The sequence below is a fragment of the Erpetoichthys calabaricus genome, chromosome 12, assembly GCF_900747795.2.
Source record: "Erpetoichthys calabaricus chromosome 12, fErpCal1.3, whole genome shotgun sequence".
NCBI classification, from domain to species: domain Eukaryota; kingdom Metazoa; phylum Chordata; class Cladistia; order Polypteriformes; family Polypteridae; genus Erpetoichthys; species Erpetoichthys calabaricus.
The window spans coordinates 158135111-158259908 of record NC_041405.2 but is presented as its reverse complement, the minus strand read 5'-3'; the positions used below and the strand labels follow the sequence as shown (position 1 = coordinate 158259908).

At 41.1% G+C, this 124798-nt stretch overlaps 2 protein-coding genes and 1 long non-coding RNA gene across 4 annotated transcripts; 1 reads left to right on the top strand and 2 right to left on the bottom strand.

Moving 5' to 3' along the window:
* The first annotated feature begins 15816 nt into the window (after positions 1 to 15816).
* Positions 15817 to 58416, top strand: fzr1a (fizzy/cell division cycle 20 related 1a). 2 transcript variants are annotated; one of them, XM_028816611.2, is made up of 14 exons: positions 15817 to 16064; positions 25578 to 25694; positions 43335 to 43460; positions 43764 to 43827; positions 44993 to 45123; positions 45855 to 45937; positions 46130 to 46313; positions 48054 to 48119; positions 49131 to 49233; positions 49331 to 49515; positions 51979 to 52212; positions 52473 to 52577; positions 55049 to 55141; positions 57519 to 58416. In XM_028816611.2, exons 2-14 carry the CDS (start codon positions 25626 to 25628, stop codon positions 57558 to 57560), a joined length of 1485 nt encoding a protein of 494 aa, XP_028672444.1. In that variant the 5' UTR covers positions 15817 to 16064; positions 25578 to 25625; the 3' UTR covers positions 57561 to 58416. The 2 variants fall into 2 exon arrangements, with proteins under 2 accessions (XP_028672444.1, XP_051790968.1); XM_051935008.1 differs by lacking the exon at positions 15817 to 16064 and adding an exon at positions 25365 to 25444.
* On the bottom strand, positions 23491 to 32538 carry LOC127529882 (uncharacterized). The gene is made up of 2 exons (XR_007936488.1): positions 31923 to 32538; positions 23491 to 23696 (listed from the first exon to the last, which is right to left on the bottom strand). It is a non-coding gene; the product is annotated as an uncharacterized LOC127529882 (long non-coding RNA).
* An 11143-nt stretch (positions 58417 to 69559) lies between the features above and the next one.
* On the bottom strand, positions 69560 to 117957 carry si:zfos-943e10.1 (GRAM domain-containing protein 2A). Its single transcript, XM_028816610.2, has 14 exons — positions 117716 to 117957; positions 104022 to 104153; positions 98635 to 98716; positions 98477 to 98552; positions 92896 to 92999; positions 90520 to 90618; positions 88815 to 88886; positions 88653 to 88724; positions 83755 to 83854; positions 79712 to 79804; positions 78399 to 78498; positions 75676 to 75783; positions 71908 to 75181; positions 69560 to 71809 (listed from the first exon to the last, which is right to left on the bottom strand). The coding sequence occupies exons 1-13, from the start codon at positions 117856 to 117858 to the stop codon at positions 75166 to 75168; spliced, it is 1197 nt and encodes a 398-aa protein (XP_028672443.1). The 5' UTR covers positions 117859 to 117957; the 3' UTR covers positions 69560 to 71809; positions 71908 to 75165.
* Between the last annotated feature and the right edge of the window lie 6841 nt (positions 117958 to 124798).

Here is a 124798-nt window from a genome sequence, read left to right as displayed (position 1 = left end):
AGTATGTACTGGAAAATATAACTTGACAAATACACTCAAACGGGACACGTGGACCTCAAAAGCGGGGGCCCCCTTAGGAGCAGGGCCTGGGGTGTGTTGCCCCATTTGCCACCCCCAAACGCTGCTCTTGCCCTTAAGAAGAAGAGTAAACCTATGGGTGTCTTCAGCAAAAATGGACAGAAGGACTTGAAGTTGTGCATACCACATCAACAGACCCCAAAATCCCAGACTCCGTAAATGGGATATGAGGGGTCAAAGTTACTCCATTTCACAACACTTTGAAAAAATTGGGGATTGGTGATACAGGATATGTGAAGAGTCATTTTACGCTCTTTTTAAGTTACTGATCATGAATATGAACATATTTTTGATATTTGATTATTTACAGGTGGTCCTAGCCCTCTATAAGCCACCTCCAGAAGGTTAAAAACGACAAATGTAAAGTATAAGCATGTGGGGTATCATTTTAGATTACTGTAAGATGAGGATTATGAATATGTTGCTGGTTTTGATTCTTTACTAGGGAATCTAGCCTTGTATGGACCCTGTATATTCACGCCTGACCCGACACTGACTCACACAGGAGGCATGTAGATAGATAGATAGATAGATAGATAGATAGATAGATAGATAGATAGATAGATAGATAGATAGATAGATAGATAGATAGATAGATAGATAGATAGATAGATAGATAGATATGAAAGGCACTATATGATAGATAGATAGATAGATAGATAGATAGATAGATAGATAGATAGATAGATAGATAGATAGATAGATAGATAGATAGATAGATAGATAGATATGAAAGGCACTATATGATAGATAGATAGATAGATAGATAGATAGATAGATAGATAGATAGATAGATAGATAGATAGATAGATAGATAGATAGATAGATAGATAGATAGATATGAAAGGCACTATATGATAGATAGATAGATAGATAGATAGATAGATAGATAGATAGATAGATAGATAGATAGATAGATAGATAGATAGATAGATATGAAAGGCACTATATGATAGATAGATAGATAGATAGATAGATAGATAGATAGATAGATAGATAGATAGATAGATAGATAGATAGATAGATAGATAGATAGATAGATAGATAGATAGATAGATAGATAGATACTTTATTAATCCCAAGGGGAAATTTACATTCTCCAGCAGCAGCATACTGATACAATAAACAATATTAAATTAAAGATTGATAATAATGCAGGTGAAAAACAGACAATAACTTTGTATAATGTTAAATGTTAACGTTTACCCCCCCCGGGTGGAATTGAAGAGTCACATAGTGTGGGGGAGGAACGATCTCCTCAGTCTGTCAGTGGAGCAGGACGGTGACAGCAGTCTGTCGCTGAAGCTGCTCCTCTGTCTGGAGATGATCCTGTTCAGTGGATGCAGTGGATTCCCCATGATTGACAGGAGCCTGCTGAGCGCCCGTCGCTCTGCCATGGATGTCAAACTGTCCAGCTCCGTGCCTACAATAGAGCCTGCCTTCCTCACCAGTTTGTCCAGGCGTGAGGCGTCCTTCTTCTTTATGCTGCCTCCCCAGCACACCACCGCGTAGAAGAGGGCGCTCGCCACAACCGTCTGATAGAACATCTGCAGCATCTTATTGCAGATGTTGAAGGACGCCAGCCTTCTAAGGAAGTATAACCGGCTCTGTCCTTTCTTTCACAGAGCATCAGTATAAAACAAAGAAACTTTTTTATTTTACTTCACCTGTGGGGCAAGTCTTCCCCATGACCCCCAGAGGCACAACACAGTCCCAAAACAGACCAATAACACACTCTTCTATTTGACCACCACTCCTCCGGGCAAGCGTAGTCCTCCTCTTCCTGACTCTGACCATTGAGTGGTGGCTGCTGGAACCTTTTATAGTCCACCCGGATGTGCTCCAGGTGGTTGACTGCCGAGTTCCGGCTGCACTTCCGAGTGTGGCAAATATACAGCCCATACGGGCAGGGCCGGATTTTTCTATAGGCTAACTAGGCTTCAGCCTAGGACCTCAAGATCAAGAGGGGCCTACATTCAAATTGTTAGCAAAATTTTATTATCTCTTATGTAATTTACAAACTTAAAAATGGAAGGTGAAAGGGCCTCATAAGTGGAATAGCCTAGGGCCTTTTTTCATACAAATCCGGCCCTGCATACGGGCTCAGGATTCCCAGCTGCAGCTACCCCCTGGCGGCGCCTGTGGGACCCAACAGGGCCGCACCAAACTCCAATTCCCATGGAGCCCTGCGGGAAACCGAGGCACCACTCCAAACAACAGGGGGGCAGCCATTTGGCGTCCAGGGGGAGGTATTGAATAGTCCATGACTGCTCCTCCTAAACATTTAACTAAGGGGCTTCCCGGCTGGGGTCTGCCACAACCCTCATCAGAGGGTGAAAAATGACAAATTTCTATTACAGTTGACAATATTTAGATGAAACATTTAAACTGAAGCACATATGTTAAGATTTCAGACATTTGACGCAACTCTTCTTGTTTATTATGTACTTACAGTCATATGAAAAAGTTTGGGAACACCTCTTAATTCTTTGGATTTTTGTTTCTCATTGGCTGAGCTTTCAAAGTAGCAATTTCCTTTTAATTTCTGACATGCCTTATGGAAACAGTAGGATTTCAGCAGTGACATTAAGTTTATTGGATGAACAGAAAATATGCAATATGCACCATAACAAAATTAGACAGGTGCATAAATATGGGCACCCCAACAGAGATATCACATCAATACTTAGTTGAGCCTCCTTTTGTCCTCTACACGCTGTCCTCCTATAGCCTCTGATGAGTGTCTGATTGTGGATGGAGGTCTTGTTCACCATTCTTCATACAAAATCTCTCCAGTTCAGTTCAATTTGATGGACAGCCTGCTTCAAATCATCCCATAGATTTTTGATGATCTTCAAGTCAGGGGACTGTGACGGCCATTCCAGAACATTGTACTTCTCCCTCTACATGAATGCCTTTGTAGATTTCCAACTGTGTTTTGGGTCGTTGTCTTGTTGGGATATCCAACCCCTACGTAACTTCAACTTTGTGACTGATGCTTGAACATTATCCTGAAGAATTTGTTGATATTGGGTTGAATTCATCTGACCCTCGACTTTAACAAGGGCCCCAGTCCCTGAACTGGCCACACAGCCCCACAGCATGATGGAACCTCCACCAAATTTGACAATAGGTAGCAGGTGTTTTTCTTGGAATGCGGTGTTCTTCTTCCACCATGCAAAGCGCTTTTTGTTCTGACCAAATAACTCCATTTTTGTCTCATCAGTCCAAAGCACTTTGTTCCAAAATGAATCTGGCTTGTCTAAATGAGCATTGGCATACAACAAGCGACTCTATTTGTGGCGTGAGTGCAGAAAGGGCTTCTGTCTCATCACCCTGCCATACAGATGTTCTTTGTGCAAATTGCACTGAATTGTAGAACAATGTACAGATACGCCATCTGCAGCAAGAAGTTCTTGCAGGTTTTTGGAGGTGATCTGTGGGTTGTCTGTCACCATTCTCACAATCCTGCTCAAATGCCGCTCCTGTATTTTTCTTGGCCTGCCAGACCTGCTGGGTTTAACAGCAACTGTGCCTGTGGCCTTCCATTTCCTGATTCCATTCCTTACAGTTGAAACTGACAGTTTAAACCTCTGAGATGGCTTTTTGTGGCCTTCACCTAAACCAGGAGACTCAACAATCTTTGTTTTCAGATCTTTGGAGAGTTGCTTTGAGGATCCCACGCTGTCACTCTTCAGAGGAGAGTCAAAGGGAAGGAAACACAACTTGTAATTGACCACCTTAAATCCCTTTATATCTCCTGATTGGGCACACCTGTCTATGAAGTTCAAGTTTAACGAGCTCATCAACCAATCAGCATTGAGCAGTGACAGGCATTCAAATCAGCAACATTACAAGGGGACCCACATTTGTGCACAGCCAGTTTTTCACATTTGATTTAATTGCATACAACTAAATACTGCATCACTAAAAATCTTTATTCGGAAAACACCGCAGTACTCAGATGTTCCTAGGAAATGAAAGACATACCACTGTTATCTTTACTGTTGAAAGGAGAGTCAATTATTATGTAGGCTGAGAGGGGGTCACAAACTGTTTCATATGACTGTATGTATTTCTTACGGACATGTGAGGTTTGAATACACAATGGGCGGTCGGAAAATCGAGAGCAATCCTTAGGAGAAGGATTTAGGAGTCATAGTGGACTCTACGCTATCAATTTCCCAACAGTGTTCAGAAGCCATTAAGAAGGCTAACAGAATGTCAGGTTATATAGCGCCTTGATGTGTGCAGTACAAGTCACAGAAGGTTCTGCTCAAGCTTTATAACACACTGGTGAGGCCTCATCTGGAGTTCTGGGGACAGTTTTGGTCTCCAGGCTACAAAAAGGACATAGCAGCACAAGAGAAGGTCCAGAGAAGAGCAACAAGGCTGATTCAGGGCTACAAGGGATGAGTTATGAGGAAAGATTCAAATAGCTAAGCCATTACAGAGATGAAGAGGAGACCTGACTGAAGTGTTTAAAATTATGAAGTGAATTAGTCCAGTAGATTGAGATGGTGACTTTAAAATGAGTTCATCAAGAACACGGGGACATAGTTGGAAACTTGTGAAGGGGAAATGTCACACGAACATTAGGAATTTTTTCTTTACACAAAGAACAATAGACACTTGGAATAAAAGACCAAGTGGTGTGGTAGACAGGAGGACTTCAGGGTCCTTCAGAACTTGACTTGATGTGATTTTAGGAAAATTAAGTGGACAGGACTGATAAGTTTTGTTGGGCTGAATGGCCTGCCCTCGTCTAGATTATCCTAATCTCGAATGAGGGCGGCTTACGCTAATACAGACTTTTTTCCTCATTGTGTTAGGGTAAGGGAATTAGGTGTTTTTCAGGTGAGCGAGATAAGATGGTCAGTTGGCAGAATGGTGAATGTTATCACAATAGATTGTGCCCTAAGCAGTCGCTTCTCATCAGAAGTGGTGATAAACCGGAGTGTACATCTTTGATCTTAGGGGGGCACATCTCTCAGTTTTAGGGACACACCAAATTGCCCCTTGTTACAGAATGAGCCTAACCCTTTATGAGGGAGACTTGCGTGACTGTAAATACAGTCATGTGAAAAAGTAAGTGTCCCCCATGAAATGTTTTTCTCTTGTCTAACATATGTGGTCATGTCAATAGCTGGTCTTCTTAAGCGGTAGCTTTTGACAAAGGTGATGTGATTTGAATCAATGAAAATTTGGCTTTGTAATAATTCATTGTAATGAAAAGTGAGCAGATATGCCCTGTTCATCTGTGCAAGAAGTAAGTCGCCCCCACCCCCACCCCCCCCCCCCCCCTTGGCTTTAATAGCCGGCGTTGCCCCCTCATTTCCAATAACTGTCTAGCAGTCTCTGACCTCGACTGGCAGAAGGTTTCTCCCACTCATCCACGGGGATCTCTTTCCACTGTGTGATGTTTGAGGGGCGTCCCGTATGCACAAATCCCCCATGGCATCTCGATGGGATTCAAATCCGAGGTTTTCCTTGGCCATTCCAGAAGCCTCCATTTCTTTCTGTTCAGTCACTCCTTGTCATTAAGGGTTAAAGAGGGGTCACTAAGGGCTAAGGGTCATTGTCCTGTTGTAAGGTCCAACTTTCTGATAAATGGTCTCACATTATTCTCAAGCCCCCTCTGGTATATTGAAGAAATCAAAGTGAGCTGTCCAGGCCTTGATGCAACAAAGCTTAGGGCTGCCAACCGTCCTCATTTTCCTGGACATGTCCTCATTTTTTTACACACCATGGACTGTCTGGGAGAAGTTTATAAAATTTTGAAAACGACTGGAATTTTGGCTCCTAAAATTTAAAAATCTCTGCATATCCTTATCACTGGTAAAAAATTGAAAGCCGTACACCAAGCAGCATTTGTGGAAGTCGTGCATCTTCACTTCTGTTCTGGTAGTAAACAACACAGATATTGACAAGAATAGTCGACGTCTGTCCAACTTGGCTTTATCACTTCATCTTTTAGATTCAGCTTTATCGTCTTGGAGAGTAGAGAGTTCATTATAAATGTTGTTCCATTCCTTAATTCTGAAATCCTAATTCACTGTAACTAAGTGAATTTATTCAAAATCGAAATGAAAATTTCACGTTTTCTATGTGAGATCTTACTTCCAATTCAAGCAAGAAATTTCATACATCCAGGTGCAATCCGTCATATATAAGTGCGAGTAAGTACGGCTTTGTAATATTTTAATGGAAAATATTGTTATTAGGGTGGCACGGTGGCGCAGTGGGTAGCGCTGCTGCCTCACAGTTAGGAGACCTGGGTTCACTTCCCGGGTCCTCCCTGCGTGGAATTTGCATGTTCTCCCCGTGTCTGCATGGGTTTCCTCCGGGTGCTCTGGTTTCCTCCCACAGTCCAAAGACATGCTGGTTAGGTGGATTAGCAATTCTAAATTGGCCCTAGTGTGTGCTTGGTGTATTTGTGTGTGTCCTGTGGTGGGTTGGCACCCTGCCCGGGATTGGTTCCTGCCTTGTGCCCTGTGTTGGCTGGGATTGGCTCCAGCAGACCCCCGTGACCCTGTGTTCAGATTCAGCGGGTTGGAAAATGGATAGATGGATAGTGTTATTACCACCCGTTGTTCCAAAATGAATTCCATCCATCCACTTTTCAAGCTGCTGAATCCGAACACAGGGTCACGGGGGTCTGCTGGAGCAATCCCAGCCAACACAGGGCACACCGTAGGAACCAATCCTGGGCAGGGCGCCAACCCACCACAGCAAAATGGATTTATAATTGTAAATGAATGAGTCAACTATTAAAGTTTAAGTTAATTGAAAAAAAGGTCTATTTTGTGATTAAAGTGGAAATTTTGGCTTCAAACTCGAAATGTCCTCTTTAATCCCGTAGTTTACTTTGTCATTAAAGCAGACCGTCGTAGAACGTCATCTTAAAACCGACCCAGTTGTTAAATCGCTACACGCTTCTGGGGCTGACAGCAGCAGCAGGCAGTGATCGCCACAAAGAACACATTTAATGTATAATATTCCAGCTCTCTGCACATTTAGAATTCTTAGATTTATACTTGATATCACTTTCATGATGAAATGCATTGAAATATGTATGTTACATTTTACACATAAATCGTTAACTTTGTTTAAATATCGAATACTGCTAATAGTTACACATATGGGGTGGCACGGTGGCAGAGCGTCAGCGCTGCTGTCTCGCAGGAAGTCACGTCCCTTGTGAACCCTACCCGGAGTTTGCACGTTTTTCTTGCTGGGTTTCCACAGTGTGTTTGGTTTTCCATCCAAAGGCATGAAGATTTGGGGATTTGGTAAAGCTATAATGACACTAGTGTGTGTGTGTGTGTGTGTGTGTGTGCGCTTGTGTTCACCTTGTGATGAGCTGATGCCCCGTCCAGAGATTTTATTTCTGTCTTGCGCCGATGCTGCTGGAATGGGCGCATCCCCGAATTGATGGATGTAATCTTTAAACATCCTTTTCAGAGATATTGTGGCAAGGTGTCCTCGGAATTTAATGTATGTTTTGGGCACACGCGTCACATCGCGTGAAGTATAAACCTGGCCTTAGGAGCCTTACTTTTCAGCTGATGATCTTGACTACGGCTTATTTTCGGGGAAACACGGTAGTTCTTCTTTGTTTGTTATGTTATTGGTGATGTTTGTGTTTTGTTCTATTTGTTGTGCTTTGTATTGTATTGCTGTTCAGCACTCTGTGACCCTTGTCTGTGAAGGGCGCTGTATAAATAAATTACTACTATTACTATTGTTGCCGTGTCTGCCCAGAGCACATTGTTCCACAAGTCGTGGTCATAGCCTGGGTGCTCATGGGTAATCTTCAGTCTTGCCGCGATGTTCTTTCTGGCTTTCTCCTGGCAGACCTCCCATGTGGATCTCACTTGTGAGGCCTCTTTCTAATGGTAATAATAATAATAATAATAATAATAAAATAATTTATTATTATTATTATTATTATTATTATTGTTATTACCATGCTTAATTCGCCTGTTTGTTGTCTGGTACAAATCTTTTAATTGATATTTAACCCACTTCCTATTGTCCAAATGACTTGAAATGTTGCACAATTACTCACTTCCGATGACAATACATGAATCAATGATCAGCTTCACTAATTGATCAATTAATCCATGTTAATTAAGAAATGAAATTTTCATATGAAGAATAGTTCAAGATTTCACCAATAGATGGCACTAGTAACAGATAGAAATATTAAAGGAAGTGTTAAAATATTGATTACAAAATTATACTAAAACAAACCCAAGACTATAGTTGAAAATAATATATATATATATATATTTTGCCTGATTTGAAGAAGTGTTTTTAGAATGTTGTTTGATGAAAAGCGCCCACCTTTTATTTTACGAGTGATGTATGAGAGACTTATTTTTTACTTTTTAGTACACTTTTTAACTTAATATAAGCGTGGTTTTTAAAAAGTATTTTTATATATGTATTACTAGACAAAGAGCCCGTTTCGACAACGTATGATGAAATGGGCACGAGTGGAATAGTAATAAGTATAAGCACCACAAACTTGATATAGGTGTATTGAATGAATGCATAATTAGGCCTCGAGCTGTAGTCGAAATCGCCTTTCAGGCCTCTAGAGCTTTAATCGAAGTCGCCTTTCTCTTTGAATTTTCGCGGCCGTAAATCCGCCGCCTGCCGCGATGTCGGTATGAATGTGTAATTAGGCCTCGAGCTGTAGTCGAAATCGCCTTTCAGACCTCTAGAGCTTTAATCGAAGTCGCCTTTCTCTTTGAATTTCCACGGCCGTAAATCCGCCGCCTGCCGCGATGTCGGTCTTGTAAGGTTTTTCGGGCAGCTGCACAGAAAGCGACTGCGCATTTGGCTTCGGATGGACATGAGTGAGTGAGTGAGTGAGGAGACTGGCGAATTATGTATTAAGATTTATCCAAGGCGCCTTTCTAAGCACTCTAGGACACTGAACAAACTATAAATAAAAAACACATTATAAACAAAACTTAAAACATCAGAAAATACAGAAAATATAAAAAGTAAAACCAAACAAGGGCGGCACGGTGGCGCAGTGGGTAGCGCTGCTGCCTCACAGTTAGGAGACCTGGGTTGAGACCTGCGTGGAGTTTGCATGTTCTCCCTGTATCTGCGTGGGTTTCCTCCCACAGTCCAAAGGCATGCAGGTTAGGTGCATTGGCGGTCCCAAATTGTCCCTAGTGTGTGTGCTTAGTGTGTGTTTGTGTGCCCTGCCGTGGGCTGGCGCCCTGCCCGGGATTTGTTCCTGCCTTGCGCCCTGTGCTGGCTGGGATTGGCTCCAGCAGACCCCCATAGGATATAGTGGTTTGGATAATGGATGGATGGAAAACCAAACAAAGCCACTGTAATCATATAGAAAAAGCCATTTCAAACAGATGGGTTTTAAGTTTACATTTGAAGGTTGAAAATGATTCAATATTTCTAAGCTCATTAGGTAGTGAGTTCCAGAACGGTTGAACGCTCCGCTCCCTGTGGTGGTTAGACAGGCAAGAGGGACGGTCAGATGGATGGAGGAAGAGGATCTAAGGTTATGGGAGGGAATGGCAACATGAAGAAAGTTGGACAGATATAGAGGGGCGAGGTTATGAATGGCCTTACATGTTAACAGCAGGATTTAAAAATCAATTTGAACCTTAATCGGGAGCCAATGAAGCTGCTGCAAGACCAGAGTAATATGGTGAATAGCTGGGGTTCAAGTGATGATACGAGCAGCAGAATTCTGGACTAGCTGAAGCTTATTGAGAGATTTATTAGAGAGACCAAAGAGGAGTCCAGACGAGAAATAACAAAATTGTGAACAAGAATGGCAGTGGTATGGGGAGTGAGGGAGGGGCGGATTAATATTACATAGGTGGAAGTAAGCAGACTGAGTGACATTATTAGTGTGAGACTGGAAAGATAAAGAGTACTGTCAAAGATGACACACAGACTCTTCACCTAAGGTGATGGGGAAACAAAGGAATTATCAATAGCAAGTGAAAGATTACCGGCTTTGGATAATGATGATCTTGTACCAATGAGGAGAACCTCCATTTTGTCACTGTTTACTTTAAGAAAATTTGAAGAAAACCAGGATTTAATTTCAGCCATGCAGTCAATAAGTGAAGATGGTGGAAAAGAAGAGATTGGTTTACTAGCAAGATAGAGCTGGGTGTCATCAGCATAACAGTGAAAATAAATGTTATATTTATGAAAGATAATTGCCAAGGGGAAGAAAGTAAATAATAAAAAGAAGAGGCCCCAGGACAGAGCCCACCTGAAGTAACAGCGGTGGGTTGGGATGTGAAGGTTTTAAGCTGAATGAGCTGAGTGTGGCCTGCGAGGTCGGTCGGGTCTGAACCAATCTAGTGGAGTGTGAGTAATGCCAATCAAAAATAATCTATTAGACTCGAGCCCTTTGACATCAGCAGTGATAAGAAACACCCGGAGGTCCTGTGATGAAGCTCTGGGTTTCTTAGACAACTTCTTGCAGCGTCTTGTGTTCTGGTCTGGTGTTGACCTTACTTGGGGTGTCTCCTCTGCTTGACGGTTGTTTGAAATCTTCTCCATTTGTGGATTGATCTTATGGATGGAGGTTGGTTTCCAATTGTTTGGAGATTTTCTTGTAATCCCTTTCCAGACTTGTAGGCGTGTATAACCTTCTTTGTGAAGGCTTCAGAGAGCTCTTTTGATCTCGGCATGATGATAACACACATTTCGACAGCGGAGATCAAGCCAAACTCAGGCCAGCGTCATTGATAAGTTCTGGGGCATTTCAGATTTGCTGACTGTCGTTACTGATCTCGTCACTGGACCGTGTCAATTTAAATGAGTGGAAATTGCTGCCTAAGTCGCATTTAGCAATTGTGTGCCCAACCATCCAGCATAATTGTGCTGGCCCCTTCTTCCGACAGCTAATAGTGTGCCACCTAATGGAGCTAGGCTGTGACATTTAAAACGATGCTCAATTGGTACTAAGAGGCCCAAGGTGTGCAAAGAAAATGCCCCCCACACCCTTACAATCACCACCACCATCCTGAACCGTTGATACAAAGCAGGATGGATCCATGCTTTCAAATTCTAATCCTGTCATCCAAATGTCGCAGCAGAAATCGAGACCAGACATTTTTCCAATCTTTTATTGTCAAACTTTGGTGAGCCCGTGTGAATTTTAGCCTTAATTTCCTGTCCTTAGCTGGCAGGAGTGGCACCCGCTGTTGTCTCCTGCTGCTGTAGCCCACCTGCTTCAAGGTTCAATGTGTTGTGTGTTCAGAGCTGCTCTTCTGCACACCTTGGTTGTAACAAGTGATTATTTGAGTTCCTGTTGCCTTTCTATCAGCTCAAACCAGTCTGGCCATTCTCCTCCAACCTCAAGGCCCAGAGAAATGCCACTCACTGGATATTTTCCCTGTTTTGAACCATTCTCTGTAAACCCTAGAGATGGTTGGGTTGTGAAAGTCCCAGGTTTCTGAAATTCTGATACTGTGCCTGCAGTCCTAACAGCACAACAGAATTTCAAAAGATTTCTGGTCTCAGAATCAATCTGAATAAAAGTGTGGCCACACCTGGAGTCCTGTAGGAGGCCACAAAAAGGACATACCAGCACTAGAAAAAGTCCAGAGAAGAGCGACTAGGCTGATTCAGGGCTACAGGGGATGAGTTATGAGGAAAGATTAAAAGAGCTGAGCCATTAAAGGAGATTAAGAGGAGACCTGTGAGTGTTTCAAATGAAGGGAATTAGTCCTGTGGATCGAGACGGAGACTTTAAAATGAGTTCATCAAGAACACGGGGACACAGTTGTTCAGGGTAAATTTTGCACAAACATTAGGATGTTTTTCTTTACACAAAGAACGATAGACACTTTAGGGACTTTCAAAACTCGTCTTGATATTTTTTTGGAAGAAATAAGTGGACAGGACTGGCAAACTTTGTTGGGCTGAATGGCCTGTTCTCGTCTCGATTGTTCTAACGTTCTAATGTTCTAACAACCATGACACGTTCAAAGTCACTTCAGTCTGATGCTCAGTTTGAACTTCTGCAGGTCATCTTAACAATGTCTACAGGCTGAAATGCATTGAGTTGCTGCCATGTGATTGGCTGATTAGAGATTTGCATCACCAAACAGTTGAACAGGTGTACCTAAAAAAGTGGCCAGTGAGTGTACATTGACAGTAACTTGGCTAATCTGTCTGACTATAATTTACCATCACTTTGACTTGGAAGGTCTATTTATCTTTCAGAAACTAGAGAATGTTCTACTTTCTGGACAGCTTGAAATGGCCATTGTAGGAACCAGAGCTTACTACAGTAGTGATCTGCTTACTGTACCACTTTCATGTGAAATATGCATTCAGCTGCCTTACCGAAGCAGAATGTGTAATAAGAGGACTTGAAATGGACATACGCAGATTGTTGGTTCTGGTAAGATTACTGCTAATGGCGTCCACACCGTTGGCTGAAGCTGAGAGAGGGCTTACCATTCTCGGGAGATTAAAGATGTAGTTGCGAGCCAAAGTGGCAGAGGACAGACTAAACAATATGGCAGGCTGCCATGATCAACAAGAAAAAGCTTGAACGTTTGGAGAAAAGAAATATAGGCCAGCAATGTGTTAGTAGCTGCAACACAAGCTTGGATGAATTAAATTGTAAATATAATAAAGCAGTCTTGTCCTCTATTTACGACCTCTTTGAGTCAGGAACCAGGAAGAAGGAAGCTTGTTCATTGCATCATTTATTTCTCTTCAGGGAGAATCCTGGACAGTGCCCTGGGCAGAGGTTTACAACAAATGATGACAGAACCGAGACAGAGAGCCATTCTTCTAGACAGCTGAATTTGCATTAACTGTGCTAAACTGAGATGTTTGAGCTGAGATCACGGGCAGCTTACATTCCCCAAAATAAAAGTCTCATTTCACTATATTCTTAGTCCGTACAATACTTGGGATCAACAGACAGACAGACAGACAGACAGACAGACAGACAGACAGACAGACAGACAGACAGACAGACAGACAGACAGACAGACAGACAGATAGATAGATAGATAGATAGATAGATAGATAGATAGATAGATAGATAGATAGATACTTTATTAATCCCAATGGGAAATTCACATTCTTCAGCAGCAGCATACTGATACAATAAATAAAATTAAATTAAAGAATGATAATAATGCAGGTGAAAAACAGACAATAACTTTGTATAATGTTAAATATTAACGTTTACCCCCCCGGATGGAATTAAAGAGTCGCATAGTTTGGGGGAGGAACGATCTCCTCAGTCTGTCAGTGGAGCAGGACAGTGACAGCAGTCTGTCGCTGAAGCTGCTCTTCTGTCTGGAGATGATACTATTAAGTGGATGCAGTGGATTCTCCATAATTGATAGGAGTCTGCTCAGCGCCCGTCGCTCTGCCACAGATGTTAAACTGTCCAGCTCCATGCCAACAATAGAGCCTGCCTTCCTCACCAGTTTGTCCAGACGTGAAGCGTCTTTCCTCTTAATGCTGCCTCCCCAGCACACCACTGTGTAGAAGAGGGCGCTCGCCACAACTGTCTGATAGAACATCTGCAGCATCTTATTGCAGATGTTGAAGGACGCCAGCCTTCTAAGGAAGTATAACCGGCTCTGTCCTTTCTTGCACAGCGCATCAGTATTGGCAGTCCAGTCTAATTTATCATCCAGCTGCACTCCCAGATATTTATAGGTCTGCACCATCTGCACACAGTCACCTTTGATGATCACTGGGTCTATTAGGGGTCTGGGCCTCCTAAAATCCACCACCAGCTCTTTGGTTTAGCTGGTGTTCAGGTGTAGGTGGTTTGAGTCGCACCATTTAACAAAGTCATTGATTAGGTTCCTATACTCCTCCTCCAGCCCATTCCTGATGCAGCCCACGATAGCAGTGTCATCAGCGAACTTTTGCACATGGCAGGAGTCCGAGTTATATTGGAAGTTCGATGTATATAGGCTGAACAGGACCGGAGAAAGTACAGTCCCCTGTGGCGCTCCTGTGTTGCTGACCACAATGTCAGACGTGCAGTTCCCAAGGCGCACATACTGAGGTCTGTCTTTAAGATAGTCCACGATCCATGCCACCAGGTATGAATCTAATCCCATCTCTGTCAGCTTGTCCCTAAGGAGCAGAGGTTGGATTGTGTTGAAAGCGCTAGAGAAGTCTAGAAACATAATTCTTACAGCACCACTGCCTCTGTCCAAGTGGGAGAGGGATCGGTGTAGCATATAGATGATGGCATCCTCCGCTCCCACCTTCTCCTGATATGCAAACTGCAGAGGGTCGAGGGCGTGTTGAACCTGTGGCCTAAGGTGGTGAAGCAGCAGCCTCTCCATGGTCTTCATCACATGTGATGTCAGAGCAACAGGCCGAAAGTCATTCAGCTCACTAGGACGTGATACCTTTGGGACTGGGGTGATACAAGATGTTTTCCAAAGCCTCGGGACTCTCCCCTGTTCCAGGCTCAGGTTGAAGATGCTCTGTAGAGGACCCCCCAGCTCCAATGCACAGACCTTCAGCAGTCGTGGCGATACTCCATCTGGACCTGCTGCTTTGCTGGCACGAAGTCTCCTCAGCTCTCTGCTCACTTGCGCTGTTGTAATTATGGGTGGGGATGTCTTTCCTATGCTGGTATCAGCAGAAGGATGTGTGGAGGGTGCAATACTCCGAGGTGAGTGTGAGAGTGGGTTAGGGTGGTCAAACCTGTTAAAGAAGTTGTTCATTTGGTTTGCTCTCTTCACGTCTCTCTCGATGGTGGCACACCGCTTCGAGCTGGAGCCAGTGATGATCTTCATCCCATCCCACACTTCCTTCACGCTGTTATTCTGTAACTTCTGCTCCAGCTTTCTCCTGTACTGCTCCTTTGCCGCCCTGAGCTAGATTCTGAGTTCCTTCTGCACGTGCATGAGCTCATGATGATCACCGCCTTTTAAAGCCCTTTTCTTCTGGTTCAAAAGGCCCTCGATCTCACTTGTAATCCATGGCTTGTTGTTAGCATAGCAGCATACTGTTCTTACTGGAAATACAATGTCCATACAGAAGATAGATAGATAGATAGATAGATAGATAGATAGATAGATAGATAGATAGATAGATAGATAGATAGATAGATAGATAGATAGATAGATAGATAGATACTTTATTAATCCCAATGGGAAATTCACAAGTTGATGTAGTCAGTAGTGCAGTCAACAACCTCCTCAATGTTCTCACTATGTGATCCCTGCAGGATATCCCATATACGGTATATATTTTATATATATATATATATTACCTATATTTATTATATTTTATATAATATATATTTATTTATATATTATATTATGTTATATTTTACCTTGTTAAATTGATCTTTTCTATTCTGTTTTTCTTGTATGTTACACACATACTTTCAATATAAATTCCTAGTACGCATTAGTTTACCCGTCCAATAAAGTGAATTCTGATTCTGCTATTCAGCAAACACTTTAATCAGCTCATCTTTCATCCCCAGGTGCTGCACCTGTACCCCAGCCCGCGCTCACCTTCGACTCGTTCAGATAAGGCCACTCCAGCCCGGGAAAGCGCCAGCGCGCCACGGGTCTGGCGGTAAGACAGTAATGAATTCACCGCGAAGATCGTTTACGATTGGAATGTCAACATTCTCACCTTGTCACGTCAGTTTCCAAGGCAACAACGCGCCTTTTTGTGTGTGTTTAGATTCGAACGTCGTGACGTCACTTCTCCCGGCATGCCGCGCGAGCGCAGCCCTCTGATAGCCCAATGCCTGCTCGCCGTCGTCCGCCATATTGTGTAAGAGGTGGCTTACAAGTTTGCGGGGGATATTAAGGAAAGATAAATCTTCGTTTTATAGACTATTTGGTTTACACTTCCCCGACGGGAGCCCTCGAGGGAGAGGGGGCGCTCGGCGAGAGGACAACGGTAGCAAAACTCCGTTTACTGAAGAAAGCGCCTTGAAGCACCCGAAGGAAGCGCAGGAGGTGAGCAAGAGAGTAAAAAAAATGATTACACAAAAACAAAAAAAGCGAAGAGGCCCGAGCTCCTTTTTTTTTTATCGGTGTCGAAGTCCTTGAGTAACGGGGGGCTGGTGGGGTGAGTTTTAGTTGCTTTGTAACTCTCGTGTATTAATATTTTTATTTTAGGTATGTTTTAATTGTGTTATGGCGTACAATGGAATGAATGATTGGGATAAACGGGGTGATTGACTGACGCGCTTGTCTCCAGAAAAAGGTTCAGTCTCCAGGCGCTTGGACTTTCGGTCCTTCTGTTGCAAGCCGGCGAATGGCAGGGGGTACGTTTTCAAAAGATTGGCACGAACTATGGGTTTCTTTATTTTCGTTTCCTTCACCTGTTTGGAATCAAATGGCTGTTTGCAAGCTAAATACAAAACTGGGCGCAAGTGGGGTTGTGATCCTACTACAATAGAACAGTTGTTAATGTAGCATAGTACATAACACATCACACTGTGTTGTTTGTTTTCCATAGACAGTTTTTCTTAGTAGTTTTTTATTCATATACGGTATTTCAGATTACTGTAATTTGATTTGAGTCAAGTTAGAAACAAAGCACGATTCATAAAAATAAACTGCTGTCCAGTCTTTCGGAACAGAGTTAGTTTTATGTACTGTACAGAATATTTGGCTTGCTAGCTTTGGAGTTGCTTATAACAGAACACAACATAGAGGTGTCATGGGCTAAACAGCATTCATTATAAAACAGATGCAGAACTGTGCAGTTATAATGGAGACGTGAAAACACATACTTGTATATGTGCGCTTAAATGCATATATAAACTGTACATAGTTGCAAGTCTGCGGTGGGTTGGCACCCTGCCCGGGATTGGTTCCTGCCTAGTGCCCTGTGTTGGCTGAGATTGGCTCCAGCAGACCCCCGTGACCCTGTGTTCGGATTCAGCGGGTTGGACATTGGATGGATGGATCACATGAATAAGTGAGGAAGATAGTAAATTCCTGGTTTGTGATGATTACAACTCTTGGAAAGAAACTGTCAGTATTGGATTTAATTGACCGAAATTATCGTATTGCAAGTTTTCATTCTAACCGTTTCCCAACATGGTGTCCGGTTTTTATTGCCGATCAACTTATTTTGCTTTGATTGTATTTGGCCTGCTATTTAAATCTCAAATACAATACAATACAATTTATTTTTTTGTATAGCCCAAAATTACACAAGTGCTACAATGGGCTTTAGCAGGCCCTGCCTCTTGAAAGCCCCCCCTAGCCTTGACTCTCTGAGAAGACAAGAAAAAAAACACCCATGTAGGGAAAAAAAAAATGGAAGAAACCTTGGAAAAGGCAGTTCAAAGAGAGACCCCTTTCCAGGTAGGTTGGGCGTGCAGTGGGTGTCAAAAAGAAGGGGGTCAATACAGTACAATACACAGAACAGAACAAATCCTCAGTACACTATAAAAATAAAAATTTTAGAAGTACGGAGTAGAATTTAACAGTAGATGATATCGCATAATATGATTTGGAACCCCCTCCCCAATGAGTGGTTTGTTTTCCTTTTAATTAACACCCAAATAAAAATGAGATACAAAACAAGCCCAACACATGACTAGTTAACCCGTGTTTGTTGTACAATATCCGAAAGTAAAGGTGAAGTTTTAAGTGATGATGAGCCGCTCCAGTCCATAGAGAATTTCATTTTGATAGTTCCCTTAGAGAAAAGAAAGCTCAACAGTTTTGAACAAGCCATGGAATTCAATAACTGGAATTATTAACGACACAAATCGGCTTCTTATTAAGAAACTGATTGGAGTTTGAGGTCCCGACTTAGCTGGTCATCTGTTGCCTTACTTCACAGCTCAGTTTTGTTTTTCGTTGTCATTTAAGGAAAAAATAATTCAGAGGACTGAATCTTAAAAACAAGACAATTAAAAAGAAAGCGAAAGAAGTCAGTCAATAGTAGAGACTGGTCACTCATGAAGAAAGTGTCAGGAAGGAAAACAAACCACCACGGTTTCAGAGGGGAGTTTTTAGAACAAGTGATGACCTGGATGAGAGAACTCCGTGGTAATCACCTTAACATGGTTTGTGACACTAGATACATTGAGGTGTGTGATAGATGTAAGGGTATAGCCAATTATTTTCATCTTTGTCACTTGTGAATTTTTTTTTTTGATCCAGCATAAGCTTGTTGTGATAATTCCTTCCCTGGCCGTGCTGCAAGTTTTATAATGCGCCCAAATACACACACACACAAAATCGACTAAAACTTGAGCTGCAGAATCTATCACAGCATATTGTTGTATAGCACTCTTCACTGAGTGTAGGCACAGAGTGCTGTGAACAATTCACAGCCAGAATACAAGTATCAATTATATTAATTACTAAATCCGGAACTAATACACACATGCCCCCTTTTTCCACATGTGCCTGCTTTTGTCCTATCTCCAGTCAGTCAAAATCCTAATTTATTTGAAAGAAGGTTAATACTGATACTGGAGAAAGCCTAATAACATCCTCTCTTCCTGTCCATAAATTTCTATTAGTTTCTTATTTGTGTGTGACAATTCCTTTATTAAATAGAGTGGACTAACCATTGTGTGTAGGTGGGTAGACTTTTATCCCAGAGGGAAATTTGTTAGCAGCAGAAAATAGTACAAAACAATGCATTATTACACAGAAGCAATTGAGATGTATGACTCATGCGCCGCCGAGAGTGGCAGCCTTTTCAGCAGCTCTGTGTACGACTTCATTTTTCTACTTTTATTTTTCTCTTTTTTATCGATCATTCCTATCACTTTATTTTATGTGGGTTCGTTCTCTGGACACACTTACTTTTACAACGTGGGCAAGCATTTTGTGAATTTCCCCTTGGGATTAATAAAGTATCTATCTATGAAGCCAGGACACACACACACACTGATAACCAGTGTTATTGTGTATAAACACATTAAAGATATGTTCAAAGACGGATAGTTACCTTTAATTGTACATATTAATAAGTCTGAATTGGTGTAAGTTGCCCTATTTTAAGGTCTCCATGAAAAATGTTTTGATCAGCTTCATGAAGTAGGAAGTACATAGTAAACAAAACTAGTTGTGTCAAATATTTGAAATAGTACAATGTTTGCTTCAGTTTAAATGTTTAAAGTCTAAATTGTAAATTGAAATAGCCCATAGAAGGTTAGATTCCTAGAAAAGATCAAAATAACATTTATAATCAATGATCTTAAAATAGTCAGAAAGGATATGTCACATACTTAAGTTTTACTTTCCTGGAGTGCTTATCGAGGACCACGACCACTGATAAAGAATGAAATAATTAGAAATCTCATTTGTGATCAGCAGCTTCGGAATGGCATAAAAAGACACGCCACGTGCCTATATATTACTGAGGCCCATTCTCCCCCCCAAAAAACGTTGTTTTGTGTACATTTTAACCTTGTCTCCAATTGGGGGGGGGGGTGAACCCTTGGGTTCGGTTGATATAGCATGCACAGCTTCCATGTCACTCTGATCATTTTTGCTGTAGATGCCTATTGGTTTACAAAAATTGGGGGGGAGGACCTCAAGGGACACCAAAAAGCCTGATATCTTGCATAATTAGAAATTAGGTTGAGTAAACAGTGTATCTTATATAACATACCGGTGTACCCCAAAAAAAAAAAAAAAAAAAAAACCTGAAGTGATTTCAAAGCATTCACAAGTAATTCTAATAGGAACACAATACTTCAGAATTCAGCAGTATCTCTACAGGTATCAATTTAAAATGCTTATCGCCCCGAGAACAAGAGTTCTTCAGTCATATGCTCTTTACCCTTTGGGAACCTGAGTCTGCAGCTTGATGACCACTGAAATTTAGGGCAAATAGGATGGCCACGGTCTGACAGAATCAAATTGGTTTTCTATCTGACTTTGGTAATGAAGCTCACTGGCAGAGATCGACTGCAAACCAATAATTTTACTACTAATTTTTACTGTGGTATTACATTTTTATTGCTGAGGTTGCCACGCCAACATATAAAAACAAGTGTAACAGGCCCAATTAAAGACTTATTATAAAAGTGACATCATGGCTTTGTCCACTTAAAACCAGTAAGTTTCCTAACTGTACTGCCCTTTCTTACAAGTTTGTTCTGGGCTAAGATCAATCATTGATTTACAGTGAGCAAGAAAGTTCAGAGTTTGCTTTTTTTTCATAATATGCCATCCTACGAAGCAATTTATATAAAAAAAAAAATACGTTTGTAGTGTAGGTATTCCAAATGCACAACTGTGCAGTAAAGGGCAAGTTTGCATTAAGCATTTTTTGTAAAGCTTATAGAGAAGTAAAACCAACTGTTTATTTCCGAAACAGTTGTGAGACAGCAGGAACAAACAGTCACGGTCACTGCCACTAAAACCTTCAATGTACTGAGACAGAGACACAGATGTCAAGTTTGATTTTTTTTTTTTTTTTTTAGTTATGTAAAATGTTAAAGCATTTATTGTACACAACCATGCCTTCTCATTTTTTTCCCCAAAATGCTAATTAGACTTTATTCCTACCTTTTCTGGGACATCTTTTTGGAAATAATATTCCAAACTAATTTCTAACCCAATTTTCCTAAAAGTCCAAGCCAACACTGCATAGTGAATTTGAGCTGGCAAGGTTTGTTCTTTTGGTTGACCTTAGAGAGGCAAATCAGTATGTGTGTGTAGTAAGGTCAGCTGACATTCAAATCTGCATGTCATAATGGTTTATCCTTCGCATTTATTAAAATATTACCAGCTTGTGCAGATTCATGTAGTGAATGGTTAATGTACCCTTTCTTTCTCTTGTGTGTTAATTTTGAGCACAGCAATCTGATTGCTTCACTTGCAGAATTAACTCATTTTTGTAAAATGTGCTTCGAATGGAAAACCCACCCAAATCACTACTGCTTACTTTTTGGCTGACACCTTTGTCCACTATGACCTAAAACATCTGAGAGATACAATTGGTTACATTTCTTTTTGTCCAACTGGAGCACAGTCGGGTGAAGTGACTTGCTTATGGTCACACTGTCAGTAATGAGATTTGGATCCACAGCCCCAAGGTTTGCAGTCCAAAGCCCTCAACCCCTACGCAACACTGATTGAAAAATTAAGGTTTACCCTAGGTTGGAGCATTACTGTGAACAAGTTTTTAATTTACCAATGAAGTACTTTTCTTTTCAAAATTCAAATCCGGTCTGTAGAAACATTTTGTTTTCTACTATATATTGCTATGTGTATATCTTTGTATGTTCTGTATTTAATACCCAGATTTGTTTTTGTATCAAGTTGTAGTGATGTATCAGAGGAGCTATTTAAGTGATTACTTTTTAACAAGCAGTGACTAAATATTTAATAGAACTTTTCAGTTGTTTACTTTGCAACTCGCCTTTTTTGGTGACTTGCTATCGACGCCTTAACAGATCTGCAAAAAAAAAAAAATGCTGTGCCTCAGCAGACATGGGAATTAGGTAATGAAAAGCCAGTTAGCATACTGTCTTATATTTTACTGGTTCTTTTATGGAAGTGTGTTGATCAAAAGTATAATGCTGAAGGAACTACCCTTGTGGGGCTGCATGTTCAGGATGAGTCTTGGATTTTGCTTAGTCTACAAGAAAGGAAACGTTGGGCACCCGTGGTGTTTGATATTGGCACACTCTTGTCACATTACAGTTGTTGACTTGTTCTTGGAGACTTTGGTTTTTAGAAGTATGAAGAGATATATGCTAGTGTTAATACTGCACTTGTCTTATGGTTGCTTCAATTATTTATATGGAGAGAATGTTGTTTGTCCCCAAGGGGAAATTTGGCAAAAATGTAACATTTTTTAGTATTTTAAGTCCATTCGTCACTTCTGTCTTGGTGTAAGGTGGTAGCATATACTGTACACAGTGTTTGTTTTTATTTATACTGTCTTTTGGAGGACTTGTTTGAGATGAGTTATATAGATTAGCTCATCCATAAGTGTGGTTTATTGGAAACTTATGGTGTAGCTTTTTTATTGTCTAAATTGATGTGCACACTAACAGTTTTGGATGACGTGTATTGTGGAACATCAGGTCCAATGTCCAGCCATTCATTGTCTTAGTACTTTGTGTGGTAATCCCATTTATGTGTGGGATCGTGTTGGGGCACTCTCATTCTCTTACTTTATGCACAAAAATGTACATTAGAATAATTGGCAATTTCAAGCTGGCCATTTGATGGTGCGTTTGTGAGTAGATCATGGGATGGCATGGCCCCCTTTCCGGGCCTTTTTACCATGTTGCACCGAGAATGGTGGATTCAGCTCTGGTGCCATAATCCTGGATTGCATTAAATTGGTTTGTAAGTGTTTTTCTGCAAAGCTAGGTGCTTCTCTTCACCTTTGATAGTGACATTTTGAAATATTTGATTACAGTGGAACCTCGGTTTGCGAGCATAATTCGTTCCGGAAACGTGCTCGCAGTCCAAAGCACTCGTATATCAAAGTGAATTTCCCCATAAGAAATAATGGAAACTCGGATGATTCGTTCTACAACCCAAAACTATATTTTGTATTAATCATTTTTATATGAATAAAGTAAAAATACATAAAACAAATTAACCTGCACTTTACCTTTGAAGAGAATCATGGCTGGTGTGAATGAGTTTCTAAACTCTTGTGGGATTCCACCCAACGGGACGACACGCGGAAGAGCGTCCCAAAGCAATCGCAGTCTCCCAGCGCTGTAGCAGTTCGCCGTAAAAGCGAATCCAAAAAGATCGCGGACATGCTATAAGCGCCTGCCGTCAATGGGTGATACAAGGAACATTATAAATGCGCAGGGCACAGTACTACTTGGCCATGGCCCTGCCTGACTGCTGTGTCTTTGTATAGGAGAGTGGCAGATCCCACTAAAATAAATAACCGCGCTGTTGCTGTTTCAAGCTGAATAAAGCTGGTGTTGCTAAAGTACTGAGACTCAGCTTCGTGTTTTGGGGTGCAAGACTGGGACACGTACGTCACAGCGCACATGCGTGTGCACACACATGCACAGAGTCACAATGCTGTAGTAAACAGTATACACTCATACGGATGTTGACTATATGAGTGAGGCACGCCGACTCAGATGGAGAATAGGAGACGATTGCCCACAATCCCGTAGCGAGAGAGAGAAGAACTATCAGCTCAGTTGTGATCATATGACGCTCAGCAGACAAAGCGTATACATACTACTCGTATTGCAAGACCTCGCTCGTTTATCAAGTCAAAATGTATTAAAAATTTTAGCTCGTCTTGCAAAACACTCGTAAACCAAGTTACTCGCAAACCGAGGTTCCACTGTATTTAGAATTAAATTATTTCAGATGAGCCAATTCTTATGTTGTAAATTCAGTATAGTTCAATATTTATAATCTAATTTTACTTTAGCTTTCTATTGTATTTCTATTTTATATATAATGTGTGTGTGTGTGTGTATATATATACAGTGGTGTGAAAAACTATTTGCCCCCTTCCTGATTTCTTATTCTTTTGCATGTTTGTCACACAAAATGTTTCTGATCATCAAACACATTAAACCATTAGTCAAATATAACACAAGTAAACACAAAATGCAGTTTTTAAATGATGGTTTTTATTATTTAGGGAGAAAAAAAAATCCAGACCTACATGGCCCTGTGTGAAAAAGTAATTGCCCCCTGAACCTAATAACTGGTTGGGCCACCCTTAGCAGCAATAACTGCAATCAAGCGTTTGCGATAACTTGCAATGAGTCTGTTACAGCGCTCTGGAGGAATTTTGGCCCACTCATCTTTGCAAAATTGTTGTAATTCAGCTTTATTTGAGGGTTTTCTAGCATGAACCGCCTTTTTAAGGTCATGCCATAGCATCTCAATTGGATTCAGGTCAGGACTTTGACTAGGCCACTCCAAAGTCTTCATTTTGTTTTTCTTCAGCCATTCAGAGGTGGATTTGCTGGTGTGTTTTGGGTCATTGTCCTGTTGCAGCACCCAAGATCGCTTCAGCTTGAGTTGACGAACAGATGGCCGGACATTCTCCTTCAGGATTTTTTGGTAGACAGTAGAATTCATGGTTCCATCTATCACAGCAAGCCTTCCAGGTCCTGAAGCAGCAAAACAACCCCAGACCATCACACTACCACCACCATATTTTACTGTTGGTATGATGTTCTTTTTCTGAAATGCTGTGTTCCTTTTACGCCAGATGTAACGGGACATTTGCCTTCCAAAAAGTTCAACTTTTGTCTCATCAGTCCACAAGGTATTTTCCCAAAAGTCTTGGCAATCATTGAGATGTTTCTTAGCAAAATTGAGACGAGCCCTAATGTTCTTTTTGCTTAACAGTGGTTTGCGTCTTGGAAATCTGCCATGCAGGCCGTTTTTGCCCAGTCTCTTTCTTATGGTGGAGTCGTGAACACTGACCTTAATTGAGGCAAGTGAGGCCTGCAGTTCTTTAGACGTTGTCCTGGGGTCTTTTGTGACCTCTCGGATGAGTCGTCTCTGCGCTCTTGGGGTAATTTTGGTCGGCCGGCCACTCCTGGGAAGGTTCACCCCTGTTCCATGTTTTTGCCATTTGTGGATAATGGCTCTCACTGTGGTTCGCTGGAGTCCCAAAGCTTTAGAAATGGCTTTATAACCTTTACCAGACTGATAGATCTCAATTACTTCTGTTCTCATTTGTTCCTGAGTTTCCTTACATCATGGCATGATGTCTAGCTTTTGAGGTGCTTTTGGTCTACTTCTCTGTGTCAGGCAGCTCTTATTTAAGTGATTTCTTGACTGAAACAGGTGGGGCAGTAATCAGGCCTGGGGGTGGCTACGGAAATTGAACTCAGGTGTGATACACCACAGTTAGGTTATTTTTTAATAAGGGGGCAATTACTTTTTCACACAGGGCCATGTAGGTTTGGATTTTTTTTCTCCCTAAATAATAAAAACCATCATTTAAAAACTGCATTTTGTGTTTACTTGTGTTATATTTGACTAATGGTTAAATGTGTTTGATGATCAGAAACATTTTGTGTGACAAACATGCAAAAGAATAAGAAATCAGGAAGGGGGCAAATAGTTTTTCACACCACTGTATATACTGTATAATACACACACACACAGACAAACTGTGAAATTGAATTGTGTGAAAAGTCAGTGGTTCTCATTGTTCTATTGGTTAATTGCAGTATTTCTTTTCTGTATACAATATTTATATTTTTTTTTATCAGAGGCAGTTGTTACCCTTGATAACATGGCACTTTTATTCATTGATAGCTGAAAGTTTATTGATGCTTAAATTTTAAGTGTGGATGAAATTGTCTGGAGCAGTCCAATGGCATTTTGATTGACCTGTCATTGCATCCACAATTGCTAACATGGTACAACACCCTACCACTAGAAATGTAAATCATTAATTTCATTTGTTTTTTCATGCCCTGTCCCCATTCTTATTTTTAATTAATTAATGTTTCTTCATGTTACATTTTGGAAAAGAAACATAAATATGAATATATTAAATTATTTTTTTCTCTTCAGGAATTCTTTTAATTTAAGAAGTTTGGTATCTATTGCAATTGGAAGAATATGGACCAGCACTACAAACGTCGCCTTCTTCGTCAGATTAACATCCAAAATGAAAATGACAACCCAGCTGTATGTATATATTTTTTTTTTTACTTTGATGGAGTTATGATTTTTTTTATAAAACTTTCCCAAATATATTTGCAATGTAACTGATACTTGAAACTGTAATCCTTTTATCATATTAATAACATGTTTTTGTGAGACTTTGATTTTCTTTTTAAAAGAGGGATGTATACTTAATTTTTAAATGCTGCTTTAAGGGGTTGCTGGAGATATAGTAAAATGTTAACCCTTAAACTGCCACATACTTTTTTTTTTTTTTGTTCTTTATTTCGCCTTATACAATTTCTTGTATTAGGAATTTGTTCGTTTTCGCATACCCCATGGGGTCAGAGCGCAGGGTCAGCCATTGTACAGCGCCCCTGGAGCAATTGAAGGTTAAGGGCCTTGCTCAAGGGCCCAGCAGAGTAGGATCTCTTTTGGCAGTGACGGGGATTCGAACCGGCAACCTTCGGGATACCAGTGCAGATCCTTAGCCTCAGAGCCACCACTCCGCCCTTACTTGAGGGTTAATGCACCCATGGATGCCAAATACTTTTTTGCTGCACTTTTTAAGTAAACGTCACAATTCACAAAGAAAAAGTGAAATTTTAATGGAAAGCATTTTTTTCATGCAAAGACCATCATATTTACTGCAACACTGATCATTTTACACACTTCCAATGAGCTATAAAAACTATTAAAAACTGCTGGAACAATATGTACAAGGTGCAACTGACACCATTGATGAAATTCAGTAAATCACTGAGCCAACTGCGCTTGAACTGGTAAATGCTGATGCTTGTCTAGTGCAGAGGCTGAATCCCAGGGACAGTGATGCTGCAGGGGGCGGCAGTGGCAATGAGCTGGTGGCTCAACAAATGTGCGTCTCGGACTGATCAGCTCTGGCGTGCTGGCAAATTGCACAGGGAAGCGACTATAGCCGGTTGTGGCTTTCAACGAATGTACGTTGCCGAATGTTCTCCGCTCCTGATACTGATGCTCTGTGCAAGAGAGGACAGAGCCGACTATACTTCCTTAGAAGGCTGGTGTCTTTCAACATCTGCAATAAGATGCTGCAGATGTTCTATCAGACAGTTGTGGCGAGTGCCCTCTTCTACGCAGTGGTGTGCTGGGGAGGCAGCAGAAAGAAGAGGGACACCTCACGCCTGGACAAACAGGCTCTATTGTAGGCACGGAGCTGGACAGTTGGACATTAGTGTCAGAGCGGTGGGCGCTGAACAGGCTCCTGTCAGTCATGGAGAATCCACTGAACAGTATCATCTCCAGACAGAGGAGCAGCTTCAGGGACAGACTGCTGTCAGTGTCCTGCTCCACTGACAGACTGAGGAGATTGTTCCTCCCCCACACTATGCGACTCTTCAATTCCACTGGGGGTGGGTAAACGTTAACATTATACAAAGTTATTGTCTGTTATACCTGCATTTTTATCATTTTTTAATTTAATATTGTTTTTTTTATCAAAATGCTGCTGCTGGAGTATGTGAATTTCCCCTTGGGATTAATAAAGTATCTATCTGTCTATCTCCAATGTGCTGGCAAATTGCATTGGGAACCGACTATAGCTGGTTCCGGCAGTTTAAGGGTTAAGATGTTAAACTGCTATTAAAAAAAAAAAATAAAACAAATAATTTAAAAATCCAGTGCTATTTTTTCTAAATGTTACTCAATCATTTGTTTGAATGGTAGCATTAATGTGTAAATTGTTAATTTAACTAGACAGTTTTCAGACTTGTCAGTAGATACTAGCTTACTGTGATGACTAGAATTCTCTCGTAGGTAACATGGCCAGTTTTAACCTTGGTCATTAATAGTACTAGTCTGATGCTTTTCCAATTTTGCATGTATACTATTTAGGCTTTCCATATATAGGCAGTCATGATGGGTGATAAAGATGCAATTTGAGAAGCAGGCAGTCTTGTTAGTAGTGACTGTGGCTTAGTTAGAAGTGTGGTACCTGTGCACATCAGAAGTGATTGTTTACTTCTGCTCTAGGCTGTGACTCAGATGTTTCATAGTAGCTCATTGTTTGTTTATACACACACCTTATTTTGAGCAAAAATCCTCTGTTTCCATGCTCTATGTTGAGTATAGCCCAAAGGATATTTAATGGAAAGTGACAATTTTAAACACCCACAACTTGTGTTTTTGTTCTAACCTTTTCCTAAAACCACTTTGGACTCTCTAGGCTAAATTGCATCTTTTGATAGTCTCCATACAATCAAGGGGTTCATAGGTATTGTTTGGCTACCGTTTTTAAAAGTGAAAGATGTAATTTTGCCTACAAACTATTTTTCATGTCTATTTGTCATCCTTCCGTTTATAAGACAACCAAATGTGTACAGCCTTTCTGTGAAATCCTCTTACCACAACTAACAAGCTTCATCATGTTGTAGATGCTTGTATTCTCTTACATTGACCTAATGAGACCAGCGTTAGTTTCTTACTAAAGCGACAAAGCAGCAACTGGGTGTCCCAGTCCCACTTGCATAACTGCATACTGGTAGTTATGTGCAGCCCTGTGATTTGAATTGACAGTACCTCCTTAGTGAATACAGTAGATACGCAGTTAGGCCAACAGGGAAACAGAACTGGGTTATTGTATAATAAGCAACATTTTATGCCCAGTTACACTCTGCTTCTCCTGATACATTGCAGTGGTTTTGCTCCTTATTGTTTTGTGCTTTGTGAAATAGAGCATGCTTGCCTGAGTTGTCAAGCAGTCCAGGCACTATTATAGTTTGCAGCTGTCATAATATGGGCTGTCATGCAAGTCACTTTTTTCTTCCAGGATCTGTTTTAGAGAAAGTCCTTTTATAGTGCTTACACTGGTTAAATGTAGCAGGTAATACTGGGAGGTATACCGGTTCATACCGAAAAACGTTTATTTTTGTTATGATATGGATTTTTCTTGTACCGCAATACCGGTTTAAATAGCCTAAACAACACTCAGAACGTGGCACAGTGGGAAAATGTTTAAGGGGTTGTCCTTTTTCACTGCTACACCGCTAAAAACGCATGCAACGGAGTACATGTGTTAGTGGAGGTATTGAGCGGTGAAAATGGACAGAGAACATTCTGAAACTGAAGCTGTCGCAGACGATAAAGTTGAACATGATGCCACAGAAGAAATTTTGCCCAAAAAAGGAGCTGTGTCCGTTGTCTGGAGATTTTGGTGTTAAAAGGTTGGATGTGAACCAAACAACTATTTACCGCAAATGCTGTGGAGCTACTATATATACTAGATCATCTTGCCTGAAGAAGGGGCCTGAGTTGCCTCGAAAGCTTGCATATTGTAATCTTTCTAGTTAGCCAATAAAAGGTGTCATTTTGCTTGGCTTTTCTCTACATTCATAATGGCTAACACGGTACAGCACCCTAGTACTACTACTATACTGGTAAGGATGTAGTAAGCTAATCTCTCAGTTGTGCTTCATCAGCACCTTCTTTACAGTGCTTACATTTGGCCAATATCCTCTTTTCTAAAACCAAAATACATTAGTGATATTGATCATTTTTCTTTTAAGGGTTACTTTCAATGCTTTTTATTCCCCTAGTTTGTAACCATTGAAATTTGTAGTTTTTAATAGTTTTTAATATTTTGTAAAGCAGTTCTTTTATGGTAGATGCTTTTGATATGCTGCATTCATGTGTTGCCTTTGTGAGAGGCTTCATGTAGTCCTGGAGACTGACCATACTTGGCAATAATCTGCTCCCATAATAGTAGATAATTATAAATATATATCTTAATAATGGCACTGGATAACAGTTTGGTTCAAATTTAGTATTGAACTTCTTTTTATGGGAGCCAGCTTATAAGGTGCTTCATCTTCTGAATGCAACTGAAACTATCAAAGCAGGTATTAAGAGATGTCTAATGGCATGGCTTGTCACAATGTATAAACACCGTAAAAACTATTTTGATATTGAAATGATCCAGCAAACTGGTAAGAAAGTGGTCTGCCAGCATGTGCTGAACTTCATTATTAGTGGCAGTTCCTGGTTCTCACAGTTTACAGAAGATAAGCATGCCCTTGGGTTGATAGACTTTTGTAAGATTGCACCGTTGTAGTTTTTTTCTGTGGTCTGGCCTTCCACTTGCTGTCTTTGCCTTTTACATTAATTCTCCAGCATGTTAGGAAAAATATCTCTTTTGTTGTTTTCTATTCTACTTTTAACTTTTCCAACAATAGACTATGTGACAATAATGGATAGCTCCTGCGGTGTTACAGATGGCAGCTAAATGATCCAGGGTGAGGTCTATGGTTAATAGATGATATGCTTCAAAGATGTGACAGAACCTGGAAAGTGGTGACTTTATTTATTATGGGAAATATTGACCAGTCTACAGTAGATGTGGGTGGTAGTACAATGGTCACTTACTTTTTCTGAGTTTCCTAATGGGATTAGTAAAGCTGATCTAATCTTAAAAGCATCGCCTCTGTGGTGGCTGAAGCTTAAAATATAGCTGCCATATTCTCTTTTTTATTAAGAGCCTGTATTTGGAGTAATTGGGATGCCATGCAGTTTTACATTCACTTATTTATGACACTGACATCAAAGAATATTTAAAACCTTTGACTTCAACTGAACTCTTTTTAGTTTGTTTCACCTGCCACTTTACAATCTTAAGTGTTATCACTTAACATGTCGCATAGCTAAAACAAACAAAAAATAAAAGCTGTTATAATGTCAGCCCTTGAATCCTGGTATGCAAAGTACCAACAATACAGCAGTTATTTTAATGTTGTTCACAGATCTTTTAAAAAGTAGCAGTTCAGGTTTATCATCTAACATTCGCATTTGTTTTCTCATTAAATAAATGAAAGCAGGACTAAATCTTTTTGCTCTTTATGCTCTTCCATGGGGGGGTTGGAAAATATGCTCTTGCCGCTCCTGCACAGTGCCTTATTGGTCTGTCAGTACTCGGAGAGTTGTACACCCCTAGGCTGTGGTGGCTCTTATAGGTAGAGTTGACGTTGCGGTGCTGCAGAGCTGCTCTTATTGTGAAACTCCACCATACTCTTCCCCCTTTTCTTGGAATGAATTGCAAACAGATGACTTGAAGGCATTTACTCTGAAGGCGCTTATGCGTGTTATCTCTGCCTGCTCACCTTCTGTTTTACATTTTTCTTCGAATATATTCAAGCACATTTGTTCCAGCAGGCACGCCACATGCCCTTCAGAAGAGGTCGTCCATTTAAAGCTTAAGCATTTATGGGCCTAGCCAGTAATTGGATGGGAGACCATCTAGGAAAAGCTTGGGTTGCTGTTGCAAGAAGTGTTAGGGAGACCAGCAGGGGACGCTTACCCTGTGGTCTTAAGGTGGATCCCTATGCCCTAGTGCAGTGATAGGGACACTGTACTATAAAAATAATGCTGGCCTTCGGGTGAGCTGTAAAGTCAAGGTCCTTGACTCTCTGTGGTCATTAAAGATCCCTGGGCATCCTTCGTAAAGAGCAGGGTGTCTCCCGATGTCCAGGCTAAATGTCCATGGCCTCGTCATTATGGTCAGTTAATCATCCCCTATCTCTAATTAGCTGTCTCTCTCACTGCTTCACCACCCAATTACTAATGTGTGGTGAGTGTGCTGGTGTAAAAATGGCTGCTGTCACATCATTCAGGTGAAAGGTAGTTGAAGTGGCTCCCTATTCATAATGAAAAGCGCTTCGAGTAGTGAGACAAGTGATAAATGTAAATTAGTAGTAGTGTAGTACCTGTTCCTTTATTGTGTTCTTAAAATATCCATCCTTGTATCTTCATTTAAAAAGAAAAAAATACTTGTAACATACATAGGCATTTAATTTTATAAACCTTTAGTACTGTAAAGTAACAATCAAAAAATGAATTAATGTATCAAAAGAATGGCATTTTATTTTTATATAAAGTTGTTGAAAGTTGTTTTATTCTTCTGTGCGACTGTTATCTTAAATGTCCCCTTAACACAAACATTGGTATTTACCCATTCTTGTAGTTTTGGCTGCATTCTCGACACAAGTGCTTGTTTTTGATCCTTCGTTTATTAACAAAAGCATATTTGTTGCTAGATAGTTTTTCACACCACTGTATCTATCTATTTGCCCCCTTCCTGATTTCTTATTCTTTTGCATGTTTGTAACACAAAATGTTTCTGATCATCAAACACATTTAACCATTAGTCAAATATAACACAAGTAAACACAAAATGCAGTTTTTAAATGATGGTTTTTATTATTTAGGGAGAAAAAAAATCCAAACCTACATGGCCCTGTGTGAAAAAGTAATTGCCCCCTTGTTAAAAAATAACCTAACTGTGGTGTATCACACCTGAGTTCAATTTCCGTAGCCACCCCCAGGCCTGATTACTGCCACACCTGTTTCAGTCAAGAAATCACTTAAATAGGAGCTGCCTGACACAGAGAAGTAGACCAAAAGCACCTCAAAAGCTAGACATCATGCCAAGATCCAAAGAAATTTAGGAACAAATGAGAACAGAAGTAATTGAGATCTATCAGTCTGGTAAAGGTTATAAAGCCATTTCTAAAACTTTGGGACTCCAGCGAACCACAGTGAGAGCCATTATCCACAAATGGCAAAAACATGGAACAGGGGTGAACCTTCCCAGGAGTGGCCGGCCGACCAAAATTACCCCAAGAGCGCAGAGACGACTCATCCGAGAGGTCACAAAAGACCCCAGGACAACGTCTAAAGAACTGCAGGCCTCACTTGCCTCAATTAAGGTCAGTGTTCACGACTCCACCATAAGAAAGAGACTGGGCAAAAACGGCCTGCATGGCAGATTTCCAAGACGCAAACCACTGTTAAGCAAAAAGAACATTAGGGCTCGTCTCAATTTTGCTAAGAAACATCTCAATGATTGCCAAGACTTTTGGGAAAATACCTTGTGGACTGATGAGACAAAAGTTGAACTTTTTGGAAGGCAAATGTCCCGTTACATCTGGCGTAAAAGGAACACAGCATTTCAGAAAAAGAACATCATACCAACAGTAAAATATGGTGGTGGTAGTGTGATGGTCTGGGGTTGTTTTGCTGCTTCAGGACCTGGAAGGCTTGCTGTGATAGATGGAACCATGAATTCTACTGTCTACCAAAAAATCCTGAAGGAGAATGTCCGGCCATCTGTTCGTCAACTCAAGCTGAAGCGATCTTGGGTGCTGCAACAGGACAATGACCCAAAACACACCAGCAAATCCACCTCTGAATGGCTGAAGAAAAACAAAATGAAGACTTTGGAGTGGCCTAGTCAAAGTCCTGACCTGAATCCAATTGAGATGCTATGGCATGACCTTAAAAAGGCGGTTCATGCTAGAAAACCCTCAAATAAAGCTGAATTACAACAATTTTGCAAAGATGAGTGGGCCAAAATTCCTCCAGAGCGCTGTAATAGACTCATTGCAAGTTATCGCAAACGCTTGATTGCAGTTATTGCTGCTAAGGGTGGCCCAACCAGTTATTAGGTTCAGGGGGGCAATTACTTTTTCACACAGGGCCATGTAGGTTTGGATTTTTTTTTTTCTCCCTAAATAATAAAAACCACCATTTACAAACTGCATTTTGTGTTTACTTGTGTTATATTTGACTAATGGTTAAATGTGTTTGATGATCAGAAACATTTTGTGTGACAAACATGCAAAAGAATAAGAAATCAGGAAGGGGGCAAATAGTTTTTCACACCACTGTAGATACTTTATTAATCCCAAGGGGAAATTCACAATTGCTAGTGCAGTTACACTCCCTGCCTGTGCTTTTTAAAGCATATTACAGAATGAAAAGGCCATTTCAAATGACAGCCTATTTGTTTTTATTAAATAACAAACTTATATATTACATAATGAATTTATTAGTCCCTGAAATTCATAACATAAGAGTAAGCAGATAAATACTAACAAGTAGTTTACCAAATTACCAAAATATAGAATATGTCACCCTGGGTGTTTTGATAACAACATAAACTGATCACTACTCACTAGTCTTAAGTATTACATTTTAAATTGTGCATAAAATGATTGTCTGAAAATAAAATATGTACAATTTTTAAAAAGCGGAATTGGTTGCTGAAACATTTTTAAGTTAATTACAGAAGCTGCTTTATCTGGATTCAGCACTGGAGCATTTCAATCAATTATAACACAAGTGGCACAGGATCAATAGAGTTTAGAAAATGGATGGATGGAAATGCTGAGGCATTTTCAATCCACATGCAATAATTAAGTCTGTGGAAAAGGCAAAAGTATTGTGTAGGGTAATGGCAGCAGTTGAGTAAGCAGCAAATGTTTGGTCAGTCTTGACACCTGTGCGGCCTTGAAAAAGGAGCCGAGTGGCAGCTGTGACTTGAGAAGTTCAGCTCCTATTTCCTTCATGAAGCTCTCAAAAGTTTTGCCAACATGCTAAAACACTGGAGTTCCTTATTGGCAGCGAGGTATATGCCACCTTCTTTACAAATTTTCGTGATGGATCATTGAGTAGCCTGTTCTTATTGTGACTACAGGTTGGTACCTATAATGTGCTGTACTGCGCTGATAAATTTGAGCGACCACTAAACCCTGAAATCCAAGAGAGTCTGGTTACATATGAGGCAGTTTGAAGCCTCAAATGCATTTGGCAATCACTGGAGACACATTTTAACGCCAGGTGTAAATGTAATTGAGGCTAACCTATATATGGAAGCAATCTATATGTATGTGAAACAGACTTTAAAGGGGGTCTTTCTGAAAAGCAATATTACGGCCATATGTAACATTTGAGTGTTGATGAAGTGGCCTGATCTAAAAACTGTTGGAGCACTATAGTGGTGGCCATTGATGTCAAACAAAGGCCAAGAATTGGTTTCCAACTACCTCAACCACCATAAATGTCAAGCCCTGTAGCATCTATATCTATGAATTTGCTGTGCTAGTTGACTGTTTCTATAATGGTTCATTATTTACTAATTTAATCGCTTCCTACCCACGATTTTCAAAGTAGTTGCTGGAAAAATCCATGGCTGGAACTCTTAATTAAACCAGGGGGCTTCGCCCCCTGCTCGCTTCGCTCGCCAACCCCTGGCGTTGGGGCATGACAAAGAGTGAGATGTATGATTTAGATATAGTACAGTGTGCAGGTTTGGATGATGCGTATAGAAATAAAAAATAGAGTGTTTGGCATAGAGTAATGTTTTATTGGAATATTTCTTTGTATACAACATTAGTAGTAAAGATGGTGTCTTGTCCTTGAATGAGTCTTCCTTGGCATGGATCATTTATAATTTTAACTTTAACGTCAGATGAACGTCAAACACGTGAGAAGGCAACATAAAGTTGTCCATGTCCAAAAACGGGTTCAGAGAGGTAGATGCCAACCTTGTCCATGGTTTGTCTTTGTGATTTGTTGATGGTCATTGCAAATGCAGATTTAATGGGGAACTGTTGGCGTTTCAATGTAAAAGGTAAATTCTAGGTCAGAACTCGTAAGGTCAATTCTAGGAATGAGAACAGTATTGTTAGCATGTGATCCTCTAAGAATTGTTGCTTGAATAACATTGTGTGTCATGGTGTTGACGACTAACCGTGTGCCATTGCATAAACCCTGTTTAGTGTTAAGGTTTCTTAATAGCATGATTATTGTTCCGTTTTTAAGGGTGAGGTTGTGTTGTGGTAATCCGGCCGGGTTAGTCTTGGATCTTGTTCTTTGTCCTTTATCAAGACCAAAGCAATTGTAGTTGCCGCTATACCTTCTGCATTTGCTTTTGTATCGGCCTCCTTTTCAACTTCATGTAGCATTTTTATAGACTTAGCCAATGGGTGATTGTTTATGACATGAGAGACGTTTCTCATTATAAGCTTTGTGCATTGTTTGTTTTCAGGAAGGTTCATTCGTTGATAGATTGCCTCATCTGGATCTAGGATGTAGATTTGTGCATATTTGCGTTGTTGATTTGTTTCAGGGTGCACTGTTCCAATGCGATGCAATATTTGTCCACATATGCGAAAGCAGTATGGGCCATTGCCTTTTGGTGGCCTGATATTTACTCCGGTAGATGCAAAAGCAAATGAACTATTGTAGGATCTAATGCAGTTCATATAAAGTTTTTACTTTCAGGCACATCGTTAGTTAGAAGACTCTGTAGATATTCAGGATAAGAATGTAAAGGAGTCAGTCTAATCTGCCCCTTTTGACAACAACGTGTAAATTCATTATTTGTATTGCCAGTTGTTTCTTCTGGGAAGTTAAGTGAATGACAATGATTGCAAAAGACATTTATTAATCCCAATGAATTTTCCTCAATAGTGGATTCATTATTGAAGGCGTTTTCAGCCATTTAGCTTAAGCGTTTAATATGTGTCTGGCGTTGATGTCCGCTATGTGCATGTTTTGCTTTTGGCGTTTGAGTGCCGCGTTGTTGCATGTCCAGTATTTGGGACGCGCTATTTTTTTCTTTTAATTTATTTGCCTCCGCTTCGCGCAAAGACCATTTCAGTCTACGTCTTGCATTGTTTGTATCGAGCCTTGTCCGTTTTTGTATGTCGGTCATTTGAGCTTTCTCCTTTTGGAGTCTTGCTTTCTTTTTTTCTGGCAGTTCATTTGCGCTTTGTACACGTCAGCGTTCATTTATTTTTTCTCTTCGCTCCCTTTTTTGTATGTCTGAGACGCGAGCTCTTTCGTTTTGAAATCGAGCTTGTTTTGATGCAGCACTTTGAGACGCGCGCTGTATGACCCTACATTCATCGTGTCTGTCCATTTGGGCACGTCTCTGTAACAGTGTTACTTGTGCTTTGCGTTTTTTGATCCTCGACATTTTTTCTGCAGGAGTTTCAGAAGCGCGTTTTATGCTCCGCCGTCTATTTTGTTGTTTCTTTCGTGTTCGTGTGTTTGTTCCTGTTATCCTTTCCGAATCGTTTTGTACCCGTGATCGTGTATTCATGACTTGTTTCTTTCTCAGCATGCGAAATATGGATAAGTAATAAGGAGGATCGCACTCACTGTTAATATGTTTCCTTTTCTGCAGTTGAACGGTTAATAGTGCTTTATTGTAAGGAGATCCACCTATGCTGACACCTATGCTGCCTAGTGTGAAGGTGTTGACGTTCACTTTAGAATATGTGGCTTTGGGTGTCACTTCTTATGGATGGGGGGGGGGGGGGGGGGTTAGGATTATTGTTGCGCGAGCGTCTTCTTTCTTTTTGTGTTCCTGTGTCTTGTTGAATCCCCCTCTTTGTGTGTGTCCCGTCCCTTGCTTGTAGGGTCTGTGGGGTGGTTTTGTGTTTTTTTTTGTCTTCCATGGGCTTGTTGAATCCCCTCTTGGTGTGTGTCCCGTCCCGTGCCTGTAGGGTGGGGTGGGGGGGGGGGGGGGGTGTGTGGTCGTGCCTTGCTGTTGTGCGCTCGTCTGTTCTTTTTTTTTGGTGTGTTTAGTTTCGTGTGCAATGTGTTTCGTGCTTTGCCCGCGTTTGACTACTTTTTTATGTGCCTTTTCCTTTTTTCGGTGCTTGTTGCGTGTCATTTCTGTGACTCCTTTTTGTATGTGCTCACTCCTTTTTTCTGTGGTCTTGTCCGCCTCTCTCGCCCTCTTTTGTCCGCCTTTCTCTGACTCTTGCGGACTCTTTTTGCGCCTGCGCCTCTCGCGGACCCTCATCCGCCTCTCTCGCCCTCTTTTGTCCGCCTTTCTCGGCTCCTCAGCCGACTCTCGCGGACTCTTTTTGCGCCTGCGCAGTACGTCTTTTTGCAGCTACGGCCCATGGCCGGATGTCCCTGCGTCCATCATCCGGTTTAGCATTCTCGGTTAGTAATATGGATAGGATGCTGTCGGAGAATTGCTGAAGAAGGTCAAGAAACTTATTAAAAGGTTTGCAAGGGTCTTAAGTGTGAATGGTGTCCCTTGAGGCAGATGGAAGTCAGAGTTCTGGTTTCAGACTAATGAGAATAAGACTAACCTAGAGTTAAGAGTGTGGGCTTCCCCTTTGATCCTTCACCAAGCTATAAATCTTTCCTTCAGTTTGCCTAACTTCTTTGATCCTTCACCAAGCTATAAATCTTTCCTGCAGTTTGCCTAACTTCAAATGCAGATCAGCTTTTCCTGTATTAGGATTGACTAGCACAAATGGCTCTCTGTGTGCATGGGTGCATTTGAAAGGCAGTTTTGCTTTTGTTACAAATAAGCACATTGTCGGTAATGGCAAAGACTTCCACTTTCCTGTGGTTGGATGTTAGTGTCTGAAGTTTGAGTAGACGCTATGAAAGAGAATACGCATCCTGGTGACAGTCTAATGAGTGAAGGAATCTTGAGCACACAAATGGAATTGCAGAGTTATTTGTCTGAATGTATTGGTTGTGTTTTCATCTGGAGGTTAACAAGCCCACTGTTTTAACTCTAGATTTTGCTCTCTCTCTTCTCAAGTAGGTCAAGTTTTATACATTTTTTTGGCCTCTCATGGAAATTCTTTGTAAGAAAGCCAACTTGTTTCTACATTACCCTGAATCTCTGCCCAGAATTTCCAATGAAAAGGAGACATCAGGGACGCTTTTTATATAAAAAAGAAAAAAAAAAAAAGAAAAAAAAAGAGAGACCACATTTATTTGTAGACAAGTGACTGTGAGCCCCTTACAAGGTCTAATTCCATTCTTAATTTTCAAAATCCTTTGTAAATTGTAGCATATTCGAATTCACAACTTAGAGTGCCTCTGCCAGACTAAAACACTCACTTATGGCAAAAAGGCTACTCCAATCACCCAGAATTAAAAAAAAAAAAAAAAACAAAAAAAAAAACCCTAGTTCTTCCATCTTCATTAAACGAAATCTTAGACTTTAAAATAGGTGAAAACAATTTGTTTACAAGCTAAAGACCTCATACAGACAGTTTGGAAATTCCACCATCAGAAAGATGCATACTTCCATTAAATATAAGAGAGATAGATAAATAGAAGTTTATTTATGCCCTGGGGATATTTGGCTTGTTTAGAGAAGCTCTTTAAATAAATTAATACATAAGTAGGTAGATTAAGTAAATAAATAAAGATACACAACACACTTTGGTCTGAACACACACTGGAATTACTATAAAGCAAGAACAATTCAAAAGAAGAAAAAATTCTGACTTGGCTGTCACAGTCACAGTGTGGCATTATACAGATGTATTGCTGTTGGTATAAAGTGGCCCCAGTAGCGTTTGACATACTCGTGCTGTAAAAATATTTTGGCTGAAAGTATTCAATGTTATTGTGTCACAGAGAGGATATACAGTGCTGTTCATAATGGCACTTAGTTTTGTTTTACTTCTTTCCTTCTCCACGACCTCAAAGAGGTCCAGGGTTCATCCTATAACTGAGCTTGCCCTGTTTTTTAGCCTGTTCATTCGGTGGGCCTCTTTTGAAGTGAGGTTACCAGCATAGCACACCACACTAGACATCACGGAGTTGTAGAAGATGTGAAGGATGTCACTTGCCACATTAAAACAACACAGTCTCTTAAGGATAAAGAGCCTGCTCTGCCTTATACATTTTCCCTGTGTCCCGAGACTAGTCCAGTCTGTCATTAATGTGGACCCCCATGTACTTGTAGGAGTGGACCATCTCTGCATTCAGTTCTTGAATAGTGACCAGATATAGAAGTTCTTTGATGCAGCATAAGTCAATAACCATTTTCTTGGTTTTACTGATGTTAAGGTGTAGACAATTCTCTGCACCAAGAAACAAACTTTTCCATCTCACTCCTATACTCTGTGTAATCAACTTTTGTCATTGCACCCCATGAGTGCAGAATCATCTGAGAATTTCTACCTGGTATTCTATTTATAGTCGGAGGTGTACAGAGTGAAGAGAAAATGAGACAGGACTGTTCTTTTTGTGGTGTTGCAATGTTGCTCACATCTGTACCAGAGACAAAGTCCTTGAGTCTCCCAAACTGCTTTCTGCCTAATGGGTAGTCCATTATCCAGGACACCACAGGCAAATTCACTTGCACATCTCATAAGTTTACCCCTTAACCGGGATGGCTGGATGGTGAAGGCGCTAGAGAAATGAAAAAACACAATTCTGACAGTGCTGCCAGCTTTGTTCAGGTAAGAATGAGCCTTGTGGAGCTGACAGATCATTGCACCCTTAACTAAAATTCTTTGACTGATAGGCAGATTGCAGTGGGTCCTGGTGGTATACCATAAGAGGGCTCATAGGTCCAATACTAGTCTCTCAAAGGTCTTCATGATGTGAGGTTTGTAGTCATTAGGTAAAGAGGCACTGCCTGCAGGATGTTTGCCGCAGCAGCACTTTCTGAAGCCTTAGGGACAGGTTGAACAGGTGACGGAGGACAACACAACGTTTGTCAGCACAGGCCTTAAGAACTCAAGGACTAACTCTATGTGGTCCTACGGCTTTTCCTGTGTGTAGCTTCCTCCATTCTCCCTTTATTTGGTCTTCAGTTATGAACAGTGCACACTGATGGTCATGTGAGTTGTTGATGTAATAATAATAATAATTCATTACATTTATATAGCTCTTTTCTCAGTACTCAAAGCGCTATCTACACAGGGAGGAACCGGGAAGCGAACCCACAATCTTCCACAGTCTCTTTACTGCAAAGCAGCAGCACTACCACTGCACCACCTGTGAAGTAGGAATTGGGGGGGGGGGTATTGGTGGTGGTCATTGGAAGAAGGTGGCAGTGGGTGGGAAAATCTATTAAAACATTTGTTGGATGTGAACAAAGCTCTTTCTAGAACCTGAGCCCTGGATTGCTCGAGTCCATTAATACTCAGTCTGTTCCAAACTGGGAACAACCAACATCTTTTGCTTGAAGGAGTTTTATAATCCTTTCCATTGTTTCAACTGACTGCTCTTTTTGTGGCCATGTTTCATGTCGATCAGCCAGGTGCAACAGCTCAGTAAGTTCTGCAAGCCCTCGCTTTGAACTGCAGACACCTTGGCCTATTTAGAAATGCAAATTACCATGTGATTCCATCATTTTTTCCTTGGTCTGAACAAAAAAATGGGCCATTAATTGCAACAATTTCCTTTTTTTAATGTATGTTTTTCAATCCCAGGAGGTTCAGCTGTTAAATAAAATTGTTTTTTGTGTCATATCTGTGATTGTTTTTTTTGCAACACAGTGAAACAGCTGAATTAACATCCTCCAAGAGTAGTGATTCCATAATTTTTGTCAGGGTTGTTATTTCCTCAAGGGAACAGGTCACAAACTTGTCATTTGTTCCAAAGTCCCATGGTTGAAGTCCTCACATATTATAACTACAGTGTCAGATTGAGTCATCATTAAAGTGTTGTTGACAGAATGGTTCACTTTGTTGGCTAGGTCTCCATTTGCAGAGGGCGGAATATAAACATTAATAAAGATGAAGTAATTTATCTCCCTGGGCAAATAACGTGGCAACAGGCAGAATTCCAATGTCTGAATTGCAAACTGTTTTTGTAACTGTGCTATGCTCTCTTTATTATCATTCCTCATTCACACAGATGGCCAGTCCCCCTCCTGACTTTTTATTTATTTATTTTTTCCACATGCCACCTGGTCTCTGCCTGCTTGAATAAAATGAAATCTATGCAGCATTAGCATGGTGTCGGGTACATCAGGTTTAAGTCACCTCACTGTATAGCACTAAATGCCACCCTACTTGTTTGCTCCATAAGCGCAGACATTTCATCCATTTTATCTTACAGCGATTAAACATTGCCCATTGCAATAGATGATAGACTAGTTCTAAAACCTTTTCGCTTTTCTTTTACTCTCCTGCCCATACATCTCCCTTTGTGGACAAACAGCTCCTGTGGTAAAGTGTAACTGTGCTGCTTAGGCGCTCATGATCTGTTTCAGGTGTTGCAGACATAAGGCAGCCTTCGGGTCCTCTTCGTTACTCCATCCAAGTTTGCAACCTGTTTTGAAATGCAGTGTTGAAAAGTTGGAGCCAGGGTTTGGGTGCATTGCTCTGCCTTTCAAAAAGCAATAGTGAAAATCATCAAAGTATTGGCACTCTCAGAACGTTTTAAAGGAAGTACATTGCTACTGGCAAAGGTAGTTAAGTCATCACTTCCAGAATGCTACTTGTGGAAAGCATTAAGGTCGCACATGCCCTTTTTAGCAAAATGCCTGCAAGCACACTTAAGAGATCCTTCAAGTAATTCACACATCCATTTTCTTAGCCTGATTATCTAAGGCAGGCAGCTGAAGCCACTTTTAAGTGCATATGTTTGTTCAGCTGTCAACTCTCTAATGAACATCACAGTATTATGTGCAGCTGATGTTAGTTTCATCCTTGATAGACAAAAAAAATCCTTAAGTTGAGGAATTCTACCTTTTCTATACTTTTTTTTTTTTTTTTATATATTAAGCCTGAAAGCACATTAACAAGTCCTTCATATAACATGGATTACAGGCAACATAATGGCATTCTTGAGCCTTTATAACACTTCGTTGATTCCATGTGGGGATCTTCTACATTGTTTTCCTGTTCCATTTTTGGATTGAGTTGGTTGCTTTTTGACTGATAAATGTTATAAGTTACGTATAAAACTTGTATTGGTAATGTATTGATCATTTTTGATAGCTGTAAAATATGGGAAATGTTTGGTAATCTACTTGTTAGCTTAGTTTAATGTTAAGGTACAATTAATAAAAAAAAAAAAAAAATTTGTATATTAAAGTAAATCTACATTCTTTTCACTTATGTCCTTGGAGACTTTTCATATTCTGTTTTTTCACCTGTATTATTATCATTCTTTAATTTAATATTATTTATTGTATCAGTATGCTGCTGCTGAAGAATGTGAATTTACCATTGGGATTAATAAAGTATCTATCTATCTTAATAAAGTGTCTGTCTGTCTGTCTGTCTGTCTGTCTGTCTGCATTGTACCTAGAGTACCTTAACATGTAAAAGGGCACTTGGCAATAAAATACAATAATCTTAATGTCTCTTGTTGCTGTGAAACTGCTCTCTAACCCTTTTTAATATCTGTCACATTCTGTTTGTAATACTGATACATTTAATAGAACTGGATCACAATTTTAAGCAATTCCATAAGTTGACAATGAACTGTTTTTCAAGCAGTAATTCAGCAGTTCTTGTGTGGTTTACATATAGTAGAAACTTTTAAAACTCTGCTCAGTTCATCTCATTTTGGAATTTTTTCCTGGTGATGTTTGTAATATCAGCAAGTTAAATTTGCCTTACCTTTGTAGTTTTGTAATATTGTAGGGATTTGATCTGAGCCTTTATTCCTATATAATGTAGTTAAAGTAGTTTTAAATAGCTGACTAGCTTACAGCCATGTGTCATTACCAGAGGACAACTCAAGTGTTTTTGTGTCTGAATGCATCTGTGGTTTGCTGTTTAGAAAAACTATATACTTCATGAAAATATCTTGAGTTCTGAAGTTGTGACAGTCTAAGAACATATTTTTGTCTCATATATTACTTTTTACAGTCTCCTTTTGTTATCACTTCATACCATGTTGAGCATATTTCATTCTTTTAACAGTGAGGTTGTGACTTGCAAGTGATAAACATAAACCTGCTTACACAAGTGCCCCTTTCACAAAGTTTAGTGGTCTATTATGTGTTGTTTTTACCTCTTTGCTTGTGTAAAATAACACAACCTGTAAATTGGTATGCTGTGTAATGGCATCATTGGATCAGGATATTTTAAGTTCTTGGTTATTGTCTTTTTGTAGGTTGTAGAGCTGCAGAGAATGTTGAGTCCTACAAAGTCTCCCTTGTCCTCACCCAGCAAACATGGTGACAGATTCATCCCTTCTAGAGCTGGGGCCAACTGGAGCATCAACTTTCACCGAATAAATGTAAGTTTTGCTTTAGGCTTCATTATTTGAAAGATCTGTTTTATACTCAAGTGCTCAATCAGAAATTAGATTTAATATATTATACTTTAATTGTGTTCATTAGAATTTGCCTTGTTGGTGGGTTTAATTCTAAAGTTGTTTTTTGTCTGTATTTGTTAGATATATATTTTAATTTTTTTAAAGCTGCATTTTCTGCTACAATTAAATTTTAACCCATTGCTTTATCATTGAACTACTGAGTAGTGTCAATTCACTCTTTACTACCATACTATCCATATATTCTTTTTAACATTTTCTTTGTAGGAGAATGAAAAGTCTCCAAGTCAGAACCGAAAAACCAAAGATGTTACCTCAGACAGCAGTAAAGGTAAATACCCTAGTGTAGCTCAAGGCAGGCACATTATACACTCAAGCCTTCATTTGCACATCTGTTGTATTTTATGTTATATATAAATGGCTCCAAAGTTACCAAGTTAAATTCCTGTACATCAGCTATTGGTGAATAAAAATAATTCTGATTATAATCTGGTGTAGAGGTGTGTCAGTAGGCTGTTTTCTCTTTGAATAAGGGGGCAATGGAATTGTATTGTTTTTTTTTTTCTTCACTCATTTAAACATATTGTGTGAATGTGTTATTTAAAAACAAGTGTTTTTTATTTAAAAATGTAATGCTTCCAGTGCCAAAAGGAGTCAATGAAAATGCAGTACGTACGTTATGTTTTTCCGTTTTAGACAAATTGTGCAAATGTATATTTAAACAAACACTTTACTGTGAATTACACTTTACGGGTGAGCCATCAGAAGAAGCGGAGGGCATCAACTGTGAAAAAAGCATCTGAGAAATTCAGCGTTAAGTGTCTACCCATATTGGAAATATCTGAAAATTTTAATGCCTATCATTTTGAAGCAGCACCGGCAAATAGCTGTTTTAAAGTTTTCTACCTCTTCTTTAATGTTTGATTTGAAACCAAAGCTAATTTAAACCACAGACGTTATGCTTGGCTTTGAAATAATATCCATTTTCACAGTCATTTGATCTTATTGTTAAAGTCACTAACAGGACATTGTCACACCTCCACCCAAATTATGCACAGCTGTAGCAGTTATTTGTATCAGCGGTTTATTATTATTATGGTTGCTGAATATTGCATAACTTATCCTTGATAAATAATATACTACATTTACTTTAATTAGATGTATAAAGGAGTTGAGTGCATGCAGATTTGATTGAATGACGTTTGTGTTGCTTGTAATTCTATAATGAAATGTTCCATTCATATTACTTGCATAATGAATAATTCATGTTATAGCATTTAATTTTAATAAATGTGGGAATTATGAAGCTTTATTTTGTTGCAGCCATTCTCCTTATTGTTGTGTCCTTGATGTAATACCGTCAATGGGTATCATTTGTTGTACAGATTAAATGTTAATATTGCAATGCTGACCTTTAATGTTTTTTCTGAATTAGCGGATTAGAAATATCCCCTTACCTGTTTGAGACTTAAGATTCTTTTCTCATTTCTTGTTAGCTGATGGTCTAGCATACTCTGCCTTGCTGAAGAATGAATTACTAGGAGCTGGAATTGAGAAAGTTCAGGATCCACAAACGGAAGACCGGCGTTTACAGTCGTCAACACCAGAACAAAGAAGTCTTTTCAGTGTAATTATTCATCTTTAAATTCTTACAATATGTTTGTTTAGTAGCTGTAAGTCTTTATTTAGCAAGTTAGTTCCTTGGTGGAAATTGGAATTGTTTGTGAATACATAACTAGCTTGTCACCATTTTATTCACAGTATATTTTCATAATTATTTCTATTTTGTGCTAAATAAGTGCAACAGAAATCCGTTGCCTCACAAGTCAGTTAGTACATCTCTATTAATTTTGTTTTGCATGTAAACCCACAGTTGCGTTTTTGAGCGTTAATGACGATTATTTGAGAGTTACTATTGGCCAGTGTGTGAAAATTGCTTTTTAATTACTTTAAATACTATACTAAATTTATGCTTGGATTCTGATGTGGAGAGTTTGCATAGCCTGAAGCTGTACAAGGGGACAATTATTATTTGTGGAGAAACAGGACTATTTACACTATTTCATCTGTCTAGTTGAATTATAGTAAGTCTATATACTACAGGTTACGTGTGAGTGTTTTTCTTTGTAGGCCTTGTCCTTATTTTTCCTTGCTTCCTAAATCTGCAAATCTAGGTTCAGTATTAGTGAAAAGTAATTTGTGGCTTGTTCTAAATTTGTTTGACTCGGATACGCAAGCCATTACACTTATTAAAACATTGCTGTGTCATGAATTAAATGTTAAACTCTGCAGCAGACTGTACGAGTAGGGAAGAATTTATTTTTTTTTTTAAACAAGATCATTCTGTTTTTATCATAGTACACTCTGAGTGCGAAACGTTCAAGCCTAGATGATGGAAATGACATCTCTCCTTATTCCTTGTCTCCTGTAAGCAGCAAAAGGTATATTCAAGGCTTTTTTTTTAATCTAGCCAAGGTACTGATGACTTCTAACATGAGAATTTTTCTTTCCTTCATTTGTGCACTACTTCAAGCTTTACTTTGATCTGTTTCTACTTATTATATCTACATGTAAAATTGCAAGCAGTCGACTGTGTGAATTTAATGCAATGTATGTTTCGTTTTACCCTATAGCCAGAAGTTATTAAGATCACCAAGGAAGCCAACCCGGAAAATTTCCAAAATACCCTTTAAAGTTCTCGATGCTCCTGAACTGCAAGATGACTTCTACCTTAATCTGGTTGACTGGTCATCTCTCAATGTTCTTAGTGTAGGCCTTGGCACTTGTGTATATCTATGGAGTGCCTGTACCAGTCAGGTAGGCATTTCTTTAACAATGTACGAAATAGGATTGAAGAGAGATTTTTGGGATTCACTGAAGGTTTAACGTTAGTGTTAGTTTGTAAGACAAAGAAATTAAAATTGTTTGTTTGCTGCATGGCGAGAATTCTCTGTGTTTAAGAAAGTGAGCAAGCAGCAGCAGATTGCCAAAGTAATTACTTGAATCCATTAGTCCTGCAAAGGTAGCTAACCTTTCTTTTTTGAGAAGAAGAAAAACCTTCTGATTCTTAGCACTTTATACTGAAGAGTACGGCACAGAGCAATTATTGTACACATAGCTTTGTGATATTATAAATGCAGCAGGTTGTGGCATGACACATTATCAGATTTACTTATATATATATATATATATATATATATATATATATATATATATATATATATATATATATATATATATATATATATATATATATATATAATATATAATATATATATAATATATATATATAAAGGCTGAGATTTATGTGATTACTTGACCATGATTTGGAAAAGCGCTACCACAGGAAAAAGAAATTTAACAAATGAGAGGAGATCAGACAGCAAAAGAGTGGAGAGACCATTCAGTGCATCCAACTCGATTAACTGATAATTCAAGAAAATGTGGGACCTTCCTTTTTTCAGCTAGTTTAGATATACTGTAAATTGCAAAAATGTGCTGTTCTGTAATTGTGTGCAGAATTTATTTTGTTTATCCAATTCATATATTTCTATATAGTGCTTTTGATAGAGTACAACAGTCATGTATTGTTATAAATATAATTCTACACGAGTAAGTAATTCATTCAAAATATATAATGCACAGCAAAATAACAGTAAAACAATTCAGGATTCAATGTAAACAAATCATGACAATACAGAGGACTAGAAAAACACCAATTCCAGTCAACAACATTCTTTGAGAAGATAACTCCATATCAGGTTCACAGTCAATAACAAAGTCATAATTCTGGGAACTGTAGCCAGCTAGCCACACTAGGGACAGTCTTAACAAATATTGGAAATTAAAGGTTTACCATTGAATAGCCATCCAATCCAATATCTCCAGTGCCATTTTTCATGGCTAGGTGTAGTAACTTATCTTTGTAGCAGTGACACCAGGAACTGCAGTAGGATTTGGAGAAGATAAACAAATAAATATTTGTTTATCCAAAGTGACTTACTAAGGATTTCCACATTTGAGTTTAGATGCACTTGACTAACAAATAGAACTTCAATTGAAACTGCTAACCAGCAGCTGTAATCAGGATGCGCTAGACTAAATTAGTTGTGCATCTTAAGGATTCAAGTGTTGAAGTCATCTCTTACACATGGAAGCAAATTATTGCTTAGCTTAAAACTGTAGTGAGAAGTAATGCTTTTAGCTGCAGAAGTTTAATAATCCTTTTTGTTTCAATAATCTGAGAATGACTAACATCTTTGATATCTGTGTACCATTCATCCACAATATTCTGATTGTGTGGGTGTGTGTGTTTTTTAATTGAAAGTTGCCTTTTTGCTTAATTGAGATCTAAGGAGGATTGTCTTTTTTCACCTTTACCATTACTTTTTTTTTTATTTTGTCATACATGAAGTGAATGTCACTTATTTTGGTGCTTATGGTGTTAGATTCTCAGATTTTGGCAGGCAATTTTTTTATTACGGTTTTTGTTCACGTAATCCTTAATATTTAACTTTAAATCCCTCTTTCTAACCACACTCTCAAATTTCTGTTCAGGTGACCCGTCTGTGTGATTTGTCTGTTGAGGGAGATTCAGTTACATCTGTAGGCTGGTCAGAAAGGGTAAGTCCCCTGCTTTGGTGTTGATGCTGTTTGTGAGATGGTACTTTTTGTATTAATTTGTCTACTTGTTATACAGAATGACTTTAAAATTTTTACTTTTTTGGGGGGGAATTTAACAATGCAAACTAGAGGTCAAGTAATCTTCATTGACTTGGGTTTATTTTTAAGAACAATGCTAATCTCTTGAGTCAGTAACAAAAGAAAAATAATTGTGTTCAATAATTACGAATTCTTTGTAATCTCACCCCTCCCTTCTTCTGGTACCTCCTGACTCACCTGTACAAGAAACTCTCAACATACAAATACTGTTTGATTCATCTTGGTGTTTAGTAATGTTGCAAGCTATTTAGGGTTCCCACCAAGTTTTGGCTCTCTAGGCTTGGACAAAAGCATAATATTTACGATTTTGTTTGACTATATTTTGTGATGAGTCATCGGCAAAAATGACTAGAAGCATGCCACATCAATCGAACCTAGGGGTTCATCCCCATTTTGGGGTTAAAGTGGTGATTGGTAATGTGGGTGTGTGGAATGTCATTTTATGATATTTTAGGGTTGCTGATCACGAATGTTTTTTTGATCTTTCAAAAGGGATCTAACCCTCTATACAGGGTGAAAAATAACATTTCTCTGACAATTGAGAATATTAAGATTTTAAACATTTCAATCGAGCCCACATTTGAATATTTCAACTGTTTGACTCGGCAATTCTTGTTTGGTTTATTTTATCAGGTAGATGTATAAAATAATTTATTTCTTTTGAAAACTCCAAATTAGGACTTCTTTTGTTAATTCAAACTTTTTAGGATTAGTATTCCTTTAGCTAAAGAAGCATGTTAGAGAAATGTATGTGATTTAAAATGAAAAATTGGTATTAAAATTAATTCTAACCACAGAATTTTACACTTTTTAATGTGCTTACTTTATTGAAGTGTACAGACACACTTTTATGTAGAACCCTCAAGTAATTTAAAAAATGAAACTGTTACTTAGTGTTAATTTCTGACTTAGGGAAACTTGGTTGCTGTTGGAACCCATAAAGGCTTTGTACAGATTTGGGATGCAGCTGCTGGCAAGAAACTTTCGGCTCTGGAGGGACATACGGCCAGAGTTGGTATGTAATGTTACAATTTCTTTTGCAATGGTAGTATAGCAAAATTTGATTTTATTGTCTGTTCCTTCTCTTAAAATTATTGCCATCTTTCCATCAGGTGCACTGGCGTGGAACGCAGACCAACTTTCTTCTGGCAGCCGTGACCGTATGATTTTGCAGAGGGATATCCGAACACCGCCTATGCAGTCAGAACGGAGGCTGCAGGGCCATCGCCAGGAGGTGTGTGGCCTAAAATGGAGTACTGATCACCAACTGCTGGCCTCAGGAGGCAATGATAATAAGGTGTGTTAACACTTTTCTGTATTTCACTGATTTACTCAATCTATGTGTGTGTTTTGTTTTTTGAGATTACTATTAAATATTATTTTTACACTACTTACACAATAGTCTTTTTGGCATTTCTCTTAACAGTAACGTCTCAGACGGTTTATACTTCACTCAGAACACGTACACATATCATGGCTGCCATACATTCCCAGTGTTCATTCGACATGTCCTCTTAGCACGTCCTCCAAAATTAATGCAATGCATGCATGAGTACCAGCAAAAAATCTGGGAAGTTGGAACATGATGCCAGAGTCTTTGTTTGTTATCGACATGTGACAGCAACCAGCTTTGTAGATCCTACAGGATCAATGTACTTGGTTCGATGTTTGATGAATGGTTTGATGTAGTGAAGCAAATTCTGAAACGTAAATGCTGATATACAAATGTATTTGTGATGCTGTTCATCTATTTCTCACATAGGCAATACAAGTGTTGCATATTCCCTATTGTAATGACACAATACATTTTAAAGGTCTCGCATACCATCTTTTTTTGCTCCTTCGCAACAGCATCAGAATTTATGGAAGCGCATTTGAGCCAGACAGGGAAAAAAATTAGAGAGACAGTGAAGAAAAAAGTCACTTTCGTAAATACAGTAATCCCTCCTCGATCGCGGGGGTTGCATTCCAGAACCCCCCCCCCCCCATCCACGAAAGGTGAAAATCCATGAAGTAAAAACCATATGTTCATATATTTTAAGCCCTTATAAACTCTCCCACACTATTATAAACATTTCCCGCAGAATTATACAGCATAAACCCTTTGAATTCTCTTAGATATTAGGTAAGATTCATTGAAATTATGTATGTAAACACACTGTTTATATACAGTAAAACCTAAATCGAGCGTCTCCGATATCACATATGTTACAGCCATTACGACAGGCAGGCCACCAGCAATAAATACGTATAATGCAAGAAAAATTATTTACAGTAAAATGTGTGTACAGTGACACTAAACTATGTACATATAATAAGTACTGTACGTAGAAAATTAATTATGGTTACTCACCAACAATAACACGATAACTTGTCTGATAACGATGAGTTTAATTTTACTGCACAACAAAGGAGAGCGTTACAGCTCTTTTAAAGGAGCCTCTTCAGGCGATTGCGTAGCACTGCCGTTGTTCTTCTTCCGGCAGTCTTCAGTCCAAATCCCTAAAGCAGATTCCATCCGGACTACCGCCTTATTACATCCACTTACAACTCGTTTTGCGCCGTGGTTAAAGGACACTGCGGCCGTATATCTTATATTCTTTTCCTCCTTTTTAAATAAAAAGAATCGTGGACTCAGATGCCATAATGGCATCCTGCAGCGGTGTAGCTGTTCCCTTCCTTCAAAATATCCAAAACTTTTACCTTTTCGGCAATTTAGCATTTTCCGTTGGTGCTTGGGCACGGCCCCTGAAGCAGTAGCATGTTGATGCTGAATGAGTGAGACCAGACTTCCTGGTTAACGCAGCGGAATTGAATTCGGCACTCCGTCGCTGAGCCAATTAGCACACAGGAACTTTTCTGCGTGCTCTGATTGGGTAGCTTCTCAGCCATCCGCCAATAGCGTCCCTTGTATGAAATCAACTGGGCAAACCAACTGAGGCAGCATGTACCAGAAGTAAAAAGACTCATTGTCTGCAGAAACCCACGAAGCAGCGAAAAATCTGCGTTCTATATTTAGATATGCTTACATATAAAATCTGCTTACATATAAAATCCGCGATAGAGTGAAGCCATGAAAGTCGAAACGCGATATAGCAAGAGATTACTGTAAAGTGGAAATTTAGACTTTAATCTCGTAGTTTATTTTGTCATTACAGTACGCCATAAATGTCCTCTTAAAACCGATCCAGTTGTTAATTGCTGCAGAGACCACATAGAATACATTAAACTTATGATATTGTAGGTCTCTGCACATTTAGAAATTTCTACTTGCAGGTTTGGGGATTGGTGATACTGAAATGCCGCTAGTGTATGTGTGTGCTTGTATTCGCCTTGCGATGAGCTGATGCCCCATCCAGGGATTGTTTCTTCCTTGTGCCCAATACTGGCTTGAATGGGCATGTCCCTCGATTGATGGATGTAATCATTAAACATCTATCCTTTTCAGAGATATTGTAGCAATGTTTCCTGGGAATATTAATGGATGTCTCGAGCAATTCACAGCACAGCGAAGCCGAACTATCTCACACTGCCTCTTGGTGGAATCCTCCAGATTTAAATAAAGTGAGCTCGCAAGTATAAACAGAGCACTGCTTGCAGCAGCGTCTGCATGTGCGCGTGTCATGTGATGTTGTAAACCCGGCTTTAGAATGAATTTTTGATTCTGCTCATTGCAAGAGATGGCATATTAAAGCATAAACTATTTTTTATGGCAGTATATTTGCATTTCTCAGACACTTCTATTCCTGTTATTTCACAGTTGCTGGTTTGGAACCACTCTAGTGTTGTCCCAGTGCAGCAGTATACTGAGCACTTGGCAGCTGTGAAGGCTATTGCCTGGTCACCCCATCAGCATGGTCTCCTTGCATCTGGAGGAGGTACTGCTGACCGGTGTATTCGCTTCTGGAACACGCTGACTGGCCAACCTCTGCAGTGCATTGACACCGGCTCTCAAGTCTGCAACCTGGCGTGGTCTAAACATGCTAATGAACTAGTAAGTTAACATTTTTCTCATTTTCATGATTTAACGTGTGTTTCTTTATTGTTTAAAACAGGTGAATGCTTATTGTGTTGCATTTTACCGTTTGTTTGAAGCAATTTTGTTCCTCACCTCTGATAACTTTTCAGTTACGATTGGATACATTGTGCATGTTATGAAACATCTCTTTATTATTCTGTTATATATTTCTCATTCTTAAAACATTATTTGTTATTCCTTTATTTTGTGATACATGTCTTGTTTTCTTTGTTTAGGTCAGCACACATGGTTATTCACAGAATCAAATTTTGGTGTGGAAATATCCTTCATTAACACAAGTTGCCAAACTGACTGGACATTCCTATAGAGTTTTGTACTTGGTAAGTAGCCAGAAAGAGGGAAACTGGGAGAGGCATTGGTTCATGTTGGACACTGGTGTAGAAGAGCTGCAGTTTAGTTTGTGATTGTATATTGTAGGCTAGATTTCCTATCTTAGTTGGTATACATTCAGTTTTATCTTTGTACATAAACCTATGTATTGAAATGCTGCACTAGATCTTGTTCCATTTAATTCACAAATACTAAGTGGCCATTTTTTAAATTCTATTATTTTATATTGGTGAAGGGAAAACTGCTCTTGTGCATTATTTGTTGTAATACATGAAAATCTCCAGAAGATGGTGATGTTCAGCCTTTCTTTTCACATAGAAAACTGATGATTTTGAGGAGTAGTTTATTAAAATTTGAAAATGAATTTTGTGGTCACATATACACACTAAATATTTCAGTTTCTCTCACATAGGCTCTTAATTTCCAGTAAATTTGTTTTAAATCAAGTGATGGTAAGTTAACCATTGGTAGGTGACTGTCAGTAAAGTGCTGTTTTACTTCACTTCATTTTTAAATCTCCAGTAAGTTTAACCAATGATAAGCTGTCAATTATATTGTGTTTCACAATATTTTACAAGCTCATGTTAGTAGTCCTTGTCTTTGAGGTACAGTAATCCCTCCTCCATCGCGGGGGTTGCGTTCCAGAGCCACCTGCGAAATAAGAAAATCCGCGAAGTAGAAATCATATGTTTATATGGTTATTTTTATATTGTCATGCTTGGGTCACAGATTTGCGCAGAAACACAGGAGGTTGTAGAGAGACAAACGTTATTCAAACACTGCAAACAAACATTTGTCTCTTTTTCAAAAGTTTAAACTGTGCTCCATGACAAGACAGAGATGACAGTTCAGTCTCACAATTAAAAGAATGCAAACATATCTTCCTCTTCAAAGGAGCAAACAAATCAATAGGGCTGTTTGGCTTGTAAGTATGCGAAGCACCGCGGCACAAAGCTGTTGAAGGCGGCAGCTCACACCCCCTCCGTCAGGAGCAGAGAGAGATAGAGAGAGACAGATAAAAAAATCAATACGTGCCCTTTGAGCTTTTAAGTATGCGAAGCACCGTGCAGCATACTTAAAAGCTGCACACAGAAGGTAGCAACGTGCTCTGCAATATATATTTAAATATGCTTACATATAAAATCCGCGATGGAGTGAAGCCGCGAAGCGCGATATAGCGAGGGATTACTGTATTCTGTTTACAGATTTATTAATTTTAGTATAACTAGGATTGATCGTTTAGTGCTTAATTTTTACGCCGTATATAAGAGTGAGAGTACAATTGCAGTAGTCCCTTAAGCTACTAACAGCTTCAGGAAATTCAGAGAGCCATCACAGAGCAAAAGAGGACACCACATAGGTCCATGCACTCAGAATAAATTAAAATGAAAAGCAGAAACAAATTCGACTTGTTTCCATACTTCTTGCTTGTTAGTACCTTAGTTGACTAAACTTACTTTAAGTAAATGAAGTCTGTAAAGAAATGTTTTTATTAACTATGTGGTACACACACCATTATGCTTTTTCTTTTTTAAAAATCTAACTTTATAATGTCACTTGTCCATTAATTGTTTTTATTTTATCAATGTGTCTTAGTGACACCAACAATTATAGGCAGCTATCCCAGTTAAAGTGTTCTTTCATTCTGTAAAAACTTTTGTTTGACATGGTAAAAGTATTGGTTGGCTTTCCAAATAAGTTGCATCCTTGAAGTCATACTCCACTCACTTTTTTAATCTGTTACTTGCCTTGTATTTATTATTAAATGCTGAGAATGAATTACAGATAAAGTTCCATACACAATCTTCTGTAGGGGCCAACTCAAAACAAACTGCAAATATCAAATGTCTGTGATCATATATATAATATAATGAGAGAGAGAGACAGACAGACATGCAACAGAAATATACAGAAGAAAAGAATCTTGGCAGGTGTTGCAAGGACAACCTTGTAAATGTAACAGTGGACGAATCTTTTTTTCCCGGAGGCGAGGAATTTCAGGCAATATAGGCTTGAGGAGAGCTCCATTAAGAGATACCTCAAAGCAACAAAGAAAGTATGCTGAAAAGAAGCACATCCCATAAACTTCCAAAGAGTGAAATTGCTGTCTTCATCAGAACCATCAGTCAGGTTTTCAGTGTGTGAGATGTCGGTGTGTTTGATGTCTGAGTTAGTTACAGAGCTGTTTAAGGATGTGTTTGAAACAGTAAAGCACAGTACAGTAGGGGGAGCTCTAAGCAGTAGAAACTCGGCCTCTGACCACTAAAGATGTTTTATTAATGATTGCATCGTGCTTAGCTATACACTTTTCTTGAGAAATTTTAATTGCTTCATATGATGTAATGCCAGAATATAACTGATATTTTATTTCATGCGAGTGTTTTTTTTTTTTTTTTTTTGGTAGTTAAAAGTTGTAAAATGACTTTAACCTGGAGTTACCTATCTTACGTTTTCTTCTCAGGCCATGTCTCCAGATGGTGAGGCCATAGTGACAGGAGCAGGCGATGAGACACTAAGGTTTTGGAATGTCTTTAGCAAAACCCGCTCCACAAAGGTAAGAGTGCTGCTTGTATGAAGAGATTTTCACAGGAGAGAGAGAGAGAGAATGTTGTAGAAGGACTAAACAAAAAATGAGTATTGTAACACTGTCCTTTACTACACATCTAGCTGATGCATTTTAGCAGCAATACAGATACCTGTTAAAATAGAGTTTACCTCTCTGAGGAGAGGTAATGAGTCAGACAGTTGACCAATGTAAATTATTCAAGTGTTATAATCCTTTCTCACTTTTAGTCCTACACTGAATAGACTTCACCTGTTCGTAATGACCATAACACCTGACAAAAGATTGAGCAGTTTTAAAAAGAACATTGGGGAAGCAGTGCTAATAGCAGAACTGATAGAGAGAAACCTACAGTGGGTATAAGAATCACCCCCTTCAAAATATTCCCTTTCATTTTGCTTTACAGCCTTAAATGAAAACACACAAACCAATAGTATTTCCAGCTTTACTTACTCAATGCAATCTATAACATCCAAGTGAAATTACAGTTCAGAAAAATGATAAAAAAATCAAAATAAGAAACACTGAGATTAATAAAGGATCGCCCCTTGTCCTAAACTCAAATCAGGTGTAAGTGCCCACCATTTCCATTGTAGACCATAGTTACTGGCTTCCTTCCACCTGTGATCAATTGGTAATCAGTGTGATTAATGAAGCATATAAACAGCTGTTCCTGGTGCATTCATTCCCTTGCTTGGTAGTACAACTGACTATGGGTGGCAAGCCACTTTCAAAAGATCTCGGGAATAGAGTTGTGGATAGACATAAGGATGGAGATGGACACAAAAAAATCTCAAAGGCTTTATCAATCCCAAGGAGCACAGTAAAGTCCATAATAAAGAAGTGTCAAGTGTTTGGTACTAGTAGGACCCTCCCTGTATCCAGCCGTCCCTCCAAACTGGATGGAAGCGCAAGGAGGAAACTGGTAAGAGGCTATCAAGAGACCAATGACCATTTTGAAGGAGTTACAGGATTTGATGGCAAAGAGTGGTCATTGTGTGCATGTGACAACAATTTGACAAGCGTTCCACAATTGTGGCTTGTTCGGGAGGGTCACAAGGAAAAAGCCACTTCTCAAGAAAGGCCACATTAAGGCTCGTTTGAGCTTTGCCAGAATGCATCTTGAAGATTCTGATGCCAAGTGGAAAAAGGTCTTATGGTCAAATGAGACCAAAATCCAACTATTGGGCCTCAACACCAAATGGTACACCAGTGCAGCTCATCATCCACAACACACCATACGTACAGTAAAGCATGGAGGTGGTGGCAGCATCCTGTTATGTGGGGTGTTTCTCTGCAGCAGGGCCTGGGGCTCTCGTTAGGGTAGAAGGACAAAATGGATGGGGCAAAATACCGACAAATTCTTGAAGAAAACCTGCTATCCTCTGCCAGAAAGTTGAAGATGGGCAGAATGTTCACCTTTCAACATGACAATGACCCAAAGCACACAGCAAAATTGACCACCCAGTGGCTGAAGATGAAAAAGTGAATGTCCTTGTGTGGCCAGTCAGAGCCCAGAGCTAAATCCCATTGATAATCTGTGGAAAGATTTAAAGATAGCAGTCCACCAATGTTCACCATCCAATTTGACCGAACTTGAACAGATAAACTATAAAGAAGAGTGGGGGGCAAATATCTAGATGTACAAAGCTGATAGAGATGAATCACTACAGACTCAAAGCTTGTCATTAAAACAAACGGTGGGTCCACAAAATGACATTGACATTTTGGGGGGGGGGGGGGGGGTAGGGGGGGTTTGATCCTTTATTAATCTCAGTAGGTCTTGTTTTTGATTTTTTTTTTTTAATTATTTTTCTGAACTGTAGCTGTGATATCTTTCACTTGGATGTTAGAGGTTACATTGAGTAAGTAAAGCTAGAAAGAAATATTTTTTGTGTTTTTTCATTTAAGGCTATAAAGCAAAAAAAAGATGGGAATATTTTGAAGGGGGGATTCTTTTTTATACCCACTGTATATGCTCAGACTCATGTCATGGCTACCATCTACTAATACTGACTACTGATTGTGCAATTGATTATTTAGTGTTTTATTTTAGCAATTCGTTTGGAGCTCTTTATAGAGATCTTATTTTTTTTCTTTTTTGTTTTTTTTGATCCATGTCAAAAAAGCCAAAAAATATCCACTGTGACCGAATGGTTTATATCAATTAAATGTAACTTTGAAGCAGATGAATACTTTATAGCGATCAAAGAATTTTTTTTGTTGTGTGCTTGGGGTCATCCATCAAAAGATGTTAAGCTGTATTTTGTTGACCAGTGTGACAGGCAGGGTAGGCCTGCTTCACTGCTGCTCTGTATCGGCTTTCTGCTACTTTTTCCTTGTTAATTGTTGCTGTCTTCCACACTAGGAATCCGGATCTGTTTTAAATATGTTCACAAGGATTAGGTAAAACCAAACAAGGTGGTCTGGAACAGATGTCAGTCATCCTTAAAAAGGAGAACAAGAGGAATACAAATGCTTCATGTGGACTCCTTTATGCAGACTCTTCATGTGCAAACAAAATAAATCAACCAAGAGCACCAGTTCTCCATTGTTTACAGACTGCCAAATTTGGATTTCTTGTAAATGTTTGTTATGTATTCCTGTTCTTTGTTTGTGATGTGCGATTGTTTTCTCTTTTAATTTTTCAGTTTACGTTCTCTGCATTAAGGAAAGTCGCATATTGATCTGAAGTAGAATGGTCAAAGCCAAGCAGTTTAGCATTACTGTTCCCGAAATGTCTCTAATAAGTGCACATGTTCCCCTTTTCAGTCTCAGTTCTTTTTTTATTTGATGCAATCAACGTTCAGGAAAAAAGATGAAGTGCACAGGGGGGCAAGAGGCTTTCATCCACTGGGATCAGACTGGAGTCTGGAAATGTAATTTTCAGCACATCATGACATTCAATCAGCTTCAATTTTTTTTTTCTTTTTAACTATAGTCAAAATAAGGTTTAGAATGTTCTAGAAAGCACTTGAATTACTTTTTTTTTTCCTAATTGGAGATTTTCTCTCCCAATTCACAAAACATTACAAAAAGGCTTTGCAAGTTGTTGCTCATGTCTTGATCACATTCAGAGTCCTGCCGCTGCGCGTGTGCGTGCGTGCGTGTGTATGGTGGTTTTTTATTTTTATGTTTTCAGTTTCTGCCATCAGGATGTTTTTTTATTCTCTAGTGTGTTTTTTGTAAATAATTTGTAAAACACGAGTTGAGCGTATTGTAAAGTGAATAATTGTAACATCCAGACAATATAATGTTAAACCAAATGATGCCTGTTTAGTCTTGCTCATTTTTCTTTTTTTATACAGTATATAATATCACGGAAGCTGAATATTGGGAAGGACGATATGTGGAATCGGGTTGTTTTCATGCTTTAATCAGGTGTTAGTTCATCGAGACTCGTATGGAAATTTACAACATGGCGTCTGTTCGATGTACTAATGTACTCTGCATGCCTCCCCTGTTTTTCCTATTTACATTTAGGGAGCTGGCCATTGGTTTTTGTGTGTTTTATAAGGTCCATTAGTCTTGCGTGTACAGAGTCCTTTACATAATCTAAAGCTCTGTGATGGCCAGCGTGGTGTGCTAGGCCAGTAACATCACCAAATGCACAAGCTCTATTCTGGGACACAATTTGGACCTCCCCGGAGATGATGGGGGGTATGGGGGGGGGGAGAAAGAGGACAAAACTGTCATTATGAACAATGCTTTGTCTTTAGCTAGGTCAGAACATTTTCTGTTTTTATGTGTATTTTTTGTACACATTTAGTTGTTTTATGCAAATGAAGGCTGTCTGCAGAAGTGGAGGGGTAAGTTTGATGAAACTGAAAGAAAACGAGTTTTGCAAGCACACTAGGTGCTGTTACTAGGCACTGTGACTGTGAGCATAATTGGTTTAGTGTAACTTCTCCAGTTAAAAAGTCTTGATCATATATTACAATCTGTTACTTAATGTGGGGACTACAATTCCCATCAACCAGTGTGCTGCTCCAGACGATTTCATCAATGCTCATAAAGTTTAAATAGAAGCATTGGCAAACGTGGCATGTAATCAAAAGATGGGAACTGCTGCTTGTGTGAGTTTCCCAAAACAACTGCAAACCACCGGCCGTTTGGAATAACAGTTTGATTGTCTTGCTGGATTACAGCATTTATCTTGGTGCCTGCCTCTCTGTCTCATCTTGGATTGTGTTTAGACATGTTGCATTTACACATGACGCTCTACCCAAACCTTCCAAATCTGTTTATCCTCATCTGGACCCTTTTCTGAGAAATTTATTGCCAAACCCTTAAGAAGCAAACTTTCTTTCTACATTCCTGTTGGTCAAAATGAAGGGGGAAAAAAAAAAGTTCAACTTCCAAACCCAAATATCTGTTTCTAGTAAGTTTCACTCTTCCAGACTTTCAATTGTGGAGTATTCAAAAGGAAACTCAGTTCTTTTTCTTATTATTTATTGTGATGTCATATTTAACATAATTCACAAAGCAGGAATCGGGGCAGCTAGACAGCGGTAGTGTGATTCACTTGGCCAAGTGTGCACTTCATTGTCCACCATGTGTGACAGTAAATCTGATGTAAACTGATTACATGACTTTTTTTGATCTGGGCATAGCCTTGCATTACTACAAATGTTTGATATGCTATCTGTTGGAATGACATATAGGATTTGTAAAAGCAGGGTTTAATGAAAGGCATAGCAACCAGACGAACACAGCCTTTTTCTTTTGTTAAGGTGGGTTTTGTGTGTATGTATGTACATATACATATAAACGTACTGTATATATACATGCATATATGTAAGACGTGAGACACAAAAATAACTGGATTGATAAAAAAAAATTTACTGATGAATTACAGCATTCTAAACATTGTCACCTTCTATGTACTCCCCCTCCCGATATCTACACCGCTCCATACGTATCTTCCATTGATTGAAACAGTGCTGGAAGTCTTCTTGCTTTGAGGCTCTTCAACAGGCTTGCTTGTTTTTGTCTTCACTTAATCCATTTAAGAAAAATCAGGTCACTTTTGATTTTCGGGAACAAGTAAAAAATCACAGGGAGCTAAATCGGGCAAATAGGGAGGATGATCAAGGACAGGAATGCTTTTGTCAGTCAAAAACTGCTTTACGTAAAAAAAGAGAAAATTCGCAAGAAATTTGATGTTGATTCGCTGTTCGTTTTTTCTCTCACCTGACATTGTCACGGCAACTCGTGTACTGATTGTTGTGCAAATACTGACTGGGCTATTCACAGGGTATACCTAGCTGGTGGGCAATTTGAGAGGGGCATGTAAGAGGAGGGTATCTAGTTCTATGATTCACGTTCAGACGACGTCCAGACGGTTTTCCAGGAAAGCCCCAAGTCCAGTTGTTTTTGTGTCTCACCACGTATATGTATAATATATATGTATGTGTATATGTATAATATATATATAAAAAAATCCAATATCTATGTCCGCTTTTCATGAAAGAACTACTTAACGGATTTAGGGGAGCGGGCAGGGCCCTCCTCACTCACATGCCATCCTCTGTTTGAGTCGCTCTACCTCTCGCCACTTGTTGGAGTGCACCTTGCCTCCGTTTATCTAGCGATACCTGCTTGTTCAGCAGACTTTATCATCTAGAGATTGTTAAGAAATAATGTCTGAGCTTCGTGTGTTTTACAGGGTAGCTGCTCATTACCAGAGATATCACGGCCACATGCTCTTCTCCCCACGCAAGGGATGCTTTCCCGTCAGAGCTGAGCACGATCAGATACGGTGCCAACGTTTGATGTCAGAGCATAGCTACCTACCTTCCGCTAGGCCAGAGATACCTTGCCAACTTTTTACATTTTTTGGCAAAGAGATCACAGCTACATTCTCGCCCCTGATAGCAAAACTAAAGCTATTGTTTAACAAGAGGCCCTTGGATATGAAAGCTATCAATATAAATTCTCAAAATAATGACTTTTTTTTTTTTTTTTTTAAATTGATTCTCAGTTTGTCCTGTCTCACTTCTACGCGGGCAGTTAAGAGAGTTGGCCGAGTCTTGGCTATCAGATGAAAACGCCATCAACAGACACTTGGACATAAACCCAGCATATGCCAACTTAAGGACGACATATAAACAATGATTAAACTATACAACCCCCCCCCCCCTTGATCATACTGACTTAGTCACCGACACCCCCCCCCCCCATTCCCCCCCCAAACTGAATGTGATGCTATATCTTGCCTTTGATTCTTGTAAGTCTAAGCATTATCCTCTGATGAAGACCCCTGATAGTTTTATTCCTGAGCTTTCAACCCCTATTTTATGATACGTGATTCGTTTTTTCTCCCTTCGTGGATCTCCAACTGCAAATTATATATATATATATAAATCATTCTTGGTTCTGAATCGCACTCTAATTATTTTGTTGGTTATTTTGTAGTTGGTCGGCCATTCGGCAAACATCCACCACATCCTCTCAGTTGTGAGAAGCAGCTCAAAGATATGCGATACGGTACCTGCCAAAGAGTACACAACACGTGTTTCACCCTTATTAGGGTGTGCTGCTTCTCGCAACTCGGAGGATGTGGTGGATGTTTGCCAACTGGCCGACCAAACACAAGAGTTACCTGATAGGTAACCACCTAATAATCAGATTGTGATTCAGACCAAAAAAAGAAATTAATACCCCAATCTTCACCCCGCCAAGTAAGGGAACCAACTGCTGTGGCGCAACATCAGAGGCTTTTCCTCAAGGACTGATGTCTGAGGTTGTATGTGTATGTATTTGTGATTTTCTTTTTTCCCCCCTTGATGTATAAATTTTTCATTTTCTCTTTTGGATAAGTGGGAGGCCTGCAATTTTGAAAGTACACCAAATGAAAAAGATTGGAGTTGTGGTGGACTCCTTTCTGTCAACTGCCAGGCAGTGTTCAGTAGCCATTAAGAAGGTTAACAGAATGTCAGGTTATATAGCGCCTTGATGTGTGCAGTACAAGTCCCAGGAGGTTCAGCTCAAGCTTTATAATACACTGGTGAGGCCTCATCTGGAGTCCTGTGTGCAGTTTTGGTCTCCAGGCTACAAAAAGGACATAGCAGCACAAGAGAACGTCCAGAGAAGAGCGACGGGGTGAGTTATGAGGAAAGATTAAAAGAGCTGAGCCTTTACAGTTTAAGGAAAAAGGAGATTAAGAGGAGACCTGACTGAAGTGCTTAAAATTACAAAGTGAATTAGTTCAGTGGATCGAGACGGTGACTTTAAAATGAGGTCATCAAGAACACGGAGACACAGTTGGACACTTGTGAAGGGCAAATTTCACACAAACATTAGGAAGTTTTCCTTGCTCTTCAATGAGTTGCTCAACTTGGTGAATGTAAACTTTTGACCCACTGAATGAGTTCAACAAGAACACAGTGACACACAAACTTCCGAAGGGTACATTTTGCACAAACATTAGGAAGTTTTTCTTCACAGAGAGAATCAAAATCACTCGGATTAGTAACTAAGTAGTGTGGTGGACAATGGGGACCTTCAAGCTTGATGTTATTTTTGGAAGAATTATGTGAATTGGACTGGCAGGCTTTGCTGGGCTGAATGGCCTGTTCTCATCCAGATTGTTCTAATCTCTTATATGGTGCCTTTCTATCTGTTATATAGTTCCTCACTATCTCCCTTTCTGTTATGCAGTGCCTTTCTATCTATTTTATAGCGCCCTGCTATCGGGTGGTCTATTCTAGTGTCTTACTATTTATCACACGCTATTCTGTAGTGCCCTACTCTCTGTGTACCTTTCTATTCTGTCATGCCTTGTTGTCGTCTTAACTACAAAAAGGCTGTGGCTGTATTGGTGTCCCATTTAATGACTCATATGGTCATCATTAACTCTGAACGTGCTGCAAGTCATGACATCAACTCCTGCAGTCCATCCGTGCTCTTCAATGAGTTGCTCAGTTTGGTGAATGGAAACTTTTGACCCACTGACTGAGTTCATGAAGTACACGGGGACACAGTTGGAAACTTGTAAAGGGGAAAGTTCACACAAACATTAGGAAGTTTTTCTTTACACAAAGAGTCACAGACATGTGGAATAAGTGATGAAGTAGTGTGGTCGACAGGAGAACTTTAGGGACTTCAGAACTTGGCTTGATGTGATTTTAGGAGAACTATGGATAGGACTGGCAGCTGTGTTGGGCTGAATGGCATGTTCTCGTTGAGATTGTTCTAATGAAGTTCTCAGTGCTTTGAGTGGTGAAATTAATCCATCTCAATAATTTTAGAGAAAAAAACTTTTATTATGGACATTACGTCAACATAGTAACCGACTTTAACATGTGAAGTGTATGTGACGTTGGTCACTTCTGAGCTTGGAAGTTTTAGCTGAGCTGGATATGATCTTGTGGCCTCTCCTGTAACTTCGGGCACAGGCCTGTCATTGAACTGTTTGAAGCCTGCTGTGTTTTTCATTCTTTTCCACAGGTCCCATGTTTTATAATTTAATTTATTTTTTCTTTGCTGTAGCCCGCTCTCCTGAAGTCCTCCTTGACCTTGTCGATCTTTCCCTTGAGCTCTCTCGGCACCTTCTTCATCTCTTCAGCCCTGAAGGCTCTCGCTTTTTTGAATTAAAAATGACCCCAAATTGGAAGGTCTTAATGGAATGGCCTTTTCCCAGTTGTGTTCCAGCAGCCCCAATTGGCTGTGGGGTGTGTGCACAGACTCCACCCCTTATTGCAGGGGTCTCCAACTCAAGTCCTGGTGGGCCACAGTGGCTGCAGGTTTTCATTCTAGTCCTTTTTTTAATTAGTGACGTGTTTTTTGCTGTTAATTAACTTCTTTGGAATTCATTTTAATGGACTTGCTTCTTTAAGATTTGATCCCCTGAATTTCTTCATCGTTCCTCTGAATTGCTTCATTTCTTTCCTTAAATGGCACCCAAATAGAAATGAATTGTGAAGTGAGTGAGCCAACAGAATGCCAACTAAGTCAGCACCTCAAACTCTAACCAGTTGCTTAATGAGGTGCTAAGTCTTGTCGTTAGTTAAACGCGTTCTTTAATTCCATGGCTTGTTGCTGCTCTCACTGTGCAATGGCAGGCTTTTCTGGAATTGTCGATGTTCTCTTTTCTGTTAAAATGTTTTGAGGACCTGAGCAGATCAGCATTCCTGAGCCCTTCATCTTTCAGTAGTTTCAGATACAGGTAGTCCGTAGGTTACGGACATTCGACCTACGACATACGAACGGGGCCGCAGCTGCGACGCATGCGCCTCAGTAACTGCCGCTCCGTCATCTTCGGTCTGCGGACGCTGCAAGCGGTGGCTGGAGGGGGGCGATTTCGCTGCTCGCGCAGTGTAGTGTCCCCCCGGTGGCAAGCGGTTTCACTGCCCGCCCACCACACATGGCTGCCCCATTCGTTCTAGGTGCGCGGCTGGTAATGCTGCAAGCGGTGATCCGGTTGTGGCTGAATGAGGCGACGGGGGGGGTAGCATTGTAGTGTGCCTCGGATGGGGGCGATGGTGTTGCGTATGCTGCAGGCAGCATACTGTAGTGGAGGTGACTGTGAGGTGGGCTGGTGATGAACCGCCCCTCGCTGCCCCCCATTCATTCTCAATAGCAAGCCTGCTTGTACTGTTACGCACATAGCAGGAAGTTGTGTCTTGTCCGTACAGGGTGGTCCAGATCTAATTCTGCAGATCCAGATCGTCTGGATGACTTCAATTTATGCAGGGACGATTCCAGTTCGGCGCGAAGATGATTCTTCATGTCGTCAGTTCGCACACTTCACGATGGTCCGGGATTTTTCGGGTGATTTTCTTTTTTTTTTTATATTTTATTGTAATCATTCCATACAAATAGATCAATTTATAACCAAACAAAATTGAAGACAAATCAAACCCCACCCCTGAGAAGGAGAGCTAAGCCAAAGGAGAATTGCTTAGGGCTTTTTAATAAGGCAACAATAAATAAAAGAAAGGGAGAAATAAATATATAGGTAAATAAGAGATGGAGAAGGGAATTAAATGCGGTAATAGTTATTTCTCTTATTCTAAAATAATATTGATCAGATCCTGACGGGTTTTGAAAAAATTTGTACAGATCCTCTAACTGAGAATTTGATTTTTTCCAATTTCAAATAATATAAAACATCGGTTTCCCACTGACTTATCAGAGGAGAGTTAGGATTCTTCCAATTTAAAAGAATAAGTCTGCATGCCAAAAGTGTAGTGAAAGCAATCACCGTTTGCTTGTCCTTCTCCACTTCAAGTCCGTCTGGAAGAACACCGAACACAGCTGTTAATGGGTTAGAAGGGATTGTGATACCAAGGCTGTCTGAGAGGCACTTAAAAATTTTGGTCCAAAATGATGTTATTTTGGTGCAGGCCCAGAACATGTGACCTAGTGAGGCAGGAGCTTGGTTGCAGCGTTGGCAGGTTGGATCTCGCCCTGGAAACATTTTGGACAGTTTTAAGCGAGACAGATGAGCTTGGTATATAATTTTTAGTTGAATAATTCTATGCTTTGCGCATACCCATTGGGATTAATAAAATATCTATCTAGCTATCTATCTATCTATGGAGCTTGAGTGTATTCTCTGCTTTGCTACCTTCCACTGCTTTTCTGATATATTGATTAAGAGATCTTCTTCCCAATGTCCTCTTGGATCTTTGAAAGGCAGGGACTCTAATAGGATTTTATATAATGCGAAAATGGTGTTTAATTCCTTGAAATTGAGCAGTATTTTTTCTAGCATTGTGGAGGGTGCGAGGTGGGGGAAATCGAGCAATTTCTGTTTAACAAAATTTCTAATTTGAAGATAGTGAAAGAAATGTGTAGCTGGGAGGTTGAATTTTGAACGTAATTGTTCAAAAGATGCAACTATGTTGTCTATATAAAGATCTCTGAGCATTTTAATCCCAAAACTTTTCCAGGTATTAAAAACTGGATATGTTTGCGAGGGTTGAAAGAGGTGGTTCTCTTGCAGAGGTGCCACTGATAAAAGATTTTCCATCTTAAAATGCTTTCTAAGTTGGTTCCATATTCTGAGTGAGTAAAGCACAATTTGGTTATTAGTATATTTGTGATAACTTGCATTTATTGGAGAGCAGAGCAGGGAGTATAAAGAAGTACTGCAGGATTTTACTTCTATTGCGGACCAAGCCTGTGTATGTTCATTTATTTGTGTCCAGGTTTTTATGGCTTGTATGTTTGCTGCCCAGTAATAAAACTGAAAATTAGGTAAAGCCATGCCACCCTCCGCCTGAGGTCTTTGTAAGGTCGCTCTTTGGATATGTGGGTGTTTTGAGTTCCAAATGAATGAGGTTATTGTTGAATCTAACTGTTTAAAAAAAACAATTTATTGATATATATTGGAATGTTTTGAAATAAAAAAAAAGTTTAGGAAGGATATTCATCTTAACAATGTTAATTCTTCCGGCTAGAGTGAGATGAAGGGTTGACCATCTATGCAAGTCTTGCTTAATTTTTTCCATACAGACGCCAAAATTTTGTTGATAAAGAGCTTTATGTTTACTTGTGATATTTACCCCTAGGTATTTAAACTTATCTGCTATGGTAAAAAGTAGGGTGTCTAATCTAATATTATATGCTTGTGAATTCACTGGAAAGAGTATACTTTTATTCAGATTAATTTTAAGACCAGATATCTTTTGAAATTCTGTTAGTGCTGTTAAAACTGCAGGGACAGTGTTTTCTGGGTCTGATATATATAAAACCACTAGCCATGTGCGCCCAACTACGTTGCGCGTGTTAAAGTTGTCTGTGAAGGGCTCCCTGTTTAAACGCGGCTGCCAGTCGTGAACTGGGCCCTTCGTCGCACAGCATTATGATTTTTTATAAGGGAAACAAAATTACAAAACAAAACCCTTGGACATTGATTCGATAGGAACGGCCTACTCAGAATCACTGTCCGAATAGTAATGATGTGGTGGTGTAGGAGCATTTCTGCTTCTCTCCATTCACAGTCCGTCTCGTTTTCACGATGCTGTCGTTTCCTCTCACGATCTCTTCTCAACCTTTCTCAAATCTCACAGGTTGCTTTGTGGCAATCTAAAGAGTAAGGAAGAACCAATGCTTCTTTCTTGAACTCCAAATGCTGACTGATGGAAAATCACAGAAGTGTGTCCGACTTACATGTTCTATTTAATAAGGGCGTGCACAAAAAAGGCGAGCTTCAAAAGGGCGACCTCAATTGAGCGCGGCGAATAAACGCGTTCGTAGATAATTTAGTTCAAATGGATCTGGAATATGTGAAGAGCAACAAAGGTGCAGATCTACTCATAGTCGAAGGCTACACATTCAGAAAGGAGAAAACTATCAACGGGAAACACATCTGGAAATGCACTGAATATAGGATTGGAAAATGTTCGTCTCGCTTAGAAGTTCATGCATTAATTAATTGGATGTTTTGATATTCTTGCTTTCGCCTTTTTATATGTTCAATCATTGCCTTTGGTTAATAAATTTTCTGTAATAATTTTGTTGCGTTTCCCTTTATTCAATGCACCCAATTGAGGTCGCCCTTTTGAAGCTCGCCTTTTTGTGCGCGCCCTTATTGAAGGATACCGTGTCAGTTGAACATGAATTTGCGGACAAACAAAGATCAAGATCCAAATGAAGATTATATATAGAGATTAGTTAATTTAAAGCACAACAATCTGTTTAGTTTGAATGTCTGTGTTTTGAGGTGTGACTGGAGTACTACAGTCTTCAGTAGTATAAGCCTGGAGGAGATTCTTAATGCAATGCCTATGTTTTAGCTGTCTCTCTACTGCCATCTAGTGCTTCTTCTTCTAATTCATTCGCGGACAAACAAAGATCAAGATCCAAATGAAGATTATATAGAGAGATATCATCTGCATATAGAGAAATTTTCTGGGTGATTTTAGTTTATTTATTTATATAGCGCCCTTCACAGACAAAAGGTCACAGAGCGCTGAACAGCAAATACAGTACAAATGGAACCATTAAAAACAATGAATAAACAAACTGGGACTATTCAGCACTGATTAAAAGCTTGTTTAAAATTTAGTTGTTTTTTTAAAAGAATTCAGAGACTCGACTCTACGCAGACCACAAGGCAGGCTATTCCATAGTCTTGGTGCTACAGACTGAAAGGCACGATCCCCACGGGTTTTTAGCCAAGTGCGTGGGACAACGAGAAGGCCCCGTTGCCCAGATCTTAAAGTCCGGCAAGCTGTACGGTGTTGGAAGCAGGCTGGTTAGGTACTCAGGAGCTTGTCCATTCAAAGCTTTGAAAGTAAGTACCAAAACTTTAAAATGAATTCTATAAAACACTGGGAGCCAGTGCAGTGTGTGCAAAATGGGGGAGATATGATCACTCCGGCTGGCACGAGTTAGGAGTCTGGCAGCTGCATTTTGAACTAACTGAAGGCGTGAGAGAGAGAGAGGACTTGCTCAAACCTGTAAAGAGAACATTACAGTAATCAAGCCGTGAAGAAATAACAGAATGAACAAGCATCTCCAATTCTGATTTTGAAACAACATTTCTTAGTTTTGAGAGATTTCTTAAATGAAAGAAACACGAACGGCTGATTGACCTTACATATCTTACATATTCATCAAGTGTCAGGGACTGGTCAAAAATAACCTCAAGGGTACGTAGACCTGATTTAATAACAGAAGAGACAGAAGATCATTTTAATGTGATCTCAGAATGAAGAAGAGGACGAGCAACAATTAGTACCTCAGTTTTTCCTGAATTCAACTGTAGATAATTACTGCTAAGCCAGTCATTAACCTGAGACAGACAATCAACCAAAGTGACCAAAGTATTAATTTGGTTAGGCTTAAATGTAATAAACTGAGTAAGTTCTAGCGTAATGAAAATTGCATAATTAGATCTGGACCACCCGATACATCAGACGTGCTGTGATAGCGTGGGCAGAAGAGCTCATCTTAACCTTTTGTCTTCACCCTTCAACAATGTCTCTGAAACACAAATCTGATGCAAGTGCTGGCGATAACAGTGTTGGCTGGGATTGGCTCCAGCAGATCCCCGTGACCCTGTAGTTAGGATATAGTGTGTTGGATAATGGATGGATGGTTGGATTAGAAAAGGGTTCAAATGAAAACCTGCAGCCACTGTGGCCCTCCAGGAGCGGAGTTGGAGACCCCCTGGCTTATTGGGTGGCCTATGTGGCTTTTTTCTCTAGTAGCGGCCCATCCCATTAAATTACACCAACTGGGATGCTATACCCCCATGGAATGGTGTTTTGTTTTGGAGTTCTGCCATTCGCATGGTGGTCTCCTTATGGTGTGGAGATGGGTGGGCAAATGAGAGCCAGAGTGAAGCCATTAAAGACCACCAAATGACAGGAACAGAATTGGGGGATTGGGTGGGTAAGCCAGAGTGAAGCCATTAAAGACCACCAGACGACAGGAGCAGAATGGACCAGGCAGTTAAAAGTGAAGCAATTTCAAGTTTATTGAGTAAACAGGGTGACGCCATCTCACAGAGGCGGCCGCCAATCATGGAATACAAATAAATATTTTTACCAATACAATTTTTTTTATATATATATATATATTTATACTTGCTGCTTATCGCATACAGTGATTAGTATCGACACTTAAAAAAAAAAAATGTGCAAAAGTACAAATAAAGTTGTTCTTCATTCTTCATTTCATTGGAGTGAATTTAAATAAATGCGGCAGGGAGAATCTTAACAGAAATTACAGTGGAAGGTTTGGAAAATTGCACACTTTGTTTAATGAGGGGGTGACACCAGGGACTCATCATCACTGAGGCTATTCGTATTAAAGATGGCCGACCACCTGCCTGTGGGACCCAGGCCCCCCCTCCCCTCCCCACCCCCACAGATCAGAACATCACAAATCTGAAAAACCATTCAAAAAATTGCAGTGTGGCCAGACACCACCTGGGGGCAGTATAGAGTGTCCCAGCGTTTAACCAGGCATTGACCCCCAAGCGTGGGGTACAAGTGTCACTGGCAGTCGACATACAAGAGGGGTGACACACAACTTGTGGGCACTGAGGCCTTGTACTCTCTGAGGGGGGAGATGGCGGACGTTTGTTTCTTTCACGAGATCTCAAGGCTGGGGAGTTCAGTCACATTTGATAAACTAGAGGAGACCATTCAGTCCGTCAGGCCCGTTTGTTCAGTTAATAGCTCAGCTGTCCCAATATGTCCCCCTGACCCTTCTTTAACTACATGGCTTGGTAGTTTGTTTTAGATTCCCACCAACTCTTTACGTGAAGAAGTTCTTCCCAGCTTCAGTCCTTAATGTTCAATGTTTCAGAGAAGGACTTCACAGAGGAGGTCAGGCCCATGGTGGGGTGTCACAGGTGAGCCCCCCGGTGGACCTTCCATTACTTCATTATTCCATTTGCTGTTTCTGCTGATTGGAGCCCACTGTGCTCCTTTCCACGTGTGGAGTTTGCATGTTCTCCCCTCTGTCCCTGTTGGTTTCCTCTCACAGTCCAAAGACATGCAGGTTTGGTGAATCAGTGGGCTTGTGTGGGGGGGGGGGTTCAACCTGTGGTGGGCCGGCGCCCTCTCCAGGTGTGCTGCCGACTTGCATTTGATGTGTTCAATGTTTGCTGGGACGCTGCCATGGATAAGTGGGATGAATGGATGGAAAAAACTGTCATGGTGAGGTCCAGGCCTCTCCTAACCACCCTGTGCTGGACACCCGACCACCACACCCACCAGTTTAGAGTCCAATCAACCAAAGTCGAAGCCATTAGCACATGGTCAAAAGAAAAAAAAAATCATTACATCAAAAAAGTGCCCACCCCAGTGGCCAGAGTGTCCACAACTCAGCGAAGGAGCTGACCACCCAACTGGCCGACTGTCCTTTCAAGACATGAAAATGAATTACTGGAGTTAATGTGTGGACTTCACGGAGTCAACCTTCTCTGCTCGGGTCGAGGAAGCGGCTGAAAGATCAGCTATGGAGTTAAAGGGCAATCTGAGAGACGTGAATGGGCTGCCAACTCACTGAACAGAGTGGGAATTCGCAGAGGTCTTCTACGGGCAATACGTACGCACGAAAATATCAGGGACGAATGACGCAACGCAGGAGTGAAACGAGTCCACCTCTCTCTGAAATAGTCAAGTGGGCAACCTGAGGTGCTTGGTCAACTGCATTCGCCCATCAGCATCAGTCGTCCATCCGCTTAACTCTCAGCTTGATGGGCAGCTGGAGCCAAAGCAGCCAGTATTGTGGTGGGGGCAGGAGCAGAAACTGGGATGGAGAGCCAGGCCATAAAACACCATACCATTGGGTAAGCCCACTTAAAGCTGAGCAGCAAGCAAAGGGGGGCCGAAACATCACAAGCAACTCTAGAATGGACTTGGATTTCTTTGTTCTTCTTTTCTATTATATAGTGCCTTTCATTTATATTTATCTATCTGATCTATCTAGTATATAGTGCCTTTAATTTCTTTCTTTCTTTCTATTATATTGCACCTTTAATATCATCTTTGCATTATATAAAGCCTTTCATTTCTTTTTCTCTCTATTATATTGTGCCTTTAGTATCCATCTTTGCAATATATAGTGCCTTTCATTTCTTTTTCTTTCTTTCTCTCTATTATATTGTGCCTTTAATATCCATCTTTGCATTATATAGTGCCTTTCATTTCTTTTTCTTTCTCTCTATTATATTGTGCCTTTAATATCCATCTTTGCATTATATAGTGCCTTTCTTTTCTTTTTCTATCTATTATATAGTGCCTTTCATTTCTTTTTCTATCTATTATATTGTCCCTTTTAATATCCACCTATGCATTATATATTGCCTTTCACATCTGTCTATGATATAGTCCCTTTTCTATGTCTTTACTTATCTTATATAATGCCTTTCCTAATTCTCTATTGTTTGTACCTTTCCTTTCTGCCTATGATATAGCGCCTTTCATATTTATTTTTCTATCTTTGTTTAAAATATCTTGATAATATAAAAACTGGATTGAGATTCATTTATTAATGTATCATATAAGCAAACTATGCTAACAAGAATGAATAATTTGTTCAGTCTTTTTCTGTTAAGTATTTTAATAATATAAATATGATGAATTGGTTCTATACTATTAATAAAGTGGATTGGGATTAATTTTTAACTGGTTATGTGAACAAGCTGGATTGAGATAAATGAATCTTTTTTTTCTATATGTACATATAACACTTTTCTTTCATTGTTTCTTATAAATGAACCAGATTGGCACCAATTTATTTATTGATCAAATCACCGGTGTGAAAATGAATGAATGAATGAAATTTGAAATACTTGAACTCATTGGGTTGACATTCATTTATTGAAGAACTTGTCATATAAACAGACTGTACTGGGATGAATGAAAAATGAATAAATGAGTAAGTGAATGATTTTGTATTTCTTATATTTTAAAAATATAAATAATATTGGAATGGGATTTATTTACTAATTATTTAAACAAGCTGGATTGATGTGAATGAATGAATGAGATAAACAAACAGGACTGGCACTAATTGATTTATTGATCAAGAGTGGATTGGGGTGAATGAATGACTGATGCATTTAATCAGGTTTGAAACATTAAACTATAAATACATTAGAGTGAGATTTATGATCTTGTCATATAAACAGGTTGTCCTGGGATGACTGAGTTAGTCCATCATTCAATCAGTCGTTCGTTCTTGTAAATATTTTAATGATATAAAAAAAATAATTAGTTTCTAAGTTGCTTATGTGAATTATGAATAAGTGCCAATTTATAAATAAACTGAAATTGAATGAACTTATAAACTTATTTTGAAAGCAAGCTGGATCGGGATACATACAGTCATTCATTCCTATTTTATATTACATGAAAACTGGATTGTCGCCAATTTATTTATTTCTTGATCAAACCACCAGTATGAATTTGGGTGAATGAATGAATGAATGGGGCAAATTACTCAGATTAGAAATATGTGAATTTATGAAATCATTGGCTTGAAGTGTCTTTATGAACTTGTCATCAGCAGACTGTACCTGGATAAACAAACGAATGATTGAATGATTCACTCGCTCCTGCTTTATTAGTTAATATTTTAATAATATAAATAAACTGGAATGGGATTCATTTACTAAATTTTGAAACACGCTGCAAGAAGATGAATAAATGAATGAATGAATTCCTTTCCAAGTAACGTAAATAAACGGGTTTGATGTTAATTCATTTCTTGAATAAATAAGCAGGCTGGATTTGTGTGAATGAATGATTTGATCAACCGGACGTTCTTTCTTTGAAATATGTTGATACATTAATACATGAATCTCAGTCTAATTTAGCATATAAACAGACTATTGGCGCGAATGAATGGTTCAATGAATCACATTTTAAATATTTTATTATGAATGCATTACGATTCATTCATCAGCTTGTCACATTAAACGAATATCGAGATGACTGACTGACTGAACGAACGAATGAATGATTCTCTCTGTCCATCTTTCTTCCCTTTTCAATTCTCTGATCGATTGCTAATAATGAATACTTTGAGTTGGGCTTCATGTGTTTCATTTTCTACACAAGCTGCTTCGGGTGAGTGTGTGAATGAACAGATGAACGGCTCTCTCGGATTTCCGATCACATCAGCGCTCTGCCCGGCTGTTCATCGATTTCTTGATTAAATAAGCGGACTGGACGGGGATGAACACGTGAATCACTTGACTCGCCCAGTTTTCTTTCTTCAAATAAATAGTACGATCATATCAGTCCATCAATAAATAAATAAATGCCTGTAGGGATGGATCGGCTCCAGCGCCCCCATGTCCCTGCTCGGGGCTGTCGGTAATGGCTGGCTGACTGGAGAGAGCGAGTTTCCCACCCACGTACACGTTAGGCCGGCCTGAGGGGAGTTCACGAGTCTCTCTTTCACATGCTGTCGTATCGCTTGATGGCATACAGAGGTGGTCTTGCTTGGCGTGAACGATCGCTATATTTTTCTTCCTCTTTTTGTCGCCATTGCACGATCCCGAGAACTCATCGGTCGACAGGCTCCTTCGTCTCTCCATTCCTTTCCCACCCAGCGAGTCCCCCTGTGAAGTTAAAGAGCCGACATAACGGAGGTGGGATGGTGAAGTTGTGTCCGGTGGTCAAGATCAGTTAATTATAGGATGTGCTGGCGCCACCTGGTGGTAGATCGTGCGCACTGCACCTCGCTCTCTCGGATTGCTGATCTGCACGGCTGTTCATTAAACACGTGAATCACGTGACTCGCCCAGTTTTCCATCTTTAAATACATAGTGCGAGAATATCAGTCAATCAGTAAAAGGTAGAAAGTGTAAAAGTGCTGGGGCTCAGGGTCGGGGGTCTTATCGCCTCCATTCAGTGTGAACACAGAAGCCACCCTGGAGCTGGCCGGGTGGACAGAATGGGCCTGGAGCGGCCATGGAGTGTAATTAAGACTTGGCAGCAGCAGTTGTGACCTAACAAACTGTATGCCACGACTGGGTGGTCCGGCAGCCCACCGACGGTGTTGCGACAGGCCGTTAACACTTTTTGTACTTTTCTCCCTGAAGACAACAGTAAACGGTGAGGTTGCATGAAACTTGTAAACGGAAGGCAGTGTGCCATCAAAAGAAAGGGGGGGGGGGGAACGGGGGACCCCCCCACCCCACCCTCTTTCGTTTCAGGTGTGACAAAGGAGGTGCAATTTAATGAGGCAAACGTCCTGAGGACCCCAAGCCGCGACACAAGCTGGGGGTCCCGCCTCGTCGTTCTGACTTTGGCTCAGCTAAGCTGCAATTCTGGTGATCCCCCCCCTACCCCCAAATAATCCTGACAATTGTAGGACGTCCTCATCTCTCGGCTCCACCAATTGGCCACACGCTGGTGATCAGCTGTTACTTGGAAGAAAAAAAAAAAAAAAAAAAGATTCTTTGTACCCGTCCTTGTCACTCTGACCAGCAGATGACGTTATGGTCACCACGTGACTGCAGGAACAGCTGCTGGGGGGGGCGCCGACACCCTCAGTGGTACAAAGGGGGTGCAGCTACTGAGCCGCTCCAAGCTTTAGGTCTCCTTGTACCTGGAAAAGGGAAACAAAGGAAATCACTCGGGAGTTTCACAAAGTTCTGTGAAAAAGTAAGTGCACCCCGCAGAAACTCTTTTCACTTTTTCAACACATCGGAGCAGGTCGTCACTTTGGCATTAAAGAGTCTTTCTCCCTTGACCAGTGTCAAAAAAATTAAATTAAAATGCATTGGGATACCCCGTTAAAATAAAAAAAAAAAAACATTCACCCCCATGAAAGTTGTTTTTTTTTTATTTTTTTTTTTTTATTTTTTTTTTAAGTGGCACTGTATCTCAGTTGGCATCAGATGCCAAGGCAGGACTCGTCTTTTGCTGGATCCTCTCATGGGCCAATTTAGAACGGTCAGACGTCTCCGGGGTTTGGTCTTGAATCTGTCAAGCCACACAATCTGGTGAGGGGGGCTGCTGCTAGAGTGCGGACACAGAGCTTCAAAAGTAGGGGCAATGAATAGAAATTAAAAAAAAAAGATGACAACGTGGTCTACTTACTCGTTGTGTACCTCAAAGTCCGGCCAGGCGCCCATCAAGGTCAGCTGCTGCTCCAGGGCCACAATTCTTAATCCAATGTATCCGGAGGACAAGAGCAGAATGACGGCTCTGTGACAGAAGGGGGGGGGGAACAAAGATGAAGAAGGTCAGAGTTCAGAATGTGGGGGCGACAGCTCATCGTCTTGACCCCTTAAGGCCTACCACCAAAATATGAGCAGGGCAGGTACAATGCATTGCTGCACCCACCACACGACAAAACAGCTCAGGACCCTGGTTGGCAACTCCCCCCAGGTAGACACCCACCCTCCGGAAATGACCCTCTATCTGCCACAGCCAGGTGTTACGTGGGCATCCCCTTGGCCTGGTCTAGCCGCTCTGGTCCTCAACAGTGAGGATCATCCTCGGGTAATCATGGCCGTAGTGCTGTAACTGACACTCCCTCACAGTGCAGGTCATGTAACCTAACCCTAACCCTCATCCAGGACTCCGAGAGCAACACAAAGTCACACCAGCGGCACCCAAGGATTCTCTGAAGAGACACACGTGAAGGAGTCCAGTCTTCATCTCAGGTCACTGGAGAGCGTCCATGTCTCACAAACAGGGAGCACCAGGACTCTGTAGACTTGGACCTTCGTCCTTTTGTGCCACACACCCCTTTCCAGTGACCTCAGGACCCCCCCAAGCTCTCCCAATCCATCTACTGACTTCATATAACCAACAGTAACCCAAATAAGAACTGAAGCCACCAAGAATTGGGCACATTTTCCTCTGCTTCTTCTTCTTCCCTGGCAACCCTGATCATTGCCCTTCTGGAGACACCAATACACACATCTGTCACAATGAATGGCTTCAGATCTTCAGACAAAATGTAATATTAGCTAAAGAAACAAACACAAAACTGACACGTGGTGTTTTAAACCCTTAAACCGCCACAACAGGCTAAAGTCGCTTCACAGAGCAATTTGCCAGCATGCCGGAGCTGATCAGTGAGTGCCGTACATCTCGTGACCACTGGCGCCCCCTAGTGAATCAGCGCCACTGTCCTTGGGATTGAGCTGCTGCACTACTAGACTGTCCTGCCAGCATCAGCGCTTACCTCTGTGTGTGCAGCCAATTCAAGCGCAGTCGGCTCGGTGATTTACTGAATTTCATCAATGGCGTCACTCGCACCTTGTACATATCGTTAGAGATTGTTGCAGTAGTTTTTTTAAATAGTTTTAACAGTTCATCGGCAGTGTGTAAAATGATCAGTGTCGCAGTAATTGTGATGATGTTTGGATGGGGGGAAAAAAAATGGGTTCCATTAAAATTTCACTTTTTCTTGGTGAATTGCGACGTTTCCTTAAAAAGTGCAGCAAAAAAGTCCGGGGGTGCATTAACCACCCCCAAGTGTGTGGCAGTTTAAGGGTTAAGTAATTGTTAGCAAACCCAGAGGTAGATGGGAAATGTGCAATAGATAATGCAAGGCACTATATAATTGAAAGATAGATATATACTGTAGTGCCTTGCATTTTCTATCTATCAATTATATAGTGCCTTTCATTTTCTATCTATTATATAGTGCCTTTCATTTTCTATCTAATTGATAGAAAATGAAAGGCACTATATATCTATCTTTTATATAGTGCCTTGCATTTTCTATCTATCTATCTATCAATTATATGGTGCCTTTCATTTTCTATCTATCTATCTATCTATTATATAGTGCCTTTCATTTTATGGTGCCTTTCATTTTCTATCTATCTATTATATAGTGCCTTTCATTTTCTATCTAATTGATAGAAAATGAAAGGCACTATATATCTATCTTTTATATAGTGCCTTGCATTTTCTATCTATCAATTATATGGTTCCTTTCATTTTCTATCTATCAATTAGATAGAAAATACAAGGCACTATATAATAGATATATAGTGCCTTTCATTTTCTATCTATTATATAGTGCCTTGCATTTTCTATCTAATTGATAGATATATATAGTGCCTTTCATTTTCTATCTATCTATCAATTAGATAGAAAATGCAAGGCATTGCAAGGCACTATATAATAGATAGAAAATGCAAGGCACTATATAATAGATAGAAAATGAAAGGCACTATATCTATCTATTATATAGTGCCTTTCATTTCCTATCTATTATATAGTGCCTTGCATTTTCTATCCATCAATTATATGGTGCCTTTCATTTTCTATCTATTATATAGTGCCAATAGATAGAAAATGCAAGGCACTATATAATAGAAAATGAAAGGCACTATATAATAGAAAATGAAAGGCACTATATATCTATCAATTAGATAGAAAATGCAAGGCACTATATAATAAATAGATAGATAGATAGACAGAACTTTGTCTCTAGTAGTGAGTTACAGCAGTGCTGTTTAGTGTCAGTGCCGTCAGCTACTCAATTCTTTGATGATTTTCCACGCTGACTGCCCACTAAGCCCACCACACTTGACATGTCCTACTTGATCTTTTTGTTAATTTCTGATTTTATTTATTTACCCCTCACATGTGGTTAAGAAAAAAACAAAAAAGAACCCTAGAGGGTTCTAAAACTTAAAAAGCAAGTCAATTGCCCCATTAGCAGCAGCAGGTGGTCACTGAATGAGAAGACGACTGGAGTGAAAGCCGCGGCCCACTTTGGTCCCCCAGGATCCGAGCGCCACACCCCAGGGCACAGAATATCAAAGGGTCCCTCGCGCGGCGGGACCGCCACTTACAGCAGCAGGTAGATGCACAGGAGCAGGTTGATGGTGGCCGACTCCGGGGGGAGCACATAGGACTTCACTGTCTGGGCGACTCTCCAGATCCATGACACATCTGCAAGAGATCAAAAGGGTCTTCCTTAGTAAGCGCCAAGAGTCGTGCCACTCCGCGATTCTCTCCCTCACATGGGCTCGTGTTCGTGGCCTACATCTTTACCGTTCTTTTTTTTTTTTTTTTTGTGAATGAAATTAAAATGGCAAATGAGAATGTGGCCTACAGAGGTGGTGAATGGTGGTCCGGCAGTGATGGTATAAAGTGGAGGTCCATCAGTGGACCAAAGGGCAAGCAGAACAAGTTGGGACTTTTTTCAGAAACCAGGGACTTTATAAAAACTTTTTTCTGGAGTTTTTACAACATTTCCATTGCAGGAACTCCGGCGCTGCTCATCATTCCTGGTATTTTTTGGCTGACCACAAGCACTGGTGCCATCTTACAGATGTGGAAGTAGTTTGGAGAGACTTTGATGAAAATGGAGCGCCACACTTCATATTCCTCATCGAGACAATAAATGAGGCTGTGATCGCTTCGAAGCAAGAAGGTGGGCCTTCATTCATCATTTTGGCCCCCATGTCACCAGCCGTATTTACCCATTTGTACTCCAAATCCGATGCCATTTTGGATGGGCGGCCCTCACACCCAACAAGCACAGACTAGAAAGTACACGGCGCAGCGGACCGTGTGTCCAAAATGGTGGATTTGAAGGGGAGCCTGGTCATGTGGGTGCCAGAATGACGAATTAAGGGCTGAACAGGACGCGACAGGTCATCAGAACGCAAGGAGGACCTGCAAAAACCAGCTGAAATGTGCCTGCACATCACTCACGAGAAGATTTAGACTCGCCCTTCCTTCGCCGCGATACGTCCGACACGCCACCTTCTCCTAAACTCATTCCTAGTGGAAGTCGCACAGAACGGGTCTCCATTTTTAAGATGGACGAGTTGGCGAACTCGGCGATGCTTTTCAACGGGAAATTCTGAACGTTTAAAAGCTTCATACAGCACGATCCATTCGAGATATCAGAAGGAAGATCTGACAGATTTCTGCAAAGAGCAAGTGTGCCACATCTCAACCAAACTGGACCACGAGGGGGCCGAGTTACATCATGCAGACAGACGGACGGACGGACGGAGACTACCACAGTAGGTGCTTCATGTATTACATGTGGACGCACCTAAAGAGAGCAGAAATGGGAGTAGCAGAGAGGAACAAAGTGAACGGCGGAATGGCTGGAGTTTCAAAGTAGCAGCCCATCGGTGCCATCTTGTACCTGCTTGATGTTCCTCCAACCGAAGGTGCGGAGCTTCCGCCGTCTTTGATGAAGCGTGCTGAAGGTGGGAGTGATTCAAAAAAGAGTGTTGATCTGCAAAATAAAAAAAGTATAAAAAGACATCTATGAATGATTTGATTTCAGTTTAGGACCACCGGCAAGAAGGTCACGTGCAGTCAAAACAGAGGGTTGCAGTGTAAACCTCATCAGAAGAATCCCAAGTTGGGTCAAAAGGGCCGGTCAAGCACTAACTGGAGGAGCAAGTCAAGGGTTAAGGGTCGTTGAAGAGAAGCAGGGGGTGGACATCCACTTGCCACCTTTACCTCATTCATCAGGATCCCTCATCCAGCCTGGCACCGCCGAGACATTTGTGAGATGGGCAAGAGAGTACGAGTGCAGAAGAGTGTTGGCCACCATCCCAGCTGCCCCCCCCCCCGGACTTAAAGGCAGTGACAGAAGTGTAAAGAATTCAGTTTAGTGTCTCACCAGAAGGACCTTGGTACTCGGACGCTACTTCGGTGTTGGTTTATTATCAGGATGCTCCGCGGTTTCAGATTTTCCATGCGTTTGTGACTCTGGTGGTCGTCCTTTGTGTTGTTGTCACTTTCAGGTTCTCTATTCTCCATTTATCCATTTTGTAAGCTGCTCAGTTTAGGGTCACAGGGTGGGCCACAACTCCCCCCGTATTCACTCCACCCAACACGGGATGCAAGTTTATTGTGGGCCAACCCAGGGTTGAGGGAGCACCGAATGTATCCCCGTAATAATGGACAGACTCTGTAAGAGAATGCCAGTCTGTTGTGTGGTCCTTACTGGCTCAGCATGTCCTCGCTTTACGATTTCCCCTCCTACACCCCCCCAAAAATGTGTATTTTAGGTTAACTGGTAATTCTAATTCTAATTCAAATTTAAAATCAAGACACAATCGTAACATTCGCACACGTACGTGATCCAATTCAGGGTCATGGGGGTTCTCAGCTGGTCCTAGTAATCATCAAACAGAAGGCAAAAACTAATGATGATCAGGATGCCAGTCCACTGCGGGGCACATTATTGGAGTGTCATAGCAGAGCTCTTTGGCACCCCATACTGGTAGAATAAGCTCCAGTACCTGTGCCATTGTTACACTAGCACCAACATTTAAATTCTTGCCTTGCACCCTAAACTGTTAGGATAAGCTAAAGTACCTGTGGCACTGCCCAAATGTAAGTCGGAGTGTGTGCCATGAAACATGGCATCCCCTCCTGGACTGCTTCCAGCCTTGCATGTGATAGTGCCAGGATAGACTGAAACCCTGCATTGAGGTTACTAATGGTGAAAATATCATGCCATGACTCTAATTTAGACCGGGGAGTGTGCCATATAATGGACTGGCATCCCCTCCAGGGTTGGTCCCAGCCTTGCATGTGATGCTGTCATGAGAAGTTTAAGTGACTGTGACCCGGAATTGAGGTAATAGAGAATGTGAAAAATATCATGCCATGACTAATTTATCCCAGTGAGTGTGCCATACCTTAGGCTGGCATTCCCTTCTGGGCATGTTCTGGGCTTGCCCTTAATGCTGCCAGGATAGGCTCTAGCAACTTTAACCCTGAATTTGATTAAATGTGAGAACATCCTCTTATTTAGCCCAATGAGTGTGCCAGGACACAGACTGGCAAACCCTCCAGGGCTGGTTCCTGCTTTGCACCCAATACTGCTAGAATAAACTCCTGCACCTGTGGCACTGTTGCACTATGATTCTGATTTAACTCAGAGATTTTGCCATGTAATAGAGTGGCATCCCCTTCATTGTTGATCCCTACCTTGCACCCAATACTGTTAGAATAAGCTCCAGCATCTGTGACCACGAGTTGATATGTATGATGCGAAAACATCATGACATTACTCTGATTTAGTCCAATAAGTGTGCCATACAATAGACTGGCATCCCCACCAGGACTGACTCCAACCTTACACACAGTGGTGCCAGGAGAGGTTCAAGCAACTACGATCCTGAATTGAGGCAAAGCGAATGTGGAAATATCATGCCATGACTCTAATTTAGACCAGGGAGTGTGCCATAAAATGGACTGGCATTTTCTCCAGTGTTGGATCCAGCCTTGCCCATGATGTTGCCGGGATAGGCTCCAGCACCCGTACTCCTAAATTTGGTTAAGTGTGTGAACATCATGTGAATGTGCCAGGCCATGGACTGGCAACCCCTCCAGAGTGGCTTCCTGCCTTGCACCGGATACTGCTAGAATAAGCTCCAGCACCCGTGGCACAGTCCTAATTTAACTCGGTGAGTGTGCCATGCAGTGGGGTGGCATTTTCTTCAGGGTTGACTCTTGCTTTGTACCCTAAACTGTTAGAATAAGCTAAAGTGCCTGTGGCACTGCAGCCCTATGGTCCAAACTTAAGTTGGTGGGTGTGCCATGAAACGTGGCATCCCCTCCTGGACTGTTTCCAGCCTTGCATGCGTTAGTGCCAGGATGAACTGAAACCCTGCATTGAGGTAAGCAAGTGTGAAAATATCATGCCATGACTCTAATTTAAACCAGGGAGTGTGAGAACATCATGTTAGGACTCGTATTGTGCCAGGCCATAGACTGGTAACCCCTCCAGATTTAGTTCCTGCACTGCACTCAACATTGTTACAATGAGCGCCAGCACCAGTGGCACTGTTGTGCTTTGGTCCTAATTTAACTTTGTGAGTGTGCACTGCAGTGGAGTGGCATCTTCTTCAGGGTTGACTCTTGCCTTGTACCCTAAACTGTTAGAATAAGCTAAAGTACCTTATGGCACTGCTGCTTTATGGTCCAAACTTAAGTCGGTGGGTGTGCCATGAAACGTGGCATCCCCTCCTGGACTGCTTCCAGCCTGGCATATGTTAGTGCCAGAATGGACTGAAACTCTGCATTGAGGTAAGTGTGTTTGAAAAGGTTATGCCATGCCTCTAATTTAAACCAGGGAGTGTGCCATATAATGGACTGGCATTCCTTCCAGGGTCGGTCCCAGCCTTGCCCCTGATGCTGCCAGGATAGGCTCCAGCACCTGTATCTGTGAATTTGACTGAGTGTGAGAACGTCATGTTAGGACTCTTATTTAGCCCAGTGACTGTGCCAAGCCATAGACTGGCATCATCTCCAGATTTGGTTCCTGCCTTGCACCCGATACTGCTAGAATGGCACTGCTGTGCTATGGTCCTTATTTAATTCGGTGAATGTGCCGTGATTTGACAATCCCTTCAAGTTTTCACCTGATGCCACCAGGGTGGGCTCCACCCCAATTAGATAATCAGATGAGAGGACGGTTATTGCACATTAAGGATTTGCTCAATGGCAGGCCTCACTTCGCCCTGCTTGATGTGGGACTCGGTGGAAGTGGTGGATATGGAGCTGGACTCTCGGTCCTAGTTTGTCCCCGTCACTTTAACTGTGCTTACAGCCACCTCTGTTCACTATAGAAGGCACTATACAAAACCAAGCTCTAAAGTTAAACCTTTCGCCCATCCACACGTCTGTCTGTTTCGCCCCCCTGATCCTCTTGCCGACACCAGAGACGAGCGACTCGACCTCACCTGCTCTTTGAAACAGGAGAACATCAGAAAAAAAAAACGAAACCTTGATTTCTTGGAAATGACGGCTTTGAAAATGACGACATGTTGGCGCTCAGCGGCTCCCCTCTGGGCGGTCCGGCCGAAATCACAGAACGAGCACAGCTGCCAGCAGATGCGCCCCGCCCAGCAATTAATCGCATCCGGGGAGTTGCAAGCCTGCAGGCTCAGTGGCTACTGGCAGACAGGGGTGAGGCTTCCCTTTGGGGGGGGGGAACATCTGGATGCTTCTTCATATTACTTCACAATCCTCGACGGCGAGGCAGGACCCCAGAGACCTGCCGAGGCCAAATCCCACTTTGCTCAGCTTTGCACAGTGGCTTCCTGAATGATGTCACACATCAAATTTCCCTATGAAAGGCGCTATATAATACAAAGCCATGTCACTAAATGTGTATGTGCCCCCTCACCCAAGGGGGCTCCCCATACAGTCCTGGCAGCTCACCTTTGGTGTCCCTGAGTGAAGTTGGCGGACCTGGCAGCGCCACAGAGCTGTCCGTCTCCTGGAGGTCAAAGCTCTGGTCCAGACTGGACTGGCTGGAATTCTGGGAAAAAGAAAGAAGGGAGGAGAAGCAAGAGGTTAACAGGGGGGGGTCTTAACCTGGCATAAATGCGGGCCCCGATGGCGGGGTCTTCCCTTCACCCAATGAAGCCCACCCACCTTTAATGACTTCAAAGGTTCCAAGAGGACAAGAAAAAAATTTGTGGAAACGATTTACAAATTTAATAAATAAAAACAACGTTCTATTGGTGTCGTTAACGTGTGCCCCTAACGTGTGCCCCCGTGCGCTGCGTAGCCCTGCTGAGCTGGACGTCGGATATGAAAAACATGGAAAAAGCAAAATGAAAACAGGAAGTCAGTGCTGGCTCGTGGTGGCCCTGTCCCCGATGTCACTCAGCACAAGGACTGAAGGGCGCACACACACTGTGACAGATGGGACGCCCCTTCACCACATCTCTTAGGGGGACAAGGGTGGGACACCCAGTATCTCCCACTGGATGCTAGATGGCAGCCTCCCTGGGTTGCAGTGGTGTCTCGGACTCCCCCAGGGCTTCATGGGGGTTGGAGTTCTGTGCAGGTACCACCAGGGGGTGCTGCAACAGGAGCGGCTGGCCCCTTTTGGGCACTGGTTTCACCTTACCCAGAAGTGCAGCCGGATGATGGCAATCAACATCCTGGAGCACTTCTGATAAAAGGGGGCCAGCGACCACCACTCAGGGACCAGAGTCGGGAGGAGGAGGATGAAGCTTACTGAGGAAGAGTGGTGGAGGAAGAGAAGAGAGAGGATAGACCTTGTGTGTTTATTTGTGCTTGGGACTGTGTTGTGGCTGAAGGGATTACGGAGAAGACGTGCCCTCCAGCTGAAGAACAAGAAAAGCTGGTTTGCTTTTACACGTGCCTCCCGTGTCCAATCTGTATCGGGTCAGGCGCTATATAGTGTCATTCTTACAATACATACAGTGGGTATAGAAAAGAATTCCCCTTTCGAAATATCCATCCATCCATTTTCCAACCCGCTGAATCTGAACACAGGGTCACGGGGGTCTGCTGGAGCCAATCCCAGCCAACAGAGCACAAGGCAGGAACCAATTCCAGGCAGGGTGCCAACCCACCGCAGGACACACACAAACACACCAAGCACACACTAGGGCCAATTTAGAATCGCCAATCCACCTAACCTGCATGTCTTTGGACTGTGGGAGGAAACCGGAGCGCGCGGAGGAAACCCACGCAGACACGGGGAGAACATGGAAACTCCACGCTGGGAGGACCCGGGAAGCGAACCCAGGTCCCCAGATCTCCTAACTGCGAGGCAGCAGCGCTACCCACTGCGCCACCGTGCTGCCCCCTTTCGAAATATTCCCATTTTTATTGCTTTACAGCCTTTAAATGTAAACACACAAACTAATATTTCTTCCCAGCTTTACTTACCCAATGCAATCTCTAACACCCACGTGAACGATATCACAGTTACAGTTCAGAAAAATTATAAAAAAATCAAAAAAAAAAATTCTGAGATTAATAAAGGACCCCCCCCACCTCCTAAACTCAATCAGGTGTCAGTGCCCACCATTCCAATTGCGGTTACTGGCTTCCTCCCACCTGTGATCAATTGTAATGAGTGTGATTGGTGAAGCTGTTCCTGGCTCATTCATTCCCTTGCTTGGCAGTGCCACTGACAGCAAACAACTGACTGTGGGTGACAGTCCACTTTCAAAAGATCTCAGGGGTAGAGTTGTGGACAGACATAAGGCAGGAGATCTCAAAGGCTTTAATCAAACCCAAGGAGCACAGAAAAGTTCATCATAAAGAAGTGTTTGGTACTACTAGGACCCTCCAAACTGGATGGAAGAACAAGGAGGAAACTAGCAAGAGAGGCTACCGAGAGGCCAATGGCCACTTTGAAGGAGTTACAGGATTTGATGGCACAGAGTGGTCATTAATGGTGTGCAGGTGACAACAATTTCACAAGCGCTCCACCATTGTGGCTTGTTCAGGAAGGTCTCACTTCTCAAGAAAGGCCACATTAAGACTCATTTGTGCTTCGCCAGAACGCACCTTGAAGATTCTGATGCCAAGTGGAAAAAGGGCTTATGGTCAGATGAGACCAAAATCAAACTCTTTGGCCTCAACACCAAACGGTACACCAATGCAGCTCACCGTCCACAACACATCATACTGACAGTTAAGCATGGAGGGGGCAGCATCCCGTTGTGGGGGGCCTGGGGCTCTCGTTAGGGTAGAAGGAAAAATGGATGGGGCAAAATCCCACCAAATTCTTGAGGAAAACCTGTTACTCTCTGCCAGAAAGTTGAAGATGGGCAGAATGTTCACGACAACGACCCGAAGCACACAGCAAAACTGACCACCCAGTGGCAGAAGGAGACAAAAGTGAATGTCCTGGTGTGGCCAGTCAGCGCCCAGAGCTAAATCACACTGAAAATCTGTGGAAAGATCTGAAGATAGCAGACCACCAACGCTCACCATCCAATGTGAGTGAACTTGAACAGTTAAACTGTAAAGAAGAGTGGGAGGGCAAATATCTAGATGTGCAAAGCTGATAAGAGAAGAATCTCAACAGACTCAAGGCTGTCATTAAAGGAAAAGGGGGGGGGGTCAACAAAATGACATTGACATGGGGGGGGGGGATCCTTTATTAATCTCAGTAGGTCTTGTTTTTGATATTTTTATCATTTTTCTGAACTGTAGCTGTGATTTCTTTCACTTGGATGTTAGAGGTGGCATTGAGTGGCAAGTAAAGCTGGGAAGAAATATTAGTTTGTGTGTTTACATTTAAGGCTGTAAAGCAAAAAAATGGGAATATTTCAAAGGGGGGGATTCTTTTCAACACACACACACAGACAAATTTATAAATTCCTTTCTTTACAGATCTCCCGTAAAAAGCCAAACATTCTCTCTCCCCGTTTATCTAAAACTGTGAAAGGCAAGCTTTTTCGAGTTGCGGCGCACTAAGTCCAAAAATTTTCTTTCGCGGCGCACCTGAGGGACCGCCCATAAATAAAGTCGTGATGACACAATCTATGGACAATCGCCAATAAAAACAGTTAATTTTACAAGTTTGAAAGACATTTTATTAATAAAGGAATCAAAGGATAACTCTTAAATTTAATTAATGTGAACGTTGAGATTGTTTTTCAGCACATATGAGATTGATGCGAGGATCAATTTTCGAAAGACAGACGCACATTCCCTTGCCGATCATTTGAAGTCTCTCACGTTTCTTAGACTTCATTTCCGTAAGTGTTCTATATTTGCTCCGCCTTCTTCTATTCGTACAGTGAGCGAGATCTTCTAACGACGAGACTTTTTAAGTCTCGCGAGATGTGTTTTTGACACCGCTGGTGTTGATATTATGATGAATGGTGAACAGTGAAAATTTTAACTTGCATTCTAAATAAATACATTCGTTTATTCAACAATCTGATTAACCGTTATCTGTTTTTCCAACGTAAAATATATATATTTTAAACATTATCTTTTTAAATCAACCAAAAGTTCAAAAACACTAGCAATTTTAAATATTTTACAAAAGTTTTTGCGGCTCCCCTAGAAAATTCCGCGGCGCACTGGTTGCCCGACGATGATAAAACAAGCAAGTTTTTTTTTTCTGCCCGTGATGGCCACTTTTGTCTCCTGATGGTTTGCTGGCTCTGCCAGGAGGTGCCACACACGGTCGCCCTTTCCGGCTCTTCGCCCGTATCGATGACGAGGACCTGACAGCTCCCAATTCAACAAGTTTGGAGGGTTAGGGCTTCAGTGAAGTTGAAGAAGCAGTTCAGAAGGGAGGGCCCTCCATTAATGATACGAGTACTAAACCTACGATCAACACAGGAGACGAGCACACGCGGTTTTCTGAATCTCAGGATAAAAATCAGTAGGAGTTTGAAAGTGTAGGTGAGTTTAAATACCCGGGGGCCACCAGAACAGAAAAGACCGTGACAGACAGACAGACAGACAGACACTTTATTAATCCCAAGGGGAAATTCACATACTCCAGCAGCACCTTACTGATACAAAAAACAATATTAAATTAAATAATTAATTTAATAATTAATTAACTTAATAATTAAGGTGGGAAGGCTGGCTGTAGCTGCCGTTTTGCTTTTCAAAGACTTTTAAGAGCCTCATTAATTTCCCAGAGAGACAAAACTACATCTACAGCACCCTCCATAACGCTTGGCACAAGGACCCCTTTTGCCCCCCCCAGTTTAAAATGACAAACAATTCAGACATTGTCATTAAAGTGGCACATTTCAGACTTTCATTGAAGGGGATTTGCAGACTTTTCGGTCACACAACATTGTTTCTATACGGTCCGCCCATTTTTGCGTGGTAAGGTGGCACAGTGACTTGGCAACCTCCTGGTCCTTGGACCGTAGTTTGATTCTTGGCTTTCTATATGAACCTTTTCGGTTTTCATGTACATTTCCTCTACTGGTACATTGATTGGAATCTGTGGTGGTCTGCTTCTCGCTCCAGGGTTTCTTTATGCCCAGTGCTGCCAGGGCAGACTCCTGCTGCCCACCTTTCTGAAATGCCCTAAGCAGGTTTCAGAATAAACGTCGTGTTAATATATGAAGATGTGGTACACTGGGTGACATTGTTACCTCATAGTTCCAAGGACCAGGGTCACCTTCCGGGTGGAGTTTGTTTGTTCTCCCAGTGTTCAGATGTTGGGTTAACTGGTTTGTGTGTGTGTGTGTATGATGGTGCCCTGTAATGGGCAGTGTTGATAGCCCCCGTCCCCATCCTGACCACTCACTCACATCGGACTTCCCTGTCAAACCCACACTCTTATTTTCAGTCTCGTTTTTGCTTACCGATGATTTTCCGTGATTATCGAAGCTCGTTTCGGCGAAGGAAAACAAGGGGCTGTTGGTGGGGCTGAAGTCCTACAACAAGACAATGCAAAGCAACTGTTAGTGTGCCATCCTCGCCAGCAAGGTGAGAGACTTGAACCCAAGACCTGAAGGCACTCTTACCTCAATGAAAATGCAGATGGATTGTAGGAGTTTGTAGGCAGAATCCCTCGATCTCATGGACAAGAAGGTGAACTGCAAAGAGAGCAGGGAGAAGAATTAGGGAAAGGTTAGGGTCCAGGAGGTATCGGTTTGATCGACTGCATGGGCTTTCCCCCCAAAAAAAAAACTGGAGAAGATGCCGCGTCTTAATCTCGGCTGTAGTCTTGTTGTTGCAGGTAAGCGGACTCCCAAGGTAAGTGAACCCTTGAACGTTGTTAACGCGATTGCCGTTGATGTACAGAGAGGAGCCCGACGTGTTTGTTTCCATCAATTTCGTTTTTTTTTTTTCGTTGAGGTAAGCAATCCTAATTTCGGCCCAGTGACTGCTAAGCGATTAATCCTGTTTTGTACCCTTTCTGCATTCGTCTCAAACACAATGGCATCATCGGCAAATTCCATCGATTCCAATTAGTTGCCGTCTACCCATCACAGCCCTTTCCCATTACCAGTGCTACACATCAGCCAGTGGATGGCAAGGCTGAACAGAAGAGGGGAGAACAAACCTCCTCGTATCACTCGTCTGACCACCCAAAACCGTTCTGTCATGCCCTGGTCTAGTTTGACGCCAAACACGCAGAAATATTCAAGATTTCTTTAGCTGCACTGTGCCATGTTTTCCACTAGATGGCAGCTGTCCTGACAATTATTTGGGCTTAGCAGTGGACTTTGGATCACAACAGCTTATCCTGCAAGACACTCAGGCTTAACCGTGTTTACACTGAACTCTGAGCCTGAGAGATGCTGGGGGTTGATGAAAAGGAGGTTATTGTAGCAAGATGGCAGCAGGAATAAATCACGTAAATAGAGGGACCTCCCAGGACCGGAGTCGGAGACCCCAGGGGTCACACCATCAGCACAAAAAAAAAGTCATAATTGGGCCCCCTCCGATTCTTGGTCAGACAGTTTGTCATCCTTAGAGACGATGAGATTCAGCCAGTGCAGCTGTTAAATCTGACCTGCTCTACTATTAGAAGTTGTATAGCGTGACACCAGCGTAAATTCCACCCCAACCTTTCATGGAACGATGATTAAAAAAAATAAATAAAAATCATGAGAAAGTCATAATCAGCTACACTCCGATTCCTGGTCGGATAATTCGTCACCCTCAGAGATGATGAGATTCAGCAGGTGCAGTTGTTAAATCTGACCTGCTCTACAACTAGAAGTTGTATAGTGTGACACCAGCATAAATTCCATCCCTAATCCTGCATGGAACCATGATTAAAATAAATAAATAAAATCAGGAGCAAGTCATAATCATCCACCCTCCAATTCCTAGTCGGATAATTTGTCACCCACAGAGATGACAAGAATCAGCGGGTGCAGTTCTTAAATCTGACCTGCTCTACTATTAGAAGTTGTATAGCGTAACACCAGTGTAAATTCTGCCCCCAACCTTAAATGGAACCATGCTTAAATAAAACAAAGAAACAAAAATAAAATAAGGAGCAAGTCATAATCAGCCACACTCCGATTCCTGGTCAGATAATTCGACACCCTCAGAGATGACGAGAATCAGCCGGTGCAGTTGCTAAATCTGACCTGCTCTACAAACTACAAGTTGTATAGCGTGACATCATCATAAATTCCGCTCCCGATCTCATAATCTGCCGGGATTTCTAATTTCAGTTGTTTGTGAACATTCTGTTGACCCCACAGTACTTACTTTTTCTCCCTTGTTTGTTCGGATGGACAGTCCGTTTGGTACCAGCAGGGCCGTGTTCTGTTTCTTAAGCATCACCACATCGCTCACTGGGATAGTGACCTGTGAGGATTAAGAGGATTACAGAGATGAGTGGCACCATTTCTCTTCACTGTTAAAGCTTCTTAATGCGAGATAGAAGGGCTTAATGAGGTGACAGCAGCAGCATGAAGAAGCAACGACAGTCTGGCCCACCATGATCACGTGGTCACTACACTCTAGAGCCTCTTTAACATCCACTGGGGATTAATGAGTGATGCGGACAGGGGGACTAGACCTCAACTTGATGTACTGTAGAAGTGTCCGGGACCTCCTGATAACCATAATCACCTCAGTACTCCTACATGCTAAAGTCTGGACTTCTATGGTGGCTTCTTCTTGAACCTTCTGTAGTGAATTGAAGAATCACTTGATTGCAGACACAAAGGTTTAACAACTGTGGTAGGCAGAGAAATGTGGGTGCAGTTGCTGTCTACAACCTGAGAACTGTTGCCTTCCTCAGTAAGGGGGAGGTTCTAGCGATATCTTTTCCTTGGTGGAGCAAGTCATGGAAGACATCTTTATATGTCATTAAACAGACAAGCCAACCTCAGCCCAAAGTGTTGTGCAAATTCGGGTGTCAGCTCGACCATCTCCTCAAATGTGAGTCATTAAAAATGTGTCCTATATTGTGCCCCTGTTGGCCTCATTTTTTTGGACCCTGCTGGACTTTTCCTGGTGTCTGGTCCCACCTCTTTCCTTGATTTAGGAGGACAGGACTATAGTGATTAACACTAGAGCGGGACCTTAGCTCTGTAGAAGAGTGACCAGGCTAGAAGTGGCCGAGCCCCACTTGGTAACCATAAGTTACTCTGTACTCCAAGTCTGGACCTGTCATGGTGAGTTCAAGTACCTCCTGAACTGATTTTTAAGGATCACTTCATCCCCGAATGTGATAACGACCACTATGGGTTAACAATTCAGATGGACACATGGGAAAATGACTTGAGCTAAAGTGGGAGATGGTCCGACTGATCACTCTCAGGTGTCCACGGCCTGATTGGCCCTTTCGATGTTGGCACACAGGATAAGTGAACCTGACCCCCAAACCGTTCGTTGCACAAATCCACGCCTTGGGTGTCGGCTTGACCATCTCCTCAAATGCAGGTCATTTGAAAGTGTCCCACATTGCACCTTCCTGTTGACCTAAATCTTCAAAACCTCCTGGTTCTTTCCTGGTCTTTGGTCCCACCTTAAGTGAGATCTTCTCCCTGGACAGTCAAGTGATAGAAGACCCCTATATACGCAACTCTTTATTTAGGTGGACGGGACTCTAGTGATTGTCACTAGTGCTGAACCTCAGTAGAAGAGTCACCTGTGTCAAAGTGGCCGAGCCCCCACTTGGTAACCACGAGGAACTCTGTACTCCAAGCCTGGACCGTTTTGATGTTGGCAAACAAACAGACAAGCCAACATTGGCCGGACCCTCTCAGCGCTTCACGCCTCAGGTGTCGAGTGAACCATCTCCTCAAATCTGAACGTTCGTTATGGCTTCCCAATTCCTCTGCTCCATTGGCCCAATTCTTCAAACTCCCATGGAATGTTCTGGACTCGCCATTTCATGGGGAAATCAGCTTCAGCTACACCAGCGGACGAGTCCCCTGTGAGCACATGAACTCGACATGGCGCCGAATGACTATGCGCATATCTAACTCAGATGGTAATTAAAACAATACTGCATGCCGAAACCAGTCCAGACCTGCTGTAACTGGTCTACAGCCATACTACCCTCCCCTCCACAACAATGACTACGTAATCTGACCTCTCCTTCTCCTGCTGTATCACAGTCCTGGGAACTTTGACTGCCCCTTGTGTAGAGTCCAGGGGAGAACGGAGGGGGTTTGTCAACCGAACCCCTTGAAGTGCTGACACCTCACTTCAAGGATGCTTTAGAATCCTAAAAACGTGCTGCAATATTGAGCCCCCCATTCAACAGGCACGTGAAGGGACCACCTAGCCTTGTGGTTAAGGACCTGGAATTTTGCTAAAAATCACTGCAACGGTCTGACCCTGTGACTCCAGATGTTTTAACTATGCGAGAGTCACACGTTGGTAAAAGACCCCGACCTGCTGTGAAGTCTGCTATGGAAAGGCACTATATAAAACTAAACTTTGCTGCCGTTCATTCTTCACTTTGTAATCCCACTCATTCCAATGGAGCCTCCTGTGGAACAAGGCCAACACGGAGACGACCACCACCAGTCACCATCACACGGCAGCCTCACTCATCACACTGGGCCAATCGGCCCACCAGCATGGAGTTTAGCTTTGTAACGACTTAAGATACGCTGGGTGGCTCACCTTGGTCTCCCTGAGAAAAACCGTGGAGTAGAAGCAGATGAAGCTCTTGGACACGTACATTTTTCCATGATATAGCACCTCCTTCTGTAGAGTGCATGTGTAATCTGGAGGAAGAGGTGGGGGAGGGGAATACAGACATTATTGTCCTATCGTGGTAAGGACATAACACTTTCTACATGACATTAGCATCTGAACATGTGAGCAGCAGGGTGGTATAGCATTGGGATCCTGGATTGATCTCCGGGCACACTGGCACTTTCTGTATGGGGTCTGCATGTTCTCCCCATGTTCAAGGTGGACTCCAGCATCCTCACAGAGTCCAGAGGTCTGATGTCAGCTGGATTGGGGGCTACATGGTTGGGAGTGAAAAAGCCCTGCAATGAACTGGTACCCCCTAGAGTCTGAATCCTGCCGTCGACCGGTTTCTGTAGGAATAACATAAAACTGAGAACACAAGACATAAGAGGAGACCATCAGGTCCATCTGCCAGCAAGGTGGCCCCAGTATCTCATATGGGTTGAGGGAAGTGTGAGAGGATAATAAAGGATTAATAAAGTATCTATCTATCTAGGAGGAGGAGGAAAGGGGATTGTTTGATGAATGAAGATGGATGTCTACATGGATAGAGGATGAAGAACAGTGTTGCTAGATGAATGGACAACAGAAGCAGGAAGACAAGAAGGTAGATGGGTGTATTTTTATGGAGGTTTGGAAGAAAGAAGAAGAAGGATGGGTAAACTAAGAACATCGATCAACTGGACGAAAAGAAGAAGGGCGTTTAGTGAATGTGTGAATGAAGATGAATGGTCAGATGGGCAGAATAAGGAACAGCAAAGATGAATGGAAGAAGTAGCATTGTTTAATGGAGAAAGGAGGACAGTTAGAAAGAAAGAGGACGGAATAAGCGTGCTGGGTGGACAGATGGACAAAAGTAAATCCATTGATTAAGAAGAATGATAGGTATACTGGGGGATAGATGGATGGATGGAAGAAGAAACCGAGTGATGGATTCATGGAAGAAGGAAATGGGGGGTAGTAGAAGGGAGAAGAAGAAGAATCTTTAGCATTGTCACAGTGACCATATAGATGGAGGGATGGAAGAAGAAGAAGAAAAATCCTGTCTGCTTGTTCTCCTGGATGGAAAGATGAACAGATGAATGGAAGAAATAAAAAGACTGGAAAACAGGTGGGTGAGTGGATGAATGAAAGTGTGGAAGAAGAAGGAAGTATAGAGGGACACCTGGAAGAACAACAGATTGGTTTGATGAAAAGAAGACAGGCATTGAGTAGATGGGTGATGAAGATGAACCAGGATGAAGAACAGCATGGATGGATGGAAAGTGATGCATAATAGTGGACAGTTAGAAAGATGGAAGAAGCAGCTGCATGGATGATTAAAGGAAGAATAAAAGAATAAGAAGGATTTGTATGAGGAGATTGGGTGGACAGATAAAGAAGGTGGATGGGTAGATAAATGGATGGAGGAAGAGCATGTGGGAGTGAAAAAAAATGAACAAGAAGAAGAAGAAGGCTGGTTGCTGTCCTGGATGAAGAGACGAAGAGATGGATGGAAGAAGTATAAAGATGGGTGAACAGGTGGGTGAGTGGATGAATGAAAATGTGGAAGAAGGAGGGATAGAGGAATACTTAGAAGAAAAAGAGGAAAGGTAATGAGTAGATGGGTGATGAACCACTAGACGGGACAGGATGAAGAACAGCATAGACGGAAACATAGTTGATGCATAACAATGGATGGTTAGAAAGATGGAAGAAGCAGCTCTATGGCTGTATGGATGATTGAAAGAAGAGCAACAGAATAAGAAGGATTTGAATGAGGAGATTGGGTGGAGAGATAAAGAAGAAGATGATGGATGGGTATATAAATGGATGTAGAAAGAGAATGTGGGAGTGGAAAAAAGAAGAAGGAACCTGGGCAGATTGATCAAAATGGTAGGCTAAATGGGGGATAAGTAGACAAATTAAATGGATGGGTGTGCGGATAGAAGTGCAACATGGACAGAAGGAAGAAGAACGTGGATGGATGGATGATAAATGTTTAGCTAGAAACTGGAAGAGGATTAAATGGATCGATGCATTTGCATGGGGGTCTCCTGGCCATCTTCATAGCCCACCGATTGCAGACTTATGTTCGAAATGCACATCACATCTCCATGGCCCAACCATAGAGTTCAACAGGCCCGCGTGTGTTCAGGGATTAGGAATCTCGTCCAAGGGGACTGCAGGGTTGACCACCTCAGCTCAGTCCTTTAACCCTTTCCATGCAGCGTGCCTCCACACTTTCAGGTGGCTCTTTGACTCACAAGTACGTCACATCAGCTCCATGACGGGGCTGGCTGGCATGGGGACGGTTCTATGGTTTGAGGACGTGGCACAGGTGACAACCCCCCAAATCAATTTTCCATTACGGTGACTCTTTACAATGTTAGGGCTGGCTTCATGGAATTGGATTTTGAAAGCCCATCCTGTGATGCATCTCCTTTTTGATTGCTGGTTGCCAGCTCGATGCCTACGTGCCCACCATTTCTCTCAGATGTGCTTTTTTCAAACCACCTTTTCTCTTTTAGTTGTCCTTAATTAAGGAGTAATCAATCATCATCAGAGCAGACAGACAGCGAGCCTTCAGGTACTCGTGGGGTCTCATGATGAACTCAGCCCTGAGGTGGCCTGGAGTGACACGTAGGTGTACAAGCAGCTCACATGCCGCTCAGACTGGCTGCCCTGCCTCCATACTAATGACATTGACTTTCCTTCAATTAAGGTTGATGTTCACATAGCGGTGGGCTACAAAGCCAGCCATGCTTGTTAGTGACCATCAGAGCACAGACAGGACACGATGTTCTCCTCGGGGCATCGCTCGATACTCAGTCTGGCGGTACTGTGCTGCCCTTTCAGAACATTCACACTGAAGTCAGGAACAGGCTGGCGCTTTCAGTGGATTCACAAGGTTGGCCTGTAGGAGGTGACGCATTCGTCAGGCGTGATTAGTAAATGCAATTAAAAGAGGAGACGTGCTGCTGGTGGCCCGTCTGTCATTGTACTGGAGTCATGCTGTACTTTCACAGTGGCGACCTCTGTGCTGTGTTCGCAGTGGGGACTGCAAATGGCCACCGAGGCGTGAAGGACACCACTGTGCCCAATCAGTCCAATTGTGTGAGTCGGAGTGGCCCGATGGCTTTAGTGTGTTGACCTGATGGCTCTCAGCAAACTGCCTCATAGGCCACGAAGTGCAGCAGGCAACCTAATGTTACCTCCCACTATATGGTCACGTCTTCTCAATGACACTTCATACTAAAAACACAGATGAAGAGTGACCGGGGGAGGGGGGGTTGGCAGTGAGAAAAGAAAGAAAGAAAGAAAGAAAATTGCAAATACTTGAGATAAAAGGCACTATATTAAGAAAGAAAAAGAACATTGCAAATAATATAATGCCTTTTATCTCAAGTAAGAAAGAAAGAAAGAAAAGTTTATATAGCGCCTTACAAGTCAAACAGTGACAGATAAAAGAAAGAAAGAACATTGCAAATACTTGAGATAAAAGGCACTATCTATATTAAGAAAGAAAAAGAACATTGCAAATAATAAAATGCCTTTTATCTCAAGTAAGAAAGAAAGAAAAGTTTATATAGTGCCTTACAAGTCAAACAGTGATAGATAAAAGAAAGAAAGAAAGAACATTGCAAATACTTGAGATAAAAGGCACTATATTAAGAAAGAAAAAGAACATTGCAAATACTTGAGATAAAAGGCACTATATTAAGAAAGAAAAAGAAAATTGTAAATAATAAAATGCCTTTTATCTCAAGTAAGAAAGAAAGAAAAGTTTATATAGTGCCTTACAAGTCAAACAGTGACAGATAAAAGAAAGAAAGAAAGAAAGAACATTGCAAATACTTGAGATAAAAGGCACTATATTAAGAAAGAAAAAGAACATTGCAAATACTTGAGATAAAAGGCACTATATTAAGAAAGAAAAAGAAAATTGCAAATAATAAAATGCCTTTTATCTCAAGTAAGAAAGAAAGAAAAGTTTATATAGTGCCTTACAAGTCAAACAGTGACAGATGAAAGAAAGAAAGAAAGAAAATTGGAAATACTTGAGATAAAAGGGACTACATAAAGGAAAAAATACAATATGAAAGGCACTATATTAAGAAAGAGAGAAAGAAAAGAAGAAACTTGAGTGCTGCCTGCCTGCCTGTCACTCCCAGGCTCACCACTGGATCTCTCCACTGTGACGGAGTTCAGCCCTGCACTGATTGTCACAGTTGTCCAGGAGTAGAGAATGTTCAGTTTTTGAACTGCTGGCTGTTTAAATTTAATTTTATTTCTTTTGCTCAGGATGAAGTGAACTTACGGGACTTTAATTACAGGCACTGCAGGCACCTTTTGTACTGCACCAGTAACGGTTTCTTCTTCAGTTAGTGTAGGACATGGGAATGGGAAACCCGCAAGCACAAATGCCGCTGATTCCGTTTTAATGAACGTATAACTTGGGAACGGATGGCTTGCCGTAGGACTAAGACTAAGCATTACATCAGATGCTCACAGCTTGAGGAAGGAAGAAGTGCGCAGATACTTTGACGGTCAAACACGTTGATCAGAGTCATTGGACGTTAATATTTTTAAGGACTTCGAGGACCCGGATGAGGTCCCCTTGCAGTCCCCTGAAGACCCGGATGAGGTCCCCTTGCAGTCTGCTCAGACTAAGCAGATTTAAATTCTCCGAGCCTGTCACAGTAGGACGTGTCTTCAGCTCCCATGATGCACTTGGTGGCTCACCTCTGCTCGGCTTCCAGTGATTTGGTGCCCAGAACTGCACACGGGACTCCAGACGGGGGCTCACCAGCGCATTATAGACTCCGAGCAGAACCTCCCTTGATTTCTCTTCGACAGTTTTTACGTTATAACCTAACTTTTTATTTGCCTTTGTATTCGTTTCTGCACATTGCTTGGTCGATGAAAACGTATCAACATAAAGCCCTAAATCCTGTTCAGAGGTCGCTTCCTGTCGCCCACCTTGTATCGGCAGCAGACGTTCCACTTGCCCGTGTGTCGCACTTTTCAACATCAAGCTACATTTTCCAAATGTTCGGCCATCTTTTTGTGTTGTTTTTGCCGACTCTGCCGTTGCTCCAACTGTAGTATCGTCTGTAAATTTCATTCGTTTACTAATAACGCTGAAACCTGTGCCATTCATGTCAATCCAAAAAACGTAAGAAGGGTCCAAGGTCAGATGCCTAGAAAGCAAACCCGCCCGACTGGTGGAGTGACCTCGCTCTCCACTCTCCTCATTTCTGGGCTCTTTATCTTCTGCCAGTTAACCGACTTGAGCTCCAGTTTTGTAGGACACCTCAGATGCCCACCGCTTGATCTTCGGGGTCCAACGGAATCGAAGGCCTTTACGAAAGTCGAAGTGAATTCCGTCGTTTGCTTTGTTTTTGGTAAATATTTCAGTTCACTTATCAATAAAAGACATCTTAAAAAAAGATCGATTTGGTAAGAAAGTGAAACCTGAGCTCTCAGCGCCACACAAAACGGGGTTACAAAAACAGAAACTTACACCTCATGAGCTCCTCCTCCTCGGGGACGTCGCGAAAAAGCTTGTGGTAGGTGCTGTTGTACTTTGATAAGTGGATCTGCGAGTGAAAAATAAATCCATTAAAAAAGAAAAGTGAAACAAAAGTTGAACACACAGGGCGGGGGGCGGCGGGCACTTACACTGATGGTTCCCGAGTCCTTCTTGTCCAGCAGCTTGTCGCCGTCAGCCGCACGGGTGTATGTGGGGTCATAGGTGTGAGATCTGTGCCAACACAAACAACAAGCAGCACGTTAGGCAGACGAGCAGGCAAAAAAAAATTAAATTAATTAAAAAAAAAAAATTGGGTTGGTGTTGAGACGCCGCTTGTCAGAGTCCCGTGTGCAAATGGCGGCACTTTTGGGGATTTTTAAATGAAAAGTTTATATAAACAATTATGAAGAAAGCTGACTTGGATTTCTCACCTGCCCATTGTGTGTTTTCACAGGCTGGGTGGAATTTTTCCCTCAGAGGTACAATACGAGGATAAACGTCAATTAACAGGTGCCATGTGCCGCTCCACGTTAATTAACTGCCGTGCCAACTTGCAGAACCCGTTTGCTGCCCGTCAACCCCCCCCCCCCCTCCCCTCACCCCCGGAGACGTCTAGCTGGCGTGAAAACAAAAGGTGACGGTGGCGGCGGCATTCCCACACAGGCTGGCACGCGCACACCAGGGAATACCAAGGAGAGAGAGAGTGGGAGGGGCCACGTCGGGCCAATCACAAAGCGCCAAATGCGTCTAGAGGTGAGAGAGCAGAATAGTAAGGCACTAATATAAAAAGTGAAGATAAGGCGCTATATAGAACAGACAGAGAGATGTGAGAAGGCACTATACAAAGTGAATGGTGAAACGGATAGCATAAAAGTAAGTGAAAGTTACAACATAAAAGTGCAGTACTATATAAATTAGACCAAAAAGGCATTATATAAACAAACAGGTGCAAAAGGCACTATATACAAAGTGAAGTAGATAGATAAGGCGCTATATAGGACAGATACTTTATATATAGACAGATGTGAAAAGGCACTATACAAAGTGAGAGGTGAAGTTAATCAAAAAGAAGTGACAGTTACAATTTAAAAAGTGCAATATACACAGAGAAGAAAGGTGCTACACAAAAGTGGAGTAGGTGAATAGAGGAGCATGGCACAATAGGACAGACGTTACATTAGAACAGTAAGACAATCTGGACGAGAAGAAGCCATTCAGCCCAACAAAGCTCGCCAGTCTTGTCCACATAATTCTAACATGTTCACTTCACACTGAAGTTCATCTTGGGTGGCGCAGTGGGTAGCGCTGCTGCCTCGCAGTTGGGAGACCTGGGGACCCGGGTTCGCTTCCCACGTCCTCCCTGCGTGGAGTTTGCATGTTCTCCCCGTGTCTGCGTGGGTTTCCTCCCACAGTCCAAAGACATGCAGGTTAGGTGGATTGGCGATTCTAAATTGGCGCTTGGTGTGTTTGTGTGTGTCTTGTGGTGGGTTGGCACCCTGCCCGGGATTGGTTCCTGCCTTGTGCCCTGTGTTGGCTGGGATTGGCTCCAGCAGACCCCCCCGTGACCCTGTGTTCGGATTCAGCGGGTTGGAAAATGGATGGGATGGAAGTTCATTTGCCACAATCTGCCCAAGCCTGTCTGCTATCCAAGTCCTTCTGTGATGATATAACATATTCCAAATTATATGCTAATCCATCTGTCTTGGTATCATCTGCAAACTTAACCAGCTTGTTCTTTATATTCCGATCTAAATCATTTATAGATATTAAAAATAGTCCTGCGGTGGGTTGGCACCCTGCCCAGGATTAGTTCCTGCTTTGTGCCCTGTGTTGGCTGGGATTGGCTCCAGCAGACCCCCGTGACCCTGTGTTCGGATTCAACAAGTTGGAAAATGGATGGATGGATATTAAAAATAGCAGTGACCCCAGCACTGCCCCCTGCTGGTCACCACTCTTAACATCACCCAGTTCTGATGAGGTTCCTCACACCGTCACCCTCTCCTTCCTGTGTCTGAGCCAATTCTGCACCCACCTACACCCCACACCCTGAACTGCCACTTCTTTTAGTTTGATGCCCACCCTCTCAGGTGGCACCTTATTAAATGTTTTCTGACGGTCCACATCAATAATCTCATCTGCTCCACTCTGGTCGTCTCCTTTTGTTGCCCCCTCATAGAACTCCAGCCTGTTAGTAAAACACGACCTCCCTCTTCTGAGCCCACGCTGACTGGTCCTAATAACTCCTGCCTGTCCTTGCCAGGTGTTGCTCAGTCTTCTCCTTAATAATTCCTTCCATTCATTTTCCTGTGGTTCACGTTAAGCTTACTGGCCTATAGTTGCTTGACCTGTTCTGTCTCTCTTTTTTATATAATAGGATGTAGAGAAAAGCCAAGCAAAATGACCCCCTTTTATGGGCTAACTAAAAAGATTACAATATGCAAGTTTGAGGCAACTCAGGCCCCTTCTTCAGGCGAGATGGAATGATTGTAACCTAGTATAGATTATCTGTCCTGGTCCTTCGATGGTTCGAGTCCGGAGCCTCGTGTTCTGTCATCAGATCGGCTGCTTGTGCCCATGATGCCCCACTTTGTAATTCGTGACCTCCAAAGATCTTTTCAATAGTGGCACGAGAAGCCCCTTCAACATGAACTGCACAGGAGGGAAGGCGCTATATTAGTGTTTTCTTCTCGTTGCGCACCCCATTGGCTTTTCATATTTAATACACCCCCCCCCCCCCCCCGCCCCCAATGTGTCTGTATCCGTCATGTTCCAAGTTCTCACAGGCCCATCCACAAGCTACCTGCGGGTTATCCCTGCGAAGCCGAAAATCTCACTAATTCATAGGTTATGTTTTTAGCTGAATTGCTTATAGAAACAAATGATTTTAAAAGAGAGAGAGAGAGAGAGAAAGAAAAAAAGGAGCCGCCTTGCCAACTTTGCTGAAAACACAGCACGATAACCTGAAAACCAACGAGCGAGCAAATGAACGTCCGCGCCTCCTCGAAAGCAGGCAGACAGGCAGCCATCAGGCGGCTCCTAAACGAGTAGTTCTGTGGATCCACCCAGCAATTAAACCAATGAGGCAGTGGCAGCGGGGAGTTTACAGGGCATGAGGATGGCAGCGGCGGCAGCAGTGGAGGGGGCATAATTAAAAAATAAAAAAGATCCATGGAAAAGGAGCAGTAGAAAGGCACTATATAACTAAGGGCTATCAGAAACGGTGTCTAGAAAGGAACAGAATATGAAATAAGAATGGTGTGAAAGGCACTATATAATACAGAGGGGCAAATATATGAGGCAGTGCGTGTAAGAGACGTCACTTTACAACAGGGTCACGTGAAAGACACGAGATATTAGCCCAGTGGTTCTCAAACTGTGGGGTGGGTTCCCCTAGTGGGGCGCAAAGTAACAAAAAGGGGGGCGCGAAGACATAAAAAAAAAAAAGAATCGAAAATATAAAAAATACATCTATTGAAACCAAAACAAATTAACTTAAACTACATTCTGATACTAGAAAAACAAATATAGAGTTAGATAAATGTTGATAAAAGTTAAGTAGATATAATACAATATGCATCTATGACATATCATTAATTAAAAAAAAAAAAAAAGAATAAATTGGTATTTGTGGGCTCCTTTCAAAAAAACGATAGGGGGGGGCGCGACTAAAACTGTTATGAAAACTCAGGTCGCAAATACTTAAAGGTTGAGAAACACTGAATTAGCCAAACTTGAAAAAGACTATAAAACAGACAGATAGATAGAGAATAATAATAATAAAAAAAACGACATACATAGGAAAAATAACCAAATAAAAGAAAACGAAAGAGAATAGAATAATGAGAATAAAAAAAGGCACAAAACATGACATATAATAGCAAAAAGGTACCATAATTGTGTGAAAGGCACAATATGAAAACATGAAAGGCGCTACAGTACTGATAGACATGAAAGACACTTTATAACAAACAGAGAGACACACTCACCATGTAAAAGGCTAAATATTACAGGCACTATATAATATACTGGCATTAATGCAAGTCACTATTAAAAAAGATAACTAGGGCAATTTTCATAAGTATAAAATTCAAGCATATATTATACAGAACCTGAAAAGACAGCATGATATTTAACACATTACATAAAACATAAATAGAGAAATAGACAGAAAAGGCACTATGACAAAAAGTAGACAGGAGGAGAAAGGCACTATATAATAAACACGGACAGATAATAAAAGGCACTATATAATAAACGTGGACAGATAATAAAGGCACTATATAATAAACGTGGACAGATAATAAAGGCACTATATAATAAACACGGACAGATAATAAAGGCACTATACAACAGGTAAGACATTATGACTGGCACAGAATGACGTGGAGAGCACGGTGTAATACATGGAAAGAGATAATAAAGGCACAATAAACAAGAAAGGAAAGATCCAACATAATAGATTCATGAAAGATATTATATAACAGAATGAGACACACACACCCCATGTAAAAACTATATTATATAGTGCCTTTCATATTTAAAGATATAAATGCAAACACTATAAAATAGATAGCTAGGGCATTTTTCATAGATACAAACTATATGTAGGAAATGAAGTCTATTATACAGCACTTGAAAAGACACAACATGAGATTTATAAAAAGCACTTTATTAAACTTTGATAGATAAACAGATAGAAAAGCATTTTATAAAAGTTAGATAAATAGGAATGGAACTATAATAAAAGATTAAAGCACTGATTGAAAAGTAGACAGAGACATATATAAAAGGCACTATCTAGTAAGCATAGATAATAAAAGACACTATATAATAAATAAGGCATGATGAGAGACGCAGACAGATATTGAAGGCATTATATAAAAAATGCAGATAGATAATAAGGCCACTATATAACAAAAAAGAAATGCAACAAAATACCTTCATGAAAGGCCTTATGTAAAAGATAGAGGGAAACCAACCATGTAAAAGGTAAATATAAAAGGCGCTATATAATATATAGACATAAATGCAAGACACTACAAATAAGTAACAAAGTTTTGTATTAATATAAAGTATATGAATGAAAGGAACTATCATACAGCACTTATAAATGTAGTTTTACGTCTTTTCAAGACACTTTTTAAAATATAGATTGATAGATAAAGGCACTATATAAAAAGGTAAGGCACTATGATAGAAGAGTAATAGACAGACAGATATGAAAGGCCGTATATAACACATACAGATAATAAAAGCAAAATAGTAAAATAGATAAGGCATTATGACAGATACCGACGCATATGAAAAGCACTATATAATAAACACAGATAGATAAGATTCTATACTATATAATAGATAAGGCATTATATGGAAGAAGATGATCCACTGTGGCAACCTCTAATGGGAGCAGCCAAAAGAAGAACAGATAAGGCATTATGACAGACACAGACTCATGTGTAAGGCACTATATAGTAAATGTAGATAGCTATGAAAGGCACTATATAACAGCTAGCTGCGGTCTGCACCCCACACTTGCCTGCTGAGCAGTTTGTGTTTGTTGCTGGTCTCCTGCTGTGGCTCTTCCAGGCTCTGCCATTTCTTCTGTGCCTCGGCCTTCTTCTTGCTCTTCTTGCTCTTTGTGCTGGTCAGGCTGGCCTCTACTTGACAACTGCAAGGAATATGGAGAAGAGCCATTAAAATAATGCAAACAAGAGGCCGGGCACAGAGCGAGACCTTAAAGGACACTGGACTCAAAGATAAATGAGGATCAAAAAGACTAATGCGAAGACGTTAAAATGATTCCTCTTAAGACATCATGAGACTTCATTCTGTCACTGTAGACTCCCTGCAGCTGTGTATTTCCTGCTCACATACCCATCACAGCATGGAGGTCCACGGTTGCAGACTCATCACGGTGGCAAGATCCCTTACAAAACAGACATTAGAATAAACGGCCCACTTCCACGGACAAACCATTGCATTGTGATCCGTTATTGTACACCCATTACAATGGTGAGATTCAACACCACTGAGCCATCGTGGGACTTGTCCTGTCATTGTAGACTCCCATCAGCGGTGTGACTCCTGGTCACAGAGGGATCTCAGACCTGTGGTCCTTCTAATGTATCAGCTCTGAACCTTCATGGTACTGCAGTCCATCTCAAAACCGACATCCAGCATCACAGTCCCCTCACAGAACTGAAGTCCATCACCATACTCTTAATAGACATCTTGAAGCACATAGATAGATAGATAGATAGATAGATAGATAGATAGATAGATAGATAGATAGATAGATAGATAGATAGATAGATAGATAGATAGATAGAAGTTTCAGACTACGAAATCTGATTGTATGGGTGGTTACTTGCCAGGTAATATTAATATACAAGTTTTATATAACTATATATATCACTGTATATATTAGTATACCCACTCACACACCCACACAGGCTCAGGCCCCGTGACCCGGACTTGAATTCATTGCTCAAGGCAGTTTGCATTTTACGAGCGCGAGTTCCGTCAGTTTTACAAAGCTAATCCTATGCTGAAAACCATAAGGCGATTTTTTGCAACAGGAACACATAATTTTCAGTAATTTAAAAGAAAAATTCCAAGCATTCAATTTTCTTTAAAAATAAAAACTGACAGAACTGGTTTAATAATAGAATTAGTCATAAAAACAAAACCCTAATGTGACATTTTCTTGTCATCATTTCTTGTTGGTGTCCGCCTACGTTTAATCACTTAAGGTCTCATATTTAAAGGACTGGCCATTCAGGCTTTCCCCGCTCATTTTTGTCGCACAAGGTTGCTACAATTGTGGAGAGTTCCCTAGCACACAAGTCAAAAAAAAAAAACAACTTCCAAAAAATGCCCACTGGAGGGGGAAAAACTATGGGAAACCCCTGGTAAGTAATAAGAAATAAAAAAAAACAAAAAAAAAAACAACCCAGAGGGTTATGATTCAGTGTCATGTAAAGTCACCTGCCATTTTCAGGGTCTTGAATGGTCCTTCTGTCACCATCATTTTGAAAGCTGGTGTTGTAGGCACCGGCTCCAGTGTTGCTAGGGGTGTGGCTTGTAGGGTCATGACCCTTGAGTAATTGGTTTGACAGGATGAAAGGTCAGCTGGGGGTTCCTTTCATTATCGAACGTGTGGATACAAACCTCCAGCATTAAAGAAACCTTTTGTTACTGTGCTAATACGTGGACAAAACGGACATCTTTAATGTGTATTAGAATTTGACAGATCGAGGAAACCTCGACTAAGCCTGCATTGATGTATGCATCCAGAATCCTTTTAAAAATCAGGAACCAATTGGGATTTCACAAATCTGTTATCAATTATTCATGGATATTTATAAAAACCTGTTACCGATTTAAAATTTCTGGAAACTTCCCAAGATACAAAAATGGTTAAAAAGAACCGCCTTGGCAACTTCATTTATAAAAGTGAAGTCCGGGATCACGCAAAGTTTAAAGGTTTAGCCACTAGGGGTCCCCACTACACGACGGTCACGACTCGAGTTCATCGATCAGCCTACGCCGAGGTCTTCCTACGAAATCAACGAGGCTGCTGGCGAACTTGTCTTGTTAGAACATGATGGACCCGCGTGAAGCACAAGCTGTCAGATTAGACGTTCAGCTCCCCGACGAACTGTCCTCGCACAAAGAGTGACACAGTCCTAAGCGGAATTCAAGATGGGTTTGTTTTTTTTTTCCCCACATCTATATGGTTTTAACTTGAAACTGCCTGCTCCCACTCGCATTGGAAAGAGAAAAGAAAAATATAATAAAACAAAACGAAAAGCAACCCCTTTTCGTGCAGAGCATATTCAGATCTTATTCCTCGGCACCAACGGGAAGTGTGCCAGGCGCTGGAAAGAGACCCCGCCGCGCAGCCGCCCACAATTCGACTTCGCGTTGGAGCAGAAAAGAAAAGCAAAGAGCGCGAGCGGCGGACTCGGAAGCTCAACGCGTCTCCGGCTGCGCAGAACGAGCGGCAGGCATACATACATACATAGAAAATGTAAGGCACTATATAATAGATAGATAGATAGATAGATAGATAGATAGATAGATAGATAGATAGATAGATAGATAGATAGATAGATAGATAGATAGAAAGGGTAGAAAGGGCACTATATGATAGATATGATAGATATGAAGGGCACTATATGATAGATAGATAGATAGATAGATAGATAGATCTATTTGTCCCCAGGGGAAATTATGCTCACGTATTAGCATTGGTATAAAGGACCCCTGGTTGTGTTTCTTGACGCGCTTCCGCTGAAGGATTCTCTCACATACACACCAGAAAGACTAAAAAGAAAGCAAACTTGTGACTTGGCAGTCCCAGTGAGGCACTATACAGGCATATTGCCATTGGTATAAAGGACCCCCAGTTGCGCTTCTTGTCACACTTCCACTGAATGATTTGTTCCCTTAAAGTCCTCAGTGTTGGGGAGGATGTGCAGCGTTGTTCATAATGGCACTCAGCTTTGTCTTCATTCTCTCCTCCACTATGACCTCCAAGGGGTCCACAGCGTGTCCTCTCACTGAGCCTGCCCTTTTAATTAGCTTGTTGATTCTGTGGTCCTTTCTTGAAGTGAGGTTACCAGCCCAGCACACTACACTGGCCTTCACAGAGCTGTAGAATGAAGATGTGAAGGACGTCACTTGCCACATCAGAGGAGCACAGTCTCAGCCTGCTCTGCCCTTTCTTTTCTTGTTTTTCTGTGTTATGGGACCAACCTGTCATTGATGGTTTTTTTTTTTGTTTTTGTTCTTTTTATTTCGTCTTATACGATTTCTTGTATTAGGAATTTGTTAGTTTTCGAATACCCCTTGGGGTCAGAGCGCAGGGTCAGCCATTGTACAGCGCCCCTGGAGCAATTACAGGTTAAGGGTCTTGCTCAAGGGCCCAGCAGAGTAGGATCTCTTTTGGCAGTGATGGGGATTCGAACCGGCAACCTTCAGGATACCAGCACAGATCCTTAGCCTCAGAGCCATGTGGACCCCCAAGTACTTGTAGGAGTGGACCACCTCTACATGCACTCCCTAAATAGTGACCTGATATAGAAGGTCTTTGATGTGGTGAAAGTCAATAAGCAGTTCTTTGGTTTTGCAGACAATTCTCACAGTTGTTCCCTTTGACTCCTCTCCTCTGTCTCATCCCCCTTATCAATAGCCCCCATTAGTGCAGAATCATCTGAGAATCTCTGCAAGTGACCCGACCTGCTCTTATATTTCTATAGTCTGAGGTGTGTGGAGTGAAGAGTGAAGCAGACAGGCCTGCTCCTTGTGGTGTCTCACAATCCTCGAGTCTCACACACTGGTGGTCTGCTCAACTGAAAGTCCCTCATCAGGACATCACAGGCTCACCCACCTGCATATCTCTGAGTTGACCCCCTTAACAGGGATGGCTGGATGACATTGAATGTGCTGGAGAAATCAAATCCTCCCAGCGCTGCCTAGACATCTGAATGGCACTGGCACACTTTAGGTAGACCTACATAGGAGAGGCCGCCTATAATTGATAGACAGGACGATCGTCTTTATTCTTTCCGTTTTCAAAATTTAAATACGGTCTTCTAATTTTTCTTTTTTTCCCCCCAAACTGCCAGATGCCCTAAAATGGACTCTGATTGCCTTCCTCAACGCAGCATTTCATTTCAGTTTGGATTCTTTTTGCAGTGTTAAGAAAAAAAAGATTTTCATTTCTTGCGATGGAAGAGGAGTTGGAGTTTCCAGTGGAAAAAAAAGAAAGACCCAAAATGCTAGCCGGACACCCACACATTCAACGGCTCCACAAAGTGATTTCAGTGCTTCGGTAAATTCCGTTCCCGTAGGGAGTCCACCTCGACAGGCGAGCAGAAGGCACACACGTGGGATAAAAGAACCCGGTGACTTGGACACGAAATCTGACCCTGAAAGCCCGGGGCGCACTGAAACAAAACGCGACGCGCAACGCAGCTGACATCTGGACGATTCTAGAAAGAAGAGAAAATGAAGCACAAAACGGCGAAAAAGAGAGGAAAAAAAAATGTCGCGATTCTTAATAAATCGGGAAAGAAACAAAACAGGGAATACCCGATACGACTTCATTTACAAGACAGATACATAAACGTAAAACGAGCTATAAAAATACACAGAGGAAAAGTAACAACAAATACAGAGCTAGACATGAAGGGCGCTATATAATAGACTAATGTAACAGACAGACTCGAAAGGCACAAGATGGGCACACATCACAGATTGGTAAGGTACTATATAAGAGATGGACTTAAAAGGCACTATATAACAGATTAAAAAGGTACTGTATAAAACTTACACACACACAAAAAGTCCACCAGACTTATGTTTACTCGATATTAACCTGTTTTGTAAGTCGCTTTGGATAAAAACATTGAAAAGGCACTATATAATAGATAGATGTGAAAGGCACTATATAAGATAGATATCAAGGGCACTATGTTAGACAGGCATGAAGCGTCTATATTAAACAGATATGAAGGGTACCATATTAGCTAGATATAAAAGGCACAATAGTAGAGGGAGAGATAGACAGATCATGTGAAAGGCGCTATATAAAATAGTGTCCTCCATATCTATCTATCTAATAGATAGATGTATGCCTCTTGTAATTGAGCTCGGCTCCTCATTTATTACAATTAGAAAACAAACATGGCTGTGGTCGGTGGTTACGATTCTAAGCTGAATTGCAGAGAAATGTTACTTTGTTGATTTAACAAACGCCTTGGTCGTTCGAGGTTATGCTTATATCAAGTGATATAAACGGTAAAAAATAAGTAAGTAAGTAAATAAATGTCACTATGTGAGCTTCATTTAGACTTATTGAGCCTTCTTCTTCGACTGAATAATAATAATAATAATAATATCGGGGCGGCACGGTGGCGCAGTGGTAGCGCTGCTGCCTCGCAGTAAGGAGACCTGGGTTCGCTTCCCGTGTTCTCCCCGTCTCTGTGTGGGTTCCCTCCGGTTTCCTCTCATGCGCATTGGCGATTCTAAATTGTCCCGTGTGTGTGTGTGTGTGTGTGCCCTGCGGTGGACTGGCGCCCTGCCCGGGGTTTGTTTCCTGCCTTGCGCCCTGTGTTGGCTGGGATTGGCTAAAGCAATTGATTACATCTTGCCTGAAGAAGGGGCCTGAGTTGCCTCGAAAGCTTGCATATTGTAATCTTTCTAGTTAGCCAATAAAAGGTGTCATTTTGCTTGGCTTTTCTCTACATTCATAATGGCTAACACGGTACAACACCCTAGTACTACTTACAATATAAAAAGATAGATGAATGTATTAGATAGATGAAAGACGTAAACAGACATGAAAGGTACTATAAGGTACTAGGCAGATGAATAAACTTAAATTGCGCCTTACATTAGGTTAGATAAGTACTATAGGCTTGAAAGGCATTATATAATCAAATCCTGCTACTGACAGTGTGACCTTGAGCAGGTCTCTTCACTTGCCTGTGCTTCAACTGGAAAAGCAAAATGTGTATCTCATATGCTGTAAATCCTCTAGAATAAGGGGATAGATAGATAGATATAGAGATAGATAGATAGATAGATATTTATAAAATACAGAAATTAAGCATGTGTATAATAGACATGAAAGGCGCAATGTAATAGAGTTGTAAAAATCAAAATTGAAGGCGCTATAAAATCGACATATACACCTCTTGCAGCCGAGTTCGGTTCCTTGAATATTACATGTAAAAAAACTGAACGCTCCACGTTTAATTAACGCCTTGGTCTTTAAATGAATGACTTTTGATGTTGTATTTGCATCGAGATAATCAAAGTAGGGTACCGTTTAAAAATCTCACGGGATAAAACTGAAGGATTGAACAGACGGCCGTTGGCTCATTATGTACGGCACTATCCCGCTTTATTCTTTTAAGCTTTTTCTTACTAGGGTGTCGTACCGTGTTAGCCATTATGAATGTAGTAAAAAAACGTCAAGCAATATGACACCTCTTATTGGCTAACTAAAAAGATTACAATATGCGAGCTTCTTCAGGCTGCCTGAAGAAGGGGCCTGAGCTGCCTCGAAAGCTTGCATATTGTAATCTTTTTAGTTAGCCAATACAAGGTGTCATTTTGCTTGACTTTTCACTACAGCTTTTTCTTACGTGATTCTACTGGATTAATTATTCCAATGAAAGGCACTATACGTTAGTCATTTGTCATTGCACCTGCACTTTCTCCTGAAGCGCCTCGATTGCCCGCCCGTCCGTTGCCTGTAAAACCTCACAGCCGCAGACGGAGACAATAAAGCGATGAGAGCGCAGAACATCCGCGAGAGGAGGAGGAGGAGAAGAAGAAGAGGCGGGTCACGCAGTAAACTCGGTGCGTTTCGGATTTCAAAACGGGCGGCTCGGCGGTCTAAGAGATTCTGGAGGCTAGAGGGTGTCCCACCCAGTGGCGCTTATCATTCGACGCTTGTCTAAGGGTACATAACGAGAGTCTTCTGAAATCACGACCATGAACGTCATTTTATTTAAATAGGTTTAAAGTTTTTAAATGAGCCAACATCCTGCTAGAGTGGCGTTAGCTATACATGAAAAATATAATTACAGCTTCATTAATCATAAACTTAAACCGAAAGACACGAACGGATGCAAATATTTACTTATAGGAAGCCCAGCGATCGCATTTACAGTCCGTGTGTGTTTGCACATTTGGCGATGCCATTACCGGCAAACACTCCGATGACGTCAGTCAGTTGTGAGGACATGCGCGTGCACGTGAGCATAATCTCCTCGGAGCTCGTTCTCCGGTCACCGAAGTGCCTCTGAACACACGGAAGGTCACCAAGGTGCGTCTGTCAACCCCACTTCCTGGCCGCTCATTCCCTTAGTTTACAGGAACCGTTTACCGGCTCAGCCCGATTCGATAGGCCTACTAACGTGTCTATTCCCGTAACGCCGGATAATTTAAAGTGAATGTTGGTGCAGGCCTCCTAAATTAGTCACACCTTAAAAAAAATGCTAGAATCAGTCAGTCAGCAGTAAATACAGGATCTTATAGGTAGCCTTTGTAAATTCCAGCAGTTTGTAAAAGCAGCGAGCAACCAGTCTATGACTGGGCAGTGGGCACCATCTCCCGCACGCATTTAAAACGCGAAAAGCCCAGGAACAAATGATAACCTAAAGTATGTCTAGATATGGAAAGAAAGTCCACAATCCCCTTTTATAAAAAGATTAATAGACAGAAAAGCATCCGTATGCTTTTATAAGCGTTATATAGCGCATTCTATGAGTCATTAGATTGAAGTGTATGGACGAATCAACGCAATTGTAGATGTCAAATGGCACATTTTCAGTAATTCACGCAATAATACGTTATAAAGCGCCTATTCTTCAGTAATTCGATAGAGAGGGTGTATAGAAAGGGACGAATATATTGCTGTAGTTTTCTAATACGTGTTATATAGCGCCGTTTTCAGTAATAGATAGATAGAATTTAAATATGTCGATTCATCTAACATACGTTATATAGCGACTTTTTCTTAGTAATTCAATAGATAGCATCAATGTATTCTTAAAATGCGTTATATAGCGTCTTTCTTCAGTAAGTAGATAGAAATGGGTGCATGAATCCCTGTAATGACATATTATGAATTACATAGCACACTCTCAGTAATGTATCTCTCTAGCTCTGAGATATTATATATATATACACACACACACACACACATACTGCGGTGGGCTGGCGCCCTGCCCGGGATTGGTTCCCTGCCTTGCACCCTGTGTTGGCTGGGATTGGCTACAGCAGACCCCCGTGACCCTGTGTTTGGATTCAGCAGGTTGGAAAATGAATGGAGATATATATATATATATATATATATATATATATATATATATATATTATATATATATACAGTGGTGTGAAAAACTATTTGCCCCCTTCCTGATTTCTTATTCTTTTGCATGTTTGTCACACAAAATGTTTCTGATCATCAAACACATTTAACCATTAGTCAAATATAACACAAGTAAACACAAAATGCAGTTTTTAAATGATGGTTTTTATTATTTAGGGAGAAAAAAAATCCAAACCTACATGGCCCTGTGTGAAAAAGTAATTGCCCCCTTGTTAAAAAATAACCTAACTGTGGTGTATCACACCTGAGTTCAATTTCCGTAGCCACCCCCATGCCTGATTACTGCCACACCTGTTTCAATCAAGAAATCACTTAAATAGGAGCTGCCTGACACAGAGAAGTAGACCAAAAGCACCTCAAAAGCTAGACATCATGCCAAGATCCAAAGAAATTCAGGAACAAATGAGAACAGCAGTAATTGAGATCTATCAGTCTGGTAAAGGTTATAAAGCCATTTCTACAGCTTTGGGACTCCAGCGAACCACAGTGAGAGCCATTATCCACAAATGGCAAAAACATGGAACAGTGGTGAACCTTCCCAGGAGTGGCCGGCCGACCAAAATTACCCCAAGAGCGCAGAGACGACTCATCCGAGAGGTCACAAAAGACCCCAGGACAACGTCTAAAGAACTGCAGGCCTCACTTGCCTCAATTAAGGTCAGTGTTCACGACTCCACCATAAGAAAGAGACTGGGCAAAAACGGCCTGCATGGCAGATTTCCAAGACGCAAACCACTGTTAAGCAAAAAGAACATTAGGGCTCGTCTCAATTTTGCTAAGAAACATCTCAATGATTGCCAAGACTTTTGGGAAAATACCTTGTGGACTGATGAGACAAAAGTTGAACTTTTTGGAAGGCAAATGTCCCGTTACATCTGGCGTAAAAGGAACACAGCATTTCAGAAAAAGAACATCATACCAACAGTAAAAATATGGTGGTGGTAGTGTGATGGTCTGGGGTTGTTTTGCTGCTTCAGGACCTGGAAGGCTTGCTGTGATAGATGGAACCATGAATTCTACTGTCTACCAAAAAATCCTGAAGGAGAATGTCCGGCCATCTGTTCGTCAACTCAAGCTGAAGCGATCTTGGGTGCTGCAACAGGACAATGACCCAAAACACACCAGCAAATCCACCTCTGAATGGCTGAAGAAAAACAAAATGAAGACTTTGGAGTGGCCTAGTCAAAGTCCTGACCTGAATCCAATTGAGATGCTATGGCATGACCTTAAAAAGGCGGTTTCATGCTAGAAAACCCTCAAATAAAGCTGAATTACAACAATTTTGCAAAGATGAGTGGGCCAAAATTCCTCCAGAGCGCTGTAAAAGACTCATTGCAAGTTATCGCAAACGCTTGATTGCAGTTATTGCTGCTAAGGGTGGCCCAACCAGTTATTAGGTTCAGGGGGACAATTACTTTTTCACACAGGGCCATGTAGGTTTGGATTTTTTTTTCTCCCTAAATAATAAAAACCACCATTTACAAACTGCATTTTGTGTTTACTTGTGTTATATTTGACTAATGGTTAAATGTGTTTGATGATCAGAAACATTTTGTGTGACAAACATGCAAAAGAATAAGAAATCAGGAAGGGGGCAAATAGTTTTTCACACCACTGTATATATATATATATATATATATATATAGGATGAACGGAAGAATGAAATCAATGTATTTAATACTAAAGTGAGGGCTGCTGTTGACTTAGTTGCACCTGAAAAGACAGTTAAAAAATCTTCTAGCATTGTTATACCTTGGAAGACCCAAAGAGTGTCTGATTTAAAGAGAACATGCCGTAGAGCTGAGCGTAAATGGAGGAAAACTAAACTAACTATTGACTATGAAATATTAAAAGTTAAAATAACAGAATACAATAACACAGTCCGTCTTGAGAGGCGCTGCTATTTCTCTAAGATTATAAATAACAATGCTAGTAATCCCAGAGTCTTATTCTCGATGATTGATCGTCTGTTAAACTCGGGTAACTCAAAGGAATGCCTCCTAAGTACTTCCAGTAAAACCTGTGAGGCTATTGCTGTATTTTTCAATCAAAAAATTAATGATATTAGAAATAACATAGTATATCTCCCCAACACTGTGGATCCTCCTAAACCCCAGTATTCCGTTATAAACAAATTAAACTCTTTCACTAGGATAGATTTACCTGATTTACATAAAATAATTTCTCAACTGAGACCCTCCACCTGTGCCCTTGACTCAATACCAACAAATTTTTTCAAAAAAGTATCGGGCGTGTTAATCGATAATATTCTTGACATAGTAAATTCGTCATTAGATACGGGGGTCTTCCCAGACTGTCTTAAGACTGCGGTAGTTAAACCCCTACTTAAGAAAAATAATTTCGACTCCTCTGCTCTTGAAAATTTTAGACCCATCTCTAACCTGCCTTTCTTAAGTAAAATTCTAAAGAAGGCACTCATTATACAGTTAAATGAGCACCTCAATAAACCTGCTATTCTTGATAAATTTCAGTCAGGTTTTAGAACAAATCACAGCACAGAAACTTCTCTCGTTAAAGTAGTCAATGATTTGCAGGTAAATGCAGACAGAGGCCATTTATCTGTTCTCATCCTCTTAGATCTGAGTGCTGCATTTGACACCATTGATCATAATATACTTAGAAATGGGTGGGCCTCTCTGGTAGGGTCTTAAATTGGTTTGAATCCTACCTGGCAGGGAGAAAATTCTTTGTTAGTTGTGGTGATTACAACTCAAAGACCCCTGATATCCTATATGGTGGTCCACAAGGCTCTATCCTGGGTCTGCTGCTCTTCTCAATCTACTTGCTTCCGTTAGGTCAGATTATCTCAGGGCACAACGTGAGCTACCACAGCTATGCTGATGACACACAGCTGTATTTATCAATTGCACCTGATGACCCCGATTCTCTTGATTCACTAACACAATGTCTGACTTGTATCTCAGAATGGATGAATAGTAACTTTCTCAAGCTAAATAAAGAGAAAACTGAAATCTTAGTGATTGGCAATAATGGATACAATGAGGCTATTAGAAATAAACTGGATACATTAGGATTAAAAGTCAAAATGGAGGTAAAAAGCTTAGAGGTAACTGTTGACTGTAATCTAAATTTTAAATTGCATATTAATCAGATCACTAGGACAGCATTTTTTCACCTAAGAAACATAGCAAAAGTTAGACCTCTTATATCATTGAAAGATGCTGAGAAATTAGTTCATGCGTTTGTTTTCAGTCGACTAGATTACTGTAACGCACTCCTCTCAGGACCACCCAAAAAAGACATCAATCGTTTGCAATGAGTGCAGAATGCAGCTGCTAGAATCCTAACCAGGAAAAGAAAATCCGAACACATTTCTCCAGTTTTGATGTCACTACACTGGTTACCTGTGTCATTCAGGATTGACTTTAAAATTCTGCTTATGGTTTATAAAGCCTTAAATAATCTCGCCCCATCTTATATATCGGAATGTCTGACGTCTTATATTCCAAATCGTAACCTCAGATCCTCAACTGAGTGTCTCCTTAGAATTCCAAGAGCAAAACTTAAAAGAAGTGGTGAGGCGGCCTTCTGCTGTTATGCACCTAAAATCTGGAATAGCCTGCCAGTAGGAATTCGCCAGGCTAATACAGTGGAACACTTTAAAAAACTGCTGAAAACACATTACTGTAACATGGCCTTCTCATAACTTCACTGTAATTTAATCCTGATACTCTGTATATCCAATTCATTATAATAATGATTCATGGTGGCTCTAAAATCTGTACTAACCCCTACTCTCTCTTCTGTTTCCTTTTCCGGTGTCCTTTTGGTGGTGGCGTGCGCCACCACCATCTACTCAAAGCACCATGATGTTCCAACAATGATGGATGGATTAAAAGCCAGAAGTCTGTATGACCATCAGCATCAAGTCCTCCTGTGAGAACCCTAAGTACAAAGAGGACTATTTCATTTATGTTAGGTAGAATGCCCAGAGGGGACTGGGTGGTCTCATGGCCTGGAACCCCTACAGATTTAATTTTTTTCTCCAGCTTTCTGGATTTTTTTTTTTGTTTTTTCTGTCCATCCTGGCCATCGGACCTTACTCCTTTCTATGTTAACTAATGTTGTCTTATTTTAATTTCTTATTTTGTCTTTTATTTTTCTTTTCTTCATTATGTAAAGCACTTTGAGCTACTTTTTGTATGAAAATGTGCTATAGAAATAAATGTTGTTGTTGTTCTCAAATACTTTGCACAGCGGCTCTTCTGTGGTGATTTAATAGACAACTAGGAATGGACGGGTGTATATTTTTCTAATTATGTCATATAGCGCCTTTCTTCAGTAATTTTATAGATAGACCTAGATGGATGAATTAACGTAATGGCGAGTTTCATATGGCGCCTTTCTTCGTTAATGTATTTCTCTTTACTTGTTCACCAGAAGGCTCTATTGGTTATCTTACCACTTATATATATTTGGTGTAAAGATTTAGGAGGTACTGCTTGATATTTCCCTGTAATTCCTTCCGTCTGTCACCAGGCGTTTATGACAATTTGAATTGACACGACAAAGAATTAAATTAACAAAGACCTAGAAATGTTGGGTGACAAGAATACGTTGCTTTTGAAAAACACCGCACAAAAAAAAAAAAAAAATGACAAAAATGTAAAAGCTGCCGGGCGAGGTTCTGTTCTTGACGTCTGTGAATGGAAAGTGACGGATCTTTCCACATAACTGCGCTACTGCGGCCAAATATACAGTCGCTCGCCGTTCATTTCATAGACCGACTGAGAAAAAAAAAAAAAATAGTAACATACCATAAGCAGCCGCCTAAAATAGAAATGGGCGAGACCGACAATTAATTCGACTTCCTCAACCAAAATAAATTTCTTGTGAAAGACATAGGAAGTTGTTACATTTTAGTGCGTGTGATACATTCGTGCAAGATTTGCGAGAAGACCCAGTTACAAGATTTCAAAAGTCCAGTAAAATGACGGAATAAAACAAATACTAAATGTGTCGTATACACCGTACAGCACGGCTGCAGGATTTCTTAACATAATGTTTCAAAGCTACAATTAAGCAATTATCTTTATTTGCAACGGGAATGTCGGCTGCTGTCGTAATTTTCTTTACGGCTTCCTGTTTCAGCGTCTCTGACTTTTTCCTCCAGCAGCATTCGCGCTTCTGACCGCTTAAGCTCGGAGGGCTGCTGCTGGTTTTAATGAGCTGGCAAACAGAATACAACGCCATCTCACCCGCCCACATCTCACCAAACCTGGTGGTCTTCTCTGACTCATTCGGTGTTTTCGCCTCCTTCTCGTAAGTGGACTGACCTGCGCAGATCTGCAGCTCCAGGTCCCCTCGAACGAGTCTGGCAGCAGGTGTGGCGTGCAGGGGCCGGGGGACAGCCGACGAGTTCAGGCAATACAGGACCGGCCGGTGATAGGCGCTCAGCGGGAGAACCGAGAGGAAGCATTTAGCACTCTGGTGACTTGTGTGCCGGTAAAATGTACCGGAGAAACGGAAACTCAGGAGCAGCAGGACGGCAGAAACGCGTCAAATCGCGTCACTGACCTGACGGGAAATGCAGAGTGTGTACTTTGAGTTTCTCAATCGCACCTCCTTGGCTTGGAACGCATAGCGACAGGGAGGTCACTTTGATCACACCGGGGATTACGATGCCCTGTTACACAGTTTTACCGGCACAAGTACATTTTGTTTTCACCCAAAGGCTTCTCAGGGAAATGACGGTAATAGGGTTTGGGGTTTAGTTAATTAGCCAAATGATTACGAATTAACCAACACTGGACGGGACGTCTCCGCTAAACTATCAGGAATGCGCGTGTGTTTTAATTTACATTTGAAAAGAGGTGACGGAGCGAGACCTGAAACCGAAAACCGGCGAATAAACGCTGCGGCCAGCATATCAACGTAAGTGAGAAGCACAAGATGAACCGCACATGACTTCTGCCAGACGTCACCTTTCCAGAAAGGAGGATGTTACCTAACAATTACTTAGGCGGGCAGTGTGGCGCAGTGCTTAAGGCGTCAGGTTTAACACTCCGAGTCAACGCAGTGCTACCTGTCATATAACGCGTTGTTTTCTTTTGGGTTTAAATCCTCTCCACTGGTTGTATGCGACAATGAGAAAGCCACTCCACCTGGTTGTGATCCCAAATGAGTGGGGGCCGTGTGTGTGTGTGTTAGGGGGGTGTATTGGGGTTTGCGTGTAACCAATTGAATCTAAATGTTGTACAGAATGTTATATGCTATATAGTGTCTTTTCTTTGTGGGTTCAAATCCCGCTACCTACATTGTCTGATCACGAGGGAGCCACTTCACCTGCTTGTGCTCCAAACTGGAAAGAGCAAAAAAAAAAAAAAAAAATCTAATGCATCTCAAACCCACCTTAATAAAATGATATGTGTCTGGGTATGTCCATCTGAGTCTCTATCATTCCAACAGATGACGCATCACAATCATCTGTAGTGATACAATACATTGCATTTGTCATTCCAACAGATGGTGCATCACAAACATTAATACTGCTTTTATGAATCCCATATCAAATGGCATATTACAGATACATGTGCATTTCTCATTCCAACTGATGGCACATCATAAGCATATAAAGTAATAAAAACTTTGCATTTGGCATTCCAACAGATGGTGCATCACAAACAATAGCACTGCTTTTATGAATCCCATATCAAATGGCATATCACAGAGACATGCGCATTGCATTTCTCATTCCAACACATGGTGCATCACTAGCATCTCTCTCTATTATAATAAAAAAAACAGGTTGAGATGTGATCTTCTCGGAAGACACTTTGATGTCCCACGAGAGACACTTTGATGTCCCGCGAGACAAAGCAGTGAGACAAAAGGGCAGCTGCTGTGCAGGCTTTTAAATGATCAACACGCAGCGTGATAAGCAGAACACGCAGCTCGGCACCTACCCCCTTCACAACATGGTCGGCAGAGATACAAAATGGCTGGCATGTAGTGCGGGGTAGAGGGTGGGCAAGCGAACGATCACAGCTGCTGTGCAGGCTTTTAAATGATCGATGCACAGCGCGACAAGCAGAACACGCGGCTCGGGGCGTTCAGTCCCTCCCTTCACAACACGAGCAGCAGAGGTGCAAAGCATGCCCCCAGGGGTGGGTGAGCAAAGCAAGCAGGGTACTTTGACCCCTAGTGTAGTAATAAAATGCATTGCATTTATCTTTCCAACAGATGGTGCATCACAAACATTAACACTGCTTTAAATGAATCCCATATCAAATGGCATATCACAGAGACATGTGCATTGCATTTCTCATTCAACACATGGCACATCACAAGCATATGTATTAATAAAATGCATTGTATTTATCTTTCCAACAGATGGTGCATCACAAACATTAACACTGCTTTTATGAATCCCATATCAAATGGCCTGCGGTGGGTTGGCACCCTGCCCGGGATTGGTTCCTGCCTCGTGCCCTGTGTTGGCTGGGATTGGCTCCAGCAGACCCCCGTGACCCTGTGTTTGGATTCAGTGGGTTGGATAATGGATGGATGGATGGATGGATATCAAATCTATCTATCTATCAAATGGCATATCACAGAGACATGTGCATTGCATTTCTCATTCAACACATGGCACATCACAAGCATATGTATTAATAAAATGCATTGCATTTATCTTTCCAACAGATGGTGCATCACAAACATTAACACTGCTTTTATGAATCCCATATCAAATGGCATATCACAGAGACATGTGCATTGCATTTCTCATTCCAACACATGGCGCATTACAAGCATATGTAGTAATAAAATGCATTGCATTTATCTTTCCAACAGATGGTGCATCAGAAACATATGTAGTAATACAACTCCTTGCATTTGCCATTCATATAAATGGCACATCACAGACATTAATGCTGCTATTATGAATCCATACCAAATGCCATATAGCAGAGACATATGCATTGCATTTGCATTCTAACAAATGGTGAATCACATGCATTTGTAGAATCACAAGCAGCTTTCCGTTCTACACTCTTAAAAATAAAGATGCCATAGTGGTTATTAAGAACAGTGTCATATAGGAGAACTATTTTTGGGTTTTCAAGTGAACCATCCTGAGAAAGGTTCCAGGAAGAGTTTTTTTTTTTTTAGATCCATAACAAGTTCCATAAATAGGAATGAACAGATAATAATGGATTTGTGAAAGCCCAATGGGTTTCCGAGTTTAACCGGACTCTCCCTGCATACAGACACAGGCTCAGCTCAGGTTTTCTTCGTCTGCCGTGTCCTTTCTTGTCAGCTCCTATACATGACAGATTTATCCACAGAACCCTTTTAAAGCCCAAAGGCCCACCTTCATATGCAAAGAACCCTTCCCAGAATGCAGTGGACCACTGAGAAGCAACTGACCTACAAGGAAACACACCACCCAGTAAAGTACCATTTCGGAACCTTCATTTTTTAGAGAATACGGCAGGAAATATTTAACTGCTCCGAGCACCAAACACACCTACACCTCCAAATTGGCACAGGACCTTTATTTGCACGTACGCATTTTTATGTAATAATTTAAAGCTCCACCTGAGACTTTGTTTAACTTCCTAAGCTGTACATTTAAAATAACTAAACACAGAGCACTTGTGGTGAACGGCTGCTATTGTCCCCCATTGTGTTCAGTCTTCATGAAGCTGTGATTACTAAAAAGCATTAGCTATATAAACATTAGTAATTGTGTCTTTATATTTGTATAAATATGAGGGCGATGCACTTTATTCAACGAAAGTCATGAGTAGATGATGAATGGGAACAAAGGACCATCTTATTGGAGGATATGGGTCAATAACTTCATCTGCATACTTGGCAATGTTTACATATAATGAAGCTGAATAACGTCGGGAAGGATCAACATAAAGGGGCACACACACACACACACACACACACACACACACAGGTGTGCAGTCACAGCGAACACACATCACTGCACTCACACCCACATACACGCACAAAAGCACACATACGGTACACAGATACACGATCATTCTTGACACGTGAGCCTCTTAGTTTGTTATATAGCGCCTTTCAAGTCAGGGTGGCAAAGTCGTTGGTTAAGACTTTGGACCTCAGACCTGGAAGCTGTGGGTTCAAATCCTGCAAATGACCACAGGGTGACCCTGAGCAAGTCACTTCACCTGCCTGTGTTTCAATTGGAAAAGATAAACCAAAAGAAATGGAACCAACCGTATCTCAAATTTTGTAAGTCGCCTATGAAGTAATAATAAATCGATAGTGATAGGAAAGGCACGATATGATAGATATACAGGCAGTGTGGCGTAGTTAAGGATTTGGACTTCAAAACCAGAGTTTGAAAAAAAAAAAAAAAATCCCAAATCCCACCTCTGATGCTGTGTGACCCTGAGGACGTCACCTTACCTGCCTGCGATTCAACTGGAAAGGACAAACCAAAGCAAATGGATTGGCATTAGTCAAAGAAAAAGTAAAAATAAATTGATAGAAACAGAAAAGGCACTATATGATAGACAGATATGCAGGCAGTGCGGTGTAGTTGCTAAGGCTTTGGACTTCAAACCCTAAAATTGTTATTTCAGATTCCACTACTGACATTGTGTGACCCCGAGTGAGTCACTAAACTTGCCTGTGCTCCAGTTGACAAGATACAGAAAAGAACCAATTCACTCTCAGATATTGTACATTGGTTTGGATAAAGAAGTCACCCAAAGTAATAATAATTAGATATAAAGATATGAAAGGCACTATATGATAGATAGATAAAATAAAACCCTAAAAGAAATTTCAGGGTTACTGCAGCAGACATTTAAATACACAAACATGTAAAACAGGAATCATCCAACCATCCATCCATTTGCAAACCCGCTTATATCTTGAGCAGAGTTTCAGGGAGGCTGGAGCCAATCCCATAAGCACTGTACACAAGGCAGGAACGATACCAGGACAGGACACCAGACCATCACAGGGTGAACACACACACCAGGCCGATTTTAGACTCTGAAGTATGTTAAAAAGGTACAAATAAACATATAACAAGAATTATCTCTGAGCAGATTAACAAAGAGTTGGTGTTTAGTTTGTGTGAAGTGGCCACAATTTCACAAGCTTATCAGTTACAGTTCCACAGTACCGGTTTTGTCATAAATTGGCACAGTATATTGCACATGGCATCACCATCATCTGCTAAAATGTCCACCCGCTAAGTACCATATTATATATATATATATATATATATATATATATATATATATATATATATATATATATATACACACATATATATATATATATATATATATATACACATATACACATATTATATATATATATATATATATATATATATATATATATATATATATATATATATATATATATATATATATATATATATATATATATATATATACATACATATATACATACATATATATATATACACTTATATATATATACACACACATATATATATATATATATATATATATATATATATATATATATATATATACGGTTTGCATATTTGCAGCTGGAGATCCACGAAGAGAGAAAATGAATCACGTATCATAAAGTACTTTTTATTCCTGAGCTTTCAGCCCCTACCAGGGTCTTCATCAGAGGATAATGATTAGACTTACAAGAATCAGGCAATATATAGCAAAAAATTATGTGGGGGGGGGGGGTGGCATTATTGGTTGTAAAGATTTTATTTATTATGAACATGTTCTTCTTAAGTTTGCATATGCTGGGTTTATGTCCAAATGTCTGTTAATGGTGTTCTCATTTGATAGCCAAGATTTTGGCCAGCTCTCTGGCACTTTTAGTACTGGCCTTAAATCTTACATCTTACAATATACAAGTAAGATTTAAGGCCAGTATATATAGTTTTTGTGTGTGTATATATGTACATATATAATATGGTACTTAGCCGGTCTAGTAGACATTTTAGCAGATGACGATGAGTAAGGAGACCTGAGGTTTGCGTCCCGGGTCCTCCCAGCGTGGAGTTTGCATGTTCTCCCCGTGTCCCCGTGGGTTTCCTCCCACAGTCCACAGACATGCAGGTTGGGTGGATTGGCGATTCTAAATTGGCCCTAGTGTGTGTGTGTGTGTGTGTGTGCGTGTGTGTCCTGCGGCGGGTTGGCGCCCTGTGTTGGCTCCAGCAGACCCCCGTGACCCTGTGTTAGTCAGTCAGTCATTTTCCAACCCGCTATATCCTATATATATGTATGTGTGTACATACAGTCAAAGTAAAAAGTACTTGAACCCTTTGGAATTATCTGGTTCACTGCTTAAATTGGTCATAAACAGTGATGTGATCTTCATCGAAGTCACAGGTCCTGATATACACAATGAGTTTAAGCCAATGGCACACAAACAATTCTACTCTTTCATGTCTTTATTTCACAAACACATTCAACGTAGTAGTGGAAAAAGTAAGTGAACCTTGGGATTTAATAAGTGGTTGACGCTCCTTTAGCAGCAATGACCTCAGCCAGGTGCTTTCTATAACTGCAGATCAGACCTGCACATCGTGAGGGGGTATGGATTTGAGCCCATTCTTCCCTGCAGAGCTGCCTTAACTCTTCCATATTCTCTGGTTGTCTTCTGTGTATGGCTCTCTCTCTCTTCAAGTCTATAGGATTGAGATCTGGGCTCTGACTGGGCCACTCCACAAGGCCGAGTTTGTTCTTCTGAAGCCATTGTGCTGTGGATTTGCTGCCATGTTTGGGGTCATTGTCCTGTTGCATCACCCAGCCTCTTCTGAGCTTAAGTAGACAGACAGACAGACACCCTCACATTATCCTGGAGAATTTGTTGGTAAACTTGTGATTTCATTTTCCCCTCAATGATGGCAAGCTGTCCAGGCCCTGATGCAGCAAAGCAGGCCCAAACCATGATGTTCCCTCCACCATACTTTACCATAGGGAAGATAGATAGATAGATACTTTTATAATCCCAAGGGGAAATTCACAAATATGCAGTGCCCTTATTACGCCAAATGATGTTCTGCTTGTCCCTCCCAAATAGTTCAATTTTGGTTTCATTGCTCAACAAAACATTTTTCCAGTACCGCGGTGGAGTGTCCAAGTGCTCTTTCGCAAACTTCAGGTATTCAGCGATGTTCTTTTTTAATAGCAGTGGCTTCCTTCTTGGTGTCCTGCCATGGACTCCTTTCTTGTTCAATGTTTTGCATATAGTGGACTCCTGAACAGAGATGTTAGCCAGTTCTGATGACTTCTTCAAGTCCTTTGCTGTCACTCTGGGGTTCTTCTTTACATCATTGCTGACTTTGCGTTGTGCTCTTGGGGTCATCTTGTCAGGGCGCCCACTTCTAGGCAGAGTAGCCACAATACCAAACTGTCTCCATT

Coding starts and splice junctions, on each gene's coding strand:
- fzr1a (XM_028816611.2), top strand. CDS start 25,626: ATGGACCAGCACTACAAACGTCGCCTTCTTCGTCAGATTAACATCCAA. Junction 45,124..45,854: donor AACAAAGAAGTCTTTTCAGT/GTAATTATTCAT, acceptor TTTTTATCATAG/TACACTCTGAGTGCGAAACG. Junction 52,213..52,472: donor CTAAACATGCTAATGAACTA/GTAAGTTAACAT, acceptor TTCTTTGTTTAG/GTCAGCACACATGGTTATTC.
- si:zfos-943e10.1 (XM_028816610.2), bottom strand. CDS start 117,858: ATGCTTCCTCTCGGTTCTCCCGCTGAGCGCCTATCACCGGCCGGTCCT. Junction 104,154..117,715: donor GGAGCTGCAGATCTGCGCAG/GTCAGTCCACTT, acceptor TATTCCTTGCAG/TTGTCAAGTAGAGGCCAGCC. Junction 93,000..98,476: donor GGAGGAGGAGCTCATGAGGT/GTAAGTTTCTGT, acceptor CTCTTCCTCCAG/ATTACACATGCACTCTACAG.